Here is a 136,556-nt window from a genome sequence, read left to right as displayed (position 1 = left end):
GGGAGTGGTGTTTTATTCTTGTGATTTATTGTTGCTTAGGTCAGAGTTCTCAAGCCTTTCACAGTTGTATTCCTCTGAAGTGTTATCATTATATGAATTGTTCTCCTAGTTTTGTTCACTTACCTCTGCATCAATTCATAAAGACCATCCAAGTTTCCTCTGAAGTCAAACATTTATTTTATCATTTCTTGTGACACAATAATATTTCATAGCATTTATATACCACAATTTGCTTAATTATTCATTAATAATTTCCAATTTTGGGCTACCAGTAAAAGAACTGCTATGAATAATTTTGTACATCTAATTTTTCTGTGGTTTGTTTGGTCTATGGGCCTCACAGTAATATAACTTGGTTAAATGGAAAAGCTCCAAATTGCTTTTCAGAATGACCGGATCAATTAGAATTCCACTAAGTGCAACAGCTTACCTGTTTCCCCACAGCCTCTCCAACATTTGCCGTTTTCTTTTTTGACTTCTTTGCCAATCTGATAAATGTAAGGTAGAACTTCAACAGTGTAGTCAATGATATTTCTTTATTTTCTAGATTGTACCCAAGAAGACCTAACAATAATGTTTTAGTGATTGAGAGCATTTTCCATGAGATATGGATAGTTTGAATATTTTCTTCTGAAAAATGTTTGCTCATATCTTTTGATCATTTATCTATTGGGGAATAGCTTTTTTAGTCTTATTAATATGAATCAATTCCTATCTTGGACATGAAGATTGTATCACAGACACTTGTGTACTGATAAGAGACATGGGTGTTATTCTGTGTGATTCAGAGGGAGGCATACTAGACATCTAGAACGTCTTGTACCCTCTACCCTTCTCCAAGGGAGACTTTCATTCCTATGAGGATGTTAAGTAGGAGGTTGGAGCCAGATGCCATTCTGCTATCTTCAAAGAAACAGGGTGCCAGGACAAATGTGTATCTATGTACTCCCTTTATATATTGTTCATATAGTGAATATATTTGGATTCTAACTTTTGATCCCTTTGTAATTTGGAGGGGAAGGAGGACCCCAACCTCTGTACCCAAGGCTTACCCTCCTTTCCATTAAATTCTGGGTCTACAATGAATGCACATAGTACAGAGCAAAGAAAACTAATTTATACAAATCATAACTAAACAGAAATCAGAGAAGGTATACATAGGTATAGGTATATAGGTATACAGAAGGTATATAAATATAAATATATATATATATATATATATATATAATATATATATATATATATATATATATAATATATATATATATATATCAGACATATATCAGACATACAGACTGGAGGAGCTCTCTCATTTAGAGTGAAATAACTCAGCCCAACAAGAGAGAGGATCCTGGATCTCACCCAAGGAGAAACTCCTTGTAGCAAACTGGGAACAAGGAAATGATGGATTGTGCCCTCCAAGTCTTCCTCTCAAGTCTTTCTGGGTCATTTCCTTCAGCAAATTGAAGAGGGGTTAGCATCATCCATCTCTTTCCAAGATGTAAGCCAAGAAGCACCCAAAGTGACTCGATGCTTGAAGAATCCTGAAAAAGGCTGGTGTTTCAAGATTTCCTAAAGGGGACTAGCCCTAAAGAAACCCAAAGAAGTACTCAAGTTGATTCTCAATTGGAAAATGCTGGAAGGGACTGACAAAGATTAGAACTCTCTTGCCTCTTACCAACTCTCACACAGAGCAGGGCATTCATCTACATCAAAAAGAAAAGAAATGGACAGGGATTACACTTGGAAGGACTTTTGAATTCAAAATTTTGAATTTAAATCCATTTTGAATGGAATTTCTCTTTCTAGCTCTTTTGTCTGGTTATACATACAAATGTGAATGACGTGCATTTTTAAAATCCCAAACTTTCTGAAGTTATAAATTATTTCAATTAATTTTAGTTGATTTTCTAGGATTCTCTTTTTAAAAATAGCTTTTTATTTTTCAAAATAAAAAGAGAGTTTTCAAAATTCACCTCTGCAAAACCTTGTGTTTTTCTCCTTATCTTCCCCACACCCTCTCCCCTTAGACAGCAAGCAATTCAATATAGGTTAAAAATATGCAATTATTCCAAAACATTTCCACATTTGTCATGCTGCATAAGAAAAATCAGATCAAAAAGGGAAAAAAACATGAAAAGAAATAAAACAAGCAAACAATAGCAACAACAAAGGTGAAAATACTATGCTTTGATCCATATTCAGTCTCCATAGTTCTTTCTCTGAATGCTAATGACATTTCCCATCACAAGTCTTTTGGAATTGTCTTGGATGACTGTATTGCTGAGAAGAAGCAAGTCCATCAGTTAATCATCACATAATCTTGTTGCTGTGTACAATGTTCTCACTTAGGATTAGTTAATCTAAGTCTTTCCAAGATTTTCTGAGATCAGCCTGATTGTCATTTCTTATGGCACAATAATATTCCATTATATTCATCTGCCATAACTTATTCACCCATTCCCAACTGATGGGCATCCACTCAATATGCCATCATATCATCTGCAAAAAAAATGATAATTTTGTTTTCTTTTTTTTTTTTTGCATGAGCTTTTTACCTCATTTTTTTTTTGTCTTACTGTTTTAGCTAGCATTTCCAGCATTATGTTAAATAGTAGCAGTAATAATGGGCATCCTTGCATCACTTCTGATCTCAGCCAAAAGGCCTCTTACTTTTCTCCATTACATATAACATTTGCTTTATGATTCAGGTAAGAACCATTTCCTATATGAAGGAAAAGACCATTTAGTCCTAAGATTCATAAGTTTTTAATGGGAATAAGCATTGGATTCTTTTCCAAAACATTTTTGCATCACTTGATATAACCAAGTAGTTTTTGTTATTTATGTTATTAATATGTTTTATTATATTTAGTTGTCCTTATATTAAATCTTCCTGATATAAAACTAATCTTATAGTGTATAATCTTTCTAATGTGTTGTTGTAGCATATTTACTAATATTTTATTAAAAATCTTTGGTGTTCAAAGAGCTATAAAATTGTGCATACCTTTTGAGTAAGCAATATCACTATGAGACCTGCATCTCAAAGAGATTTTTTAAAGGGACCTATATATCTATTTAAAAATATTTATAATAGCTCTTTTGTAGTGAAAAAGAATTAGAAACTGAGGGGATGCCTATCAATTAGGGGATGGCTGAACAAATTATGGTTTATGATTGTGATATAGTATTTAATATGTATGACAGTACTCTAAAAAATTATGAGCAAGATGTTTTCTGAAATCCTGGGAAAAAATTACATGAACTGTTGCAAAATGAAGTGGGAAGAACAAGACATTGTACTTAGTAACAGAATTATTGAATGATCCTCAACTGTGAATGACCTAGCTATTCTCAGCAATGCAATAACCCAAGACAATTCTAAAGAACTCATCATGAAAAATACCATCCACCTCCAAAGAAAGAATTGATAGAGTCTGAATGCAGATTGATCTATACATTTTTAAACTTTCTTTTTCTTGGTCTCTTTTCTTTCATAATATGATAAATATGAAAATATATTTTGCATGACTGTACATATATCATATTTCTTGCCTCCTCAGTGAGGGGGGATGGGGAGAGAAGGAGAAGAAGAATTTGGAAGTCATTTTTTTAAACGAATGTTAATGTAATAGATTGTTTGCTGTCTAGGGGAGGATGTGGGGGGTAAGGAAGGGAAAAAAATTTGGAACACAAGGTTTTGCAAAGGGAATGTTGAAAACTATATTTTTATGTGTTTTGAAAATAAAAATTGATTATTAAAATTGTAATTAGAAAAATATATTATTTTTTAAATTTAACAACAATGTTCATTAAGAATACTGGTCTACACAACTGTATAAATATGCATACATATGTTGTATTTAATATATACTTTAACATATTTAAAACGTATGGGACTACTTGCCATCTAGGGGAGGGGATGGAGGGAAGGAGAGGAAAAGTTGGAACAGAAGTTTTTGCAAGGCTCATTGTTGAAAAATTACCCATGCATATGTTTTGTCAATAAAAATCTATAATTAAAAAAAGAATATTGGTCTACACAAATATGTTTAAAATGATTGTACATGTATAACCTAAATCAGATTCAAAATCTTACAAAAATGAATGTTGAAAACTATACATGTAATTGGAAAAACAAAAAAAAATTGATCTTTGTCTTTTTTTTATTTTTCTCTCTATGGTTTGGATATCAGGACCATATTTATTTAATAGAAAAAAAATTGGAAGAACATCTTTTATTATTGCTAACAATTTATTAGAATTCTTTGGCTTTTTAATGTTTGATAGAATTCACTTATGAATCCATCTGATCCTGGAGTTTCTTTTTATGCTTTGGAAGATCATCTATGGCTTATTTGATTTCTTTTCCTAATATTTAATTATTTAAATAATCTATTTCTACTTTTGTTAATCTGTTCATACTTCATTTTGTAAGTATTCACCTATTTCCTTTAATTTATCAGCTTTATTATCATATATTTGAATAAAATAATTTTCTCTACAGTTTTTGCAAGTTCTCTTTTTCAAGTGTTGATACAATTTAATTTTTTTTAAAACATGTTGTTTGTTGATTTTATTCTTTTTAGAAAAGCAACTTCTAGTTTTGTTTACTACTTCAATGAATTAACTCAGTTTAGTTGCTTTTAATTTTATTAACCTTCTTTAATATCTAGAATTTTAATTTGTTATTTAATTGGGGATTTCTTATTTTTGTGGTTCAGATTTTTCAATAGCATATCCAAGTTATTGATTTGTTCTTTTTTCTCTTTTGTTCATGAACAGAATCAGACATAATTTTTTTCTCAGAAATGCTTTATCTGCAGCCCATAAATTTTGATATGTCATCCCATTATTGTCATTTTCTTTGATGAAATAAACCTGTTCTATAATTTATTCTTTGATCCACAAGTTCGTTAGAATTATGTTATTTAGTCTCTTATTTTAAATTTTTTTCTTTAAAGACTCTTTCATAAAGTCTTTATTCCCTAATACATGGTCAGTTTTTTCTAATGGTTCCATGTATAGCTAAGAAGTATGCAAATTCCTCATTCAGTAATTTCTAGAGATCTTGCACATCTGATTTTTCTAAAGCTATACTTAGGTATTTATCTTCTTTCTCGTTTATATTTTGGCTTGATTTGTCTAGGACTGACGGGGATATATTGATATACCCCAATACTATAACTTTAATTTTTCTCCTTTCAGATCAATTAACTCTTCTTTTAAGTATTTAGTAACTTGCTTATGTGAAGAGGGTGTATGGGATGGTCAAGGAGGACTAGGTCCTCTGTGAAGTCTTGCCAAACTCTTTTCACCTACAGATGGTATCTACCTGACCCCCAACTCTCTATGGCTCTAAGAAGCTGTAGCATACCCAGTGGCAACACCGTAAGAAACCATCTCAGTAGATGAGGTTGAGGGTAAGAAATAGACCTCAAACAGTGAATTGGGCCTGGGGTGTCTACCTCACGCATGTGAAATCTTCCCGATTCCCAGGGTAATGGACAGATGAGAACAATTTGTTCCAATGGCCATGAAGAAGCTGAAACAGCTGTTATGGAGTGCTTAGAGATTGACCAGTCATTGAAAACTCCAAGGTCACCTACTACATCCAAAGCCATCTTCAGTTGTCCTGACTTTTGTCTTGCCACTGAATTTTGATGACTCTAAAAGAGTGCAACTTTACATTATTTAAATCTAATTCACACATGAGTCAAGACATCACTCCATGATATCATTGATACTCTTCAAAAAAAAGGACACACAATAAAAAATGGTATTAGGTGGCTTAGTGGATAAAGCCCGGAATCAGGAAAACCTGAGTTCAAATCTACCTCAGACACTAAGTAGCTGTATGACACTGGGCAAACCACTCCAGTATCTCTACCAAGAAAATCCTATATGGGGTCACAAAAAGTCGAACATGATTGAAACAACTGAACAACAACAAATACTATGTTATTAGGCATGTATTAAGTGCCATTAAGCATAATGTAATTTTCCTGCTTGTTTATTTTTTATTGTTTTTTTTTACATTTTAATATTTTATTATTGTTTTATTTGTTTACATTTAATATTTACTGTTGCCTTATCTGAAATCATGATAGCTAATCCTACTATTCTGAGTTCAGCTGTGTGTAATAGATTTTGCTCCAGCTTCTCATTTCAGTACTATTCAAATAATTGTGTTTCAGTTGTAGTCTGTTTCCTAATCCATTCTACTATTTTCTTCCATTTTATAAAAGAATAGATTTCATTGACATTCATATATATGATTGTTAATCATTTTGTCCTCTTGTGCTTTTTTCTCCCTTTATTTCTCCTTCCATCTTGGGAATTTGCCTGACACTTGAGACTTATAAAGTGAAATAGCCTGTTTTCTCTTTGTTGCAGCATTTCTCAATAGAATGAGTCTATCCCTGATCCCAGGTTTTTATTTTTTTCTTTTCTTTTAGCTCCTCCATCCTTACATTCTTCTTTCTAGCATTTCAGATTATTTTGCATAGGCCAATTCAATTTTTATTTTGCTTTCTCTCTTAGCCTCCTTTCTACCCCTCTTTTGTCCCTGTCTTCATCATCTATTCCCTTTTCAGTTTAATTTATATGTAATTGTACTCAGTCTTCCTTTACCTTTTACTAAATTACTATTTCCCTCACTCCTTCTTCTATACTTATATAGTCTTCATTTTACCTCTATGGTTGTTCAAGTTGAGACCTGTTCTTTATGACCCCATTAGGATTTTCTTGGCAAAGATACTGGAGTGGTTTGTCATTTTCTTCTCCAGCTCAGTTTACAGATGAGAAACTGAGGCAAACTGGGTCATACATACAGTTAGTCAGTATCTGAGGTCAGATTTGAACTCAGATCTTTCTGACTCCAGACTCTATTCACTGAGTTACCTAGCTGCCCTGTGCCCTGTGTATACTGAAGTGGATACTGGCTTTTGAGTCAGAACACTGTACTGTACATGGGGTTTTCTTGACAAAAAACTTAGCAAGGGTACTTCTCCAGTGGATTCAGGCAAAGAGAGGTTAAGTGCCCAAAGTCACAGAGCTAATAAGTGTCAGCGGCTGAATATAAACTCAGTTCTTCCCGAGTCCAGGTCCAGAACTCTATCTATGGCATCACCTAGCTGACTTTATTATATAGTAGTAATTTCCTTCTGCTTATTCCTTCTTTCCTCCCCAGTAATTGTAACCTGGATCTCCTTTTATTTGTCTTCTAAGACTGTTAAAACAGAAAAAAATCCATATACGCTTTCTATTTAACATGTCTGACTCTTAAAAATAATAAAGGTTCTGAGGATACACTTTTCTTATTTTTTATTAAGATGTAAAGAATGTATCCCTACATATTCCCGTTCAGTTATATAAATACACACCTACACATACTTCTTTATGTTTCTCTTGGCACCATTATTTCCATTTCTAAATGTCTACTTAATTCTAAGTTTTTCACCAGAAATTTTTGAAAATCTTCCATTCTACTAAAAATTCATTTTCCTATGTAGGATTTGATTTAGTTTTTCTGGATAAGTTATCCTTGGATGTAGACCTTTATTTCTTGCCTTTTGGAGTATATTCCAAGCTCTCCTCTCCTTTAAGTGAAGTTCCACAGTTTTGCATCTTCTTTGATGTGGCTCCTTGGAATTTGGACTCTTTTTTGGATGCCTCGAGTATTTTTTCTTTCATCTGAGAGCTCTGGATTTCAGCTAGATGTTTCTGGAGTTCTCATTTTGGAATTTCTTTTTGGTCGTAACCAATGGATGCCTTCTGTTTTCATTTTGCCCCCTGTATCTAAAACTTCTAGGCAATTTTCATTTATAATTTCCTGAACTATGCTACACAAACTATTTTTCTGATTATAATTTTTGTGACTAATAATTGTTAGATTTTCTCTCTTTAATTTTTTTTTAGGTCAGTGGCTTTTGATTTATTTCTTAGATTTTCTACGGTTTTTATCTTTTGGTTTTTTTTCCTGTTCTTTTTTTTGCCTTTCTTTCCTCCTTGATCAGAGTTTTCCTTGGTTTGCCCATTAATGGTCATGAGACAAGGGAAAGTTTGTGCTTAGATTAAGTTCTACAACAAAATGGTTTGGGCAGGACAAGGCGTACTTGGTCCTAAATATAGTAAATCAAACTTATCCTTTCATTTAAGTAACTTTTTAAAAAGTAGTATTTTATTTTTCCAAATACATGTCAAGATACTTTTCAAAATTCATTTTTACAAAATTTTGTGTCCCAATTTTTTCTTCATCCCTTCCTTACCTGCCCCCTCCTCAAGAAAGCAAGCAATCTGATATAGATTAAATATGTGCAATTCTTTTAAACATATTGTACAAGAAAAATCAGATCAAAAGGGGAAAAGCTATGAGAAAGAAAAAAAAGTCCAAGCATGCAAACAACAATAACAGCAACAAAGGTGAAATTACTATGCTTTGATCGAAATTCAGTCTCCATAATTTTCTCTCTATAAGTGATTGGCATTTTCCATCTCAAGTCTTTTGGACTCATTTCTGTAACTTTGGGACTCTGCCTGGATGCTCCATCTACAGACAGAATTCTCCCTACTGATGGTTGTTGTGGTGGGGAAATAAGCAAGGCTCATCGGCCTTCTCCTTTCTACCCATTACCTTTAGTGAAGGAGGAGGGAAAGAAGCACTTATTGTGTACCTATTATAAACCTAGCACCAGACTAAGAAGTAAGTATTATTGTTATTCTCATTTTACAGCTGAGGAAGCTGAGTCAAATAGAAGTAAAGTATCTTGCCCAGGGTTATAAACAGCTAGTGAATTTTGAAGAATGGATTTGAACTGTCTTCTTGACTGAAGGCCCAATGCTTTCTTTGTTACATCATTTAGTCACCTTAGGGGTAGAGTTTGAGCTTGTTAATCTCCAAATGAAGGTAGCAGTAAACTCAAGGGCTTGCCCAAATATTTTAAATCTGAAGTTGGCCCATCAAGGAGGAAATCCCCAGCCAACCCTCTGCCAATATTCAGCAAATGAAATGACTAAACAATGAATAAAGGAATGAAAGGGTTACAAAAATCTCTGTTTACATCATGCCTTGTTAAAAAAAACCATTTAAACAGAGTATGAGACTTTAACAAGAACATAACCACATTTTAACACATTTAAAATTTAAAAGAATTCAAAGTAAAATATTAAAGCTAGGTGGCATAGTGAATAGAGTGCTGGGCCTGGAGTCAGGCCCAGACATTTACTAGCTATATGATCTTGAGGAAGTCACTTAACCGCTGTCTGCCTCAATTTTCTCATCTGAACAATAGGACTAATAATAATACCTCCCTTCCAGGGTTGTTGTGAAGTTCAAATGAGATAATAATTGTAAACCACTAAGCACGGTGCCTGCCACATAACACATAGATAAACAGATAAATAGATAACATAGATAAATGCTAGTTTTTTTGTCATTATTAAAACTTAATTTTCAGTAGAGGCAATGCAGCGTCTACATGAAGTATCAGGAATCCTAATTTCTATTTGCAAGCAGAAAGACCTACTTCGATTCAGGGGTTATCCAGTTAGATTGCTCCTCAAAAAAGCACGACTAAGTATCTTCTTCAAAGAATAGAAGAACTTACTATACAAAGGAGAGTGGTATACCCTTACAAGGATATTCTATAGACTTCTGACAGTTTCTGCTCAGAATTACTGAGTAACCTTGAAGAATTTACTTTACCTAGTTTTTCCCAATCCAGTTTTGATTCTAGGGAAATTTTCCCCTATATTACTATATACAAGCAATATATATATATATATATATATATATATATAATATAATACAGTATATATGTTATATACTGTATTACTATATACAAGCAATATGCCTTTAGGCTATTCAAGACATATAATAGTTAGGCTTTTAGTCAACCAAATGAGATGGATCATGTCTATCCAATTCATTCTAATGTAATTGTCAGATTAATCTTCCAATGCAGAAAATTGATCGTTTGGGCCTTACAAATTTCTTTAGCTCATGGTTGCCCACCAAATAAATCTCACATTCTTTAACTTGGTGTGTAAAGCCCTCTACAACGTGGACTTTAGCGTGCTTTTTCCGACTTATACCACACTATTCCCCTTCTAACACCTTGAACAATAGCAAAATTAGGCTAATTAGTATTTCTTGAGCACATCCCATATGAAATCATAAAATTTTATAGTTGAAAGTAGGAGTATGCTGGAACTAGCTCTAACCAGCTTGTAAGAATCTATTGTTAAGTTTTCAGTGAGACCATTTGCACCTTGGAAATTGACAAATGCTACAAATTAGGGCTTGACTTATTGGCAAGAGGTTGGCAAACTATGGCCTCCAGTGCATGAGTTTATTCTTAACTTGAGGATCATATAAAAACAAGCAGAGAGCCAGATTTGGCTGCTAAGATATAGTTTGCTGATATTAGCTCACAGGAAGTACAAAATCAAACAGATGGTTGGGACCAAGAACCAGAGTTTGCTGACTCCTGGTCTAGACTTAAGAAAACATTAATAATGTAAATTAAACTTAAAGTATATGCTGCATACATTTTGGGGGATGAGTTGCTAAATATTTACCAGTACATTCCTGGTTGGAAAAGGGAACATAGGATGTCTTATCCAGGGTTGAAATGGAAGAATTATTTTTAGATGGAGAAATCTTCTAGAATGTTCCTGTTTGTGGATAACATCACACTAACAGCATCAACCTCCAGAACATCACAGAATTCTTGAAATGAGATCCATGATTTTTCCAGAGATGAGCTTAAAATTCCATTCAGAAAACAAATAAATGGATAGAAAATACCTACTGTCAATATTATGATATATGGTTAACTAACTCACTGAGTTAATACTGTATGTGCAAGATGATCAAATCATTGGACCTCAAAGTAAGAGGAGCAGCATAGGTTGCAGTGCTTTCATTTATCCCAAGTTGTTCCCTATCACAAAGATTCATCTTTTGAAATGTTCTCCTGGTAATGCAGTATGACTGTCAGTCTTGGAACACCACAGCATCTAAGGATCCATAATTACAGATGACCCTGAGAAAAATGGAGAAATACATTGAGGAAACAAATAGGTTTCCTCAGTGAAGGCATACTCAAAAAGTGGCATAAGGAACATTCAGAGACAACCAGGTGGTACAGTGGATACAGTGTTGGGCTTAGAGTCAGACAAATGACTTTCTACCATGTAGATCAAAGGTTATCCAAACTTTGTCATCCTGTGGTACAACTTCTTGCACAGAACCTCCCCATAGAGATATCCATCACTGTTGCTCACCTCCTTTCTCTTTTTATCATTTTATTTATTTATTTAATACTTTTCCCCACTTACATTTAAAACAATTTTTTACATTTGTTTTTAAAATTTTTGAGTTCTAGGTTCTCTCCCTTATCCCTATCCTCAATTAAGAAACCGCATTTGAAGTTATGCAAAACATTTCCCTAAGAGTGATATTGTGAAAGAAAACTTAGATGTCCCACCCTAATGAAAAAAAAAAAACCCTCAAGAAAAATAGTTTAAAACACAATCAGTTTCTTCTCTGGTAGAATTTTTCATTATAAGTTTTTCGGAGTAGTCATGGATCATTGTACTGCTGAGAATAGCAAAGTCATTTACAGCTGGTTATCCAAGAACATTAGAGAGGCTTGGAGAGACTTACGTGAACTGATGCTAAGTGAAATGAGCAGAACCAGGAGATCATTATACACTTCAACAATAAGACTATATGACAATCAATTCTGATGGACGTGGCTCTCTTCAACATTGAGATGATTCAAACAAGTTCCACTTGTTTAGTGACAAAGAGAGCCATCTACACCCAGAGGGAGAACTGTGGGAACAGAGGGTGGATCACAACATAGTATTCTCACTCTCTCTGTTGTTATTTGCTTGCATTTTGTTTTCTTTCTCAGTTTTTCTTTTCCTTCCTTCTTGATCTGATTTTTCTTGTGCAGCAAGATAACTGTATAAATGTGTATACATATATTGGATTTAATATATATTTCAATATATTTAACATGTATTGGACACATATATTGGATTTAACATATATTTCAACATATTTAACATGTATTGGACTACATGCCAGCTAGGGGAGAGGGTGGGGGGAAGAAGGAGAAAATATGGAACAAAGGTTTTGCAAGGGTCAATGTTGGAAAAATTACCCATGCATATGCTTTGTAAATTAATTAATTAATTGAAAAAATAAAATGGTTCTATCAGTTCACAATTCCAAAAAAAATTCTTCTGGTATCCATGCCAGTAGTGGTAAAATTAAGTCAAAGGATATACATAATATATAGCCCTTTGAGCATAGATCCATTGGGGCATGGCTCTTATTTTTTATAAATTTGACTCATTTCCCTCTATGTTTGAGAAATGAGTCCTTATTAGAGAAAATTGCTTCAAAATCTTTTTACAATTACTATTGCTAACTGTATTTCTCTCCATTTATTCTCTTTCCTTTTACCCTGTCCCTCCTCAGAAGTAGCTTACTACTGACCACTCTGTCCCTTAATATGCCCTCTCTTTCTTAACCTTCTCCCTTTCTATATCACATTCCCTATCTATTTTCCTGCAGAGTAAGATATATTTCTATTCCCATGTTGAATGTATGTTATTTCCTCTTTGAACCAATTCTAATGACAGTAAGGTTCACTTACTCACCCTCTCTCCTCTCCCTCTTCCCCTCCACTGTAAAACATTTTTCTTGCTTCTATTTTTATGGCAGATAATTTACATCATTCCATTTTCCCCTTTCTCTTTCTCCCAGTACTTTCCTCTCTCACCTCTTAATTTTGTCATTTTTAAAGATATCATCCCTTCATATTCAACTTACATCTGTGCCCTCTGTCTATATAGATTCCTTCTAACTGCTTTAATAATGAGAAAGTTCTAATGAGTTACATATATCATCCTTCTATGTGAGAATGTAAACAGATAAATTTTATTAAGTCCCTATGGTATCACTTTCCTGGTTACCTCCAGAGTCCTGTATTTGACAATCAGGTTTTCCATTCAGCTCTGGTCTTTTCCTCATAGATGCTTGAAAGACCTCAATTTCATTGAATGACTAACTTTTCCTCTGAAGAATTATATTCAGTTTTGCTGAGTAGATGATTTTGGGTTGTTATCCTAGCTTCATTGATCTCCAGAATATCAATCCTTTAATGTAGAAGCTGCTAAATCTTGTGTTATCCTGACTATGGCTCCACTCTATTTGAATTATTTCTTTTTGGATGCTTGCAATATTTTTTCCTTTATGTGAAAATCTCAGAATTTGGCTATGATATTCCTGGAAATTTTCATTTTAGAATCTCTTTCAGGAGGTAATCAGTGGATTCTTTCAATTTTTATTTCACCCTCTGCTTCTAGAATATAGGACACTTTTCCTTGATAATTTCTTCTATTATTATTATAAAAGCCTTTTATTTTCAAAACATATGAATAGATAATTTTCAACATTCACCCTTGCAAAATCTTGTGTTCCAAATTTTTTTCCTTCCCTCCCTTACCCTCTGCCCTAAATAGTAAGTAATCCAATATATGCTAAACATGTGCAATTCTTCCATACATAGTTCCACAATTTTTTCCACAATATTTCTGCACAAGAAAAGTCATATCAAAAAGGAAAAAAAAATTAGAAAAGATGGAAGCCAACAACAAAAAGAGTGAAAATGCTATGTTGTGCTGTGCATACCCTTTGATCCAGCAGTATTACTACTGGGTTTATATCCCAAAGAGATTTTAAAGACAGTAAAGGGACCTGTATGTGCAAGAATGTTTGTGACAGCCCTTTTTGTAGTGGCTAGAAAGTGGAAATTGAATGGATACCTATCAATTGGAGAATGACTGAATACATTGTGGTACGTGAATATTATGGAATATTATTGTTCGGTAAGAAATGACCAGCGGGATGATTTCAGAAAGGCCTGGAGAAACTTACATGAACTGATGCTGAATGAAATGAGCAGGACCAGGAGATCATTATATACTTCAACAACAATACTATATGATGATCAATTCTGATGGAGTGGCCCTCTTTAGCAATGAGATGAACCAAATCAGTTCCAATAAAGCAGTAATGAACTGAACCAGCTACACCCAGAGAAAGAACTCTGGGAGATGCCTATGAACCACTACGTAGAATTCCCAATTTCTCTATTTTTGTCCACCTGCATTTTTTATTTCCTCCACAGGTTAATTGTACATTATTTCAAAGTCCGATTCTTTTTATACAGCAAAATAACTGTTTGAACATGTATACATATATTGTATTTAACTTATATTTCAACATATTTAACATGTATTGGTCAACCTGCCATCTGGGGGAAGGGGTGGGGGGAAAGAGGGGAAAGTTTTGCAAGAGTCAATGCTGAAAAATTACCCATGCATATATCTTGTAAATAAAAAGCTATACTAAAAAAATGCTATGTTGTGATCCATACTCAGTTCCCATAGTCTTCTCTCTAGGTGCAGATGGCTCTCTTTTTCCCAGGACAATTGGAACTGGCCTCAATCATCTTATTGTTGAAGAGAGCCACATCCATCAGAACTGATGATTGTACAATCTTGTTGTTGCAGTGTACAGTGATCTCCTGGTTTGGCTCATTTCACTCAGCATTAGTTCATGTAAGTCTCCCCAGGCCTCTCTGAAATCATTCTGTTGATCATTTCTTAAAGAACTATAATATTCCATAACATTTGTATACCATAATTTATTCACCCATTCTACAATTGATGGGTTTCCACTCAGTTTCCAGTTTCTTGCCACTAAAAAAAGGGCTGCCACAAACATTTTTGCACATGAGGATCTCTTTCCCTCCTTTATGATCTCTTTGGGATACAGGCCCAGTAGAGACACTGCTGGATCAAAGGGTATTATCAAAGTATCAAATACATTGATAGCCCTTTGGGCATAGTTCCAAATTGCTCTCCAGAATGGTTGGCTCAATTCACAACTCCACCAATAATGTATTAGTGTCCCAATTTTCCCACATTCTCTCCTACATTTATCTATCTTTTCCTGTCATCTTAGCTAACCTGAGATATGTGTAGTGGTACTTCAAAGTTGTCTTAATTTGCATTTCTCTGATCAATAGTGATTTAGAGCACTATTTCATATTACTAGAAATGGTTTTAATTTCTTCATCTGAAAATTGTTCATATCCTTTGACCATTTTCCTTGATAATTTCCTGAAAAACGATGTTCAGGCTCTTTTTTGGTTATGACTTTTAGGTGGACCAATAATTTTTAAATTATGTCCCCTGTCTTCTGGATTTATTTTCCAGGTCAATTGTTTTTCCAATGAGATGTTTGACATTATTTCTATTTTTTTCATTTTTTGTTTTGATTTATTATATCTTGATTTCTCATAAAGTCATTAGCTTCCATTTGCTCAATTCAAATTTTTAAAATAAATATTTCCTCAGTGAGTTTTAGTATCACCTTTCCCAATTGCCCAATTTTACTTTTTTAAGGCATTCTGCTCCTTATTAGCTTTTTTGTATTTCCTTTTGCACCTCTCTCAATTAATTCTCTTCCCAATTTTTCCTCTACCTCTCTTACTTGATTTTCAAAATCCCTTCTAAGTTCTTCCATGGCCTGAGACCAATTTTAATTTTTCTTGGAAGCTTTGGATATAGGAGTTTTGACTCTGTTATCACCTTCCGAGTGTGTTTTGATCTTTTTTTGTCAACATAATAACTTTCATTGCAACTTTTTCTGTTGTCTGCTCATTTTCCTAGCCTATCACTGAGATTTTAACTCTTTGTTTCTGTTTCCAGGGTGAAGGGTGCACTGTCCCAAGCTTCAGGGTTTTCTGTAGCTGTTTTCAGAGATCTTTCAAGGAACCTGACCACAAGCCCCCTTTTTTTGCCCTGGAGTTGTGAGGAGTGTCTCTGCCCCACCGTAAGCTGTAAGAGTTAGTGTGCTAAAGCAACAGTTGTGCTTAGTTGGCATTGGGGCCAAGTCCCAGGCTGGGGGTGCTTGACATGGCCTGTGCTGGAATTGCCCACTGGACTCCCACCCTCTTGTCACCTTTTCTGCTGATCTTCCAAGTCCTCTTTGGTGCCTCTGAGCGGAGGGGTCTAGAAACTGCCAGTACTGAAGTTGATTCAAAGTAAACCCATTCCTACTTTTCTGGCCTGGGGTGGGGACTGGGGCCAGGCCACTGCTGCACTGATTATTTCCTGCAGTGGGACTGTGCATTGGGCTTCCACCCTAGTTCCACAGATCTTTTCTGCTTATCTTCTAAGGTACTCCAACTTTTGGGATGTGTTTAGATTTGTTTAGAATCACTATTTAAAGGGATTTGGAGTGATTTGGACAGCAGGTTGGGTGAGTTCCTGCCTTTACTCTGCCATCTTGGCTCAGCCTTCCTCCTTTATTGATCATACATTTTTCATTGATATTCCTTTGTTCCTCAGACATCTCCTGCCCCTGGGCCTTTGTTCTGAGAGTCCTCGAATACACACTGTTACTTCTGTTTCAGTGAAAGCCTTTCTTCAAGCACTACAGAAAGTCCTTCTAGAAGCACTTTTCCTCTCAAACTAACTTATAATTACTTTGTATTTCTGCTCCCCATATTTATTTTCTACACACTTAAATCTGTACATTTTTTCTTTCCCTCTTTAGAATGGGAGTTCTGTTTTGCCTCAGTTTCTTCAACTATAAAATGGGGATAATAACTTGCAGGGTTATTGTGAGGATCAAATGATGTAATATTTATAAAAGCTTGGAATGTAATAGGCATTTCTTGGGTGCCAGTAAATACATGGTAGGGGGAGGACCCTACCATGTATTTACTGGCACCCAAGGAATGTAAGAAGGACTAGAGCCTCTCGTACATTAGGTGAACACTTTGTGGAGATTCTAAGGAAAAACTTGGACCATAGGATGCAAAAGTCTGGATAGCTTGTGATCTGCACTGGTGGAGGGAATTCCCTTATCAATGAGATCATGAATCTGTTGAAGTCTAAAAAGGACTTTCCAAATCACCCAGTCTAATTCTTGTGTACAGAACTAGCCTCTTCTAGAATACCTGTAGCAATGGGTAATTTCTTGAGGCAGCCTATCTCATCGTGAGATATTCCTAATTGTTTGAAAATTCTAGTATCTCTATCACCATCTTTCTGGATCTTGGCTTGGTCAGGAGAGCTCTCCTTCCCAACTGCTTCCTGGTATCTGTGAATTTGAGATTTACCATCTATGTCTTCAGTCTCTTCACTGAAAGAAAATTAAAAAGGATAGAGTCAATCATATTTGCCCGATTACATTTCACTGAAGACCTTCTAGTCAACATCAGGCTTATAATTATAATAATAAAGGAGCCTGGAGTGAGGATAGATTTCAGGCAGAGACATCAAGTCCTTTGCAGTAAAAGTAGGCAAAGGATGATGAAAACCTGAACTAAGGTGGTGGCTATTCTAATAGAGAGAAGGGATCAGTTGTGAAAGATATTATAGAGGTAGATGTGGCGACTGATTGGATGTGGGGTAAGAGAGAGTCGATCAATGAACAAACATTAGTCGGACAGTGTGCATTCTTATTAAGGGAGACAACATGAAAATAGCTGTGTATATTCAGGATATATCCAATGTAAATGGGAGGGCCCTGGGGTGAGGGAAGTTCTGCTGCACAGGGTGGGATCTAAGATGAGTCTTGAAGGGAGATGGGAAAACTGACTGGTAGAGGTGAGGAATTGAAGGAGAGCATTCCAGCCATGGAGAACAGCCAGTGCAAAGGTCATGGGTGAGGAATGGAGGATAATGCTGAAATGAGAAATCAGAGAGAATGAAAGGATTGTGACTTCATCACAGAAATGAGGACATCTGGAAGAGGAGAAGCTTTGGAGAAAAAGAGAGGAGTTCTATTTGGGACAGGTTGGGTTTGCAATATCTCTGGGATGTGTAATTTGAAATGTTCAATAGGAAATGGAATGTGTAGCACTGGACCTTGAGAAAGAGCCTTAGACTACTTATATCCAGTCCGTGGTAGCAGATAGCCCGAGGACTGAGAAAAGGCCATCAGATTGGGAAATCGAGATTTTGATGGCAGCATTAGAGGGAGGAATCTCTTGATAATTGGAGTGGTGAGTGGAAGCCAGATTAGGAAAGTTTAAGGAGCAAGTAAGAAAGCAAGTGGAAGCAATGAGTATAGATTGCTTTTACTAGGTGTTTGCCTGAGAAAGGAGAGGGAAAGAGGGAGGGAAGGGAAAGAGGGGGGAGGCAGGGAGGAGGAGGAGGGAAGGGAAAAGGGGAGAGAGAGAGAAATAGAGACAGAGAGACAGACAGAAAAACAAACAGAGACAATTACAGAGAGAAAGAGTCAGAAAAACAGAGATAGAGACACATATAGAGAGACAAAAAGAGACAGAAAAATAGAAACAGAGAGACAGAGGCAGAGGGCCAGAGGTCAGAAGGAGGAAAGGAGAAGAAGCTTGAGGTTGTAATTTGCTGGAGGAGATGAGAGAGAATGAACCCAAGGGTGTGCTGATAAATGTTTGGCAACATTTTCTCCAGAAAAAAATTTATGTACACACACTTTTAAGCTGTGACTTTCATATGAGATTCTCAGAGTTGTATTTCTACTTTTAGCTAGATAAAAAGAATACAAATTTGTTTTCTCATCTATTGTTCAGTCGATATAATTGCCAGTTTTTTCTACTTAGTTTCTCTATACAAAAGTCATGGTCAATCACTAGTGTGGTCATTGATGGCACAGATCTTTGGAATAACGCGAAAGTATAAAAATCTTGTCGGCAATCTTGCTCCAACATGCAAAACAAAATTTCAAAAAAGGTCATGAACTGTACAGGAAAGACAACACCTCGAGTTCAGAATGAATATAGACTGTCCATTATAAACAATCGTGATGTTGCCATTCCTCCACACAGCGTTCAACACAGATTATAGTATTTTCCAAAATACTAGTTATTCATTATTTAGTGTAAGCATCATCAACTTTGCAGAACAGTTTGGAATTTAAATGGAATAATAATACTCCTTTTAGTATTTTAAAAAAATACAAAAGTTTCCCTTCTGTATGAAGGAAAGCAACTCCTGTCCCAAGCTTTTTAGTAACCGGACTTGATACCCAGAAATTTAGAAAAAATATAACTGCTATTCTTCAACAAGGAAGAGAAATTTTTTAGGTTAAAAATGTGCAATTCTTCTAAACATGAGAAATACTTATTAATCACAGTTATTAAAAAGGGAACAACATGAAACTTGAAACAAGTTTTATCTTGTGATAAGGAGTTTTCAAATATGTGTATACATATTAACTTTGGCAAAGGTAACAATGAAACTGCGAGATAACGTGTATTAAATTTTTTTCTTCACTTGTTCAAGTTTCAAAGAAATTATTTTATAACAGGCCACACTGAAATGTTTGTGACCTAACTTCCTTAAAGGCAGTCAAGCTATTCATAACAATGTTAACTTACTGTGAAATGATTAACCAATGTGGACAACAATTTGAAATTATGCCCCGAGGGCTATAACACTGTGTATACCCTTTGATCCAGCAGTGTCCCTAATGGGTCTGTATCCCAAAGAGATCATAAAAAGGGGAAAGAACCCATATGTGCAAAACTGTGGCACCTCTTTTTTGTAGTGTCAAGGAAATGGAAAGTGAGTGGATGCCCATTAGTTAGAGAATGGTTGAATAAGTTATGGTATATAAATGTGATGGAATATTATCGTTCTATAAGAAATGATGTGTGGGCTGATTTCGGAAAAGCCTGCAGAGACTTAAATGAATTGATGTGGGGTAAAGTGAGCAGAACCAAGAGAACATTGTTCACAGCAACAACAAGATTATGTGATGGTCAACTCTGATGGCTGTGGCTCTTTTCAACAATGTGATGATTGAAGGGAATTCCAATAGACTAGTGATAGAAAATGCCTTCTGCATCCAGAGAGAACAATGGAGACTGATTGCAGATCAAAGCATAGTATTTTTACCTTTTTTTTGTTTTTCCCCCTTTCCTGATTTTTCTCACACAATAGGATAAATATGGAAATATGTTTCAAAGGATTGCACATATTTAACCTATCTCAGATTATTTGGTGTCTTGGGGAGGTTGAGAGATAAGGGAGGAAGGAGAAAAAGTTGAAACACAAAGTCTTACAAAAATGAATGTTGAAAGCTATCTTTACATGTATTTGGAAAAATAAAATGTTATCAAAAAAAAAAACTAATCTAAAGTCAAAAACCTCCAACAATATTGATTCACCCATATGGCACAGTATTCTTGATTAAGATACATGATTAAGAGCAATCACTCACATAAGAATAAGATAGTGTGGAATTATCTTGGAGAACTTTCTCTGAATTTAAACATAAGCAATATTGGATTTATTCTGTGGAATAAAGACTATACACAGATACACACACGCATGTCTGTGTGTGTAAGTATAAGTAATGTCTAGAAGGATCTAGTGTGTAATGAAAGTTACATTTTCCATCACCGGAAAGCTGCCGAGGGCTTCATCTGGATGGGTACCCCTCTGTTCCAAGTTGTAAGTCATGGCTCATATCCGAATGAGTTCCTAAATGAAGGGCAGATTTTAAAATCAGTTTTCTGATATGAAAAGGTCAAGCAGGGCAAAAGTAAACTTTATCTTGGGGTTGTAAACAGGATCGTAGTTTACAATCCACCATCCTGACAGATGACCACAGCATAGGAATCTCAGTCTACCAGCTGTGGACCTGCAATGAGTATAGTATTTCATCAAGGAGTTGGAGGACCTCAATACAGCAAGGCATTTCTGTCCCAGATCATCAGGTCCCCAGCTTTTATAAAACTCATCCTGAGCATGCAGAATTGTCATAGGCCATCCACACCAGTCCCAGAAACAGCTACAGACTGATAGCGGGGGCCATTCCCCATACTAAACCTAGTCCAAGTAGATTTCCTACTCTTGTTCTGGCCTGAGCAGCTGCTGCAGCTTGCACTATGGCAGCCGGGTACTGGGTCTGACAATGGCATTGCTGTAAATCAAACGCCTTAATACATCCACTGGGATAAATCTTATGAACAGCTTCTCCTGATGTTTGGCCAGTTTCTCTGTCTCAGTAGTACCCCTGCACAAACACCACATGATCACTGAGGCACCCTGCCCAAACATCACTTATACAGTCTAACAGCACACCCTTGCCTATGTGCAGCCTCGTTCTTTCGACAGCTTCAATCCTGTGAACAATGGAGAGTTGACCCAAGCAAAAGTGGTCTCCTCCAGACACCTGCTCCACATCGCCACCGACAGTAACGACTGGGCAGCTGGAAGGAACTTTAAATATCTCTCCTCCCTGAATGTCCATTTCAAAGTAGGCGATTGAACACCAACATTCAGGAACAGGTTGATTGAAAATGAGTCTGGAATACAATCTAATTGGGAACTGATCAGTAACATCCTGGACAGGGTGACTGACAGATGGTGCTAAAGGTGACTATTTTGGTGGAAAGGTACATTAGGCATGTATATTACAGCTCCAGTGCAGGTGGTATTATTGTTATGATGCTAAGTAGCCATCTTAATAGTAAATTCACTCTGCTGCTGTCCTGGGTCACTAAAGCTATCTGCAAAAGTCCTTCGCTGTGGCTGCCTGTCAACATGCTGGTAGACTGATCTGTGGAAGCCACAGGAATGTTGGGAAAGTCAGTGGTGCTGGTAGGGTTAAAATCAGATGAAGCTAATATGGCTGAGTTTTTAATATGTCTCTAAAGGTGCATGATTATTCAACGGACACTGTGTGGGCTAAATTGAATATCCTTCAGTGGACAAGGATGGACAGCCCTCCACATCATAAATATACTAAATGGAGCAGAACTTTGCCTTATCAGTCATGTGGAGTCAATGCCAGGTGATACAACTTATTCATAGTGATGTGGGTTCACACAGGCACGATCATATTTTAGGTCAAAAGGACATTGATTGTATTTCAATGTTTAAGTTCATTTTTGTGAAGTTCAGGCCACCTTCAAAGATGAGCATATTTGACATGCTGAAAAATTCCCAACCACCCACCAGACCCCACCAAGTCTGCCATCGAATGTCCTCTCTGTTGAGACACATTTATTAAGCCTGGTCCATTTGCAGTCATAGCTGTTAGTAAAGAATACAATTCGTTTTTCTTTTTCAGCTTCTTTGTGAAACTTTTGGTAGCTTTTATTTTTTTTACAAATGTTTCACTTTTTGTCCTTTGTCCAAAGTACATCAAAATATAAACATTGCTCATATTTACATCATTATTTGTGGGACTGTTAGTAATAGACATATTATCCCTTGGTTACTATTTTCATCTTTTGATTCAAATTATTCTAAAATTTTAAGAGCAATTGTGATAGTGCCCAGGAAGCAAGGAAAATTTCCAACATTGCCCACAGGCAAAACAGTTACAGACAAGAGATTCTGGATAAGCTTTGTTCTGGCCTTTGTATAACCCCTAACCCCCACTTACTCCACAGAGCTGCTTCCTCCTTCTCTTCCCAGGCTCCTGGAGCTGGAAGGGGACAGGGCACCACTGAGAGGATGCATGGATGTCACCAACTGGAATGCTCCATTAAAATGACCATACTTTTAAGTTTAAACCCACTTTCTTAAGTCTATTCAACTGACCGATCAATGGAATCCTTGTTGCTAGTAATTGCTGATTTCTGAGGTACAGATGCTCTCACTGACAATTTAGTAATGTGCTTTCTCAAGTCTATTAGAACTCATTGCAGCACATCCTTGGATCAACCACCCCAGTAGAGGGTCCGGCCTTGGAAAGGAGAAGGGCTTTATTATTGACGAAGATTAAAAGGAAGGAGATGAGAGAGGGGAGCACGTCAAGGAGTTTTGAGATGAAAAGGAGCTCCCATTGACCACCTTCAGCTTTCTCAGAAAGGCAAAAAGTCTTTGTGATGGAGTTGGAAGAAGTGGGAGAGGTTGATGTAGTGAAGAACTAAGGAAGGAAGAAGAAGTTAGGAATAGCTTTGGTGGTGATTGAGACTGGTTGTTTGTAGTCCTTTGTTCTTGAAAACATCCAAAGCAATATACTAGGGGCATGGTATAGTGTATCTGACTCTAGCTGATTAGACCAATACAAGTTCAGAAATCTCTTATCACAGATAGGGCATAAATAATCCATATGATATGGAATAGGATAAGGAATAAAAGCACTACCTTGCTGCAGCAAAGAGCCAGTTGATTTGTATTGTATAATTTAGAATGTACCCATTCCCCCTACTCATTCAGTAGTTTTAATACAAAGCTGAAAGACAGGAGGAGGGAGTGAGGAATTTGAGAACAGAAGCTGGAATAGAGTTTAAATTGCTAACTATAGTGTGGATATTAGAAATGGAGTAAAATGAAGGCCTAATGGAGTTAAAAAAAAAAAGGCCTAATAAATGGCCCGAGAAAGTACTTAGGTGCAGAGGAATTGGTGGTCTCAAGGAGAGTAAACAATGTTTAAGAAGGGTGAGACATCAGGAGGGAGGGATTGGTAAAACAGTCAGATAGAATAATGTCAATTTCTAATTTATAAAGTGAGACATTCATGGGTAATAGTGAGCTCCATTATGTGACAACTCCATTGTGTGCCTTAATAATGCAATGAGAGGCAATGTAAGGTTTGTTTCTGAAGAACGTTTGTGATGGTACATTATGGTTTGTAAAGATGACATAATGAATGTGTCCAATGATCAGGTTCTTCAAACAGCCTGACATTTGTGCTGCAAGAGGTAGCTCCTTGCACAGAGCTTTGGGTCTGGAGTCAACAAGACTTGAGTTAAAATCCCACCTCAAACACTTATCAGCTCTGCGATCTTGGGCAAGTCACTTCCCAGGTCTGCCTCATTTTCCTTCTTTGTAAAATGCAGATCATAATAGCAACCTCCTTCCCAGAGTTGTTGTGATAATCAAATGAGATCTTATTTATAGTGTTTGGCACATAGTGGGTACTCTGGAAATGTGCTCTGGCTATTATCATAAGGTTACAAACATTCACGATTTGTAACATCTTGGTCATGTGATTATAAAGCTGATGAGGTATGATTACAGGGTTACAGAGGGGAACACGGGAGCTACTCCGATACAGAACACAAATGGAACTATGTGCCTACAAATCAATTTGCACTTGAATGTTGAATCCTTGTGGAAATTTGGAAGCAATTTGATGACAGCCTGTGACAAGAACATGTTGTGTTTAGTCAAAAGTGGTTGGTTTCTATATTTTCCATATGAACACCAAAATTATTGTGCAAATGGTCAACTACAGTTTCAAATCACTGCAGAAACAAGTCCATGATGCTTCAAAGATGTACATGTTTGATGTTACAGAAGAAAAAGATATTTTTAAATAATATCATGAATAATTATTTATTGTTGACCATACCAGTAGAGGACTTTTATTGATTTTTTATCTTTTTATTGATTATTTATCTTTTATTGATTGTTTATCTTTGAGCCACTGTTGTGAACCTCCAAGAGGTTTGCAAAGAGAACTATAAAGACTGAATGTGGATCAAAGCCTAATATTTTCACCTTTTTTTGGTTGTTGTTTGTTGTTTGTTCTTTCACATTTTGATCTGATTTTTCTTATGCGGTATGATGAATGTGGAAATATATTTAGAAGAATTGCCCATGTTTAACTTATATTGGATTGCTTGCTGTCTATAGGAAGAGGTGGGGGGAAGGATGGAGAAAAATTTGGAACACAAGATTTTACAAAGGTGAATATTGACAATTTGGAAAAATAAAAAGCTATGAAAAGAACCATTAGTTGGGGCAGGTAGGTGGCGCAGTGGATAGAGCACAAGCTCTGAAATCAGGAGGACCTGAGTTCAAATGTGATCTCAGACACTTAACACTTCCTAGCTGTGTGACTCTGCCAAATCACTTAACCCCAATTGCCTCAGCAAAAAACAAAAACAAAAACAAAAACAAAAAACAAAAAACACTAGTCAAGGCCAATTATGTCCTTTATAACCACTTCCATTTCTCATTACTATGATGATGGCCATAACTCAAGTTCTTACAGTGTGTCCAACTGCAAATGATCAGACCAATATGAGTTTGGAATATGAGATAGCACAGCTTGGGCACAAATAATCCCATGTGAACATTTTACATGGAGATGTCTCTAAATCTGTGCAGTTCACGTTTCTCTTGAGCCACAATTTTGCTTTGCTCAAAGAGCACAGTGAAGGCCTTCTTTGATTTAAGTAGGTCATGTTGAGCAGTCCTTGCCAGTGTCTTTCATGTCACCAATTAATTCCAAAGTTCTTCAGAGAGACCTTGAGAATGTCTTCATATCACTTTTTCTGGCAACTATGTGAGCGTCTTCCTTATATGAATTCTCTGTAAAATAGTCTTTTAGGCAAATATATGTTTAGCATTCAAGCCCATCAGAGTTATACTCTCTACAATAGAGTTTGAATGTTTGGCAATTTAGCTCAAGGACCTCAGTGTCTGGTACCTCAACCTGCCAAGTGATCTTCAGAATCTTCCTAAGACAATTCAGATGGAAGCGATGGATTCAATTTCCTGGCATGGCACTGGTATACTGTCCAGGTTTCACAGGCATACAATGAGGTCAGCACAATGATTCTGTAGACCTTCAGTTTACTTACTAGGCAACCTAATATCTCTCCTCTCTCACACTTTCTTCAGAGCCTCCCAAACACTGACCTAACTCTGGCAATGTGTGCACCACTCTTATCATCTATGTGAACAACCCGAGTAAGTGAACTTATCCACAGTGTTCGAAATTTCTCCATTTGCTATAACCATGTATGGATGACATCCACCATTCACTGGTGGAGAATCTATGTTTTCTTAATATCGTTAGGCCAAAATTAGCAAAAGTAGCAGAAAATCAATCTATGCTTTGTTGCATCTCAGTTTTGGAGATTGTATTTAGTGCACAACCATTCATGAACAAAAAATCATGTAACAGTTCTCCTTCCACTCTGGCTTGTAGCCTTTTCAAGTTAAATACTTTGCCATCAATAGTGATTTTGTTGCCATGTTTGTCCTCATTGAAAACATCTGACAACATTGCTGAAAATATCTTGCTAAAAAGCATGGGAGCAAGAACACAGTCTTGCTTCATTTCACTGATGACTGAGAAAGCGTGAGAGCATCATCCATTATCCAAAACCTGGGCAAACATAACATTATGAAATTGACATACAATATTGATGAACTTCTCTGGGCAACAAATTTTGCCATAATTTTCCACAAGGGTCTGGCTGGAGACTCAGCATGAACCACACTTTCACCTCCCAGACAATATGGGGGTCTGGGGGGCTGAGTCTGGGAAACCTGAGGGAACCTCTACTGATTTGGCATGCCAGGACCAGCAGGCAAAAAGGAACCAGCACATCAGGAGTGCAGAGGCAGGGCTGCTGTGGGCTGCTGGCATTGCAGGAGGGAGGGGTGCTTGGTTTAGGGTTCCAGATCAGAGAAGAGAGGCATCATTCGTGCCCCCCCCCAATTAGAGGTGCTTACACTAATACTTTTCATTTTAAAAATGAACTGGCAAAGAAGAAAGAACCCAACCACAGAAACTTATTAAGGGAAAATGGAAGACTGGGGTTCACCTCCAGAGGATAGTGAAGTAAAAAAAAAAAAGCTTTTTCCACACCCAAAGAGTAATGTTAAATGGCTCTCTGCCCAAAGAGAATTTATAGAACTCAAAAAAGATTTCAAAAATCAAATGAGAGACATTGAGGAAAAACTATAAAATAAAATAGAAACCAAAACCATCCAAGAAAAATAAGATTATGAAAAAAAGTTATCCAACTAGAAAAGTAGATATGGAATCTTAAAGACAAAAATAGATTAAAATTTTGAAAATTAGAATTGGGTAAGGGGAAGGCAATGAAGCTATAAGAGACCAAGAAATAACAAAACAGATTCTAAAAAATGAAAAACAGAACAGAATATGAAACATAAGAAAAACAACAGATCTGGAGAACAGATCAAGAAGAGAAAATATAAAAATAATCTGAAAGCTGTGACCAAAAAAAGAACTTCAATATAATAACGCAAAAAATAATCCAAGAAAATTGTACTAGAACATAAGGGGAAAGTAGAAATTTTAAAATCCCATTAATTACCACCTCAAAGAGACCCTTTTTGAAAAACACATAGAAATATAATTGCCAAATTTTAAAAACCGCAGATCAAAGGGAAAATTTTGCAAGAAACAAGAAAAAAACATTTAAAACAATTAGAATTGTGCAGGATTTATCAGCAGCCACAATAAAAGACTTTGTGGTCTTTGTGGCCCAAAATATCATATCTAGCAAAATTATCCATGACATTGAATGAAAAAAAATAGGCATTCAATAATCTTACAGATTTTCAGGACTTGAAAGCAAATTCAAACTCAATGGAAAATTTAACATGTAAGGGCCAATCTCAAAGATTATTTTCAAGGAAATGTCCATGTTAACATGGACAAACTGCTTTTTACATGGAAATGTATGCCATATGTTTAAGATTGAAATCGGCAGTTAGGTAGCTCAAAAGAAAGATTGGGGTAGAGTTGAGTATGATCTGACTCTTAAAAGCAAAATCATCTAGGAAAAGGTAAAAATAGTAATTATGTTATACAAATGAGATGCAGAGGAAGAATAGACACAGAGACATTAGAGGGGGGAAGAGGGCTCATAGTTCTGAAAACCTACTCCATTGGGATTGGGTTCAATTGGCACCCCTACATATATACCATGACGGGTATAGCACCCTCCAAAATCTGTAAAGAAATAAGGGGAAAGGGAAAGGGGAGGGGAAATAAAGGGTGAAAGAAGAAAACAAGGGAGGGATCTTTATAGCCCCCTCCTCCTTTCTTATACCTTTCCCCTACTATTTCTCTTTTCCCTTCTATTAGCCTCCCCCTTTCCTTTTCCTTTCCCCCTCTAACTTCTCTATAAGGTGAGAGAAGTTTCTCTGTGAAACCAAATATCTATATAGATATAGATATAGATATAGATATAGATATATAATATTCTCTCTTTGAGCCAAATCTGATGAGAGTAAGATTCACACAATGTTCATCCCCTTTACTTCTTTCCCTAAATTATAATAGGTTATAATAGGTGAGGGAAGGTTAAGTAATAGCAAGGCAAGTTAAGAAGCAGAATTAAAGAAGAGTTAGCAGGGATAGGAAAAAAAGTGATATACACAAACACTACAACAAGGATCAGAAGTAGAATTTATTAGAAAACAAAGTACAGCTAGTAATCATTGATCTTAGACAATTTCAAACTTAAAGATTCAATCAAGAGAAAAATCTACATTATATGTCAGCCACACTAATCCGGTTTTAGATACATGTTTACATATGGGTAACTGTTGATTTTATGTATATTTCTGAGTATATGTAGATATGTATGCATATAGTTCTATGTAGGTATGTATATAGATATATGTATATGTGTGGGGGTCTGTGGGTAAGTGTGAATGTATGTATGTATATATATGCATATACATATATATATACACACACACATATATATCTGTGTGTGTGTGTGTATTGCATGGAGTGTGTGTGTACATGTAGGTATATATATATCTATACCTATCCATCTATCTATCTATAAATATATCTATGTTAAACTATAACCTGCTTGGGGAAGGTGGGGAGGATGAAAGAGGGAAAAAAGAATAAAGTAAAAAAATGCTCAGTAGAGAACAAAATAGCAACCTACAAGGAAATAAAGAAAAGATACTCATGCATATAATTTCTTGTACCATTATATATACTTTCTTGAAATGGCAGTTTATTTTTATATATTTTGACTCTCCCTGATGTTCTGCTGGGCACATGACAATGTTTTGTTTCTTTTTTTTCCTTTTCTGCCTTTCTTTTTTCTTATTTAATCCAATAAATAGAATTTTTTTTAAAAAAGCTTTCATAGCTCCTATGGCTAAAAAAAAAGAATGATTTTTCCTGTGATAAAACATATCTGGTCAAAAGTCATTTTAAAAATTAACTAAACATGAGTATTATTAAAAAATAAAACTTCAAAAAAAATTTTAAATGATGAGCTGGCTGGTTTCAGAAAAGCCTGGAAAGACTTGTATGAATTGATACTGAGTGAAATGAGTAGAACCTGAAGGACACTGTACATAGTAACAACAAGATTATGTAATGATCAACTGTACTTGGCTCTTCTTAGCAATGATTCAAGGCAGTTCCAATAGTTTGGGGATGGAAAATGCCATCCACAACCAGAAAGAAAACTATGTAAACTGAATATCGGTCAAAGCATGGTATTTTCAATTTTTTTTTGATTTGGTTTTCTTTCTCACGGGTTTTTTTCCCTTTTGGTTTGATTTTTCTTGCACAACATGACAAATATAGAAATGTTTAAAAGAATTGCATGTATTTAACCTGTATCAGGTTACCTGGTGTTTTGGTGAGGGGGAGAGATAAGGGAGGGAGGGAGAAAAATTTGGAACAGAAAGTCTTATAAAAATGAATGTTGACAATTACCTTGACATGTATTTGGAAGAATAAAATATTATTAAAAATTTTTTTAAGTCAGAGTTCAAATCCAGCCTCAGATACTTAATAGCTGTGTGACCTTTGGAAGTCACTTAACCCTGTTTGGGAGAATGAGATGATTGCCTCTTTACAGAAGTTTGAACCAAGAAAAAAGAACATATAGTAAAGGACAGGGGAAAAACAAAAACAAAAACAAAAACAAGAAATGTTTGTTTCAGAACACAAGCTAAATTCGTCATGAAATCCCAACCTTTTCTAACTACTCCTGAGAATAGGTAAGAACAGCTGGAGGTAGACTCCTTCGAATGTGCATCAAACAACCGTTATGGTTCAATAGATGACTCCACATTAAAGGGTTTTTATTAGGCAAAAGTCTAAGGAAGTTATATGAAAACATCTTAATGCAAAATCCTTTTCATTTGATACCTGTCACAACCATTCCACTGATACTAGGGCAGGGGGAGTGTGCCAAATTATTCCGCACCCCTGACATTGAAAACATCAAGACTTGCAATGTCACCAATGGTTGCCCCTTTGTACCAAAGGTAAAATTGGATTTCTGGATTAAGAGAATGTTGCCTTTGTTGAGGATGGGCTGGATGGCCTCTGGATTGAGACTCCTAGTTCTAGGAGTAGGCAGTATGGTACAAAGGCTGTGTGTTCAGAAGACCAGGGATCAAATCCTGCCTCTGTGACTTGGGGTACTTTTTTGGACTCAGTTTCCTCATCTATCAAATTAGAAGGGTTGAAGTAGATGGCTTTTGAGGGACTTTCTAGCTCTAGATCTACAATCCTATGAACAAATAGAAAATGCATTTTCTGCTACATATAGCATTTCTTTCCTAAGAGGGAAAATCAGAAAATTTTGGGGGAAATACAGGAAAATGCAACTGGATTTATAATTACTCTCGTATGCCACCATGATCTTGACATGTCAGAAAAGCCGCCCTCCATTCTCCTATTCAGAGGAAAGCTGGAGAGTGAAGAGTGTTTTATATTGTTCTCATACTGAAAGAAAAGGGTTGGAACCATTGGAAGAGGCCAAAGACCTGGAAATGCTCTGGATGACCAGTTTCCTCATCCTTTAAAAATGTTCTGCTTGAGGGTTTTGTTGTTGGGTTTTTGGGGAGGAGATTTTTTGTATGGATCTGTTCTTTCCTCAGAATCTCCTTGGGTGAAGAGACTCCCTCCATCAATGGAGATCAATAACTCTTCTGCACCTTCTCTGTCAGAGGATTGTCCAGATTGCCATGAAGCTAAGGGACTTGCCCAGCTCACACAAACAGCAGGTGTCCAAGGTGGAATTGGAACTCAGGTTTTCTATCCGCTAGACCATGATGCCTCTCTGCCCTTCTATATGTTCATGTGTAAAAACAGTGCTGTTGCCTCTTCCAAAGACCATATGGGCTCAAGGAGCTCAAATGAGATAATGTATGTGGAATGTTTTAGAAATATTCTAGTGCTACATAAATCCATAAGGGATTATGATTATCAGAAATTCTGAACTATACCCCTAGGCGGCCAGGGGGGCACCACAGAGCAGAGTTCATATCCAGCTTCAGACACTTCCTAGCCATGCTACTCTGGACCAGCCACTTCATCTCTGTTTACCCCAGTTTCCTCCTCTGTAAAATGGAGACCATAATAGCATCCACCTCCCAGAGTTATTGTGAGGAGCCAATGAGCTGACTGGAAAGTGCTTACTTGGTTCATGGCAAATTCTCTAGAAATGCTTATTCTCTTCCCTTTCCTTCACCCTGAATCCATATGAACTTCTTCACCTTTCAAAAATTCAGTTTTCCCACCTCCCTCTTTACACACACACACACACACACACACACACACACACACACACACCTGTCTTATCCACTGTGCAGTTTCTCATCTGTAACATGGCTGGGTTGTCCTGGAGGTGGTCTTAGGGCCCTTTAGAATTTCTGTAACATCTACCTCCTAGGGTAGGCAGAAAGGAGCCAGATGAAAGTGCTTTGTAAATGTGAAAGTCCATCAGAAATGGTCATCCTGCCACTCACAGGTATTGTGTCCCTGTGCAACTACACAAGCAGAACAATGCAGGTACTTTGTAAATAAACCATCCTTCCTTACTGCTTGCTGACAGGTGAGCCTGGTGAGCCCTTTCTCCTTATCTGCATCAGGTCCTTCCATGTAAAATTTGGGCAGTTGGCCTGGTTTATTTCTAAAATCCCTTCAAAATGTGACATCAAATATTCACTAATCTGGGCTCAAATGTGAATTCTGCCACCTGTGTGAACCGGGGCAAAGGCATTTGAGCTCTCTGTGCCTCTCTCCAATGATGGTCTCTGAAGGCTTTGGCTCTAAATCCATGATCTTATAAGTCTTTTTCTTTTTTCTTCTTTGGGTCACAGTGTCCTCATCTACAAAATCAGGGGTTTTTATCAGATGGTCTCTGAGGTCCTTTCTATTACTGCCATCCTGTGACCCCCCCCCCCCAAGCTCCAAGGGAGATTTATGAGGCTAAGAACTACAACCATAGCACTATGTTCTAGGAAACCCCTATAGCTATGAATGAAAATGTCAAAAGCAAAGAATGAGAATTCTAAGATGGAAGGCATTCAATACTTTCTAGTACCAAAGTTATAAAATAATGGAAACTGAGGAAAATAACCATGTACTGCTAAACTATGACTTAAAGGTGTCTCACTCTAAGTACAACCAAGGTCTTTGATCTTCAAGGTCTTTGCATTCCCAACTATTTTTTTCTGCATGTGTAATTTTGAACCTGTCTGTTCCTCATCTACCAAATGATGGGCTTACACTGGATGATCTTTAATAACCCTTCCTGATCTGAATCCAAGAGTCTGATGTCAATAAAGGAGAGTGAACTGGATTTGGAATCATAAGACTAAGGGTCACATAGCTGTATGATCTTTGGACTTCAAATCCAAGCCCAGGCACTTCTACTTATATGAGCTTGGATAAGTCACTTCCCGTATATAAAAGGTGGGAATTGGATTATCTCTGAGGTCTCGTCTAAAGTTAAACTTCAGATCCCTTGATTCTACCTGTGCTCACGGACCTTGCTAAGAAGCAAAGGATGAATGATATAGACCTGAGAATCTCCCAGGATATCCTCGACCTTTCCATTGAGGGGAGTAAGGAGACTTGGGTTGGGTCTCGACTCTGATGAAAACTACCTCTCAGACTTTGGAATTAGTCGTTTGATTTCCCAGGGCCTCTGTTTTCCTAATTTCCAAAGTGAGGGGGTTGACCTAAATGCTGAAGTCTCTCCCAACTCTAAGCAATATTGCCCCTAGTCTAAGAATGTCTTAAGGGATTCAGATACAAAGGGATTTATTGTGGGGATAGCATGGGAGTGAACTGATCTGGATTATACCAAAAGGCTGGGAACTAAAAAAAAAAAAAAGCCTGCTCTATAAAAGAGAATGTAAAGTGTTTTGCCATTGGATGGGAGACTTTGAAGCCTAATAGGACCTTTCTTTTGTATGTTCCCATGTCAGTAACAAGAGAAAACTGAAATAATGTGGGGTGCTCTAGGTGGCCAGTCTAAATATTGATACGAGTTCCTGCTCTTTAGGTCGTGAGCAATTGTTCCTGCTCTTTAGGTCCTGTGCAATTCTTTCTGGTAGCCAGTGTGCTCAGTGGCCATCAGGCTTCGTTTCCATGGCTGAAGTTTTAAGCTTGAAGTCCAAGGAAGCGGGCTGTATTTAACACATCATCTCTGGTCAGGTAACAGCCACATAGCTGGCGATAGCCCGTGAATGATTCCCGGCCATGTAGAACACGCCAGTTGTCTATAAATAGGGCCTGTGAATGAATAAAAGGAAAGAGAAGATGCAGTCAGAAGAGATGACTATGGGATCCTGAAAACAAGGAGGTTAGTTTATTTATTTTTTTTGTAAACAGCATTTTATTTTTTATAATTCTATCTAAAAAGTTTTTGAGTTCAAATTTTTTCTCTCTCCCTTCCTCCTCTCCCCCCTCCCCAAGATGGCAAGCAATATGATATAGGCTATACATGTACAATCATGGAAACAAATCTCCACATTGGTCACGCTGTAAAAGAAGAAACAGAACAAAGGGAAAAAAAAACCCCAAAACCACAAAATGAATATACTATGTTTTGATCTGCATCCAGACTTTATACTTTTTTCTCTGGAGGTAGAGAACATCATTTCATCATGAATCTTTTGATCGTCACGTAATCTTCTTGTCGCTAGGTTCTGCTCACTTCACTCAGCATCAGTTCACATAAGTCTTTCCAGGTTTTTCTGAAATCCCCTTCTCATCATGTCTTCTATCAAAAAACCAGTCCCCACATTTGAATATTCAATGTCTGAGGTAAGCGCTGTTAGAAATTACAAAGGAAAATGGTAGCACCATATGGTACCTATACTTGAGGACATGGTACTGGCTGAAATAATGACCTCTCAATGGAGAGAGCCCCCCCCCCAAAAAAAAAAAACCAGGCAACAGAATGGGAAGAGTCTCAACTAAACTCTCTAACAGTCTGTGTCCTCAAAGAGCTGCAACAAACAGGTTAGGAGGTCTTGGGAAACTTAGTGAGTCTCAGTCACAGCACACTCTCTACTGGAAAGAAATGCTGTAAGGTTCAAATCGAGCATTTGTAAATGAGTGTTTTGTTCTTGGGATCTCCAAGCGCTACCTTCTCTATAAGGCCTTTCTGGATCCCTTTCTTCTAGGGCCCCCTCTTCATCTTACCTCGGACCTTTTTATTTATTTTGTACCTGCTTCAAACGCATGCTCTGTGAAGCAGGGCTTTTCCATTTCTGTCTTTATACACTTAGTGAGCTCAATGACTCCTTGGTGATTGGCTGATTAATAACAATTATTCCTCTTTTTCTGTTATTGTTCCACTTTCTCAAAAGATAGCAGACCTCTCACGAGGCATAAGCAATAGAATCTCTTTGAAGACCAAGTTCAGTCTTTTATTCTGGAAGGAGTAAGGAGCCACCGATGGTTCCAGCATAGAGGAGTGATGTCGTTAAGAATTGGGCTTTGAGGAGATCATTTGGACAGCTGGGTTTCTGATGGACCCTTTCAGAAAAAAATGCAAGCGAAAGGACCCCTCTATCTTTTCCCTTACACAAAATACCATTACTGGGCTATTTCCCAGTCTGAAGGCCCCCAAATTTGAATGCTCTGTCCTGGGCCCTCTTCTCTCCTTCCTCTATCCTACTTCACTTGGGGATCTCATCAGCTCCCGCGCATTTAATGACCATCTCAAGTTGACACTGAAAGCAAAAGCAAAGAGACCATCTAGAAAGCCCAATACCTAACTTCTTGGCTGCAAGGCAAACTACTTTCATTCCCTCCCCCAAGTGAGGCACTCACCTTGCCTGGTTTCAGTTTGATCCATAACTCATTCTCTGGCCTCCTCAGCTCTGTTGTAAGAGTCCGGTGCGCCGCATACCAACGGTGGACGACATCATAAGGCACAGTGTTGATGACTGCACGGTCATAATTGTTATACCTGTGATACAAGTACAAACAAGGCTTTAAGCCAAGTGCAAGCAACGACGTGGTCATCCAGAGAGCACGAGAGGGAGATGTAAGGGAAGAGGCGTCAGGGGGATAATGCAGATCAGCCACTTTGGCAATTTCCGATCTTGGAGAGTTGTCTGTGGCATTGAGAGGTCACCCAGCCAGGCTGAGCCAGAGGTAGAACCTCGGGCCAGGCCTTCTGGACTCTGAGGTCTGCTTTCTAGCTATCCTGTTATGCTGCCTCTTACCATAGGTAAAACATGATCTAGCCTGTCCAGATTGCAGAGGAGACAATTGATGCCTTCATGACTAAAAGTGACTTGTACACATTCGAGGTGACCAGCACTTTTCTACTTACTAATTTGTTAAGGGTCAATGAGTCTGGCAGGCCTCATTTGGATTTGACTTTTGGGTTTCTCCCTCTTGAATCCAAGCCTCTATCATAAAAATGTTTTCACTTTTTATTTTAATTTTAATTTCTCCCTCCTCCCGCCCCCCGACCCTCTTCTGAGATCCCCTCTGGAGCAAAGGCCTTTAGTGATAAAACCTGTGGCAGCAGCACTCCATTTCAACGGATTTCTAGGAAGCTCCTCAAAGGCAATGACTCTGCTACTGCAAGATGGCAATATTATGGACTTGGATGGTTTTGATCAGGAGAGTGGGCTACAGGATCAAGAGTCACTTTAGGGGAACATGAGATCTTGTAGGATGCTGGGTTTGCTTATCACATACTCTGCCCAAGCACGCTCACCTGATTAAGTAGAGTTCTTTGTTCCAAGGGTGGATATTCAAGACTGGCCCAACTCCAATCATGTGATTGTGACATTCTCCCACATTTTCAATATACTCATGTTTCAGTGGCACCTTGCTGAGGAGATCAAAGTCTGCAGGGGCCCTCTGCAGGACTCTTTCTGCTGCATAGAATCCATCGACAAGCAGAGTTCTCCCACCGGTCCCTTCATGTTTGAGACAATGAAATACCTGAATGCTAAAGGGAAAAAAGGGAAGTCAAGAGATCCTTCTGTTCATTGGTAAACAGAGGGTCTTACTGGAATGGAAAAGTATTTTGGGAACAAAATAGAAAGTTCCTCTCATTAGTACCAATCCCATTACAAAAATATCCATTAAAAAGAGACCTGCCCAAATGGTCTCCCCGCAGCCCAATTTTGAGCACATTATTCCTCTGCTTAACTGAAGGTGGCTTCCTAGCACTTCAAGGAGAAGAGAGAAAGGCCATGTTTTTAAGGCCTACTTTCTAGGCTAGTGAAACATTTCTTCCCCTTTCTAACTCTCTGTTCCAGCTAAACTCTTATCTTCTACACCTAGGTCTTAGTCTAGGCCAGCCATCCCAGAACTGCAATGTCCTTCCTCCTCAGAAAATGTGCAGTTCCTTTTGAGAGGGTTTCAGAAAACTCTTATTTAAAAAAAAAAACACAACAAAACATTTCTTTATTATATTACTTATTAGACCATATAAACTTTCATGAATAAACATTTTGTGTGATCTAATAAGTAATATAAAGGACTGTTTCATGAATTCATTAATGAAGTTGGTTACTAGCATTGAAAAGTAAAAGTCTGAGGGATGTTTCTCTCCTGCAAATGAGCATAAGTAATGGTGACTCTGAACTCTGGTATCTTGAATTAGTCTGGTGTATACAGAGCACCAATATCTGATTTCGAATCTCTATTTGGGGAGGACCAATGACTCACTCTATGTTCCACTACAGAGCTTTGGTGTGAGTAAGAGCTCCAAGGGGGGAAAAGTGCGACTAATAAAGACCAGCAGCTCAGAGATGGGCTTTATTGGTGCTTCATTCCCTAATTCGGAATTGAGAAATAAACCGTGATAGGCTCAGAGGCAGGGGCAATGGCAATAGCAACATTAGCAGCCCAGTGTTCTCCTCACAGAGGGGACAGGGGAAGGAAGACCAGCTCCACAAGATTCGGAGGGAGGGGGGTACCTTTCCCTGATGAGCTCTCCTTTCCCTGACCTCTTTTTCAGTGAGAGATAATTACTTCCCCCTTTTGATGTTACCTCTTCTGTGTCCTTTCTGGGCGTATCCTATCGTGGAGGAAAGTATAGGATAGGGAGTGTAGCTTACATTTCAGAAGAAGGGGGAAAGTGCAATGGGGATTGTGCGTGTCAGGGAACGGGAAGCAACAGATAGTTTGTTGCTGGTTTTCTGTGGAGAAAGGGATTTTTCTATACAAAAAGGAAATTCTAGATTCCATACAATCATCATTCCATGGAACAAATTACTGGAAGATTTCAATTGCTTTGGGGAAAAAAATCAACTTGATAAAATGTAAATTCTTAGCTCTATAATTAAATCATTTCTTTGCCCAGTTAAAATATTAGGGTTCACTAAGTGAAATGAGTACTATTAAATCCCAGAATAACTGCATTTCTAGGAGGACAAGACCAAGAAAAATCAAAGTGGATCCCTGGCCTCTAAGCAAGATTTGGGTGTGTCACGGAAAGGGTCAGCAGCCTACAGAGGACACACAGTTGCTTCCCGCCTGCGAGGCCAGCTCTGATCCTGGTTAGTTGGTTCACATACCCACAAGGCTCTTGGAAATAAGTGGTGTCTGTATGGCGATCCAGAGCTAGTTTGGTGTACGCTGTGTCTCCCCTAGAGAAATCAGAAGTAAAATACCACATCCTACCATAGATGGTTTCTCTGTAAGATAAAGAAAGAAGATGAGTTGCTTGACATTTTTTCATTTAATTTTTATCCCTTCAATCTTCTCCCTAACTATCTCTTCTGAAAACTTTATTTTTTTTCGTGGAAATCAATAAAACCACTATGCTACTATCTGGGAAAAGATCACAAATTTCATCAAAGTTGAATACGGCAATATCCTCACCAAAGGTCGGTTCACTGATCTCCCTTTCAAGAAGCCGGCGTTAGAATATTAAATATGACATCATCAGGGGCTCTGAAATCTCGAGCAATCTCTTAGAACCACAAACTAGAAAATCAGGTGGAAGGTGGAATAATCTGGAGGTTATTCAATATGACCATTACCCAATGACCCAATATACCCCATAGCATCCTAAAAAGTAGGCATTCGGCCTTGCCTTAAATACTTCCAACTATGGGAAGCTCATTTCTAAGGGGGTTGATTTCTCCGGCCAGCTCCATAGTTAGAAAGTTGTTTCATATAATCAGCTAAGATGGAGGTGTCTGTGAATTTTAACTCCATGCCGACTGGCTTACTCATGACAGCTCCAGAAATATCTGCGGATCAGCATGAGACCCCTACTTCCCTATGGATTCTCTTTCTCAGGCAAACCACCCCTATTTCCTTCCCATTTCTTTCTGTCCATAGTCTTTATGCCCATAATCAGCCAGGTAACAGACACTTTTCATCTGGGCCCTAAGGGTGTGCTCCTAAGAACCAATCCCGTCCAGTATGTGTGTCCAAATAGGAGCCGACCAACATAGATACCTTGAAACTATCACTTTTACAAAAAGCACCAAGTCAGGAGACTGATCCTCGTTCATTTGCTGAGAAAGTGCCTCACACTCGGAATCTTAGCTGCTTTAATGCAGTGACAATACACACCAGCGGCTTGATCTCTTCACTCAGCTGTTGTAAGGACTGAGAGAAACTTAGGTAAAGTGTTGTAGGAATTGAAAGTATTAGAGTAGGAAGAGACTTCATCAATCATTTCACAGTTCGTGGAACAGATGGGTAATTGAGAACTTGAAGTCTTTTGTCTACAAATCCCTCTTACGCCAGATGGCCCTCTTTTCTCTCATTCTGTTCCCTGCCAAGTTGATTTTTCTTAATTCACACACAAAACTTTACCTTGGTCCCTTTTAATTTCTCTGAAGTTAGAGCTCATTTTTTAGGTTGTGATCTTATGAATGTGATTCTGTCATTTGACAGTAGGCATCTCATCCATCCATTCATCCATTCCACAAATTATAGGACCTCAAAGATGAGAAATACTTTAAGCACCATCTAGTCTAACCTAGACCTGAATAAGAATTTCTTCTATAGCATAACCAATTATTGGCCAGTCAGCTTTTGCCTGAAAACTTCAAGTGAAAGGGACACCTCCCTTCCCAGGGTGAACCCCTCCCACTTTGGGACATCCTGATGGCATCGATCTGCATCTCTTTTTTCAGCTTCTACATATGGCTCCTGGTTTTGTTAACTACGAAGGAGCTAGTCTAATCCCTGGGATAGCCCTTTTAAATGCTTAAGTGTCTCTCCCCCATTTTCTCTTTTCCAGGTTAGACATACTCAATTCCCTTAACTAAGCCTCATGGGCTTTTCCCTACTGACTGCCCTACTCTCTGGACATCATTCAGTTTAAAAAATATCCTTTTAATTAGAGGAGTGGTCCTCCCTCTCCCCCCCCACTATACCACTTGTGGTCTGAGCAGGGCAGTGACAGCAGGCTATCACCTCTCTCGGACTGCATGATGAATGTCTCTGATGTAGCCTAGGATTTGATCAGTGTTAGTGCTGAGCTCTATGTAGGAAAATCCTGAAGGTCTGTTCACATAGTGTTTAAATTGTTTAGCTGTTTAGTTTAAACTGTTGTTTAGCTGTGCCTCCCCTGGCCTGTGTGTATGAAACTCAACTGTAGAACTTTGTTTCTCTCTATTCTACATTTCTTCTTGCTGGATCCATTCAGCCCATCATTACAGACTTGAGATCAGAGATTACCTTCTCCTCACTAACCCTGAACTGAAGAGCATCTTCTTGGTGGAGTTTTATAGAGTATAGGCCAGGGAAGCCAAAGACCTGGTGATAGCCTGTAATGTTCTCTCTAATATGTAATCTTCTCTTGTTGGGGTTTTCTTGGGGTCTCTGGGAGCAGCCTTCCTTTCAGTTCAGTAATCACCACAAGTGCAGCCAGGAATTAAAGTCCAGATCTTTTATTGTCTCTTTCCAAGTCTTGTCTCCTTTCCTGTGGCCCGGTTAGCTTTCTTAGAGGCCTTCTTTAGAGCTTCTCCTTATATACCTCACACTGAGTATGCACCAATCATTTTATCACCAGGAAACCACTATTTGTTGTAGGATTAAATCAATGCTAAAGTAGATTTAACCACTGTCTCCTCAATTCCACTTAGTACCTTGTTTCAAGTTCTGGCCCATAACATCTCCTCGTAGGATCAGATCAGTCATACTGAACCAGGCTAAATTAGACAACTATTGTCTCTATCAATTCCACTGACTTAGCACCTTGTAAGAATCCTTTGTTTCAAGTTCAGAGTTCTGGCCCATAAAAATAACCCTGGCTCTGCTACTGTACCTTCTGGGACATGCTTAGGTCATGCATGTAGAACACATGTACTTGCTACTGGTCATATGTATACAAGTACACGCACTGCGATACTCCTGGGCTTCCATAATTGCAACAACAGAGATCCTCAGTCCTCTCTCCCTCTTGCTGCTAACTCTGGTGCCCACTGGCCACAGAAATCTGGTTTTCCACATATGTTGGCCACCCAGGCTAGAATGGGGAAGTAGCTAACCACATCCACATTTGGAAATTCCACCTATGCTGTTCATCCCCATAATCTCCAGTTGAGCCCAGCTCTCTAGTGCTCCAGCAGAGGACTCATGAGAGAGGATGCTGTCAAGGAAATCCTGGCTCCAGGGGCCATCAGAGAAATCGAATGGACTATAGGATCCTGAAACTCTAGAGGTCACTAAGTCTAGCTCTATGCTCTTTTGACAGAGGAGAAACTCTTAAGGATTAAGCTCTACTCTGAGGGAAAAAGCATGGGATACAGAGGACCCTTGGTCACATACAGAAGGTGGAACCAAAGGGCCAGGCCCCTTGAAATGGCCGCTCTGGGGACAGTTAAGACAAGGTCGATGTCATTGCGGTTCAGCTCCCAGCTCTGTCACCTATTCTCCCATTTGATCCTGATGGAACAGACCAGACAGCCGTTTGTTCTTTGCGTCATTTTACGGTTGGTAGTCAAATAGGTGGTATGGGATGAAGGCAAGAATAATTCCTGGGCTCCCACCGGCACGCCACAGCAAATCCCCCAGCAGCACTCACATTCATTTAACAGAGCTTTTTAAACAGCAATCTTGTGGCCTCTTAGAAATAATGAAGATCATCTCTAGAACACAAGAGAGGAAATGGGTTCCCTGACTTCTTTTTGGACTCCAAGCCCAATGCCTTCCCCTCCCTCCCCCAGTCTCCCCACCAACCTTCTGCTGCTGTAACAAAAGCCACTGAGCACGGGTGGCTGAACTCTACCTTGGGCCTCTCCCCACTCCTCTAATCTCAACCTCAGGCCACCCACATCTACCACATCAGGCTTCACTTCTTGTCTGGGACATGAACCCTGAGAGCTTGCCCTAGCCTAGCCATTGTCTATTAGCAGCTTCTTAACTGGACTCCCTTTCTCCATTATCTTCCAACCTCTATTCCACACATCTAACAGACTGATATTTCTAGAGGATGGGAATTAACCACTATGCCATTCTCCGGTCCAAGAAGTTTCAGCAGCTCCTATTACCACTTCAACAAAACTGCAGTTCCTCTTGTTATCTCCATTCACAAATTGGCTCTAACCTAGTTCCCTAGACTCTGTTTCTTCATTCTCTATCGTAGCCCCACAGTCCTACCTGCTGCTGCTACACGGTATTTCCCCTTCCGACCCCAGGTCTGGCTGCCTGGCCTGGAAGGCCCTCCTTCCTCCTCACCTTCCACCTCTCTCTTGGAGAATCAAGGATCAGCTCAACTGCTACCTCATTTCTAGATTTTTCAGGTGTTAAGTTGCTTTCCACCATCCCCTATTATTACCATCTGTCAAATTACTCCGCATTGCCTTTGTTTATGTTTTGTATAAAACAAGAGTTCTCAAACTTTCCCCATCCACAACCTGTTTTTACCCAAGAAATTTTTACAAGACCCTGAGTATATGGGTATATAAAATAGGCAGAAGAACCAAACACTGACTGATAATAAATCATAATTCCACAACCTCCACATTCACTCGTGTGACCTCATGTGGGGTTGCAACCCACAGTTTAAGAAGCTTTGTTGTAAAAACACATTGGATCCAAACAATCGAATGTCAGCGAGTCCCTGAGGTCCCTGTATTTGTGCCCCTAGCACCAAGTGTAATCCTGGGCTCCACAGCTAGCACTGAATTGCAATGAAACGAGCTGGGAAGGCACTTGATCATCCCTTTTTGTGTAACCAAGATTGTCCAAGGCCGTATTTGCTGCTTATTTAAATCCTCCTCTCGCTGCACCTGTTCCTATTCTTCCCTGGAAAGTAGAGACGGTTCATGACTTCCTCCTGAACTCAAGTGAATTCTTTATGATCATTTTTGCATTTTTATGTGCAACCTACTCTAGAATTTCATTAGGGAATAACATGAAACATACCCAGAATTCACCTTTCCTTCCCTTTGTTTTAGTTTCTAGGATGGGCCTTTTCGAATCACAATACAGTACTGCCCAGTTCAACAGAGAATCAATGGTCTGGAAAATCTCTTAGACTGCTCTATATGCCTCCATATTTGAACCCGAAATTCTGATTTGTAGAGATTAGAAATTGCAGCATAAAATCGAGGATCAGAGACCTTATTTTGAATCTATGCATGAGAATGAGTGATCGAGACATGTTTGACTCAGGCTCTGCAAATTCATCATGGTGGACTTGAGAAATTGGATGTTGCCTAGGTCCCGCTAGGGTTTACCTGATCAAACTGATTCTGCCTGCTAATTTTTCTGTATCCTCTTGAGTTGGAGGGACATTCTCTACAAATGCAATCCCGTAGAGCAGGAAATTTTGCAGAAACTCCTTCAGGCCGTCCTTGGTCTCCAAAAAACTCTGGAAGTCAACAGGCAGCACCTGAGCCTGCCGGTAGATCTCTGCATTCCACAGAATTTTAGGTTGGACAGCCTGCTTCTGCCCTTCGTAGCTATTCTTCAGCAGCCACTCCAAACTGTACCTGGTCACATGACCATCTGGCCCTTTGGAAGGAAAAAAAAGGAAGCATCACAAAGCGGGCTGAGTGGGATCGCAAGAAACATGGCTGAAACCGGCCCTCTCGGTAACCGGTAACCAGAGCCACATTAAACCACGCAAGGTTTATGACAGTACCTGCCCCCTCAACAGCCCCTGCTACCAGAGAACTGGAAAAGAATGTTCTCCTAGCCAAAGAAAGCCCTCAGAACTGTAAAGTGGCTTGAGATTAGAAAGGAATCTCATTTGATCAATGGAAATCATTTATAAAAACACCCATTACCATCTGTTTTGTCACGAAGGGAAATGTAAAATCAAATAGAGGAAATAAAAATCCAGCTTGTGGGTAAAACCTGTGATTTGTGTTGTCTCCTCCGTAGAATGTAGATTCCTTGAGAGCAGTATTACACTTTTCTTTATTTTCTCAATGATTAGCACAGGGCTTTGGACATAGAAAACAGTGAACAAAGCCTTTTTATTGTCCAAAATGGAACCCCAAACCCTCCCCTCATCCAAGTCAATAACTTCAACAAGCATTTATGAAGTGCCCACTAGGTGCAAGTCACCGCAGGTTCAAAGAAAGTCAGAAAACAGCTCCTGCTCTTAAGGAACTCCTACTCTAATAGAGGAAAGAACATGGAGACAGCTAGGTATAAATAAGATCTAGGCTAGATAAATTGGAGATGGTATCAGAGGAAAATCAATAAGATCAAAACCTAGGAAAACACCGAGACTTGAAGAAAGCCGGAAAACCCAGGGCCCCGAGATGAGGAAGGAGAGACTTCTGGGATTGGGGGATAGCCAGTGAAAATGCCCCAAACTGGAAGATGGAGTAAGGTAGAGCCCAAGGGAAGGCCAGTCCCAGTGGACTAGATGCATACTGGAGATGGAGGAGAGGGAGTAAAATGAAAGAAGCCTGAGAAAGAAAGCTGAGAAGGGGCCAAGTTATGAAGACGTTAAAAGCTACACACGTGGTTTGATATTTTAATCTGGGGGCCACCATAAGAGTGACACGACCAGACTTGTTTGAAAGAAGAATGGATTGTATTAATAGCTAAAATAGCCAACATTTACATGGCACTTACTAGGTGCCAGGCATTGTGCTAAGAGCTTTCCAATTATTACCTCATTTGATCTCCACAAACAAGCCTGGAAGGAAGCAGATAGAGGCTAAGGACACAGTCACACTGCTAGTAAGTATCTGAAACCAGATTCGAATTCAGATTTTCCTGACTCCAAGTCTGGCACTTTATCCACTGTGACATCGAGCTTCTTTCAGCTCTAGTGGGGAGACACTCAAAGAAGGGAGACCAACCAATAGGCTACTATAAAGGTCCAGACATGAAGTAATGAGAGTCTACACCAGAGTGGTAGGCAGTGTCAGAGTACCAAAGGGAGCATTTAGAAGACTTCAGTCACGTCAATCATGTCTGACCTTTTGTGGCCCCATTTGACAATTTCTTGGCAAAGAGATTGGCATGGTTTACCATTTCCTTCTCATGTTACAGATGAGAAAACCAAAGCAAACAGAGTGGTTGATGTGTTTGGGGTCACACAGTAAGTCTCTGAGGCCAGCTATGACTCCAAGTCAGACATGTTATCCACTGTGCCCCATTTAGAAGACTGGACTTGGATCTGAAGGGTGAGAAATAGTGAGGACTCAAAGTTTGTGAGCCTGGGAGGAAGGACCCTTGACATTAATAGACAGTTAAGAGGGAGGAAGGTTTAGGGAGAAAGATAGAGAATTTAGCTACGGACAACACGGAGTTTCAGATATCCAAAAGATACTTGGAGATCCAAGACCAAAGGTCAGCAGAGAGACCGCAAAAGAGCTGGAGAGAGGTTACTAGGGCTGGACAAACAGGCCAGCGAAGAGATTCCAAGCTTTTCTATCACTGTTGGCTACGCTAGCATTCTCCCAGTCACCTTAGTGCAGGCCTTCATCCTCTCACACCTGCCCCAGCCTTCTAGTCATCTCCCCACCTCAGAACTTCCTCAATGAAGTCAAAATGATTTTTCTAAAGCTCCCTCTCATTCAATATATTTCAGTGACTTCCTATGGCCTCTAGAATCAAAACCAAAACCCTCTGCTTGTGGTTCAAAGTTCTGCATAACTTGGCCCTCCTCCCTTTCCACTCTTCCTTCCTGCTTTCCACACACTGTGTTCCAGTGACAATTGCTGTTTTCATATGTGAATCTCCATGTCCCAACCGTGTGCCTTTTCACTAGCAGATCCTCATAGCTGAAATGGTCTCCCTTCTCACCTCTGCCTCCTGGTTGAAAGAAGAGGCCTTTCCTCTGAGATTACCTTCTGCCAATTCTGTATGTAGACCAAGAAAAAACAGTTAGAACTGAACATGGACCAGCTGATTAGTTTAAGACTGGAAAAAGAGTAAGACAAGGCTGTATATTGTCTCCTTATTTATTTAACTTTGATACAGAGTACATCATGTGAAACGCTAGGCCAGAAGAAACAAAAGCTGAAATTAAGACTGGGAGAAATATCAACAATCTCAGATACACAGATGATCCCACTCCGATGGCAGAAAATGAAGAGGAACTAAGCCTCCTGATGAAGATGAAAGAGGAGCGTGTAAAAGCTGGCTTGAAGCTTAACATAAAAAAAAAACCCAAAAAAAAAACAAGATCTTGGCAACTGCCCCATCAATTCCTGGCAAATAAGGGAGAAAAAATGAAAACAGCAGCAGATTTTGTATTCTTGTGCTCAAAGATCCCTGCAGATGGTGATTGCGGCCACAAAATTAAAAGATACTTGCTCCTTGGAAGGAAAGCTCTAGACAATGCAACCTTGTAGATAACATAACTGCAAGCTGTCTGCCCCATCAGAATATGGGAGCTCCTCAAGAGTAGGGCCTGTCTTTGTGCCTTTTCTCTGTATCCTTAATACTTCCTGTCTCATTAGTGCTTAATCAGTGCTCATTGAGTGGCAGAGTTTTTTATTCATTCATTAAAAAATCATTTTTATAGATGAGGACTCTAAGAGGATTAAAAATGATTTCCCTAAGGACTTGAAGAAAGGCAGTGGAAGAGCTGAGTCACACTTTCAGTTCTTTTGATTCCCTTTTGAGGAACTTTAGACCCTGAAAACCAAGTGTTAAAAACTGAGGTTCTCATTAATTTTCAGAATGAAAGTGTTCATTCAAGGGATTGATATCCGGTTATCTGGGGTTTTTTTCTCCCCTCCCCACCCCAGCTAAGACCTCTAAAATACAAATATATATTTTCCTGTAAAACTAATTATAGCAACTACTGCATTTGAATCAATCCATTTCTATCAGATGTTTCTCCCCAAATGACCCTGGGAAAACCCATTTTTAGTATATGTACACCCATATAATATTTGCAGGTCTTTCTATATATAAGTGCAGAATAAAGAAAAATGAATGACATTAGTAAGAACAAGAAAAACGTTGTCATCAATCCTTTCATGCTGCTGCCACTATCTTTACTCCAAGAATCAAAGGCAGAAATACAGGGGATAAGAATCCTATTACTGAGGTTAGAAAACACATTTCAAATTTGATGTTGAGAAATATATTAAGTATATAAGTACAGAAAATCAACCGGTATGTGTGCCAAGTATATCCAACGCTACAAGGTGATTTTGTAACATCGTCTGGGATCCTCCAGGTTTCTTTCCTATCTCATCTCATTACCTTCTGCAGCCCAAGAAAGGAAATTGGCTACAGCAAGCAAGTAGTTCTGAGAAAAAACACATCAGGTATCACAGCAAGGTAATGAAGGATGTGGCCAACTGATAAATAGTTCCAGGAAGATAAAGCTTTCCATTTAAAGTTGAGGGGACAAAAATACTAACTGTGATGAAGTGAACATTTTAACATCAGAATATCAGAGAGAAATAAGCTCTTTTTGTTACATGCTACATTTGAAGCTAGAATAGCAGAGGAACCATATTCTTGAATGAATGGCTTTGTAGAGAGGAAAGGATGGAGGACCCAGGGAAATGTAGGGAGAATGCTTTGACCCAACACCTGATGACACAGGTTGAATTGTCCCCAAGAGAACTCCTAAGAAGTGAAATCTCATTGCTTCTGACTAGGAGACAAAGGAAGTAACAGGTGAGAATCCCCCTCTTGGGGAAGGAAGGCTTACAGGTCCAAAGAGACCTTGGAGGAAGGAATGAGTTAAACAATCAAAGGATGAAACATCAAAACAAAGCTAAGTTCGGATTTCCATTATGAGGCTGCACATGAACAGAACTTTAATGGAAACTAAGAATCCCAGGGGTGAGAAGGGAGTGCATTCGAGGCATCATTTTTTTTTAAAAAGAAGAAAACCAAATTACCAGTATCAAAAATGGGAAAAAAAATGAATGCACAACTAATAAAGATAAAACTAAAACGAATTTGAAGATCTATTTTGCCCAATTATATGCCCAAAAAACTGAAAAATTCTAAATGAAATGACTATTTACAAAAATAGAAACTGCCCAGATAAACACAAGAATAAACAGAATATTTACAAAATCCTCTTTTAGAAAAAGAAATTAAGCTATAAGTGACCTCCTTAAGAAAAATCCCCAAGAACAGATGGATTTACAAGTGAATTCTATCAAACATTTAAAGAAAATTAATTCCAAGATTATAGATATAAACTGGTTGAAAAAAATTGGTAAAGGAGTTCTACTAAATTCAACACAAATATGGTTTCAATATCTAAACCCAGGAGAGCAAAAGCAGAGAAAGAAAACTATAGGCCAATTATCCTAATGAATATCGATGCAAAAATTCTAAATAAAATATTTACAAAGAGGTTACAGCAATATATCACAAAGATCATGTACTGTGATTTATACCAAGAATGCAGGATTTAATATCAGGAGAACTTTAAGGAAAATTGACTATATCATTGACCAAAAATCATATGATAATATCAATAGATTCAGAAATCATGTTTTAAAAAATGCAACACATTCCTATTTAAAACACTAGAAAGCATAGGAATAAATGGAATTTTTCTTAAAATGATAAATGTCTAATTTATTAATTATTAATTAATTAATTAATTAACTATTAATGTCTAAAACCAGGAGCAAATAATAAAAACTGCTGGGAAAACTGAAAAACAGTATGGCAGAAACTAGGCATAGACTAACATATCCCAAGACAGGGTCAAAATGGGTACATGATTTAGACATAACGAGTACTATAATAAGCAAAATAGGAGACTGGGGAAATTTTACCTGTTAGAACTTTAGATAAGGGAAGAATTTATGACCAGATAAGAGAGAGGATTATAGGAAATAAAATGGATAATTTATTTTACATTAAATTAAAAGGGATTTGCACAAAACTGCAATATAACCAAAAGGAAAGGAAATCAGAAAAATGGGGGGGGGGGGTGAAGTCAGTAAGTGGGTTTCTCTGACGAAAGCCTCATATCTCAAATACATAGAAAACTTAGCAAAATTTATAATAACACAAGTCATTGTGTTATTGATAAATGGCCAAAGGATATGAACAGACAGTTTTCAGAAGAGGAAATAAAAGCTAAAAATAATCACATAAAAATGCTCTAAATCACTGATAATTAGGGAAATGCAAATTAAAAGAGCTCTCAAGTACCACTTCACACTCATCAGATTGAGTAACATGACAGAAAAGGAAAATGACAAATACTGGAGGGGATGTGGAAAAACGGGGACATTAGTGCATACTAGTGCAACCATTTGGCAGAACAATTTGGAATTGTTTCCAAAGGGCTATCAAACTATATACATACACACACACACACACACACACACACACACACACACACACACACACACACATATATATATATATATAATATTCCTTCATCCAACAATATTGCTATGAGGTCTGTTTCCTAAGGAGCTCAAAGAAAAAGGAAAAGGACTCAAATGTGAAAAATATTTCTAGTAGCTTTTTTGTAGTTACAAAGAGTTGAAAATGGAAGGGATGCCCATGAATCGGGAAATGGCTAAACAAGTAATGGTTTATAATTGTGATGGAATACTGTTGTGCTCTAAGAAATGACAATAGGATGGTTTAAAAAAAAAACTTGTGTGAATTGAAACAAACTGAAGCAAGCAGATCCAGGAGAACATTGTGCACAGTGTTAGCAATATTTAGATATCAGCTCTGAAAGATTTAGCAACTTTGATCAATACAATGATCCATGACGATTGCAAAGGACTCATGATGAAAAATATTAACCAACTCTAAGAAGAGAATAGATGAACTCTGAATACAGATTGAATCAGATCCCCCCCTTTATTTCTTGATTTTTCTTGCTTCTTCCTCCCCCCCCCGAATCTGACAAATGTGGAAGAAAGTTTTGCATGGCTTCATATGTATAATGGGTATCATGTTCTTTGCCTTCTCAATGAGTGAAAAATAGGCTGGAAGGAAAGAGAAAATTTGGAACTAAATTTTTTTAAAATTAAAATAAAGGTTTAAAAGTTTTTATACAAACAAAACTAATGCAGACAAGATTAGAAGGGAAGGAATATACTGGGGAAACATTTTTACATTCAAAGGTCCTGATAAAGGCCTCATTTCTAAAATATAGAGAGAATTGATTCAAATCTATAAGAATTCAAATCATTCTCTAATTTATAAATGATCAAGGGATATGAACAATTTTTAGATGAAGAAATTAAAACCATTTCTAGTTATATAAAAAGATGCCCCAAATCACTATTGATCAGAGAAATGCAAATTAAGACAACTCTAGGGTACCACCACACACCTCTCAGATTGGCTAAGATGACAGGAAAAGATAATGATGAATGCTGTAGGAAATGTAGGAAAACTGGGACACTAATATATTGTTGGTGGAGTTGTGAACTGATCCAACCCTTCTGGAGAGTCATTTTGGAACTATGTTCAAAAGGTTATCAAAATGTGCATACCCTTTGATCCAGCAGTGTCTCTACTGGGCCTATATGTGAAAGAGATGTTAAAGGAGGGAAAGGGAACCACATGTGCAAAAACATTTGTGGCAGTGCTTTTTGTAATAGCAAGAAACTGGAAACTGAGTGGATGCCCATCAGTTGGAGAATGTCTGAGTAAGTTATGGTATATGAATGTGATGGAATATTATTTTTCTATAAGAAATGACCAACAGGATAATCTCAAAGAGGCCTGGAAAGACTTACATGAACTGATGCTGAGTGAAATGAGTAGGACCAGGAGATCATTGTACACGGCAACAACAGGATCATCAACAATGAAATGATTCAGGCCCATTTTAATGATTTTGTGATGAAGAGAGCCATCTACACCCAGAAAGAGGACCGTGGAAACCAAGTATGAATCACAACATAGCATTTTCACTCTTTTTATTGCATTTTATTTTCTTTCTCATTTTTTTCCTTTTTGATTTGATTTTTCTTGTGCAGCAAGATAATTGTATAACTATGTATGGGTTTATTGGGTTTAACATATATTTTACCATGTTTAACATATATTGAATTACTTGCCATCTAGGGAGAAGTGGGGGATGGGAAGAATTGGAACACAAGATTTCGCAAGGGTCAATGTTGAATAATTATCCATGCATATGTTTTAAAAATAAAAAGCCTTAATAAAAAAAAAATTTTAAGCCCAATCTTGAAATGGAATCTGGACCATTGATGCTAGTAGGATTGTGAGGGGCTGAGGGGGAAATGGATATTGAAAAAGGTAAATATGAGCAAAGCAGAATTGAAGTAGCTCAGAAGAAACACAAGATATACAATATTAAAGAAGCTACCCTAAATGCTCATAGGGACTATTTGTGGCTGACCTGTGGCAGAACATTCTGAGCTTGTATTAGTCTGATCAGCCATAGTTGGACATATTGTAACTTAACTCTAACATAGTGATCTCATTTTGGTCCTCTTTGAGAATGATAATAATAATCAACCAACACTAAGAATAAGGTAATGGATTGACGGACATTAGACTTGAGCCGAGTTTGCTGGATACTCCCCCAAAAAGATAGTTATGTAGCTCAAAGGGAACTAATGTTAGATGGAGCTGAAACTCAACAAGGGTAGTTGATTCATGAGGATGGGGTATATCTCGGGAATAAAAAAACCTAAGCTTCCAGGAAGCAGCTTGAGTTCTAGGCATTAATTGTATGGATCAAGTGCACTGGGGATAGATGCAATGATTAGACAATAACACAAACGCTGCCCTCTCAAGAAGCTTTTGTTTTACTGTTGAAGACATACAAAATATACATGAATAAGAAGACTAAGTTAGGATATTATGAAGGCAACAAAGAGAGTCAGAGAAATAGCAAAGAGATTTGAGGAGGGAGAGGAAGAATACTTTCAGCTGGGGAGGTTTATTTTATTTTATTTTTTGCTGAGGCAATTGGGATTAAGCGACTCGCCCAGGGTCACACAGCCAGGAAGTGTTAAGTGTCTTGAGGTCAGATTTGAACTCTGGTCTTCCTGACTTTAGGGCTGGTGCTCTATCCACTACACCAACTAGCTGCCCCTGAGGAGCTTTATAATATCTTTATGGAGAATATGGCAGCTGAGAAGAATCTTGAAGAAGATGTCTTCTGAAAAGGAGAAATAAGGAGAGCATCCATTCCAAGCAGGGAGGAGAGCTGGTACAAAGGCAGGGGAAGGATGTGGTAGAGAAGAGAGAGACTGAAGAAGAGATTAGCCAGAGTAATGATAGAGTTCGGGTGAAAAAAGATTAAAGGATTGGCTTGAAGTCATACATCCAATAAAATCCAAAGATTGGGGTAGATGATCCCCAAGATCCCTTCAGACTCCAAATTTTATGAGCCTATGAGGATGATAAGGGTTTGAAATGAGGGAGGGGGAGAAGGGAGAGGGAAATGGTCATGTGAGTGGAGATAGGCAAATACATAAAATGCTATGTATATGAATTCTACAGTACTTGCAAACTGCTTGGATTTGAATGGGGAAAAGACAAGAGGAAAAAAATCAAAGATAATTCCAAGGTTTTGAGAAGAAGTGATCAACAAGATGGTGGTGCTATCCACAAAAAAAAAAAAAAAAAAAAAAAGAATCTGAGAGGAGGAGGAAGGAATTGGATTCGATTTTGGAAATATTGAAACTGAAGTTTTAGTGGGATATCCAGGTGAATACATTAACCAAGAAATTAGAGGTTTGACACTAGAGTCCAGAAAGACACATTAACTTACAAGTCGTCTCTGGAGAGGAGATAATTGAATCATGGTAATGACAGAGCCCTGAGAGAAACCCAAATGATAGGAGGAAGATATTCTGTGACTGAGACTTAAGAAGATGTCATCAAAGAGGTGTCAGTGTGGTACAGTGGAAAGAACACTGGATTTGGACCCAAGGGGCCCAAATTCAAATCTTAGCTCTGTCCCTTAAGACAGATTCTTCTGGATTCTGCATTCGATTCTGGACAAGTCACTTGACCTTCAGTTTCTTCATCTGTAAAATGAAGAGGATTGACCTCTAAGGTCCCTTGCAGTTTTCAGTCTATGAGCCCGTGAGGTAGGAGGAGAACCAGATGAGTGCGATGTCTTAGAAAGCAAAGGGACAAGAGGAGCCAAGTCAAGATGGGCAGAGAGATCAAGGAGAAGGAAAAGCGGGAAAAGGCCATTGGAGTTAGCAGTGAAGAGAGCAATGGTAATCTTGGAGAGAACAGTTTAGTGCTTATGAAGTTGTGAGAGTGGCTAGGGATTTGACAGTAAATAGAGCAAAGAATGAGGCCTTGAGAGAATGGGAATTGAAAAGCCATTATGGAAGGGCTCATTTGAGCATATCTGTAGGTGTAACTGAGGACTGAGCCATGTACAGAGCGCAGCAGCATGCTTGCGATGACATTTCAGTCTTGTCTTCATGATGCCACTTTAGGGTTTCCTTAACAAATACACTGAAGAGGCTTGCTCCAGTTCATTTTACGGATGAGGAAACTGAGGCTAAAAGGATGAAGTGACTTGCCAAGGCCATACAACTGGTAAATGTCTGAGGCCAGATTTGAACTCGGGAAGAGGTGACTTCCTGACTCCCGCCTGACACTCTACCCACCGCAGCACCACCTAGCAAAGCATGCTCAGCTGACGTGAATTCTCTGCATGGGAGAGGATGGAGAACCTGTTTCTAGAATAATCATGATGGCATATAGTGGAAGCACTTTGGGGAAATAGTGAAGTCTACCCAGACATTCTAGAACTGCTCCTAGACTGCTACGTACAAAGTCAGGAGAAGCTTCTTTGACCAGCTGCACTTGTGGGACTGAAACTAAAGGCATTTTCAAAAAGGCCTTGGACGTTCTCTTCTTGAGTTGTTCTCTCTCTTGGTTTGACTCCTTCGTTAATGGTTTCTGGCAAAAGATAATGCCGAAAGAGGGGAAGCCTTCTCGCTTTTGAGATCTATACGTGGTCCCGTGGAATTGGCCCTCTGGCTTTTTATTTTTTGTGTGTTTTTCTTTTTTTCATTTTAGGGGAAGGGATTGGAAATCCTAAATTTAGGAGTTTGGAAGGGTCCAGGTTGCCTGGTGTCCTCGTGCTGAGGTTCTGTAGCCAGCTCAGCATCGATGTCCATAGATGCAAGGAATCCCTCTCAGGAGCGACTTTTGCTAGACTGGCAGTGAGATTCATTTAGATGTGATAACAAAAGCATGAATTCAGTAGGACCGGCATCATGTAGAAATTGCGCTGAGGGAGCCCACTCTTTCCAAAGACTGAGGTGGGAATAAGGAAGAGCTCCCCCAAGTTGGAGAAAAGATGTCCTTTTGTTCTGGTTATGTCTTCCAAGGAAATATGCCTTTTGTAAAAGCTAATTGATGTGAAGGGATTCATTGGAATTGCCGTGCCGATCACTCGTTGGCATCTAAATAGTGAGGGCAATACAAGCAGTGGGAGCCTGAGTCAATGCCACTAGAACGGAGATCCTCCCGAACTCTTTGGGCTACCCCTCAAATCCCAAGGAGCAGACGGAGCCAGTCTGGAGCAGGAAGACTCAGGGGAATTTGAGCCACAGACAGGAGGGAGTCGGTAAATAGGGAGCCACCGGAGATGAGAGTGGGAACGGTCGGACAAAATCCCAACTTTCCAGCAACTGTGGCTTCCTGAACGGAATGCCAAGCTTGGAAGTCAAGAAGTCACATCTTCATGAGTTCAGATGCAGCTTCAGACACTTACTAGCTGTGCGACCCAAGTCATTTCACTCTGCCTCAGTTTCCTCATCTACAAAGTGAGCTGGAGAAGGCAATGGCCAGTCATTCTAGTATCTCTACCAAAAACACGCCAAAAGGGTCACAAAGAGCGAGATTGTGACAGACCAACAACATTTAACCCATGTGTCTTTAAACTATCAACCCGCCCAAATAATTTCTGAGCCTTTGGTTCATGCGCTTCACAATTACCCTGATGTAACGGGAGGCCCAAAGCTCCTGGGAATGGGACTCTCCCTCGTCAGCGCCCCACACCTGCATGGAAGGATGGTGGGGTTGGCAAAAGTGGGGAAGAGGAGAGCTTCCGTCTGTCCAAATTCTTGAGCGTTTATGCTGCGCAGTGGATTTGGGCACTTGTAGATTCTAGCTTTGAGAGAGAAGATGAAGGGTGCCAACCCTACTTCAGATTACTGAAGAGAAAGGAAGATTCTGGGAAGAGGCGGGATTCTCCATCACGTCCCATCTCCAGTGGGTGACCTCTAGGGCTTTCTCTCTGAGCTGGGCTGAATTGCCTCACTCCCAATGGGAGGGCTCATTTACCCTACATTTTCTGACATATATATTCTTCTCTATGTATACTTTGTTTTGCTATCAACTCAGATAAATGGCTTTCTTTCTTGTCTACTTACTATGTGAGTTTATTATATGAGTTCAAGTCAAGCTTTGGATAGAAAACTCGGGGTCTTCCTTTCCCCATTAATGATTAACAATCAGAAGCTTAATTTGTGATGCTGAGTGAAGTGAACAGGACCAGAACACTGGATACAGTGACAAGATTAGGTGATGATGGATAAAAAAAAAAAAAAAAAAGCTTCTAGGTGGCATAGTGGATAGAGCAGCAGCCCTGAAGTCAGGAGGACCCGAGTTCAAATCTGATCTCAGACACATAACACTTCCTAGCTGTGTGACCCTGGGCAAGTCACTTAACCCCCACTGCCTCAGCAAAAAAAAAAGGGAGGGGAATGGGGACAGGGATTTGACTCTTTTCAACAACGATTCAAGGTAATTCTAATAGACTTAGGACAGAAACGTTGTTTGTTTGCTTTTTTTATCTCTCATAGTTTTCCCCCCTGTGATCTGATTTTTCTTGCAGAGCAGAACATTGGACACAGTAACAAGAAGATTATGTGATGATCAGTTGGATGGACTTGGCTCTTTTCAACAATGTGGTGATTCAATGTAATCCCAGAGACTTGGAATAGAAATCTTTTTGTTGTTTGTTTGCTTTTTATATTTCTTGTAGTTCCTCCCCTTTTGATCTGAATTTTTCTTGCACCACATGACGAATATGGGAATCTGTTTAGATTTAACCTGATATCCGTTTGCTTGCCATCTTGGGGGGGGGGGAATTTGGAACACAAAGATGAATGTTGAAAAGTATCTTTGCATGTATTTGGAAAAATAAAATATTGGGGGAAGAAGTTTATTTTGAACCTGAAGATCACATAGTTTAACCCTTAACAATTAAGAGAGCAAATGGATGTAGGGGATAATATTTAAGGGAGCAGAGAGATGAGGGTGATTTTTAAGGGAGCAGACAGGTGAAAGGGGTGATTTTTAAGGGAGCAGATAGATGAGGGTGATTTTTAAGGGAGCAGATAGATGAGGGTGATTTTTAAGGGAGCAGATAGATGAGGGTGATTTTTAAGGGAGCAAATAGATGAAGGGTGATTTTTAAGGGAGCAGATAGATGAGGGTGATTTTTAAGGGAGCAGATAGATGAGGGTGATTTTTAAGGAGCAGACAGGTGAAAGGGGTGATTTTTAAGGGAGCAGATAGATGAGGGTGATTTTTAAGGGAGCAGACAGGTGAAAGGGGTGATTTTTAAGGGAGCAGATAGATGAGGGTGATTTTTAAGGGAGCAGATAGATGAGGGTGATTTTTAAGGGAGCAGACAGGTGAAAGGGGTGATTTTTAAGGGAGCAGATAGATGAAGGGTGATTTTTAAGGGAGCAGATAGATTAGGGTGATTTTTAAGGGAGCAGATAGATGAGGGTGATTTTTAAGGGAGCAGACAGGTGAAAGGGGTGATTTTTAAGGGAGCAGATAGATGAGGGGTGATTTTTAAGGGAGCAGATAGATGAGGGTGATTTTTAAGGGAGCAGATGGATGAAGGTGATTTTTAAGGGAGCAGATGGATGAGGGTGATTTTTAAGGGAGCAGATAGATGAGGGGTGATTTTTAAGGGAGCAGATAGATGAGGGTGATTTTTAAGGGAGCAGATGGATGAAGGTGATTTTTAAGGGAGCAGATGGATGAGGGTGATTTTTAAGGGAGCAGATAGATGAGGGTGATTTTTAAGGGAGCAGATAGATGAGGGTGATTTTTAAGGGAGCAGATAGATGAGGGTGATTTTTAAGGGAGCAGACAGGTGAAAGGGGTGATTTTTAAGGGAGCAGATAGATGAAGGGTGATTTTTAAGGGAGCAGAGAGATGTGGAGGATGATATTTAAGGAAGCAGATAGCAAGAAGGCAATATTCCCTCTCTCTGAGGGGAGAGCAGAGGGTGGCCTCCAGCCCCTACCGCCTACTTCCCCTCCCGGCAGGAATGAAAGTCTCCCTGGGAAAAAAGGGAATTGGGTGGGGGAGAATAGGGGAAAGATGTCTCTTCTGTCTCCTCTGGGGCCATACAAAGATCCCCTTCTGCTCCATGTGGGGGACGGCCCCCCCTGGAGATGGACTGTCCTAGATTTGGCCTCCAACACTTCCTCACGGCCCAGGCCGACCCCGGTCCAAGCCTCCTCTTTGCCCTTGCCCTGATTTCACGAATGACCAATATTGGGGGGTTCCTGCCTCAGACAGCACATGACATCACCGTCTCGGCTCAGTTCGGAGCAGACAGGTTGCCATGCGGTCATTGCTCAGCAGGGGGAGCCAGAGACTGCGGGATCCCTCAATCATGGCAGAAAAGCTGCATCTTTGTTAAAGCCGCCTTCCTATGTACCAGGCTGGGGGTACAAAGAAGGTGTCTCTGCGTCTTATGGGGGGGGGGACACACAAGAAAATCTGGGGGGAAATGCAACAGTTCGGAGACGGGGAGTAGGTGGGGGGAGAGGGGGAGGGAGAGCAGGTAAAACCCTCATAAACAGGTGGCCGTGAGCTGAGCTTTGAAACAATCTAGGGATTACAAGAGGAAGGGCAGGCCTGCCTGGAGGGGGGCACAACCCACGCAAAGGCTTATGGAGGAGACGTGAAGTAAAGCAGGTGCAAGGAATGGAAGCGCAATAGGCTCGGGACAGGAGCCAGGCTGCGAAGGGCTTCAAATGGCCGCTTTTCCCGGAGGGGTGGGGCTGGGACACGCTTCCCTTCTGGCAGGCTGCGGAAGCCAAAGGCGCCCCTGTCAGAATGGGGGTTCGCGGCCTCCATCCCCGCCTGCAGGAAAGACGGGATCTCAGTTAGAGCCCGATGCTATCCCTGGCGTGGGCGGGTGTGCTTCCCAGCAGTCCCTGGGCCTCCCGGGTTCAAGGACCAGCTCTGAAGCAAAAGGGAGGCATCGAGGCTTCTAGAGCACAGGAGGGCCAGCGTCACAGCTGAACATCAAAAAGACTCTTTAGGCAGCCGGGGGGGAGGGAAGGAGGGTGGTGTTAGGATTAGGAGGGAAGGTGCACAAAGAAGGGAGGAGGAAGGGGGGAAGGAACAGAGGGGGCATCCATCGGGGTAGACGGGGCCCAGTCTGAGGGGGGAAGGGAGGAAGGACCAGACGCGGCACCTGATTGGATGGGGAGGAGCGGGGAAGGGGCAGCAAGAGGCGGGGGAGGCTGCAGCGGCTCTGGCCGGGAACCGTCAGCCTAGCTCCAGGGCCGGGGCTTAGGGAGCGCATGCGCAAACACACATCCAAACACGGGCACACAGATGCAGACAAACACATCATGCACACTCACATACATACGCAGATACACAATGTCCACAAACTTGCACACACAAATATACACGCACTCATGTATGTGCCCCCATATCCACATGTATACATATATACACATGCACACGCAGATACACACAAATACACAGAACACTGAGACACAGACACACACTCACACAAACACACACACACTCTTGAACAATCCAGGCCCAGAGTGCAACGGGTCTCCCTCCTTCCGAGGGATCCTGACCCCCTCACGTGTGTAAGCTCTGGTTATCAGGGATGGCCGCCCTTACAGCTCGGCCATCCTAGCCCCAGCTCCCACCTCCCCTTCCTAGTCCTGCCTTTTAGGCACACCTGGCTTCCCCGGGACAGTCCTCCAAATATTTGGAAATCATCTTCCCGTCCCCTTTCCCATTCCCAGTCTTCTCCAAGCTAAACACATTAACCATCCCCCTACCTGAAAACTTGTGTTGGACAAATCTGATAAACATCCTCTCTCCACCTTCGTCCAAATCCTTGGGAAAATGCTAAAAGGCCGTCCACTCCACTTGAGATCTCTCTCCTCGTGACACTGATCCACTAATTACTACTAGGTACATTATATTGTTTGATCCAATCAATTCTCAATGGATCTAAGTATGCTGCCATCTCTCCCACAGCCTCCATCCCGTCCACCAAGATGGCCCAGGAAACTTTGTGCCACGTCCCACTGACATCTAGTTAGACAATCCACGTAAGCTTTGCCCCTTATGTATCTCTCTACCAGTCGGGGGAGCCAAGGAAAGCAGACCACTAAGCGCAACCAGAAACGCTCAGCTAGAATTTTGTCAGGTACTAAAGCCAAGTTCACAAGCCTGTCGTCTCATATGCTCTCTTCCTTTTTGGAAACTTGAGCCAGTTACCCTGCCTAAAGAGTCTTTTTGATGTTCAGCTGTGACGCTGGCCCTCCTGTGCTCTAGAACTGCGATGCTCTGTTTTTCCACCTCCATTTCAAAGAACACTGCAGATGATTTGGTCATCCCACCAAGTGGCTCTTACCGGGCCTACACCTACTGAGGAACTCCCTGAAGGCAGCTAGAAGCTAGACGTGATTCTTGAGGAACGAGCATCCCTCCGCCTCTGCTTGGAAAGGATGGAATGACACGGCCGGCCAGACCCACGGAAATGTGGGAGAGGCTTCCAGAACCTTCCGGGAAATGGAAAAGGTAGCGGAGGTGAGACCAGAGCGCAAGTCAGTCTTACCCTCGCATGGCAGACTCAACTGGCCCATTCTCCCAGACTCAAAAGAGAAAATGGTGGCCGCCGGTAGCATCCACACTGTCAACACCAGGTGGGCTTCCGGAAGCAGCCTATTGCTGACAGCTGGAGTAGTCGAGGAGAAAGAAGTGGCCAGAGTTGGTTAAGCCACCTGACACTTTCTTCCCTTTTGTCGCCAGAAAGGGAACTTCCTACTGTTTAAAACATTGTCATGGGACTACTCTGCTTATTGGCACACTTGCCCAGTGGGAATCTTGTCTATGAAAACTTCTTAAGTCTTATTGGAAGAGCACTGATTTCTGATGCTTTCTGGGAAAAGAATAAGGCTTCCTAGCCGAAGGGTGCCACAGTACTCAGAACTCTGGCGCCGAGGGCAGGAAGACCTGAGTTCAAATTCTACCTCAGGCACATACTAGTTATATGACCTTCGGCAAATCATTTCACCTGTCTCGGTCTCCACAGCTGTAAACTGAGGATAACAATAGTACCTCCCTCCCAAGATTGTTGTGAAGACCAAATGAGATCAGATTTGTAAAATGCTTAGCAGAGTCCCTGGCATGAAGGAGGTGCTGAATAAAGGCTTGTCTCCTTCCTTCTAGATCGATACTTGGAAAGATTTGGGACCTAGGTCACAGAGACGACAAAATCCACTTGTCCACACCATGTGGTCTCTGACAATGAATGAATCAGATGTTTCACTGAGCAGTTAGATGTTTGGCTTTTAACTGCCCCAATTTCCTAATTCAAATGAGTAGAGCAGCAACAGCCATACTCCCACAGACCATCGGATCTGAATTCCAGGCCAAACATGATGTCATTTGGGATAGTTTAGGTCTTGTAAATAGCAATAAGAACCAGGGCGCCTAAATTCAAAATTAACAGTGTCTCTGCTCGGAAGAGGAGGGAGACTTAAACAAGCTAGAATATGATGGTCAGAATGGCCATCAAAGAACCTCGGTCAACCTTGGGGCCACCTTAGAAGATAAAAACACGGTCTGTTATTACTTACAAAGACACAAAAGACAGTTTGATTTTCTTGAAGACTACGATGGATGGATGGATGGATGGATGGATGGTATTATGGCAGGTTTAGGGCTGCAAAATAACCATTAAGACAGGATTACTGTCTGCCTTATTAGAACGTGCTCTGGCACTGAGATAAGATATAGACAGATATCATAAATACATGTTTTATATCATACACACACATATACATGTGTGTAAGTGGAATAGAAGGGTTCGTGGGAAGCTTTCAAAGAAGGAGTCGCCCCTGCCTTTCCACTTAATCAGAAATGAATAAAAGACAAACACTGCTATGACTCAAAAGCTGGATTGTGTTTAATATAACAATGGAATTCAGTTCTTTGAAAACGTGGAGCATCTTTGGATTTTCTTTATATTCCCATTGCCTAGCACAGTGCCTGGCATATAGCAGACATGGAATAAATATCTGGTGAATGAATGCAAAAACGAACAGGTGAATTTTTATTTCTAAGATCTGAGAGAAGGAGTTTCCAGAGGACCACGGTAGGATCGGGCACAGGTTTTCTGCTATCGAGTCATGAGGTACCTTTAGCGGCCTGCCTTTAAGAGGTCTATGTTCTACTCGGGGGGAACAACGTGTGAGTAAACAGAAAACCAAGCAATGTGAATCCATCCCGTAGCAGGTGACCCTTGTAAGCGAAGCGTTGAGGAAAGCTAGAGATTCAAGGAAGGGAAGATGAGGAGGATGTGCAACCTTGGTAAGGGTTGGGGAAGCCATGTGTCTAAAAGCATGGAGATGGGACAGGGCACGGTAAGTATGGAAAACATACCATAAGCCACTTTGGCAGGTGCAGAATGTTTCTGAAGTTTAGAAAGCAGAGCAGAGTCATCTTTTTTGTGAAGGGCTTTCTCAAAGACAAGAGGTAGAGTAGTATCCCAGCTAAAGGACTGACCAGGACATGAGCAAGAGGCAGACTTGGAGTCCTACTTCTAGCACGGAGCTCTCTGTGCTGCAGGTAACTCGAAGGCAGGCCTTTGGGGCAGTTACTGAGCCACACAGGTAGAGGACATCTCCTTATCAGAAGGTGGATACGGTCGACAATGATGGGTACAGTCAAAAAATTAAATGAGAACAAAGCAAGAGCCAATTTCTCGTGAAGTCAAAGGAGATGAATCAATAGATTTTAACCAGGAAATGGAAACTATTAGCAATCAAATCACTAGTGATGAAAAACACAAACAAGAAAATTCTTTGTTAAAATTTGACTTTCAGGGGCAGCTAGGTGGCGCAGTAGATATAGCATCAGCCCTGACCTCAGGCACTTAACACTGCCTAGCTGTGTGACCCTGAGCAAGTCACTTAATCCCAATCGCCTCAGCAAAAAAACAAAACCCAAAAACTTGACTTTCAGCAGATTGGCAAATATGACAAAAAGAGAGGAGTCGATTTCAAGAGAACTGGGGGAATGTGGGTACATAAGTAAGTTATTGGTGGAGTTGTTAACTGCTATTGTAAAGAATAAATTAGAATTATGCTAAAAACAGTGACCAGAAAATCCAATCTCAACATCCACACCATTTAACCTAGAAATACCACCAAGGAGATCGAGGACAGAAAGAAGTTTCCCCATAGAACAAAAAAAAAATTTCCATAGCAGTCTTTGTAGTAGTAAAGAACTAGAAACAAAGTGGGTGCTCCTTGACTGGAGAAGTGGTACCACCATGGTGGTAGATGAATACAGTGCGATGTTACTGTGCCTTAAAAAATAAAAATGAATTAACTGATGCAGATTAAAGTGAGTAGAACCAAGAAGACAGTACATGTGATGACCACAACAATGCAAAAACTGGAAGTGAAGTTTGGTAATTATAATTCCCAGAAGAGATCAAAGAAAAGATGGGGGCCTATGGGTGTGTGAAATTGTGCCTTTCTTTACTTCAGGTGTCATCGCCGTATTTGTTGGCTTAGCTGAATTGCTTTTCTCCTCTTTTTAAAATTCTATTTTATAAGGAAATGACAATGAGGGAGGCATATATTTGGCAATGACGCAAAAGAAATCAATAAAAATTAAATTAAAAAAAAGAAATTGCTCACCCGATCAGCCTAATTTCCTCTCCTCCCCACCCCTACCCACACAGGGCTCCGCTCTAATAGGCTCAGGAAAGTAGTCATTTAATTTTCAGTGTGAGCATTTACATCTTAAAAACTGACAAATGTAATAAATCAAGATATGATGATTGTTCTGTAGATGTCTAAACTTAGGAAAGTGATGGATAAAATGGTAATAACGCAGATGAAACTTTAAAAGTTGCTCATGAGGGGCAGCTTGATGGCACAGTGAATAGAATACCAGCCCTGGAGTCAGGAGGACCTGAGTTCAAGGAGGTCTCAGACACTTAATTCTTACTAGCTGTGTGACCCTGGTCAAGTCGCTTACCCCCAAATGCCTAGTCAAAATAATAAATAAATAAACAAACAAATAAATAAATGAGCAAATAAACAAATAAGTAAATGAATGAATGAATGAATGAATGAATAAATAAATAAATGAAAGATTCCTCGTGAGCATGTTTGCTTCTGAAAAGCTGGTAGTTAAACACTTATCAGCATACTTCTGCCCTCTCTCATTATTCCCAGCTGGTATATGGGGGGAAAAAAACAGAGGAAGAGATTGCTATATGGAATATATTGAAATAAACTATGGAACAATGAAAAGAAGCCTTAGGGGTTGAGAGGAGTGGACCATCCCATCCCGGTTGGACTTTCATGGCAGCTTCCCATCTGGTTGGATCCCACTTTATCCTGGCTCCAGCTGTCGTCCTGTCTGCAGTTCCAGATGTCTCAGCCTTGTCTCTGCTGCAGGTCTTCGCTTCCAATGGGCCCCAACTCTGCTTTTGTGAATGCAGTTCCTCCCCACCCCCGGGCCTCTCTGCTCCCAGGCTGGGAAAAGAATGGGAAGCCAGAAGTCTTTTAAAGAGCAACAGAAGAGGGAGCTAGGATATTGGGAAGCGGCTGCCTCATTCATTTCCTACTGGTGTGGCTGAGCAATTTCCTTCAGTCACATTCCGGGAGGCATTATGAAAACTTGCTCTATTCCTCTCCCACTCTTTCCTGCCACTCACAGAAACATGGCTGCCTCCAGAAAACACTGCACCCCCAGCTTCCCTCGACAATCTTGTATATAGCTTCTCTCCTGTTTCTGCTCAGCCTCTGACACACACGCTGGGCCCAGGGGAGTAGGTATGCTGCTGGGTCTCCATAGCTACTTCCTGAGCCACCTACTGCCATCAGCTATTTTCCTCAGAGGTTTAGATTCTCTCATTTTATTGCCCTTTATTATGCAGGTCCTCATAGTCATGTATCATCTGCCAGTGAATATCGGGAGGAACTTGAAGGGAGAGACCATGCCTTATTTATCTGTTTCCTCATGGCCCAAAACAGGGCACACAGTAAGCACTCAATAAATGTTTAAATAAATGGATGATTCAGTTTTAAAAAAAATACTCTCTTCTTTTTCAAGAAATTCAGGTCCTGGCTTACAATCTTACTCTCTGTCTCATGCATTATCTTTATTTATGTCCCCTCAGGAAATCTGCCTTCCCAGTGCAGCCTCTTAAATTTCCGTGATGAACATCTTCACTCCATCTCAGTGACACAGGGATGGTAGGACCTCCAGTTTTGTTCTTACTGGTATCTCCAGCTCGGCACGTTGAATGCGATCTGAAGAAGGGGCCCCTTGTATATATGACAAGGACCTGGCCTTTATAAACAATGTGACAGAACTTCTCCATAGAAATTCAACTAGGAAGTTCATATACTGTCATATGCCGAAGAATAGTCTTCCCAAGGCAAGGCCATTTGGAAACTGGATAGAGCTGCATGGTTCCCCATAACCAGGAGAGGGCCAACCCCCAAAGGCGCCCCCACCCAAGATGTACCAAACAAGGGCCTCAATGACTCTGTGTCGGGGAGAGGCAATGGCTTCTGATACGCAAAGTGAATGAAAGACTCTGATTTGTACACAGCTCAGGCATGAAACACTGAAACTCCTGTGGAATAGTTAGCTAATTAACTCCTTTTTCTACTTTGGGGATTCCATTTAGGAACCAGGATATACAGTTTAGGAGAATGAACTGGGAGCTTCTGGGAAAAGCATACCATGTACTCTAGGTCATTTTAATGTTTAGCCTAGGGACATGTGTGCCCCCACATCTTTTGTTTATAGTTGGTCGGTCAATATGTTAGAAAGAAATCTAACATATTATGATCTTGAGTTTACTGTTTTACTAGAAGAAATATCAGAATGCTATGGTTGAGTTAGTTTTCCCCAACCTCCCTCCCACTCCCCCACCCATTCCGATGGCTGATAATCTGAGAACAAGTACTTTCTTTGTTTGCTTAATTTAGTGGATGACACTATGTCCAGGAAATGTGATCATTTACTTTTTTGTACAATAACATCGTTAGTGTCTAATATCCTCTGGGTTTTGCCTGTGATAATAGATTTGAGCTAGAAAGGCCCTCAGGGGCCAGAGAGTTCAAATTCCCTCCTCTGTTAGGGGGATGGGGAAATTGAGACCCAGAGAAATGAAGCCCAAGGTCACATGATGAAGGGATGGACACCGAAAAAGAAATTCTCTTTAATCTGTAAAGGATTAAACAAAAGTGCTTAAGAGAAACCTGAAAGCCCAGGTAGGGAAGGGGGTGGCGAGACATGCTCCAGCAGCCCTCGACAAGTTCAAGTCATCAGGCCTGGCTGATCTAAGTCCTAAGAATGAGGGGGTATGAGTGCTGAGTCACTGACGCTGATGGCTAAAAGACCATGGTTAATAGGAGTCAGAGCACTAGAGACAAGCAAATATCACCTGATTTTCCAGAAAAAGATCAGAAGGGAAATTCTTCAAACTATGGACCACTGAGCTTGATTTCGATTCCTGGCAAAACTGTATAACATATATAAAGGAAGATTTATGCAGATTTAAAAAGAGAAAAGGTGAACGGATTCTGAGAAGATGGCGGAGTAGGTCAGAAAAGTTCCCAGCTCTCCGGATTTTCCCCAGGAACAAGATGAAATAGCACAGCATTCCCATCAAAAGATACTGTATATGTGGGAGGCAACAGGACACAACGGAGCCCTTGCCATACCCTGTGCTGCTCTTTCTGCACAACAAGCTGACCATCAGGGCGCTGCCCTTCCCATTCGCCATTCTGGGACCCCTGCCTGAGGCTTTTGAAGCAAAGACCTCGGCAAAACCTTTAGCTGGTCGTGCTGTTCTGGGGATCCTTTCATATCATGCCTTGGACCTTTCCTTCTGCTCTCTCCAATCTGTCCATTGTTTCTCCTTTAAGGTCAAATAATGGTCCTTAATCACGAGAACACACGGTGACATCATCCTCCTAGAAGCTGAGGGCCCACAAGCACCAAAGGACAAAACTAGAAGCAACAGATAGATGGAAGTCATAGAGGCATATTTTGACTCAATCTAAAGAAAATCTTAATAAAGCAAGGTTTTTTAGATTTGAAAAGATCTGCCTTCAGTAGTAAATAGCTTAGTATCACTGGAACACTTCAAGCAGAGAACTTGGGGGGGACAGAAGGGAGGGTTAGGTTTAGAAGATTCTGCTTCTATAATTCGATGAAATTCAAATAACATTTTAATCACTTCCCGGATAAACCAGATTTTAAAATTTACCACACTAAATATAATCATTTTATGAGCAAACCAAACTACACATTTTTCTGTTCCTGAATGAATAAGGAGACTAGATTTGCAGTGTCTTAGGCCCAGAGAGGAACACAACCTGGGCTTTGGAAGGGTAGATGGTAATGCTCGCCCCAGGGTGAGCTAGTCCATCTGTGCCCTCGTGCTCATTATTTTTATTCTGATTTCATGAACTCTGAAATTCTTCTATTTGATTGTAACCTTCTATCGTTTCATCTTTCCATTCCTCTTGTAACCTCTTCATTCTCATCATGATCTCTGATCTTCCTACCCTTCAATTATTTCAGAGGTCATCATACCTGCACTGGCTCTCTTCCCCTCCCCTCCCTATGCCAACCAACTGGTGTACCAGTTCAAATCTGGTTTTGAATCTCTTATACAGATGTTTTAACACAACCATATATTGCCCAAACCCAAACCTGGATTACTCCCACCAGCCAAATACTTCCCTGTGACTGCATACTGCTGAATAGTACCGGTGGAAATCCTAAAACGATGGTGTCAATCAAAAAAGCATTTATTAAGCACCTACTGTATACCAGACATTGTACTAAGTGCTGGAGATACAAAGAAAGGCAAAAGACATTGTCTGCCCTCAAAGGGGGTCATAGTATAATAAGACAGGGTGCAGAGAGACAAGAGAGACAGTACACTAAATGCAGCTGAAAAGTGGAAGGAAAGGAAGAGTAGTCCAGTGCAGGGACATGACAGAGTGCTCACTGAGCACAAACTGGGGGACATGAAGAGATGCCTGATCTAGGAGCCCTCTTTCAAGGCAGGCCTTGGGAGGAGTTCTTTGCTCTGGGGCAGAGGATACCAAAGGAATTGACGGGCTATGAGTAGCAATGCCGATGCAACCTCAAAAGATAATGAGTTTCCTGGGAACTTGATGAAGACCAGTCCAAAGGAGGGAAACAGGGTGGGGGAAAAAGTGATTTAAACATCTTGGAGACCAACAACTAGCCGACTGTTACTTAGGCCCAAGTGAGTACCAAGACACAGAGATGGATCTTAATCTGAGTTTCCTGCTCTTTGCAAAACAGAATACAAAGGCAGCCAGATGTTCCACAGATGCAAGAGTATAAGTGAAATCCAAAGAAGGGAGTTGTCAGGGTAGAGGATACCAAGAATGGCTTTCTGGAACTCAGGCCTAATTCTGATTCAGCTAAGGGGCCCAAAGAGATTGAAGTCAGTCGTTCAATAAACACTTATTATAGGCCTATTATGTGGGAAAGACTATGCTGGATGGTGAGGATACAAAGTTAAAGCTGAATTCACACCAATCTTCAGGGAACCTAGAAATAGATACTGATGTACAGTACAGAATGGGTCTGCTACAAATGTCTATTGTTTCTCTTAACGGCAGCAAGGGGATCCTTGTATTTCTCCCTAATTGTCCTGCTGTCTTACTCTCCAGAGGCTATTCTATACTTTGTCAGTCTTCTCAAACCCATTACAGTTCTCTTCTATGACCTACTCGGATGAGTTCACAAATAAAACCCAAAAAAGAAAAAAAAAAGGAGTCTATTCACTGAGAGCTCCCTCTTCTCTTCACATATCCCCCAGACAAATTTCCCTACCATATTCTCTAATGGAGAAATGGCCCTCCTACTTGCCAAAGCAATCCTCTCCACATATACTTTTTTTCTTAGAAACTTAAAAATATTTATTGAGTTAATATCAGCTAGGCAAATCTTTCCCCCACTCACAGTGTTCCCTCGAAATCATTTTAAAAATTCAATTTTTATTTATTTTCTGCTCTGAATTCTTTCCCTCTCACCTCTTCCTGACCCTCACTAAAAAAGCAAGAAAAATAAAATCTGTTACAAATATGAATTGCCAAGCAGAACAAATTCCTGCATTATCCATATCTCTCAGCTTCACAAATATGCCTCGGTCTTCCCTCTGAGTCCATTACTTGTCTATGTGCAGGGGGGTAGCGTGTTTCATGAGTTCTCTGGAATTGTGCCTGTTCCTTGTATTGATCAGAGTTCTAAATCTGTCAAAGTCATCTGTCTCCACAATATTGCTCTTATAATATCAAGTGTTCTATTGGTTCTGCTCATTTCACTTGGCAAAAATTTGTATGAGTCTTCTCTGGTGTGTCTGAAACCTTATAGCATAGTAATATAGCATAGTACTCTTCCTATCTAAAAGAGGGAGAGTTAAAACAGAGAAAGAAATTAAAGCCAATATCTCTAATGAATATTAATACACATCTTAAAAATAAATCATTTTCTAGAATAACTAGAGCAGATCACAGCTCCAATGATAGACCATTAATGTACCTGTTTTCCCACAGCCCCTTCAGCATTTGGCATTTTCCTTTTTTGTCAACTTTGCCAATTTGAGAGGTGTGAAGTGGTACATCAGTTGTTTTAATTTGCCTTTCTCTAATTATTAATGATTTAGAGCATTTTCAATATGATTATTTCTAGTCTAGATTTCTTCCTCTCAAAATTGCCTATTCATATGCCTATCCATAACATTTACCAATTGAGGAATGACTCTTATTCTTATAAATATAAATTAGTTCACCATATATCTTAGAGTTTTTGTTTGTTTTTTTTTAATCAGAGAAACTTGCTACAAGGCTTCCCCAGCTTCCTAGTTTTCTTCTAATTTGGCCAAAAAACATTAAGTGGTTTGTAATGAAAATTGTCCATTTTATCACCCATGATATCTCTTCCTTCTATCTCTTGTTTGATCAAGATCTCTTCCTCAGTTCACAGATCTTTGCTCCTCCTTGTTTATGGTGTCACCTTTTATATCTAAGTCGTGTCCTCATTTAAAGCTTGTCTTGGCTTAAAGTGTCACATTATGTTGATATACACCTAGTCTGCCAGACCTGAGTTCCAGTTTTCCCAACAGTTTTTAGAAAAATACTGAGTTCTTGATCCAATAATTAGGATCTCTGGGTTCATCAAGCACTAGGTTACTGTGCTCACTTGCTTCTGTATATTGTGTACCTAATCTGTTTCACTTGTCAATATTTTTATTTCTTATCCAGGATTAATTAATTTGTTTTGACGATCGAGGGTTTGTAGTCCAACTTGGACCTGGTATTGCTAGGCCACCCTCCTTATCACTTTCTTAAATTCATTTGATATACTTGATATTTTATTCTTCTTACCAAATTTTATTATCACTTTTCTTAGTTCTACAAACTAGATCGGTAGTTTGATTGGGATGGCACTGAATAAATGAATTGACTTAGGGAGTATTGTCATTTTGATTACAATGGTTTGGCCTACCTATGAGCAATGCCTATTTCTGCAGTTGTTCAGATCTGCCTTTATTTTTGTAAAGGATGTTTTATAATTGTGTTCATGTCGTTCCTGTGTGTTTCAGAAGGTTACTGGGCATCCTTACTTTACTTCTGTATTTATTGGGAAAGTTTTTAATTCAATTCAATTCAGTAAGCACTTATTAAGTGCCTATCATATGCCAGGCACTGTGCTGAGCAATTACCTTATACATTCTCTAATTATTTTCAATGTAATTCCTCTTTCTATATCTTCCTGCTGGATTTTGTGAGTAATATACAAACATGCCGATGATTTGTATGTTTCTTTTATATCCTGCAATTTCGCTGAGGAAATTAATTATTTCAGCTCGCTGTTTCACTTGACTCTCTAGGGTTCTCTGAGTAACATCATTAACATCTGCAATAACGATAATTTTGTTTCCTCTTTGCCTATATTCCTCCAATTTTTTCTTCTTGTCTTATTGCTCTAACTAGCATTTCTAGTGCAATAATGAAAAGCAATGACGACATTGGATGTACTTCCTTAACCCATGCATAATCTTACTGGAAAGACAACTCTCTTATCTCAGTGACAAAAGATGCTGACTCTTCATGTTAGATAATACTTATCATTTTAAGGAAAGCTCTGCTTATTTCTGTTTTCTAGTGTTGTTAACAGGAATGAGTGTCCTGTCTTGTCCAAAGCTTTTTTTGCATTTAGTGATTTCATTATATTATTTTTGTTGTTTTGATAATTAATATGTTTATAGTTTTCCTAATATTGAACTAGCCCTGCCTTTTAAAAAAAATTCATCCTAGTCATAGTGTGTAATCTGTGATATATTGCTGTAGTACCCTTCATGATGTTTTATTTTTAAGATGTGTATTAATATTCATTAGCGATATCGGCTTTAATTTCTTTCTCTGCTTTAACTTCCCTTCTTCTAGATATGAAGACTATATTTGTGTCATAGAAGGAATTTGGCAAGGTTTCTTTTTATGTTTTTTCAAACAGTTTAGGTCGTACTGGAATTGATCGTGCTTTAAAAGTTTAGTAGAATTTGCTTATAAATCCATCTAGTCTAAGTCTTTTTTTAATTTTTCTTTGGGAGTCATGTATAGTTTGTCCAATTTCCTTTTCAACGACAGAATTATTTGAAAAGCTTTTTTCCACTTCTGTTAATCTGGGCTTTCAAATCATGTGACCAATAAGATCGTAGATTACACATTTTCTACAATTCCCACTTCTCAAACCTCTCCAAAACAAAAGTTGTACACAAATACTAAAGCAACCTTAGTTATTTCCATGATCTAGGACACCAAGAATCCAAAAGGTTGCAAAAAAGCAAAAACAAATACTAGAACTTGTAGTGTTCTCTTCTTTCTCTAAAATATGATCGTTCTCTGGGAGCAGATATCTTGGGGAGCTTCTGGAGGCAGCCTTAGTTTCAGTTCCAAGTAATAATCACCCCAAATGCAGCCAGGGATTAAAGTACAGTCTTTTATTGTCTCTTCCAAAAGAGCCCGGTAAGCTTTCCTTGGTTCCGACAGCTCTTGTTGCTAGTCTGCCAGCTTCTGCCTCCAGCTCCCTCTGAATCTTGATTCTACTCCTCCGAATCCTTTGCTTCTGCCCCACTGCAGTCTCTAGCTTGTCAATCTCCCGAACTGACTGACTTCTGGCTTTCAATCTTTTTCAACTGACCTCTCCTGACTGAGCTCAGCTGTTTTTATGCTCTTTTAGAGGTGTAAACTCAAAGGTTGATTCCTCCTCCAAGAGTGGGATTATGGGTGGTATAAACTCGTGAATCTCATACTGAATACTGAAATCTCCCAACTTGTAAACTCTAATGTGTGAGCTAATATGTGAACTCTCAAAGGTGTAAACACAAGCATTGTTTCATTCAATTCCATTGAGTTATCACCTTGTTTCGAGTTCTGGCTCATAACAAGAATTGACACTCACTAACCCTAAATTCACTTAGCACCCTTTCTCCCCCCGCCAAACTAGTAGCAACATGGTCACACTAGGAAACCCAAGGACACTTCACAGGCATACATCAAAACCCACTTTCCATCTGTAGCTCTGCTTGGCTTCAATTCCAGAGAACAAGATTCCCTCCCCACCATGATGGATAGCTCTACATTTCCCCCTCCTTCTAGTTTCCTTTTATGTGTTGTTTTCTCTCCCCTTAGATTATAAGGTTCTTTAAGGGTAGGGACTATCCTTTTTCTTATTTATATCCCTAAAATTTGGCACAGTGCCTGGCACATGGTGGGCACTTAATAAATGCTTACTGAAAAGAAATTAATTAAAACCTTTTCCAGTAAAGACAGGAGTGAAGTAAGGATGCCCAATAAGACAAGAGAAAGGACTTAAAGGAATAAAAATAGATAATCGGAGATAAAACTATCCCTGTTTGCCGATAATATGATGGTTTACTTGGAAAACTCCAGGTCCAGAGGACTTGTGATGAAGCACACTAGCTCCTCCTGACAGAGAGGTGGTGGACTAAGACATATTTTTGGTGACATGGTTACATGGTAATTGGTTCTACTTGACCCTGTATATTCATAACTTTTTTTCTTTCTCATTGGGGAAGGGGGATAAGAGGGATAGATGAGGAAGGTGAATTTTTGTTGACTGAAAAAAATTAATTTAAAAAAGTCTCTCTTAAGAGCAGTAACTGGTTTTGGTTTTGTATTTGTTTCCCTAGTGCTTAGAATAGTGGCTGACACATAGTAAATAAACACTCAGCAACTGCTTTTTAAAAATTAATTAATTAATAGCCTAAAAAGACTGGAAGGTCCTTAGATTAAAAATTGCATAAGAAAGCAATGAAACTGTCCTTGAGACTTAATAAGCTAAGGCAATTAAGGCTCAAGTGTTGATGCAGCTTCCAGACACATCCAACTTGATAGGTCTCCATTGCTGTACAAGTCCACGTACCCTTCTGTATAAGAGTTTGCCACGGTGGCAAATGAGGAGGGAGATGTACTACCTGAAATGATTCTGAATCATTGTAGAATATCATTTCTGTGTAACTGTGGCATAAACTGCCTTTCACTGAGGGTTTTATGGCCTACGAGTGGGATTCTGTTCCCATTTGGAACTTGAGTCAGTGGCCCAGAAGGCAGCCACAGGGCCTGGGATTTTGGAGGTGTGGGAACAGTGATCTATGCAGGGCCCCTCATCATGAAGCCTTTTCTCTCTTCACCCTCCCTTTCTCTTTTTCTGTCCATCCATCTTGCATCATTTGGTTTCTAGTCCCTTGGCCAGGAGGTTTTGCTTCAGATAATTCACAGTATAAACATGGGCTTCTTTGCAAGGTGCCAGATCTTCCTGGCTGGTTTCAACTCCTGATAAAACTCTCTTGGTGATCCCACCAAATTTTATGGGCTCTTTTGTAGCCGGGGATAGGATATTCTCAATGGACATATGTGGATATGACTGTTAAGTGAGGCAGAGGGTGGCTTAATGAGGCTTGATTCCCCGTAGGAAAAAAAGCTGTGCTAAGTAGTTGGCTGCCTTCTTATTATTCCAGCATGTGACCTGTCTAGGCAACTGGGTGATCAACCATTCATTTTTATCCACCCTGGAATGGCTTGTGGAGAACTCCTATGGATGAGTGGCTATGAACAGCTTGAACTAAATTGGCCAAATTTTATAGAGTATTTCTGGTGCCAGTTTCCAATCCCTGTCCCCATTTGCCCTGCAGGGGTTTCTAGCTGACTCTCCAACCACATTATAGCTCATATAGTTCATTCCTCCACAGCAAGAATTCATATGGAATCAAGTCAACTCTCTGGGTAGGATCACCTTCTGGGTTTATAGCTTAGGCAGGTGTAACAAGGAGAATCCCTATGGAGTGAGAGCCAGAGGCAGGGCTAGGAGCTATCCATGGTGCCAACAGAACTCCAGTAAGGAGAGCCCATCCAGACAGTAATTAATCAGTTCTAAGAATCACGGTTTTAGAGCTCAAAGAGACATTAGAGGTCATCTATTTCAAGCCCCTCATTTTACAGAGGAGTAAACAGAGGCACAGAGAGGCTAAATGACATGATCAAGATCACCAGATATTAAATGACAAAGCTGAGATTTGAACTAAGAACCTCTAACTCCAAATGCTTTCCACTGTGAGAGGATGACCCAAAGGAAAAAAAATAAAGGCAGTAGTGCTAAGGCTTAAAAGGAACTGAGTCCAGCAAGGGAAACTAAGGACAACAAAAAATATGGATTTTTCAGGCTATGAGTACAGAATAAAAAAAGAAGGCTCAAGCTAGGCCAGAAAATTGGAGAACTATCACCAAAGAGAAGATAAAGCTGTCAAATTCTGCTTGCTCTGGAGAGGAGAATAATAGGACAAAGACAGCTGAAAGAGAGCAAGAGAAATAAGGAGATGCTAAGAAAGCACCTAGTACTCCAGTGATTTACCCAATCACTTGGCCCAGATGAACTCCATTGGTCTGATACTGGAAGAGCTGGCTTTATAATTGCAAAGGCATGGTACCACAAGATTAGAGAAAGCCAAATGTTCCAATTTTCAAAAGACGGAAGAGAACTATAGTCTACTGAGCTCGACTTTGATTTCAGTGAAAATTCTGTAATGATCAGTCAAGAGATGGTTGGCCAATGCCTAGAAAAGAAAGTCGGGAGGAGAACAGACTAATGTCATTTCCTTTTCTGAACAGGTCACTCAGCTAGAAGAGAAAGAGCATATTGTGAAGATCATTTATCTGCTCTTCCCGAAACTTTTGATTAATCACTTATTCTTGTGAAAACAATGGAGCTCGTCTCCTGATCTTCAATCTTGCCTCTTTCAATCACATCAAACTGGTTGTCCGGGAGACATCTGAAACTCTTTACTTTGTCCAAAACAACTCATTATCTTTCCCCTTAAGCCCTACCTTTTCTGTTACTGCAGAGGGCAGCATCCTCCTCCTAGTCTCTTAAACTGGCTACTGAGGTCTCGTCCCGGACCCTGAACTCTCTCACTCCCCAGATCCAGGCTGTTGCCATGGCCTGTCAGTTCCACCTTTACAGCATCCCTCGAATATGCCTCCTCTTCTCAAGAACTGCCCCCACCTCATGGCTGAACTATTGCAGTAGCCTTGGGCAAATCTGCCTGTCTCAAATCTCTCCCCACTGCAGACATGGGCAACCAAGATAGTGAATGGACTTGATTCCATGCCATAGGAAGATCTACTGAAGAACTTAGGCAAGTTGAGCTTGAAGAAGGGAGTGCTCAGTGGGATTACGTGGAGCAGGGATTAGACCTGTTTTGTCTAATGAGAAGGGCATAACCAGGAGTAATAAATAGGAGTTGCAAAGAAACCAATTTAGGATAGATACCAGGATAAGCTTTTTAACAAAAGTGGCAAGGTGGCTTTGAGAGGTAGTGGGATCCCCATTCCTGGGAGCTCTTCAAGTGGCCTTTGAAGGACCACTTGTTGGGTCTGTTATATGGGAACTGGATTTGATAGCCACTGAGATCTTTCCCAGTTCTCTAATTCTTGTTGTTGTTGTTGTTGTTCAATGCTTCTTGGCTACATTTGTTAATCCCGAGTTTACTTACATGTGAGAAAGAGCATGGTCTCATTCAAACGTATAGTCTGAGGCTTGATGCCCAAGTCCACACTAGCAGTGTCCAAGCTGCGTTGATTGGTCTTGGAGTTATAGCAAGATGCTGAGCGGCAGTGGTCTCTGAGCCAAACGTAATCAAATCTCATCACCGTGCCAGCATAGCGTAGTTCTGGGGAAAAGACAGAGAACATTGACAATAGAGACATTTGTTTGGCAAAATTGAAAATTCAGAGATTCAGAAAGTAATCTACAAGCCCAACTAGAGAACATCAAGGTGAAGATCTTGGAGCACATTTATGGATGCTCTAAGAGTCCTATCTTTTCAAGCTGGCTTGCAGGCAGGAGAAAAATTGAGGTGAGCATTACTTCCCAAAAGTCTGGGGCCCTGTCAGATGCGGCTTTAGCACCCATAGCTTTTCTTCAGCAGGGCTGGTGTTCTATCCACTGTACTATCTGGCTACTCCTTCAGGTTCTTTCTTGTCCTCTCCACTCTTATACTTAAAAAAAATACTTGATCATTTACCATGTCTCTGAAGTACCAGAATATATAACCCTCAATTCAAGTCAATTGGCCTTTATCAAGTGACTGTGTGATAGGCAATGTCTTTACTGCTGGGCAGACACAGTCAAAAATGGCAAAAATATCTGTATATATGTGAATATATGTATACATATATATTTATATATAAGCTTTATATTTATATATATACATATACATACATATATTTAAGTATATGTATAAATACTAAGTAATTTCCAGGAGAATGGGAAGGGTAGAGGGTACCCTGAAGGGAGTTAGTGATTCCATGAGGCAAAGATGACGAGATCCTGAACCAAGGTGTCCAGGTGGACAGACCCATAGGCTCCTGTACTTAGAAAGCACTTCATAATACCATTTGGCACATCACCTGATAATGTCTTGCTTCGCTTTACAAATGCTGGGCCCTAGTTGTTATTTTGGAAACTTCTGTAACACAGCAATAATGAAAACAAGGCCCTCACAAGCCCTAAATCATCCCAGAGCAGAGGTGAAGATCACTGCCCACTGATGATTGTAAAAGGGAATAAGAGAGAATCTGAATGGAAAGTCAAGTTGTTGTATATTTATTAAGTACAGATCTGTGTACTAGAAGAGGAACAAATATAAGCCAAGCCTTCTGAGAATTCATAGACTATCTTACGGGGAAAAAATCTTCCTGTAAAATTCATTTAGAACATGGATTAACAAATGTCTCTCTGCTCCAAAGCTTACGATGGATTCCTATTGTACATGTAATACCCAGGTCTTAGTGCTCATCTTTAAAAAAAAAAAACAAAAACAAAAAAAAAAAACAGGTGACAATAACCCTTCTACCAATGAGTCCACAGAGATCCCCTGTGGAAGAGATTGAGATTGGTGAACTGTAAACTGCCAAATTGGATTTATAATGAACAGGGATACAAGGATGGTTCAACATTAGGGAAACAAGCAAAACATATCATCTTAAAAATCAAAGAATACAAAAGCACATATTATCTCAAGGGATACAGAAAAAGTCAATGAAAAAACTATAACACTCTTTTATACTAAAAATCCAACAAAGTACAGGCTTAGAAGGATTTTTTTCAATATCATAAGTATCTATCTAATTGCATTCAACACGAATGCACTAGAAACTTTTCCAATAAAAATGAGAATAAAACAAAGATGTTTATTCTCCCAATTAAATGCTTGTGGTGAGTGGTGAGACAAAACAAAGAAATAAAATGTACTAAGATGGGAAAAGAAGAGATAAAAGTATCCCTATTTACTGATTTCCTGAGGGAATACTAGGAAAATCCTAACAAATCAGTAGATACTAATTGAGACAATTAATATGTTAAGCAAAATTGCAGGCTATATTGATGGAAGTGGATTTCTTTGATAAAGAGACCTGAGTTTCAATTGATAAATGACGGACCAAAGCAGCTACACCCAAAGAAAGAACACTGGGAAATGAATGTGAACTATCTGCATTTTTGTTTTTCTTCCCGGGTTATTTATACCTTCTGAATCCAATTCTCCCTATGCAACAAGAGAACTGTTCGGTTCTGCAAACATATATTGTATCTAGGATATACTGCAACATATCCAACATATAAAGGACTGCTTGCCATCTAGGGGAGGGGGTGGAGGGAGGGAGGGGGGAAAAAAATCGGAACAGAAACGAGTGTCAATATAAAGTAATTATTAAATAAATAAAAAAATTCAATTGTAAAAAAAAATAAAAATAAAAATAAAAAAATAAAAAAAAATTAACTAAGTCATTTATCTTTAAAAATAAAACCAGCTTCTAGTTTTATCAAAAAAAAATCCTCAAAAATTAACTGTATTTATCTATAATACTAACCAAATCCAAGAGGCAATATAAGAAAGGGAAATCCTATTCCAAATAATTACAAAATTCATAGACTAAGAAATACTTGTATATCAAAAGTTCAAATGCACAGTCCACAAAACTTCCAAGTAAAGCTCAAGCCAGATCAGAATATAATTGGAAATTTTTAACAACATAAATAATGTTAATGCGTTGTTTTCTAGGTTAATATGCAGTCTATTTTCTATTTGGTTTTGATTTCACTGTTGTACACATTCAGTTACCAAGTTCTCCTTAAAAGAAATAATGAGTAACTTAAATATCTAGAGGATTATTCAGTAATTATGTCCGGGTCTGGCCAATATCATAAGAATGACATGTTAATTTACACTTTTAATGTTATACCAATGAAAGTATCAAAGGAATGGAACTTGATAAAATAAAAACAAAATTCATTTGGAAGAACAAAAGATTTAGAAGATCCAGAAAAATGATGAAAAAGAGAAATAGCACTTCCACATTTCCAAGTATATAATAACTCAGTCATAAAAACCATAGGTTTAAAAAAACAAAAACTAAAGATAGAGAAAATAGACTATATAGAGAGAATCAAAAACAGTGGATTTCAAAAACCCAGTGTTTGATAAAAGCTGAATTTAACTAAGCAAAAAAACTCCCTATTTGACAGAAACTTCTGAGAAAACTAAAAAGCAATGTGGCACAAATTAGGCTTAAAACATCATCCTGCACCACATGCCATATATATTTCATTTTTAAAGTTTTGTTTATATTTTCTGTTTCTTATATTACCATAATTAATAATTAATCTATACCTTACTTTCTCACTTCCAGAGCCACACCATATAACAAATAGTAACTGCTTGATAACATTAAAAAAGTCTAAAAAGGTGGATATCCCCCACCACCACCACCAAGAGGTAGACAAAGGTGTTTCCTCATTTTTCTCCATTCAAGTTCCACTTAATGTTTATAATTTTGCTATATTTCCTTTTGATTTTTTGGTGTGTCCTTGTTCTTTTCATCTACATCACTGTATCATGTATACTGATTTCTTGGGTCTGATGACTTCACTGGGCATCAATTTATACAGAATGCTCAATACTTCCCTAGATCCGTCACATCCAGTATTTTTTATAGTGCAATAATATTCCATTACATTCATGCACTTTGTACATACAAATAATTTGTTTAGCCACTCCCCAATCAATTGCCAACTACTTTGTTTCCAATTCTTAGCTATCACAAAAAGTATTGCTATAAATATTTTGGACTCTATGGGGACTTTTTACTAATTGATGGCTTACTTGGGGAATAAGCCCAGTAATGGAATCTCTGATACAGTTTAGTGTCTTTATTTGCATAATTCTAAATTGCTTTTCAAAATAGCCACAAATACTATTTGTGTGCCCATTTTCCCATAACCCCTCCAACATCAACTGTTGCCATTTTTTGTCATTTTCCCCAATTTTCAGAATGTGGGATAAAGTATCAGGATGATTTTGAATTGTATTTCTCTTATTATTAGTGATTTGGAGCTTTTTTTCATCTGATTGTGAATACTTTGCAATTTTTTTTTTGAAATTGTTCATGTCCTTTTGATGAGGTCCTGGTAACTAGGTAGGGTTGGTTTTGCAACTGTCAATGCTGAAAAATTACCCATGCATATATCTTGTAAACAAAAAGCTATAATAATAATAATAATAAAAACTAGGTAGGGTTGACAGAGAAAGCCTGACATATTGATAAGATTGCTACCTGAGGAATTTGTGACCAAAGAAGAACTAGAGATCATTACTGATCACAAAATAGAAAATTTTGATTATATTAAATGAAAAGCTTTTGTACAAACAGAACTAATGCAGACAAGATTAGAAGGGAAGCAACAAACAGGGAAAACATTTTTACAAGCAAAGGTTCTGATAAAGGCCTCATTTCCAAAATCTATAGAGAATTGTCTCTAATTTATAAGAAATCAAGCCATTCTCCAATTGATAAATGGTCAAAGGAGATGAACAATTTTCAGACAAAGAAATTGATACTATTTCTAGCCATATGAAAAGATGCTCCAAATCATTATTAATCAGAGAAATGCAAATTAAGACAACTCTGAGATACTACTACACACCTGTCAGATTGGCTAGGATAACAGGAAAAGATAATGCTGAATGTTGGAGGGGATATGGGAAAACTGGGGCACCGATACATTGTTGATGGAGTTGTGAACGAATCCAACCATTCTGGAGAGCAATTTGGAACTATGCTCAAAAAGTTATCAAACTGTGCATACCCTTTCATCCAGCAGTGTTACTACTGGGCTTATATCCCAAAGAGATAATAAAGAAGGGAAAGGGACCTGTATGTGCCAAAATATTTGTGGCAGTTCTCTTTGTAATGGCTAGAAAATGGAAACTAAGTGGATGCCCATCAGTTGGAGAATGGCTGATTAAATTATGATATATGAATGTTATGGAATATTATTGTTTGGTAAGAAAAGACCAGCAGCAGGATTTCAGAAAGGTCTGGAGAGACTTACATGAACTGATGCTGAGTGAAATGAGCAAAGCCAAAGAGATCATTATATACTTCAACAACAATACTATATGATGATCAATTCTGATGGACCTGGCCCTCTTCAGCAATGAGATGAACCAAATCAGTTCCATTTGTTCAATGATGAATAGAACCAGCTACACCCAGAGTAAGAACTCTGGGAAATGAGTGTGAACCACTACATAGAATTCCCAATCCCTCTATTTTTGTCCACCTGCATTTTTGATTTCCTTTACAGGTTAACTGCATATTATTTCAAAGTTCGATTCTTCTTGTACAGCAAAATGACTATATGAATATGTATACATATATTGTATTTAACTTATACTTTAACATATTTAACATATATTGGTTCTGTCATCTGGGAGAAAGGATGGGGGGAAGGAGGGGAAAAATTGGAACAAAAAGTTTTGCAATTGTCAATGCTGAAAAATTACCCATGCATATATCTTGTAAATAAAAAGCTATAATAAAAAAAAAGATTGCTATCTGAGGCAAGCAGGGAAGGACACTGATGGGGATAAAGCTCAACCTTACAGTCCCACTCCTGTGGGGTAACCCCATCTTAATGTATCCAAACAGAAAGCTAAGTTATGATGTCAAATCCCCGAGGTTAAATTTCTCCTATTAATGTGCCCATGGTCTATGCCATGTTTGCTGAACTCCTTTTGGGTTAGCCCACTTTGTGCTGTCTTTCTTCTCATCCCCTCTCCTGCATGCTTCATAATGTCTTTCTCCTTATAACTAACTCTTTTAGGGTGCTACACTCCTCTATGGATTTAACCTACCAGTCAATGGCATACTCGTACCTCATGATGTATTCCCTTTCTCCTGGTTAATTGTGAGTTCCACTAGGGAATTTGTCATTTCCATTGTTCATTGTTAAAATCCCTATGTGCTCTTCCATCTATCTACTTCATATTTACCACTCCTGGTACCTATTTTACCTCTTCTCATAAATAAATCTACTTTTTAGCTAAGAGAAATCCCTTGTGAACTGCTACTGAACCTCATCATTTGGTGCCAATTGCACCCCTTAATTTCATCATTTGATACCTATATCAATCTCATCACTTTGACCATTAATCTATTGAACAGTGGCTATTATCTAACTCTTGTATCTAACTCTAAACCTAACCATAAATTTATCAATATTGATGCAAAGAGATTATAACAGTATATCACACGAGACTTACATGAACTGATGCTAAGTGAAATGAGCAGAACCAGGAGATCACTATACACTTCGACAACGATATGGTATGAGGTTGTATTCTGATGGAAGTGGATTTCTTTGACAAAGAGACCTAACTGAGTTTCAATGGATAAATGATGGACAGAAGCAGCTACACCCAAAGAAAGAACACTGGGAAACAAATGTGAACTATCTGCATCTTTGTTTTTCTTCCCTGGTTCTTTTTACCTTCTGAATCCAATTCTCCCTGTGCAACAAGAGAACTGTTCGGTTCTGCAAACATATATTGTCTCTAGGATATACTGCAACATATCTAACATATATAGAGGACTGCTTGCCATCTAGGGGAGGGGGTGGAGGGAGGGAGGGGAAAAATTGGAACAGAAACTAGTGCAAGGGATAATGTTGTGAAAAAAAATTACCTTGGCATGGATTCTGTCAATATAAAGTTATTACTAAATAAAATATAATAAAATATTTTTTAAAACAGTATATCACAAAGATTATAATCATGCTGGATTTCTACTAGAAATGCAAGACTGGTTCAATATTAGGAAAACTATGAATGTAATTGACCAAATCAAAAATTAAAAAAAATAATAATATGATTATTTCAATAGATGCAGAAAAAGCTTTCCTGTTCTTGGAGAAGGAAGAACAAAGAGTGAATAAAAGAAGAGTCAGTAAATTAGAAGGATAGTTTTGAAAATTAATTTTGAAGTATGTTTCAGCTATGAAGGATCAGGAAAATGTAGTGTTAGATTAGTGTGGAGAAAGATGCAGATTTTTATTCCTGTAAATCTGTGAATACTATTTCAAGATAGGCTTGTTATATTCAATTAGGAGATGCTATTTCATTACCAGTTAACCAAGATTACTCTGGCAAATCCTTTGATTCAGAAAGCACTTCAAAATTTGATTTTATAGCACATTTTTCAGGCAAAGCTTAAATGTTCAATGTCATCTGTTCTCCTTTCTTTACCTTGCCTGATAAGGTTCATTTTCTTGGATCTAGAGTACAAGGCTATGCTAATTAAGCACCACTCCTTTGTAATCTGCAGATTTACTTGTCTGCATCCCATGCTGACTTCCAGCCAGGGACTCTGAAACAATATTGTAATGCAGTCTTATTTAAAGTAAGATGTATTTTGTCCTTCCCCACCCCATCACCCTCACCCGGCTGCAAAAGATTATAATATTTGACCCTAAGTTAAACTGGTTTTTATAGAAAATACTTTTGGGATTTGGCATTAAAGTAAAATATAAGGGTAAATTGTAAGAATAAGAGTCATTTTTGTATCCCTGAGTGCAATTGGTTTTTTAATTGCTTTATATTGATTTCTGGATATACCTGATACAGAATGCCTAACTTCACAGACTAATGATTTCTTTTTTTCTGCAAGAAAATTTAAGAATGCATTTAACTGAATTGATGTCATTTGCCGGGCAATAAGTTTTGTTTTAGATCTATGATTTAAATTCTGCATGTTATAGTATTACATATAGTTTCTTCTGTTGTGCTTTTGGGAAACCATAATATAAGAAATTCTATTCAATTGTACCTAAAATGTAATACTTTTTAACTATTTTGTTTAGATGGCACTTTGCCCCTCTGACTACAGATTGCCTGTAATAGCTAAATGAGGCTCCTTTGGGGTTTACTTGGAAATCCCTATGTCTTGAAGGAGATAATGAGCCCTTTCCCCAGGATTCTCACAAGGGAATGACTTGTTTGTTCTTTGTATAATGAATGGTCTGATTGATGTATGAATGTGATGTCTATTCATTTCATGTATAAATTTCCAGAATGTGAATATTTTCCCAATTTCTTCGTAATTGATTTTTGTACCAGAATGTGTTTAACCTGACAAAGTAAAATGATGAATGAATGCTTTCATTAAGATGTTTTCTATATACTCGGTAAATGTTGTTACTAATTGTTTACTAACGGTTTATACAACATGCAAACTGTTTTGCTTAATTATAAACAGTAGAAAGTCTGCTATGTGGGATGGAAATGTGAATTTGAATTGCTCTAAGTTTTGAATTTAGGTATAATTGTGTTTTTTAATTCCTAAATCCATCATTCAAGGGAAATGCTAAATATTGCTTAGATTAAGTCCCTTTTGGGAATGCTCTTGATAAATGTTAAAGATTGGGAAAGTTGAAAAGATGGAATTAAGAAGGTGATGACAGGATTTTCTTGACTCAGATTCTCTACTGAGAGAAACATTTTCTACCTGCTTAATTCTGGGTCTGGCTATGATGAAATCCTGCGAATAGGGTAAAACTGTTGCCCGATCGGCTGTTCCAAAAGGTATCTATTGCTTTTACCTAAAGTCAAACTGAACTAAAGGGATTTTCCTTGCTATATCTACGATAGGTGAATTGATAATTTTGGACCTGAGGAACAAATGCTAATTTGACTCAACAGAGTCTTTCCTCCTTTCATAGTAGGTTGATCATTTTTCATTTTTTAATCAATTTTTATTATGCCATTTCTTCTGGAACATTTTGATTCACTAAAGCCTGTTTTCTGTTCATATTAACTTCACCTGGCTAAACCTGGCTCATGGGAATGACGATATTAAGAGAAGACTTTGACAATCTTAATTTTAACCAAATAGCCAGGCCAAAAAGGATTTTGAGCTTCCCAAGGTGATTTAACTAACTATTTGTGAAGAGATTCTATTAACTCCTACTCTGTATTTATCTCTAGGGCATGTTAATCTCTCTAAATGTAGTTCTCAATCTGTAACATAACTTACAAATAGAGTATGTTTAATTAGATTTGTTTCCTTAGGAAATGTATGAAATTATGATTCTGTTTAATTAAGTTTGTTGAATTTTTATGACCTAAGAACTATCCATCTATTTATCTATCTATCCATCCATCCATCTATCTGTCTGTCTGTCTGTCTAATACAAGGGTCAAATAAAGACAGGAAAAGCAAGTGGTATGTAAAGATTGAAATTCTCTGAATGGTCGAATATACTTTAGGCATTATAATTTAATGTTCTTCTTCTAGCTCTGCTGTTGATAAGGTTAGTTTCATAAGCCATAAGGCATGACCTGTTTTTATCACATGAATTAATTATTGGAAAGGCAATGTGATTAGATTTTGTCAGGTTATTACATTAAATTATGCTGTCTTATTGCTAGAAGGTTTAAACAACATTAACCTAGGGAACCTTTACAAGGGACTTGGAACCTTAAATGCATCTACTAGAAGGAATACCTCTCCAAAACTCCACTAAGGAACAAGGCCCGGTCCAGGCATTATTACCAACTAATTAATTATTACCAATTAATTAATCCTAATTAAGGATACCAGAATATTTGAACTAAACTGGACACTTCATAAACACTGCTCTAGGGCAGACTCTTTTAGTACATTATTTGCAAAGGAAAATGTTTCTTAGAAGCAGATGATTTCATGGGACAGCTAAACTCAAGAATACGTTGTCTGACTCTGAGGTACTATTACACACCTTTCAGATTGGCTAAGATGACAGGAATGTTGCAGGGGATGGGGGAGAACTGGGACACTAATACATTTTTGGTGGAATTGTAAATGGATCCAGCCATTCGGGAGAGCAATCTGGAACTATGCCCAAGGGGCTATCAAACTATGTATACCTTTGACCCAGCAGTGCCACTACTGTGCCTGGATCCCAAAGAGATCTTAAAGGAGGAAGAGGGACCCACATGTATAAAAATTTTTATAGCAGCCCTTTATGTGGTGGCATGGAAACCAATAAAGAGAAAGGAGAAGGGACTTACTCAAGATCATGCAGGTGGGATGTTATGGAGCTGGGATTCAAACTCAAGAGTTCTTACTTCAAATCCAGGGCCTCTCTGTTGCATCAAAATATCCCTTAAATGCACTAATATTCATGTTGTTCTCCCCCATCCCACAAGTCAAATGTAAGCTCCTTGAGGACAGACTTTTGTTTTTTCCCTTTAGCCCAAGAAGCTAGGGGGTGCTGCAGTGGATGGAGCACTGGTCTAGAGTTCTGAAAACTCTTCTTCCCGAGTTCAAATCTGGCCTCAAACTAGCTGAGTGACACTGGCAAATCACTTAGCCCTGTTTACCTCAGTTCCTCATCTGTAAAATGAGCTGGAGAAGAAAATAAATGGCAAACCACTGGCCAAGAAAATCCTAAATGGAATAACAAAGAGTTGGATATAACATAAAACCCCTAAGGCCCAGTATAGTGCCTGATATATAGTAGATGACTCATAAATGCTTGCTGAATGGATGAATGGTCTACCTGCTGTCACTGTCTCCCCTCTCCAACCATCCTCAAAAAAACTGTTAAAATCATCTTTGTAAAGAAGTCCGACCACATCACCCCCAGGTTCTCACCCCTACATCTTGGTTCCTATGTTCCTTTCAAGACTCAGGCCTTATTACGCTTACCACAAGTTTTATGTTCTAGTAGTGAAAACGGACTATTTGTTAAGTGTTGCCCAAACTCATTGCCCATAGATACACCCATGCCAACCACCTCTCAAAATTTTTCTCTTTTGGGGAAGCTAGATGGCACAGTGGCTAGAGCACTGGCTCTGGATTCAGGAGGATCCGAGTTCAATCCAGCCTCAGAGACTTAACACTTATTAGCTGTGTGACTCTGAGCAAGTCACCAAACTTCAATTACCTCACAAAAAAAGCTAGGAAGGAAGGGAGGGAGGGAGGATAGAAGGAAGCAAGAAAGGAGTAACAAACAATAAAATTCTCTTTCTTTAAGGTCCCCCCTTTTCCCTCCAATCCTCTCCCCCCACATCTCGTCAGAGCTTTCCCTGTCCTCAGTGTTGGCCAGGAACACTCTGCTCGGCTTTCTCCTTCACTGTCTCCCCTCTCTCTGTCAGAAACTGACAACTAGTTTCTAGTATGATTTTTTGAGTCTTCTCCATAAGTCAGGCCCCTTCTAGTATGCTATCTTTACTGTCATCATCTCTAATAGGGTAGAGTGGGAGTAGGATTCAAGTACTAGAGATTCTCTAGACATCTCGAAAGTATCTCAAGATAGCATCAAAATCTTTCTCCTCAGTATATATCTCTGAATTCCAGTCCTGCTATCAGCCAGCTCCTACCCAAATGATCCTCATGCTGCTGCCAGGCACAGTCCCGAGGCCCCAGGGCTGTGTGCTGCCATCGATGAGCTGCTGGAAGTCTGTTCTGGAAGCAAGGATGCTTTAGGTCCTGGTGCCTCACTCCTCCCTTCAACTGGTGCTGAATGCTGCAGAATATCTGGGGTAGCCTCTGGTACCACATCCTGGGGAGAAGAGCAAAGGAAACGTGAGCCAAGAGGTGCCATTTAACCTAGTTAGAGGTGACAGGGACTTAATGATGTCAAGGTCAGAGGGTCAACTTCAATTTGGGAAAACTAAGCACAAAGAGCCCCAAGTCATTGTTTTCAATTGCCTTACCCACTATTCACCTGGTCTCCAATAATCTGGCTTTTGCCTCTATTACCACAATAAATTTTAATCACAAAATCTTTCAGTTGAAAGAGAACTCAGAGGCCATCTAGTTCAATCTGTAACTGATGGAAGAAGGATGCTGCAATAAGAGGGGCATAGCTTCCAAAAATAGGGAAATGAAATCCTCTTTGCCCTCTTCCATGGCCAGGTTTCATCCTTAGTACTGGGTTCTCTTCTGGGAACCATTTTTTAAGGACTAGGTTGAGATGGAGATTCCTAGAGAAGAGCAACCAGTATGGAGAAAAGTCTTAAATCCATTGTCATATGAAGAACCGGCCATGTTTGGCCTAGAGAGGAAATGGCTCCATTATTTGAAAGGCTGTCACGTGTAAGAGAGATTCAACTAGAAGCAATGGGGAAGGGGGTACAAAAATGAAAATTTAAGCTTACACTTAACACTTCCTAGCTATGTGACCCTGGGCAAGACACTTAACCTCAATTGCCTCAGCACAAAAAAAGAATTTTTTTAAGCTTGCTGTTAGGAAAAAAACAAACCAAAAAGAAAAAAACAAAAATAAACGTCTTAACAATTAGACCAAAAGGGAAATGGACTACTTTGGGAAGGAGGGGGTTTGCCTTAGGAAGTCTTCAAGCAAAGGGTGCTTGATCACTTCTTAGAGTTAGAAGAGCAGGATTTTTCTTCAGTGATGAGTTGGCCTAGATGATGTCCCTTTCACCTCTGAAATGGCATGATTCCATGAAGAGCCTCTATGGCGGCCTAAATGTAATTCACTAATGGTGCCTAAAACAATGGCCTCTTTCCAATTCTCATCTTCCATGATTTTTTGGTAGCATTTGATTCCCAATGATAAATATCTCCTTCTTTAAACTCTCATACTCCCTACTTCAAATGATCTCTCTTGCTTGGCTTCTATAACATCCTGTTCTTATTTTCCTTCTTTTCCAAGCACTTCTCCATTTCTTTTAATTGGCTCTCCTCATTCTTCCTACCTCCCATGTCCTTACCTTCTCTTCTTTTAATTCTTCACTCAGTTCTTTGCAGACCTTACCCACTCTCAAATCACTAGGCTGATTCCTTCAAGATCTCTATTTACACAGGTGCAGAGTCAAAATGGTGGAGTAAAGGGAATACTGTTGTTGAGACCTCCCCAACATTTTCTTCTAAACAACTGTTTAAAAAGCATGTCAAATAAAATTCTAAATGGTGCAACCAACAAACAGGCAGAGGGGGACCTTTTTTAAGCCCAAGATGGCTTAGAAGGACAGAAAAAGAGCAGCACTGGTGTGCGGGCTGGCCAGGGAAATTTTGCAGCAGAATGACATCAGCTTGGGCCTTGAAGGTTGCAGGATGGCAGAAACAGAAGCATTCAGCAGCCAGAGATAGTAAAAAGATCAAACACCTAGTCAGAAAGAAATTACAAGGGACCTCTGGGGGACACCAGACATAAAACTAGGTACCATTTGGCAACTCCTCTGCCCCTTAACTAGTTCAGGGTTGCAGTTTCAGGAAGGAAAGAAGTACATATAGGAACAGAGGGCCAAAGGCCCTACTTGGGTAAGGTCCAAAACAGACCAGGAGAGCAGTGGCTATAATCTTTTCTCTGATCACTCTAGCTTGGAAGCACTGAAAACTTACAGGTCTCTAAAACTAGCTGTGAAAAAGGAGAAGAACATAAAAGACAGAAGTCAGATCAGTCATTCTTCTCCCCACTCCCACTCCCAGAGCTAAGAAGAGTCCAACTCTAACATAAAATCCAAAATCAAAAAAAAAAAAAAAAAAAACAAGCTGGAAAAATGAGCAAAAAAAAACAAAAAATGAACCTAAGAAAAGTTGCTGTGGTGATAGGGAAGCTGAAGACACAAACTCGGAAGAAGACATGGAAACAAAACCTCAAAGAAAAATGGAAAAAAAAAATACAGCAATCTTCTCTGACAAATGTCTCATTTCTCAAATACATAGGGAACTGAGACAAATTTATTTTAAAAAATAACAGTCATTCTCCAATTGATAGATAACACAAAAGATATGAACAGGAAGTTTAAAAAAAATCAAAATTATCAGGTCAAAAATAAATACTCTAAATCACTAATAATTAGAGAAATGCTAATTAAAACAACTCATACTTATTAGATTGGCTGAGACAACAGGAAAGGAAAATGACAAATGCTGAAGAAGATGTGGAAAAATAGACACAAATGTACTGTTGTTGAAGCTGTGAAGTGGAACAACCATTATGGAGCTCTGTCCAAAAGACCATATAATACTGTACATACCCTTTGGCCCAGCAATGCCAGGACTGGGTCTGCATTCTAAAGAAATTTTTAAAAAAGGAAAGGGACCAATATGTTCAAAAATATTATAGCAGCTCTTTTAAGAGACGCAAAGAATTAGAAACTGAGGAGATGCCCATCAATCAAGGAATGACTGAACAAGCTGTAGTATATGAATATGATGGAACACTATTGTGCTATAAAAAATGACAAAGGGGATGGTTTCAGAAAATCCTGGAAAGGCTTACATGAACTGACGCAAAGTGAAGTAAGCAGAATGTGGAGAACATCGTACACAGTAACAGCAATATTGTAAGGATTTTCAACTGTAAAAGATTTAGCAACTCTGATTGATACAATAATCCTCGATCATTCCAAAGGACTCATATGGAAAATACTATCCACCTCCAAAGAGAGAACTGATTAACTCTCAGTGTAAGTTGAAGCAGATATTTTTCACTTTATTTTTCTTGCTTTCTCCCCCCTCCCTTTTACAACATGACTAATGGGGAAATGTGTTTTGCATGACTTCACATATATAATGGTGCATGTATTCCCATCTGGCACAGCCTATGTAGAACCCCTGGCTCTGACAACTAGCCTCGCTTGCCTTCCCAATGGGTTGGAAGTCTGGAGGGAGGGAAGGAAAAAATTTGGAAATTAAAATTTTCTTGACAAGACAATCAGGGTTACATAGCTTGTAAGTGTCAAGAATCTCAGGTCAAATATGAACTCAGGTCAGCCAGACTCCAGATATTCTATCCACTGTGCCAAAAAATATATTTTTTAAAAAGGGAAAAGAAAGATCTCTAGTTTCAGTCCTGATTTGTTAACGCAGATGACTACAGGGCATCCACACTTGGATGAACTCAATATGTCTCAAATAATCCTTCCCACAACTAACCCCATCTCAAAATCAGATACTTTATGCAAATTTTCAATTTCTTTCAATGTCACCATCTTCCTAATTCCCCAGTCTTTCAACCTCAGTAAGAGTTGTCTATCTTCTTGTATTTGTGTCCAATCACTTATCATGTCACATTGGTTCTTCCTTTATACCTCCTGAATTCATCTTTTTTCTTTCTATTTCCCTTGTCAGGCCCTCATCAATTTCTGCCTGTATTACTGCAATAATTTCCTAACAGGTTTTCCTGCTGCCAATCCATCCTGTACATTATTGCCAAAGTAATCTTCTTAAAAACCCTGTCATTCCCTTATTTGAAAACTCATGATCACTCCCAACTGTCCATCAAATCAAGCTTCTCTAACTGGAAATATAATATTCCAGGTGTGAATACTGCCAATGTTCTCTTTTCTCTCGTCTAGTGATGAGCATAGGGCAATCAATAAAAGAATTATTCTTGTGAAATTATTAATACAAATCCTAACTTTATGTCAGATGTTGACAAACCAAGTGGCCTCTTTCTGGACACTTGAAAAGAAAATGTTCTTTTTCCATTTTTTCTAACAAAAATGGCTTCAGAAAATTTGTCCTTTTAAAATCTGCACAATTAAAGTAAGGTATTTTTGTATTCCATACTTCCCTGGAGATAGAATTCAAAAGCAAAGAAAGTTTCCAGTCACAATGACCCTCCATCTTCCAAAGTGACAGAAAGAAAACAAAAGAGGAGATTAATAGTCAATAAACATTTATTAATAACCTACTATGTGCCAGCACTCTGCTAAGTGCTGGGGATACAAATATGAAAAAGAAAGGTAGTCTCTGCCCTCAAAGAGCTTAAAATTGAATGAGAGTAGACAAGATACGAAAGAAACTAAAAAATGAAGGATGGAGGTCTGACATGGGGCCATGGTGGAGAAGGCCCAAAGTAGAGTCAAGTAGGTAAATAAAGAGCTGCTCTGAGCTAAACTCCCCCTTTAGATGACAGTATGGCGTTCACAGCCTTACCCTCCAATCAGAGAGGCAGAGGGTGTTAAGGAGGGAGAGGACAAAGGCTTTTAAGATCTTAAAGGATGATGAGGTTATTCTAATAATGAGCTTCCTGGGGCCTGAAGGAGAAGCCAGTCAGAGAGGTACCAAAATAATATTAAAGAGGCTCAGGGGCAGCTAGCATTTCAGCAGAAGTCAAGGAGCAAAAGTGCCACCATCCAAAGTAAAACATCAATATTGTCCTACTTACCAGCCCCCCCCCCCCCCCCGCCACTTCGATCTGATTTTGTTTTGTTTTGTTTTAATACTACTTCCTCCTTACCCTAATCTCTCATATATATTCCTGCAGAGCCTTGCCCCTCTGGAGAGATGGCTCCCAAACAAGTAGGCAAAAATATATAGTGGGAGAACACGTCTTGATCCCTATCTATTTTAGAAAGATGCTAGTTGTCAGAGTCAGAGGTTCTATGTAGGATGTGCCAGATTGGAATACATGCAATTAAGGAGTCAGACATCAATGTAAATTTGTCTGAAATGCAATCCTATTTCCTTTCTATTAAGCCGTGGAGGCAGTTCTCTTTAGAAGTGCAAACATTTATATGTGGACTACCTGAAGATTCTGTGTTTCACGCTGCTTTTGTCTAGCCCCTGGCAAGCTCCTAGACTGCCACCTAAACAATACGTGTTCAGGAAATGTTTCCAGAATCCTAAAAAAATTTTTTTTCTTGACCTCCTACCCTCTCAAGCTTCTTCTTTTCTCTTTCTCTTTTCCTTTACTCATAAATTTGCTGGGGGTGGGGAGGGAATTGGGAAAAATAGAACCCTGAAGCCTCTACTCCCTAGCCTCTCTTCATCTTTTCTTCATTACCCTCCCTGTTCTCTCTTCTTCATACCACCCTTCTTTTCCTTCAACTCCTTTGGCCATCAGGCTTCTGTCTTCTCTGAGGTACTAATACTTCTCTCCCCCAAATCACCAAATACTTGCTAATAACACAGCCCAATCTATCAGTCTTGCATCAGTTTTCATCCTTTTAGATCTCTCTGAATCACCTAACGCTACTTTCTCTTACTATCCTGTAGACAATCTCTTCCCTTGGCTTCAGATACCACAATCCCCAGATTCTCTTCTTACACTCTTCTTCATTGGCTCTCAAATCTTTCATAGGAGTGTTGGCCAGAGCTGTGTTTGAGGCTCTTTTCTCTTCCCTGTATACCTTTTCCTCTTTCATTTACTCCAAACTTTCTACCATTTTTCATTCTAACCAAATGGAACTGGTGGCCACCTACCAAACATGTCTTCTGCTCTTCTACTGCCATACCCATCTTCATGCTTTACTCTGTGTAAAACGTCTTTCCTCCCCCTTTTTTCCCATCGAATTCACTCATTATGTAAAATCCATCTCCAATACCACCACATCCTGGAAGCTTTTCTTTATCAACTCGAAAGCTTACCTAGAATTTTGGATTTCAATTCCCCAATACACTGAACATATACTAGTGTGTATTAGTTATTTGTGTTTACTTCTTATTCCTCTACTATAGTATAGTTAACGCCACAGACCATTAAACTTTATATTGTCTTTAGAATCTCCCACAGCATCCAGTATATGGCAAACACTTGATAAATGAATGCATTTGAGTCTGATGAAAATACAATTCAGCTCACTTTAGAATTCAAGTCAAACATTTACTAAACAGCTACTATATGCAAGACACTGAGCTTGGTATTAAATACATTCTAAAATTAAATTATCGTTCAGTCACACACAGTTTGGGATTATCTCTCTTTGCCATCGTTCAAATCTGTTACTATGGATAACTAAAGAATAGCATTCACTCTCCTCAAAATGAACTAAGTCAATGAATATAAGGAGAACAACAGAAAAGGTTTTTAAAAATATGTTGGAAAGGCGGGGCAGCTAGCCTTAACATTTCCTAGCTGTGTGAACCTAGGCAAGTCACTTAACCTCAATTGTTTCAGCAAAAAAATTATGTTGGAAGGGACAAGAAGATGATTAAAAAAGAGATGGGGGATTTGCTTCTTGAGCCCATGAAAGTATGATAGAGGAATATGGAGAGAATATAGATGTGCTCAACTCTTATGCTACTTCTGCTTTTTCTACCAAGAACAATGATTTCTGGACTGAGAAAACTAGAGCAGAAAAAGTTAAAGCATATCTGAGACCCAAAATGATAATGATTCAAGGGATGTATTGAACTTCAAGAGATTGTAAGAGAGGACCCAACTACCCTCCATTAGTTCAAGTCACTAGGGGTCTAGATGCCCTGCATCCCAGGGTGCCAAAAGAATTAACAAAAGTGACTGCTGAGCTACTGTTATTGTCCCCCAAGTCAGGGTGATTCAAATATACCTTCCTAGTGGAGAAGTGATGAGGCAGGACTCTTGAGGATGATGGAAAAATGGAGTCCGTTCATTTCAAGGGCTTTCCCCTTTTTATAATGTAACAAAAACAACACTGCTCACGTGGGACCACGTGAACAACCTGCTATTGTACGTAGTTTGCCACCTGGTATCCCTCTGCTTCAATGACACACAGGTTGTCACCGCCCCCTGATTTCTCAGGAAGGCTGAGAGCACTCAGGGGAGAGGGGGAGCCGAACCAGACATTGTCAGCGGCTTCCCTCTAGGATGAAGGGTCTTATATCTCACCCAGAGTTTCCCCACTGACTGTGACCCTCTACATACTGTAAGAGATTTCAGGAAAAAAAAATGTTGCCATTGGGAAATATAACACAGGACAAGAGATCTGGACTTTTGAAAAAAAAAGTAAAGCCCCCCAAACTATAAATCTGGAGTTTTTTTTTAAAAGGGATAAAAGGTTTTTTTTAAAAGGGATACCTTTGTGAAAGGGAAATGATGAACATTAAAAGCCAGCATAAATATCACTAAAAATCACTAAAATTAGTGAAAAAGAATTAACTCCTTTTGTCATTTAGTAGGATTACTATAACTGATAGATGAAAAAACATTTTATTGTCAGAATACACAGATTTCAGTGCGGAGAGATGGAGCAATGGGAGCTAGATGATAGTATAAAGATTTAAAACTGGCTGAATGAGTAAATCCAAAGAGTACTCATTAATAAATTGATGCCAGCTTGGAGGAACATCCCTAGCTGCCCTATGACCTTCAACATTTTTAAATTTTTATTTTTATATTCAATATAACAACCCCCCCAGGGCATTTCCACATACATAGGAGAACAGAGAAATGTGAATGCTATTGTAAGTCTTCATTATGTCTAGCTTGCTTTTCTTTTTAAGGAGATAAGTTCCAACTGTAGAATTCAAAGACCTTTCAATGTTTTTAAGACTAACATAGGACAGAGATGACATATTTCTCAAATCTACAGATAATATGAAGTGGGGAAAGTTCAAACACTGGTTAGAAGACATCTCAGCAAGCTAAAACAATGAGAAGTTAGTGAGATGAAATATAAAAAGATCAGTATAAAATATTACACTGGAGTTCAAAGAAAAGCAAAATCCAAAATGGAAAATAAATAGATAGACAACAATGCCTGTGATATAGCTCTACAGAATTTTAGAAGAACACAAAGGCAACGTGAATCAACAGCTTGAGATAGGACCAAAGAGTTCCACAGGCTTCAGTAAGAGAAATATATAAAAGAAATGATGAGCAAGATGCTCTCAGAAAAACCTGCAAAGTCCTCTACGAGCTCAAAGTGAAATGTACTGTGTACAATGTAATAGCAATGGTGTAGGATGATCAGCTGTGAATGACTTTGCTTTTCTCAGCGACGCAATGATCGAAGACTACTCTGAAAGACTTATGATGAAAAGTGCTACTCATATCCAGAGAAAGAACTGATTGTGGCTAAATACAGATTAAAGTATATTATTTTTTTCTATAGGGTGTTTTTTTTGGGGGGGAGATCTATGTTTTCTTTTACAGCATAACTTTTATGGAAATGTTTTATACAACATCACATGGGGCTTCTTAGTGGGGAGAAGGGGGAGAATCTGGAACTCAAAGTTTTAAAAACAAATATAAAACATGTTTTAATGTTAACTAGGGTGAAGAAAATATTAAAACATGAAAAAAGAGACACATGTCATCCAGAATGGATAATGTGACAGCTGTACTACATTGTGGTATGAGCAAACCACACGTGGAGCATCACATTCTGTGTGGGGCACATTTTAGGAACGATGCTGAAAAACTAGAGCATGAACAGAGGAAGGGGAGAATGACAAGAAGACCGGAGACTAAGACATACAAAACTGGATTCAAAGAATGTGGAAAAGCAAAGACTCTGAAAGGCTGGGGGAATTAGAGGTGACTTCCAGTATTTCAGGGAATAAGACTTTTCCATCTTCTAGCCCAGAGAGCAGATATTGCTGGGAGGCAGATGTTGACTCAATTTGAAGGAAAAACTTAATAATGATTAGAGCTGCCTCAGGAGGTAGGACGACGATCAGAGGTCCTTAAGTAAGATTGAAATAATTATTTGTCCAGGAAATTAGAGACTTGGGCTTGAGTACAGGTTGACCAGATGACCTCATGGATCCCCTCTGATCCTGAGACTTATAAGAAACATTATAGCACCTTGTTCTCATCTGTAATTCCTTGACCTCTAATAGTTTTATGTCTCAAGTTTTATCTCCCTAGTTAGACTACAAACTCCTTGAGGACAGTCAGGGTCATGACCTCCTTTCACACATCCAAAATGTTAAGCTTCCAGTAGGTTCTCACTCTCCTTTTGTCCAATCAAACGTCAGACACGGTAGCCAAAGCTCCTGGAGAATTGTTGAAGTTTTCAATTCTAGTCATAGCCAGCAATTATATAATGGGGCCACCTGCATTTCTTCATCATTATTACAAAGGAAGAAAGATCGCTTCCTGGAAGGCTTTAAGCCAACAGCACATTTTGCTTCTGTTGATTTTTCCTTCAAAATGTGTCTCCAATTGAGCCCTCTCTCTCCATCCCTATTGCCACAACTCTAGGACATGCCCTGATTACTTCACACCTGGACAAATGCCATAGCCTAGCTGGTCTCCACTCCTGCAGTCACTTTCCCCCTTCCAATTCATCCTGCACACCCCTGCCAGACTAATTTGTTTAAAATACCACTTTCATCATTTCACTCCCTTGGTGAAAGAAGGACAATGGCTCCCCATTATCTCCAGGATACAGTTCTAGTTCTTCAATAAGGCATCCAAGGTCCTCTATGATCGAACCTCATCTAATTCATCCAATATTAGAGCCTATCATACCCACCCTTCCCATAGTTCTCTCTGCTTACTATTTCCTCCTTGATCTCCTCTGCCCATTCAAAACCCACCCATACTTCAAAGCCTATCACAATTTCATTCAATCCAACAAATACTTTCGATATACCTACTATGTACAAGTGTGAGGTTCTACCTCACAAACACAACCAATCACTACTTTAAGGAACTTTGGTTCCATTAGGGGATACAACATATAAGCAGAAGGAAATGCAGGATCATTTGAAGAGAGAGAAAGTAGGAACAACTGAGAGGAATCAAAGAAGGCTTCAAGAAAGAGGTGGTAACCAACTAAGAAAGAAGAGAAGGATTCTGAGAGGCAGAGGTGAGAGGTGAGGGGGGATGTTATTCCAAGCTCTTGCAAATATATGGATCCAAGAGATAGAACAGGAAGCTGGGGTTGGGGGGGGGGGGTTGCAACTTGATGCTGTGTGTGCAAAGAGAATGAATGTGAAATAAGTCTGAAAATCCAGACAGTAGTAGGCCTTAAAATCCTGCCTAAGAAATTGATCTTCTGTCCCACAGTCAATAGGGAGCCGTGGAAGGCTTTTGAACAGGGAAGTTCCACAGAATCTCAATTCAACAGGCATCTACTAAGCTTCTCTTTTGTGTCTGGCACCGTGTTAGCCATTAGGGAAGCAAAGACAAAAACAAAATCCCAAAACAAAATCCCAAACAGTCCTTGTCCTCAAAGAGCTTACATTCTTCTGGGGAAACACAACATATACACAGAAAAGCATATACAAAATAATTTCAGGAAAGAGCAAGCAACTGGGGATCTCAGGAAAGGCCTCATATGAGCAATGTGACCTGAGGCTTGAATGAGGCCTGAGATCTGAAGAGAAAAAGGTAAGGGACAGTACATTCCAGGCATGGGCAAAAGTCTGGAGAAGGGAGATGACATGTCAATTTCTGGTAATGTCTACTAGACCACTTTGTCGTAAACAGAGTAAGAAGAAAAATACTATTGAATAAGTCTTCAAAGATAGATGAGAGCCAGGTTGGAAAGGATTTTAAATGTCAAGATAAGTTTGGATTTTATCCTAGAGGCAACAGGGAATCATTGTAGCAGAGGTATATGGACAGACATGTGATTTAGGAATATCAATTTGGGGGCTGGGTGGAAAATGGATGAAAGAAGGGGCAGGGGGAGTCTAGAAGCAAAGGAGACCAAGTAGGAGGCGATTTCAATAGACTATTGAAACATAGACGAGGTGATAAGATCCTGAATTAAAGGTAAACTGTAAAATCTAGTCCCATCTTCTGTGGAAGAAAATAAATAGAAAAAAAGATTTGAGTTGAATAAGGAAGGCAAGTGATTTGGAGAAGTTTGGACTAGAAGTCAGTCACTGAATACAGCAAAAAGAAACTTGGAAGAATTTGAAGGAGAAGAATATCAGGTCCAGTTTCTACTGCTGGACAAATATGAGAAAATTGAAGAAGAAGAGCATGATTAATGATCTTAAGGAGAAAAGACCTAAAGAGAAAGAAAAGAAAAAGGTATCTAGTAAGGCAAATTGTCAAGTGAAACAAATGGATCTACCAATTGGTAAATGAAACAGATTGAATGAAACAAGAGAAGAGGTTGGCTGTGAGTGGTTGATGAGGGTAACAAAAGATTGTAAGGGTCTTCCAAAAATGCTTAGGAAGTTGTAAACACCCATGAGTGGTTCAAAAAACAAGGCTGAGAATATCAATCAGTATGAACAGGGGGGAAATTTTGCAGTGATTTATATGGAGTATCCAATATTTGTATTTTTGTCCCAGTCAAGTAACTTGTTATTTATAGGCCAAGTGTCTGCCTTCCCTCCTGGAAAATTAGGTGAAGGAACTCAAGGACTATCTTTCCATATTCCAGATTATCAAAGACAATAAACTAAGGAAGTAGAGATCATTAGAGGTGAGAAGTCAGAAAGAACCTGAACTAGCATAAGGAAGTTGGGAGAGAAGAAGGGTATAGAAAAAGAGATCACACAGAAAGATCCAGAATTCCCACATCAACAATCTACTACAAGCATGTAGAATGAAATAGTTTAAGTACTTGGGAATGATGGCCGGGATTGTACAAAACCTGACAGCTTCTATCTAAAAAAAGAGGAGATTTTGGAATATGATACTTCAATAGGCTTTAAAATCAAGAATTTTTTTAAAAGCAAAGTTTATTATTATCCTGCAGGATGGGGATGGGAGGGACAGTGAATGAGCCTTTAGTGGAATATTAAATTCATCATTTATGATGAAAAGACCAGAGTTGAATAGAAACTCTGAAATACAAACTTAATAGTCAAGAAAAACAAAGAAAGGTAAATTTGTTTGAATGATTAGAAGGTGCTGCATGTTAACACTTTAAAAGGAAAAGAAGAAACAAGTATTCCTTTAGAATCTGGGTATCTTCAAAGGATATTGATGGAGTTAAAGTCGGGGAGGAGGGAGAAAGTTCTGGGAATGGATTGATTCTATGAGGGGATGGAGAAGAGAGGGATTAGAGCATGCAAAAAATACAAACACGACAGAAGGGACAGGGATGAACTTTACTCTTCCTTGAGATAGACAAAGATGGGTTCAACACACTCAAAGAAATACATAAAATGTATTAGGAAAATAAGTCAGGATTAAGAGGGGGAAGTGTTAAGAGAAAGGATAACACAAGGGAGGGAATAATTGCAAGCAAAACAAACTTCTTGATCCCAAAAAGGTGGATTAAAAATAGAAAAAAAAATATCTTGAATATAAGGTGGTACCCATAAACTGGAAATTAACTAAACAAAATGTGGTATATAAATGTAATAGAATATTATTGCACTTTTAGTAATGATGAAAGAGACCATAGGTATAATACTTAGTAGTATGAATTGTTACCAAGTGAAGTGATCAGAATCAAAACAACGCTTTGTGAAATGACATCAAAATGAAACAATTTCAACTTAGGAACTCCAATCAATATAATAATTGTATTGATGTAATGTCTCTAGAGGACATATAATAGAGTATATTATTCACCTTCTAAAATAAAGGTAATAGACTCAAGGTGCAGAAAGACATATTTCTGGACATTACCATTATTTAAATTTGTTTTGTTTGACTGTTTATTTGTTAAAATGTTTTTCTTTTTTTCTAATGCAATAGTAATCGGTAGTAATACTGATAACTTCCCTCCCCAAAAAGAGGGCCACTGAAAAATTTTTGTAAATGCTCAGAGTAGAACCAGAGAAAGTACAGATAAACAGGATAGAAGTGAAAATAATATCAAGCCAACAAACATTCATCAACAAACTATTATGGGCCATATTATATACTTTTAAAAAGTGAGTGGTATAAAATGAAGATTCATGGCTTCTCATACAGTCTTTTTGGGTTCAGAAATGGAATTTTCTATGTTTTGAGTTCAAAAGAAAATAAAATGAAAAAGAACTGACATGGCTTTATCAAGAACAAGTCATGACAGACGAACTTAATTTCCTTTTTTTTGACAAAGATCCTAAACTGAAAGATGAAAATAAACTGTGCTACAGGTTATTTAGATTTTAGCAAGCATTTGATAAATCATTTCATCCTTTTTTGTAGAAAAGATGTATACTAGACAAAAATACAACAATAATAACAAAAAACAGCTAGCACATATGGTGTCTACAATGTGCCAGGCACTTTACAAACATTATCTCATGTGATCCTCACAACAACCCTAAGAAGTGGATGCTATTATGTTCCCTATTTTACAGAGGAGGAAACTGATGGAGGCCAAGGTGATGTGATTTGCCCAGGGTCCCATAGCTGATGAGTGTCTGAGGCCATTTTTGAACTAGAATCTTCTTGACCCCCAAGCCCTAAACTCTGTGTACTAAGGCTGCTTCCTAATACAATTAGATGGATTGAGAACTGGTAGAATGGTCAGTCTCAAGAAAGTTGATAGTCATTCAGTGTGAACTTGACAGGATCTATGCTTGATCCTGGATAAAGGCAAAAATAACTTGCTCATCAAATTTGCAGATGTCAATAAACTGGGAGGGTTAATACAATGGATGACAAAGCCAGATCCAAAATGTCTCATCAGGTATCTAATAAGGTGAAATTCGGTGAGGATAAATTTCAGATCTTACACTTAGGTTCAAATGAATCAATTTCACAATCAGAAGACAGGAAAAGCTAGTTAAACAGCAGCTTGTTTCAAACTTTGTATGAGTCGGCCGTGCAATATGGTGGCTACATAACCTAAAGCTGTCTTGAACTCTAAGAGAGGTCTAGAAGCTGAGAATAAGGAGGTGCTAGATCCGCTGTCCTCTTTCTAGATGGAAGGAAGGAAAGAAGGAGAGAGAGAAAGACAAAGGAAAGAAATAAAAAGAGAGAGGAAGGAAGGAAGAAAAGAAAGAGAAAGAAAAATAGTTACAGATGGGAGAGGGAGAGAGAGAAAAGAGATGATAAATAAGCTAGGGATCATTCAAAGGAGAATAACCAGGATAGTGAAAGGTCTATATCACATAAGGATTATCTGAAGGAATAGAGGATTTATAGCCTAGAAAAGACTCGGGGAAATAAGATATCTGCTTTCAAGAACTCAAATGACCTCCTTCACAAGGAAGAGAGGTTAGACTTGTTTCATTTAATCCTAGGAACAGAACCAGTAGCAATTTGTTAGGAAAAGCCTAACAATCAGAACTGTCCAAAAGGGGAATGGCCCCCAGGTGGCGCCACAGTTAGAGTGTTGATTTACAGTCAGAAAAACATCTCCCCAAGTTCAAATATGGCCTCAGACACTTAACTGTGTGACCCTGGGCAAGTCACTTCATCCTATTTGCCTCGGTTTCCACATCTGTAAAATGAGCTAGAAAAGGAAATGGCAAACTACTCCAATATATCAACCAAGAAAACCCCGAATGGGGTCACAAAGAATCGGATACAATTGAAACAAATGAATAACAAAAAGGAGAACAGGCTGCCCTTAGGATTCTCCATTCTTGAAGCTTTTTTTTGTTTTGAGTTCAAAATAACAAAATAAAATGAAAAAAAAAAAACAATCATGGCTTTATCAAGAACAAGTCATATCATATTTAACATGTATAGGATGGCTTGCCATCCGGGGAAGGGGGTGGAGGGAAGGAGGGGAAAAGTCGGAACAGAAGCGAGTGCAAGGAATAATGTTGTAAAAAAAATTACCCAGGCATGGGCTCTATCAATAAAAAGTTATAGTAAAAAAAATCGTGGATATAAGAGTGAAAGATTTAAAAAAAAAAAAAAAAAAGAACAAGTCATATCAGACAAACTTAATTTCTTTTTTTTTTTTTGACAGAATTCTAAACTGAAAGATTAGCCTCTCACATATGTTACCACGGGGATTCCTTCTTCTGAAGATGAGTACGCTAGATGGTCGCTGAGGTCCCTTCCAACTTACAAATTTTAGGATCCTGTGATTTTAAGTTTAACGTAATAAACATTTGTCAAGCACCGACTACATGGCAGATACTCTGCTAAGTGCTGGGGATACAGAAGAGAAAAAGAAAGAGAGTTCCAATCTAATAAAACAAGACTCCAGGAGAGCAGGAACTTGTCTTTCTTTTGCATCAATTGTATCCTGATAAGCCCCCAACACCTCCTTTCTCATAAGCAATGACTTATCAGTCTTGTCAATTCTGTTCTACAACATCACTAGCAACTCTCATCTCTCTCCACTCACACAATCATAGGTGTAGTAATAGTAAGAGGAGCCACAGAACTTGACCCATGGCTTATAATAGTCCTTTAAGAAGTAGTATCATGAGGCAGCTAGGTGGCACAGTAGATAGCATACCAGCCCGTTAGTCAGGATGACCTGAATTCAAATCTGACCTCAGGTACTTAACACTTTCTAGCTGTGTGACCCTGGGTAAGTCAACCCCAATTGTCTCAGCAAAAAATTAAAAAAATTAAATTAAAAAACTTTTAAAAGTGGGGAAACTGAGACTCAAAGATAAAATAGAACCTAGTTCATTCGCCTTTGTACTATGGCCCAATGCAGTAATGTCTTAATAGATGTTTTTGTTTCTGGTCGGCTTGTTTCTCAATGCATCTTCTACACAGCTGCCAAAACTACCCACTCTGCTGGAACAACCTTGAATGGTGGCATAAATAAATAAAATAAAATAAAAACTCCTCAACTAGGCATTTCAAACCTTCACAATTCAATTCATGCCTTCCGACAGATTTCCCGACGACCGGACACATTTGCCAAGTTGGTTTTAGTGCCATTACCCCAAAGGCAATAGTCTATCTCCATGACCTTTTAAAATCCTTAGCTTCCTGAAAGACTCCACAGAGACGCCACCTCTTCCAAGAAAACTCTACTAAGCCTCCTCCTCGTTAGCACTTTCTCCCATCTCAAATTCTCCATACATCCGGCACTAAGAGAATGTAAGCTCATTGAGGGGACAGTCTGTTTTTCCTGGTCTTTATATCCCCATTGTCTCTTCATTTATACCGGATCAGACGAGGAATCAAAGAGCCATGAATGTGTATTGCCCTGCTGATGGCAGAGCTAGGGCTAGACCCCGGGTTTCTAGTCTTTTAGGGAGCTGCTCCTAGAAGGAGCTGCCATGCTGCCTGCTGGCCTAGACTTGGGTTCCCTTCCTCTTTCTACCTTCCATTTTTCATGGACTAGATCCTTAACTGGGCTCAAATGGGTTCACTTATTTAAGTCATCTCTCCAATTCAATCATGAACCCGGAGAAGGCAAGGAATCTGTCAGGAGCTCTGTTGTTTTCCCACAGTGCCAGGAACACAGTAGGTGCTTCAGACTCTTGTGTTCCCTTGAATTGCATTAATATTCCCCCAGCAGCCATCAGAGTAGCCAAAGCTGCTGGAGTTGTGCCATTGCTCTAAGTTCTAGTCATAGCAGGCAATTATATAATGGGTCTACCTGCATCTCTTCCTGGTTATTACTAAGAAATAAGTAAAAAGAGTCACCTCCTACAAAGCTCCGAGCCAACAGACCATTTTGTTTGGAGACAGTGACAGTTGTTCCTGAGGAGAATCAAAATGTCCTCATTGAACTGTATTAAGGGATTACAAAAAGACAAATGGCTCTGGCTCTGCTGTCTATTCATTCTCATTCTCTCTCTCTCTCTCCCCTCCCCCTCTCTCCCCCTCCGTCCTTCTATCCTGCTTCTCTCCACACCTCCTGTCTCTCTTCCCCTCCCCCCTCTCCTCCTCCCCTTTCCTTCTCCCCCCCCCTTCCCTTTCTCTCCTTTCTTTCCCCCTATGGAAGCATTGATTTTCACATGCTCATCCTCCCTCCAATTAGAAGACAATGACCAAGCAATCCACAAGTATTTATTAAGCACCTGCTGTGTGACAGGCACTGTATTGGGTCTATGCCCAAACAAGTCAGTGAGAGAAAACCCCCTCCCCAAAAGCAATAAGTATGGGGTAAGACCAGGCCTGACAAAAGACTATGAGGAATAAAGAGAGGTGGATGTGGAAAGCCCAGGAATTAGAGAATTTCCACAGCTGAGAAGGCCCAGAAGTGACTGAATCCCCTCCCCTCTGATTTGGTTCTCTCCTTCCCTCCTTCCCCAGACTATGGCAATTGATAATCAGCGATAGACTGACAATCTGGCTCAGCTGCTAAAAATTTTTTTAAAGGTGGTATCACTAGGAGTAGAAGGATTCTGCCCCTAGTTCTGTTGTATGACTCTGACCAAGTCACTTCCCCTAAGTTTTCCTTTTTGTAAAATGAAGCAGTTGACTCTTGTGTCTCAAAACTGTCCCACTGGGGGACGTGACACGGCAACAGCTCTTAGGTTTCAGACGTGAGGAAGGGCTCACCTGGGGACCAGGGCCTTGGTCAAAGTCCTCAAGACAGAAAGGGGCAGAAGCAGAACTCCCACTCAAGTGGTCTTCTCCTCAAGGCCAGTCTAGCAAGCCAGAAGGCACCCGGTCAAATGTTGAACCCAGGTCTTATGGCGCCAAATTTTGATGCTGGGCTGCTTCCCTGCTCTCCAAAAGAGCTCACAATGGAGCTGAGAAAAACATGCCTCCACACCTGAAATGACTAACAAACACAACCAGTTCCTGCCAGCACATGATTAACTGTGGCTAAGCTCTAAGTCGTGCCCAAGGGCCCGGGAGTCCTCACATGAGGAGTTCCTAACGGGCCCCAATCACACTTGAGGTCCGAATATTTCCCCGGCTGCCTGGAACAACAGGAAAGATGTGACAGGCGTGGGAAAGGAGTAGCTCACTAGAGCTGCTCCGAGGACATGTTAATTATGGCTTTATTTATCTTAGCCACCCTAATGTGTCTTCAGGGGCAAGGGCCAAGCTCTTCATTAACATACCTCAAGCACCTAGTACAAGGCTGCCTCTTTGTTCTGTGGGACCAGATTGACCCTGCTCAGGCTTTCACGCCGAGGCCGCCCGGCTGTCGGATCACTCACGGCCCACCCCCAACGCAAGTGTTCCCCAAGTCTCTCTCGTAGGCCTCTCTCTCAGGCCTCTCTCTCCATCCTCTTCAATGACCTCATTAGCTCTCCTGGCTCTGCTATCACTTCTTTGCCAGTAACTGCCAGATCTATAAAGTGAGAGACTGAACTGAGCTCTCAGCTCCTACATCTCCAATTCTCACTAGATCTTTCAATTTAGATGTCCTCAGAACACCCAAAACGGAATCTGGGACGGTTCCAGTACCCGACCCAGCCCTTTCCAAAACTCCCCTGCTTCTGTCTGAGCACTGCCATCCTCCCGGGGGCCCAGGGTAGAACCTTAGCATTTCCCTCCACTGCTCCCACTGCCTCACACACAACCTGCTGGGGCTTACCCCTGGTACTCTCATAATGGACTTCTACATGTGATTTTTCCAATTCTGTATAAAAACAATTGGGGACATTTGTTATTTTTCAAATTTTGAGCTCCAAATTCTCTCCTTCCCCCTCCTTGAGAAAGACGAGCTATCTGCTAGAGTCTCTAAGTTTCACAATGGATCTCCAGATTTGATTTCATTCTTACAATTAAAAGTAAAAACAACTGTGGACATTTAGCTTTTTTCAAATTCTCTCCTTCTTTTCTTCTCCTCCCCCCTCTTTGAGAAAGACGAGCTATCTGCTAGAGTCTCTAAGTTTCACAATGGATTTCCAGATTTGATTTCATTTTTTCCAATTAAAGGTAAAAAAAATGTGGACATTTAGCTTTTTTCAAATTCTCTCTTTCCTTTCCTCTCCTCCCCCCTCCTTGAGAAAGACGAGCTATCTGCTAGAGTCTCTAAGTTTCACAATGGATTTCCAGATTTGATTTCATTTTTCCAATTAAAGGTAATAAAAACAATTGGGGACATTTGTTATTTTTCAAATTTTGATTTCCAAATCCTCTCCTTCCTGTCCTCTCCTTCCCCCTCCTTGAGAAAGATGAGCTATCTGCTAGAGTCTCTAAGTTTCACAATGGATTTCCAGATTTGATTTCATTCTTACAATTAAAAGTAAAAACAATGTTGGACATTTAGCTTTTTTCAAATTCTCTCTTTCCTTTCCTCTCCTCCCCACTCCTTGAGAAAGATGAGCTATCTGCTAGAGTCTCTAAGTTTCATATGGATTTCCAGCTTTGATTTCATTTTTCCAATTAAAGGTAAAAAATTGTAGACATTTAGCTTTTTAAAAAATTGTCTCCTTCCTTTCCTCTCCTTTCCCCTCCTTGAGAAAGACGAGCTATCTGCTAGAGTCTCTAAATTTCACATGGATTTCTAGATTTGATTTCATTTTTCCAATTAAAGGTAAAAACAATTTGGGACATTTGTTATTTTTCAAATTTTGATTTCCAAATTCTCTCCTTCCTGTCCTCTCCTTCCCCCTCCTTGAGAAAGATGAGCTATCTGCTAGAGTCTCTAAGTTTCACAATGGATTTCCAGATTTGATTTCATTCTTACAATTAAAAGTAAAAACAATTTTGGACATTTAGCTTTTTTCAAATTCTCTCTTTCCTTTCCTCTCCTCCCCACTCCTTGAGAAAGACGAGCTATCTGCTAGAGTCTCTAAGTTTCACATGGATTTCCAGCTTTGATTTCATTTTTCCAATTAAAGGTAAAAACAATTTGGGACATTTGTTATTTTTCAAATTTTGAGCTCCAAACTGTCTCCTTCCCCCTCCTTGAGAAAGATGAGCTATCTGCTAGAGTCTCTAAGTTTCACAATGGATTTCCAGATTTGATTTCATTTTTCCAATTAAAGGTAAAAAATTGTGGACATTTAGCTTTTTTTTTAAATTGTCTCCTTCCTTTCCTCAACTTCCCCCTCCTTGAGAAAGACGAGCTATCTGCTAGAGTCTCTAAATTTCACATGGATTTCCAGATTTGATTTCATTTTTCCAATTAAAGGTAAAAACAATTTGGGACCTTTGTTATTTTTCAAATTTTGATTTCCAAATTCTCTCCTTCCCGTCCTCTCCTTCCCCCTCCTTGAGAAAGACAAACTATCTGCTAGAGTCTCTAAGTTTCACATGGATTTCCAGCTTTGATTTCATTTTTCCAATTAAAGGTAAAAACAATTTTGGACATTTGCCTTGTTTCAAATTCTCGTCTTCTTCTCCTCCCCCTCCTTGAGAAAGGCAAGCTATTTGCTATAGGGTCTATATGCTTCACAATAGATTCCATGTCCCATTCCTCTTCTCTATTCATACAGACACCCTTCCTTCAAGCCCTCATCATTTAGGCTTTGGAAAAGCCTCCTAATTGGTCTTTCTGTCTCAAGTCTCTCCCCACTCCATTCTATCCAGTTTCCAAAGTAATTTTCCTTAATTGCAGATCTGACTGTCATTCCCATACACAGTTAAATGCAGGGATTCCCTATTGCTTCTAGGAGTAAAAAGCAACTCCTCTCTTTAGCTTTGAAAATCCTTCACAACCTGGCTCCACTTATCTCATCCTTATTCCACAATCATCTGAATGAGGCACTCAAATAGGGGGCCAAACTGTGTGTGTGTGTGTCTGTCTGTCTCTGTGCCTCTGTCTCTCTCTCTGTCTCTATTTCTCTCTCTCTCTGTTTCTCTCTCTTCCCCTCTCTGTCTCTGTCCCTCTCTCACTCTCTGTCTCTCTTTCTCTCTCTGTCTCTTTCTCTCTCTCTGTCTCTGTCTCTCTGTCTCTGTCTCTCTCTCTCTCTCTCTTCCCCTCTCTGTCTCTGTCCCTCTCTCACTCTGTCTCTCCATCTCTGTCTCTCTCACTCTCTGTCTCTGTCCCTCTCTGTCCCTCTTTCTCTGTCCTTTTTTCTCTCTCTCTTTCTCTCTCTCTCTCTGTTTCTCTGTCTCTGTCTCTCTGTCTCCGTCACACACACACACACACACACACACACACACAAAATATTCTATCTCTCATCTGTTTTAACACTGACAATTTTCCATTGGGGGCACTGCAGTGGAGAGAGGACCAAGCCTCAGTCAGTCAAGATCACCTTCCTGAGTTCAAATCCAACCTCAGACACTTCCTAGCCGGATGACCCCAGGCAAGTCACTCCATCCTGTTTGCCTCAGTTTCCTCAACTATAAAATGAGCTAGAGAAGGAAATGTCAGATCACTCCAGTATCTCTGCCAAGAAAAACCCAAGGGAGTCACCGAGAGTCAGATATAACTGAAATGAGTGAACAATAATAACAGAAAGTCCCCCATGCCTAAAACTCACTCTTTCCTCACTTCTGCCGCCTGGACAAGAGTGTCCAAGCCCAAGGTCGTTGATATGAAGCGGAAGAGTCAAGAGGCAGAGTCCTGCTCGGAGGACCTGAGGATTTTAATTCAATTCTATGAACATTGCTGGAGTTTCTATTACGCATGAGGCACGGGACGAGGCGGGAGGGACCCAGAGACAAAGAACGGGCCACGTCCTCAAGCAGTAGCACGTGCTGTCCTGGACTCGCCACTTGTACACTCCGGCGGAGCTGCAGTCTTCTCGATTTGGAAATCTCCTCCAAAGATATAGAATCTTACGTAATCCACGGCCATCTAGCTCTTCCCCATGTCCTCCTATGGGTTTACCACAGAGTGTCTATTCAGAGTGCTGGAACCTGTGCTTTCTTGGAGCGCCTGGACTGTCTATCCGTTCCTCCTGACCCTATCCCAGTCCACTGTTTCTCTAATGATATCCTCCATTTCTGTTCTGCTCTGAAGTTCCCCATTGAATGTGGACTTGGAATCAGGAAGACCTGAGTTCCAATTTGACCACCGTGTGACACTGGAAAGGTCATTTTACATCTGTCTGCCTCAATTTCTTCATCTGTAAAATGGGGATAAGAAGAGCCTCTCCCTCCTAGGGTTGTTGTGAGGAGCAAATGAGATAATTCATTGTAAAGCATAGTGGTAAGCACTCTATAAATGTAAGCTATTAGCACATAGTAAGCACTCTATAAATGTTAGCTATTGGCACATAGTAAGCACTCTATAAATGTTAGCTATTAGCTGTTATTATATGTTACAGCAGCCTATTTATAGCTGCCATGGGCCTTTCCAACACAACTGTCGAATACTGCTATTAGAAAGATGAGCCTCGGTTTCTAGAAGCTTCAGGTCATCGAGAGCATTTTGCAATCTGGCCCGCTCTCCTCCCGCCGTTTCGCCGTCCATTTAGATGGCCCGTCCCAGACATCCGTACTGAGGTGGAGCATCCAACTGGACGTTGCGGCCTAGGCGATGGACATGACTCATCCAGTGGGTCTTTTCCTGCGGAGATAGGTAGGCCGTGATTCCCATCCATTAGAGAGCTCCTTCTGGAGAGGCTTGGCCACATTTTAGACCATAAAGGAGCATCTCTAGGAATCCTCCTCCTTGATGTCCTCCATCAAGCCGAGTCAAGGAGCACTCGCTATGTACTAGGCACTTTGTGAAACACTCCCATATAGATCTAAACAAAAAGAAAGGCTGTCCCTGGTCTCCAGGAGCCTCCAATGGCGCACAAAAGGGAGCTGCGGGGGGAGCTTCCTGATGAGGGAAGAGAGCCATAAGCCTGGAAGGCTGGGTGCCCAGGCGAGAAGGCGGCGGGGACACGCCAGGCCAGTTGGGTTACGGCAGAAGCCGAGGCGGACGACAATGTTAGCACGGCATCACGGGTTTGTGGGGACCGGCCGCCTCTCATTTTCTGCCACAGGACTGGTTAGCTCTGATAGTCCTTTCAGGCTTCTGGCTCAAGATCTGAAAGGGACTGGAGAGGTCCCCTGATCCCACCCTCTCCCTTTGGAAATGAGAGGCGGAGGCCCGGGGAGGTGAAGTCCCTAGCTCCCAATCGGGCCCGCTTTTCTTTCCACGGGGCCGGCCCGCTCCGGACGGAAGGCGTCCGCCCGGACGTCCCGGTCCCCAGAGAAACGAATGGAAATGGGTCCCGGAGCCTCGCACGGGAGGTGGTCCTCGCGAGCCTCCCTCCGGGGGAGTCGGTGACTCTAGGTGAAGAGGGAGTACATTCCAGACATGAGGAACAGCCAGCCAGCCTGTGGAATAGAACACTGTGTACAGGAAACAGCTAGCAGGCCCATTTGGCTGGAAAAGAGAGCGGTTTGAAAGGGAGTAATGTGACATAAGTATAGAAAGTTGGGTGGAAGCCAGATGGAGGAAGGCGTTAGATGCCAGGCCCAGGACTTGGATTGGATTCCAGAGGCCAGAGAGCCCCAGAAGATTTCGGGGGAGGGGGGGATGCGGTGGTCAGATCTCTGTTCTGGGAATATCAATTTGGCAGCTGCGTGTGAGGGGCCGCCCGGCCCGTTTACAAAAGCTGACACAACGATCCCCAGAGGCAGCTGGGCCTTAGCTCGGTCCCGGGTGGGCTCCGAAAGTCCAGGGGGGCTTCGCCGGCCCCTAACGTGCACGTCACCTCGTCAGAGGCCCGGCGCGAGCGCCCCAGCCCCCTTCCTTGCGGCTGTTCTCCTGCAAGGGCCACGTAGGGGCCGGCTCCCGCTTCCCAGGCACCCGGACACACGGAGGGGAATGAATACTCTTTCATTGATTGATTCTAACACCACGCTTCAACTGCGCCGGGAGGGGAACATGGGTCCCGCGGGGCTCGGAGCCGCACAAAAGCGGACTTAAGAGATATTTGCTGAAGTTTGGAACTGGGAACACATTTGTCCTTAGAAATATTAGAAATTGTGGTTAGCTTCCCAGGCCAGGCCGCAAAACCCAACGGAGTCTTCAGGGTAGGAGCCGCGCTGCACATTTACAAAGGAAAATAGAAGCCAAGAAGGCTGCAGAGGCAGGCCGTTCCGCTTATCTGGAGGCCGGCCGGAGCCGCCTCGGCCATCCAGAACCGGCTCAAAAAGCAGAAGGTGTACAAAGGAGCCCCTCCCCCAGCGCGGCTACCGGGAGTCGGGGAGGCCCTCGGGCCGTCATTTGGACTCAATTTACACACGATTCCAACAAAGAGCTGGGTTCTCTAATTTCTCAGACTCCTACAGAGAAGCAGCCAATTAGAAAGGGGCGGGGGGCGGGGAGGGAGAGGGTCTGGGGCTCTCGGATGTGCGGGCAACTCCGAAGGGAGGCCGGGATCTGACGGCAAGAAAGGAGACGGAGCCCGCGCGCGCGCGCACACGCACAAAAACCCGCGCGCGCGCGCGCACCCCCTCTCTCACAGATGCCTCAATAAACCAGCCAGAGCACACACTCGCTCTTGTTCCCAGAGGCAGAAAGCCCCGCGGCAGGCCACCGAGGCATTCTAGGTGGTCCGAAGGGGCCCCCCTTGGCAGCAAAGAGTTGGAATTTCAGCTGCGCCCCCCTCCCGCCCCACGCCCCCACAAAAATACAAACTCCTCCAACTACCGAGTGATGCCTTCAATTGCTCCAGCGGCAACAGTCTTTCTGGGCACAATTAAGAGATAAAAGGCTGAAAATCCCCCGGCTCAGAGAGCTTATTCACACTAAAGTCCACCCAGTCAAAATGCAGAGCAAAGACAGGGATCAAAGGGTTTTCCTGTTTTCTTTGGGATGAAGTGAGAGAACAGAGGCCGTGGCCCCCAGAACAGAGGCAGGGGGTGTAACGAGCGCGGGGGCAAAGCCCAACTCCCATTCCCGCTACCACATTTCTTCTACTTTGAATGGGGCGCTGGGCTTTGCTGGGGAGCGGCCGGGTCAGCCTCTTCTCCTGTGGGCTTCGCTAAGGTTCTCCTTCCCTCCACACTAATCTCGGCCTCAGCTCCGGTCGGGAAGAAAATCCTTTCCCCCATCTCACAACTCAGAGGGTTCCTTTCCCAGAGAACAGAGCAAACTGCTTTTCCTACAGTTAGGAAAGGGTGGTGGAGCCCAGTGGCATGAGTAGGGCTTGAGACGACTGCACGGCATCCTGGGTACCCGGCGCTTAGCACTCCCTTTCTCCCAGGCTCTCCAGAGCTGCCCCCTTGGCACAGCCGTCACCTCCACCTTTCCCGGGGCTCCCAGGACTGCTTGTGACTCTTGATCGACATCTCCAAGGCCCTCCTGGTAGAGGAGGCTGCCTCCCACCACCGGACTCAGGGGATGGTTTGCCAATCCCGTGCCAGCCTTTTGTTGTCCCATCCTTTGTTCCTCAGGCCCCCCAGGGCCCCAGCCATCTGCTTAACTCTTCTGGCTACCACCGGCTCCCTCCTTGCCCTTCAGCTAGGGTGGCCTGTCCCACAGACCAACTGGAGAGCGAAGGCACAGTGTTTCCCTTTCTCACTGAAGCACGCAGCTGCCTAGTCCCCTAACATCTGCTCTCCTGTTCTCCTCGGAAGGCACTTCCTTAAGGCTCCAGCCCTCCCGCCCCTACCACTGCTCTCTCCGACTTTCGGAACGCTCACTCCTCGGTCCCCGTGTCACATCTCCAAGCAGTCCTCTGAGAAGGGGCCGATTTGCTTTCTGCCTCGGTGCCCCGTATCTCGCACATCTCACACTCACTAATGCTTGCTGCATCGGAAGACTCTCACGGTGTGGCTGTGTTCGATTCACTTCAGTGGTCTGTGACTCAGTTTCCCCTCCATAAAAGAAATGATGTGGACCCCGGGTCAGTTTATTCTCAGGAATTGCTCAAATGAGCTTATCCCATTCCTATTATGAATCCCAATCGGGTCAGTTTTCCCGCACATTTGAGAGAACCTTGCTGGAAACTCAGTTTTCCCAAACTGTCTTTCTGACAGTCTCGATGTCTTGATCCATATCCTTGTCGGTCTCTAGATCTCACCCTGATTTCCCCTTCCTCCCTCTGATGTATAAAAAGTTGTGTCCCCCCAAAAGCAAATTGCTCAGTCAGCATGATTTCTGCATCCTGAGTGTTTCATGTCATGAATCGAACCATTATACTGTTTCCATAATATTCTTTTACAATCATGCTCTCACAAATCTTACTTGGTATTTTTATTTCATATTATCACTTCATAAGGAAGCTGGACTTGATGGTCTCTAAAGTTTCTACCAGCTCTCGGTCTCAGACCCTTCTATGTTTGCCACACAGTAAGCCTTTATAAATGTTTATTGATTGACTGACTGGATGGTAGAGAATGAAAGGAAGCCTCATTCCCAGCTGCCAAGGTCTTTCAGAAACCCTCAACTTTGGCCTCTTGACTCATCTCCCCTTCAGCCTTTTCTTCCTCTTCTATAGCTTCCCTCCAGAAATGCTTCGGGGACCCAAGGATTTCTTCCCCTTAGAGCCTAGCAGGAGCTGTATTTGGTCTTATTGTCTATCGCATGGATATTGTATATAGACAAGGGGGGAGGCAAAAGTACTAAGACACAGGTAGCGCTATGATTTGGAGGTACAAAGGACTCTAACGAGATCGATTTGTGGGGAAGTCCTACTAGGGACCAGAAGAAGAACTCCTGGGTGGGCCAGCACCGAGTCCCGGAACCTGACCTCTGACACGGGTGGCCCGTCTAAGGGTGGCTCTCCAACCCCCGGGCACAAGCTAGCTTTCAAATATTCTTCACGGCCGTTCTTCCCTTTTGTTCCGAGTCTTCTCTCACAACATAACTCACGCGAGACTGTGTTTTCACGTAACCGAACATGTGTAACCCACATCAGATTGTTTACTATGGCGGGGAGGGAGGAGGGGGACAGGAGAAAGATTTGGAGCTGAAAATCTGACAGAAATCAATGTTGAAAAGTGTCTTTGCCTGTAATTGGAAAAATAGAAAATACTATTAAGGGCAAAAAATGCCCCCCAAAATCCATTCACGATCTCTCTTCAGAAGAACTGGCACTGGCACTTCTGAGCTTTACAAATTGGCACAAATCGCTAGACCCTGCTGAGTCTCAAATCCCTTCTGTCAAAAGAAGGGGAGGCTGAATATATCCATGACCTCCCCCGCAAAGATTACTACTAAGAAATGGCTGTAACCCCGAGAGGGCTCGGGCAATGTCAGAGACCCCGCTCCTCGGGGGTCCCTCCCTGTCAAATGAAGGCCCGTCGTGATGGCGGCACCCAGCTCCCCTTCCCCCAGTGGGAATCAGCAGCAAGCCCCAGGTGGCCCCAGCCCCTAATGCCTGCTCTCACTTGCCCCAGATTAGAAGAGTTAACCGTGTATATGGCTGAAAACAGGACTGACTCCATTTTGACCTATATTTGCTGTTTGTTACTATATTTCTTTGTGTCTCTGGGAGATGCCTCTTTGACAAGGACTGAATGTGTCCTTGTGTACCTCCCTTCCCCCAATCACTTTATGGTTACAAAAGAAAACTCGTAGTGTATGAATAGTTCCAGGAACTCACTCCCTTCTCTTTATCCTATGGAAGAAGGCCCAGTGGGAGCTTAACAGATGCTAATTAACTAACTTGACGGATAAAGAAGATACTGTTTTCTTCTTTGGACTGTGAGGACTATGTTAAAGGACACATTCTTTCCTTAGCAGAACAATTAAAGCATCCAAAGAAGTATCTTTTCCTGCCCTCCATGATCTAACCCCAGACTTCTGGGGCCTTTTGTTCGGCTCGGAGGGCAGGTAGCTAGAGAGGAGGGCAGCCTGCGTGCTGACGGACGGACGGATGGATGGACAGAGTGGGGCTGTGTGGGCATGTGCAGGTGCCAACCGTGGGACAGTGAAGCCCACCATCTTAGGATGGGGCGCTCGCCCCCCTCGAGCACATAGATGATCTACCTGCCCGAAGGTTACGGACCCATCTGCCTGGATCCTGCGCCGTCTTCACTGCGGCTGCTAGCCAAAGACTCGTCCTGGACAATTCTTACAATTGTGCCCAATTCCACTGGGATTCCGGTGAACCTGTTTCCACACTCCCTTCTTTTTATATTCTTATTTAATATTTGTCTTTTTCCTCAGTTATATTGAAAACAATTTTACGTTTGTTTTCCAAACTGAGTTCCAGATCTTCTCCTTTATCCCCACCCCCACACCCCATTAAGAAAGCAAAACTTTTTCATAAAAGTCATGTTTCCATCCTCCCATATTATGTTGTATTTCTCCTCAATAAAGTTGGCTACTCTCTTTTCTGGCTGCTGACCGCCTAGGTTTCCAAGCTTCCTTGTATTGAGGGCACTTTAGAATCCCCCAAACAACACTCCAAACTAAGGCACTCTTTCGCCGGACCGAAGGGAAAATTTAGGGCCAGAGAGATTTGTCTGAGGTGCCAAAGAACCAGAATTAGAACTCGTGGCTTGTGACTGCTTCTCAAACCAGAGCTCCCTCCCTCCCCTCCAAAATGTGAGGGTTCATTAGAATGCAGAGGTGTTTTGTCTCCCGTCACATGGTTACCTGGGAACGCTGATGTCAGGCCATGTGACTCATTTCAACTCTGCTGCTAATGATTTAAGAAGCGCCCTTTTTCTATTTTGATTAAGCAGGAATCTCATTCCCAGAGACTTCATTAATGGCATGATCAGTTTGGATATTACAGCATAGAATTTGGGGGCTTAAGGATAACCCTGATTCATCCAGAGTGTGAGGTCTTCAGGATGGGGAAGAAGGAAACCCAGAAAGAATACATGACAAAACCTTCCAAGAAAATCATTACAAAAAGAGCTTGGGTACACGTGGCGACAGGCTTCAGTACTTTGGAAAAATTCATTTGTGCGAAACAACTCATTCGTAGGAAACAACTCATTCGTGGACAATGGAAGGTAAATAAGATCCTATGATGCCTGAAGACAAAATGGACTAAGATTGCTCAGAGATGTCGTTATTTAGGGAAAAGTAGGTTCCGTGGTAGGAGTGTGATGACTCAAGGAACACCTGAGCCGGAAAGAGTTTTGGAAACTGCTTAGATCACCTATGTCTCTGCCCCATTCGTGACCTAGTGGATAGAATGCTGGCCTCAAAGATTGGTTAACACCTCCTCCACGGCTGATCAATCTTGTCTCCCCGAGTCTCTGAGTGTTTAGGGCCTGAGCACTGGCTAATATGCCTTGGGAGGCGTTTTCCTCCCTCCCTCCAAGTCCTTAAAGTGATGAAAATCACAGGTCCTGCCCAAAATAACAACCTCCAAATGACCTCTCTTCCAGGCTTGTTGTAAATCAAATCTGAGTGGGGCTTCCGCAAACCTTCAATGCTTTCTAAATATCAGCTCGGAATGTCCTCCAAGAAGCTCTCGGTCTCTACCGGAAACCCTCTCGGGAGTGACAGGACACTCACTACCTCCAGAGGTGGCCTCTTCCACTCTTGAATTGCTTCTAATTAGTTGTAGATTTTTCATTCCATCAAGCCTACATCTGAAGAGTTTCCAAAACTTTGCCCACTTGTTTCTCTTTCTTCCCCTTGGGGCCAACAGAGCAAGACTACTCCTTCCAAATCTGAAGACAGTGTGTGTTCCATCCTTCCCTTATTTCCCCCCTTCTTAGCCTCCTTTCCCTCCCAAGGGAATTCTTCCCAAGAATTGTTTCAACTGATCCTCAAGGGGCTTGGGCCGCATTGCCTTCCCCATCCTGTCCGCACTCGTCCCAATGCACTCCACCTTAACAGAAATTCAAGAGGAGGAAGGAGTCTCAAAGGCCACCTAGTTGAAGCTACAGTTGGACAGAAATCTCCTTTATAACACCAAGGCCCTTCTTTAAAACATGGTACTGAGAATTAAGGACAATCCTCAAAACACTCTCTGACTGAGGCAGGGGACAGAACACTTGTCACCTGTAGTCCTGGGAGTTCTGACTCTCAATAAAGTCTAAAAATGTATTAGCTATTGATCACACAACATCCCACAGCAGACCCATAAAGAGCAAATTATCTGCTAAGACCCCAAGATTTTCTGCCACAGGAACAGTCCTTTAACCAGACCCGGCTGATCTTCTACCCGATTTTGCTAACCCAAATGTAGGACCTTATGTTTATTTCCATTATATTCCATCAGATTTGTTTGGGCCCATCATTCCAACAGTCGGAATTATTGTGACTCCCAACTCAATTATCCAACACAGTTGAAAACTGGCTGAGCATCTCATCTGTGCCTTCATCCAGGTCAGAGACAAAAAAAGGCTAAGGACAAATCCCTGGAGCTCACCTTTTTGGAACGCCCTTCCTACCTGTCTTTTCCTACTTATGGAGACCACTTTGACTTTGAATTAGGTCTTCCTGGAAAGCGGATGCGATTCTTTGGGCAGCTGCCTCTCAGCTTCGACAACTTGCCTCTTGAGGTTGACGGTCACAGACAGGTGATGAAGAAAGAAATTGGGTAGAACAGAATAAAGAATTCTGGGAAATAATTTTCTAGGCTCTCTCCTTCCCCAGCACTCGACCCTTTAGATTACAAAGCTTGGGGGAGGAAGCCACCGCCGAGCCAATGACTCCGACCTCTTCCTACTGTATCTTGCTCCCTCCTGAATCACTTCAGCTCTCAGACCTATTTCCTTCTCTGTAAAAATGTGGGTACTAATGATACTGAGACTACGTAGAGTGGGCCACTGTGATAAAAGCTCCTTGGAACTCTTAAATTCCTTTATCAATGGACTTTTGCTTATTTTGACTGAATATGAGAAGTGCCAGCTGCTGGGCTGAGGAGGCTCCATTGGCATAACCACCATCAACTTAGGCCCAAGTTCGCCACTTCCCTCTGGTGTCTGAGAAACCTCCTTATTCTTGGTGGTTAGGGCCCATCGCCCATGCTGGGCTTCAGAGAGAGAGAGACCATTGCACAAGGTTTTCCTGTTTCTTGAGGGGAAGGAAAGGGCAGCTGGGAATGCTGTACTGGATGGAATGCTGCCCCTTCATCAGGAAGGCTCATCTTCCTGAATTCAAATCTGGCCTCAGATGCTCACTAGCTATGTGACCCCGGGCAAGTCACTTCACCCTGTTTGCCTCAGTTTCCTCATCTGTAAAATGAACTGGAGAAGGAAATGGCCAACCACGCCAAGATCTCTGCCAAGAAAACCCCAAACGGGGTCATGAAGAATTGGACACACTCAACAACAAGGGGAAAGGAACCAGCATTTCCTAACCACTCACTATATGCCAGGCACCACACTAAAAACTTTACAAATATTATCTTATTTGGTCCTCACAAGAGCCCTGTGAGGGAAGTGCTATTATTATTCCCATTTTACAGATAGGAAATCTGATGCTAAGAAAAATGAAGCTACTTGCTCAGGTTCACACATTTAGTCAAATATGGCTGAAGCCATATTTGAATTTAGGCCTTCCTGACTCCCGGCCCTGTCCCTGTATCTTTAAGGGTGGGAAATAGGTTCCAGACAGCCAAGAAGTTCCTGGTAAGCCTCCTCAACTGAGGATTTCATGACTAAGTTGCAAACATAAGATAGGTACAGAGTAAATTGAGACTCTTAAGTCTCTAAGCTGAATGTCATCTGCTTAAGTCAGTAAGCAGAGGAGGCCTAGTACTTAGTCATTGTGTCCAAAGCCAGGAAATCATAGAAATGGTTTGAGGCAGACCAATTAAGAAGTCAGCCAATGGAATAGGCACGTGAGCTATAATCTCAGGATGTAGCAGCAGAGAATGAGGGCAAAATGGATGAGGCAGACTGACCAAAGGGGGCTTAAGACTAAAAAAAGAATTTCCAAAAGAATTAGAAAATGAGTAGATGCCCATCAAATGGGGAATGGCTGAATAAGTTAGGTTAAAGTAATGGAATATTATTGTTCTATAAAAAATGATGAACAAGCTGATTTTAGAAAGGTTTGGAAAGATTTACAAGAACTGATCCTGAGCAAAACAAGTAGACCCAGGAAAACATTGTAACTACAAGATCGTTCGATGATCAACTACGCCATACTTAATTCTTCTCAGCAGTTCACTGATCCAAGGCAATCCCAATAAACACCATCTGCATCCAGAGAGAGAACTATGGAGACTAAATGTAAATCAACACATGCTATATTCGCTTTTTTTCTTTTTCTTCTTTTTTTTCTCTCTCATGGTTTTCCTCTTTTGTTCTAATTTTTCTCTCCCAACATGATTCATAAGGGAATGTGTTTTAAAAAATTAAATTTGCATGATTCTATTCTACTCTATTGAATTTTGCTACAATAAACTTTTGTATATTAAAACAAAAAGACTGAAGCCCACAAGAGGCCTGAGCCAAAGTCGGGATCTGAGCAGGATGGGCTTGGGGCTTCCAGCCCTTCAGTCATGGTGAGGCCCCTCAGCAGAAGGTATGGTTTGTTTCACCCTTACGGTGCTGACCCTTGAATCAGAGGATCTGATGTGGATCCTCCACATTTGTGGGACCTTGGGCAAAGCCCTGCTTACTCAGCTGAAGAGCAAGAAGCTCAGTTAGACAATCTCTAAGGTTTCTTCTGGCTCAGGATACAGTCCTGCACACCTGCATCTACGTGCCCAGCTGTTAGGCCCTTCTGTCCAGATGGCTGATGGCCAATCTCTTCTTCTGGACCTAGGAAGGGGCTCAGCTGAAGCCTAAGCGGAGGCTGATTACTCTCAATGCTTCTGGACTCTCTATCATCAAGCCCTCCTCACCCCCATCACACCCTTGCAGATTCCCCCACCCCCAAGGTCAAGGGCAAGGTAGGGAAACTACAACCCTTAAAGCAGAGATTCTTCCCCTGTTCTTGGTGACTTCTCAGAATCATGTTTTTAAATATCCAAGGGGAATGCTAAATTTGAGTGAAAATCAAGATAACAATTTTTTTCCTCATGTAAACTCACAGACCTTAGGTTAAGTAACCTTCCCCTAAACAAACCCTGGCAGTTAGTTGGTACATTGGATAGAGCGCTGGGCCTGGAGTCAGGAAGACTGAGTTCAAATCTGACCTTAGACACTTACTAGCTGTGTTAGACACTTACCCTGCTGGGCAAGTCACCTGACCTTTTGTGCCTCAGTTTTCTCATCTATAAAATCATCTGGAGAAGGAAATGGCAAACCGGTCCATATCTTTGCCAAGAAAAATCTAAAAGGGATCATGGAAGGTCAGACATGACCAAAATGAGTGAACAACAAGATGGTTTGATCCTCTGATAAGAAGAGCGCACCAGGCCGCATCTTCTGCTACGAAAAGCCCAGTGCCTTTCTCCTTAGGTATCATCTGGTGTCCCTAACAACAACAAAAAACGAACTCAATCAGAGAACTTTCAAGCCCTCGTTATCAAGGCAGGCGATCAGCTCACCAAATCTGGGAAAGGTCCTAGCGGAAAGAACCATGTCAGTGGCATGGGGTGGCGTGCTGCTGACACAGGTCTTTGGGGGTTAGGGGTTACCCTCACAGGCTCTGAATCTTTGGGAGTATCGCTAGCTATTATGGAAACTTGTTCAACAACAACAAATGTGTCTTAGGTCCTTACTATGTGCTAGACACTTGGGAGAGAAAAGTAAAAATGAGCTAGTCCTTGTTTTCAAGGGAAGACCATTTTGCCAGGGGAAAACATTGGCACAGATAAATCGATATCTAATATATTCGATATGAATCGCAAAGTATTGTGGGAAGGGGATGTCAGGTTCAACCACTGGGAGGGGCAGGAGAGCATTCTCCTAGAAAGTGGCCCTTCTGGGAATTCTTGAAGGGAACCAGGGGCCCCACACAGTCAGGCACCAAACTTCAGAGTCACCCGGACCAAGCATAGTGATTTCATCATGGAGTCAATGCAAGGAACCAAGCACATTCAAATTACAGAGAGCCTTGACATTGGGGGAGGGCACAGCCTGGGGTGGAACAGAGCAAATGCAGGGCACAGTCAATTCCAAAGAATCAGATTAGATCCACGGGGGAGGGGGGAGAGGGGGGTAATAGAACACTGATAAAATATGGTGCAAAAATTCATGAAATACAATCAGAATCATTTGGGCGAGGACCACTGGAAGGGAAAAAAAGAAGAGAGATTGTAGGTGGAACATGTCACAAATCATCCAGACAGGAAGAAGAGAAGGACGAAATGGTCCCAAACGGCCAAAGACAGTGGGATCCTGTCGTGCTAAGAGGCCAGAATTATTCCATATTTGTTAATAGAATTGATTTCTCTACTAAAAGCAGAACAGAGAATGTCTTGACTTGCAAAGCATCCTATTTTTTCGAAAACAAAATGCAACAAGGGTGTCGACTCTTGTGGATATGAATGACTCTGACTGATGTGGCTGGCGAGGGAGAGGTGATAGAAGAAAATGACCTTAACATCACATCTTAGAATTCCTGTCAGATAAGGACCGAAAATTTCAGGGAAAGGGTTAGAGAAAGCGGCCAAATGAAAAGGCATTTGTCTAGCAAAGTGCTTTATTCAAAAAAAAAATAAATAAAAGCTAGGCAGGGTCCCAAGGCTTAAGACATCACAGGGAAAGTCAGAAAGAGAACAGAATTCCAATAGTCCCCAAACCAGCTCATGAATAAAGAAGAAAAGAAGGGACTGCCTAAATAGACCAACATGGCTACTCAGGGAACTCGGAAACTGAGGTAAAATTTTGAAAATGCATATCTAGAGATGGGTAGAAAGGAAGAATGAAAGCGTGGCTCCAGCTTGTAAGAATGCCAGGAGTTTGAAAACACAAAAGAAGCCAAGTCTGATGAAGAATGAATGCTAGGGATGATCCAAAGCACTCCTTAAGCTCTGGTGGGGACAAAAGGAACATAAATGAGGGAGAGAACTGCTACTTGGGGGATTCAGTAAATTCTCCAGGGATGACAGAGAGAGAGGGGGAACAACTACTCAGCTCCTACTTTGCTTTTGTTTCTTCAATCAAGGGGTATGTTCAAACTGAAAAGGCTAGAATTTGGGGGGTGATCCCAGGATCAAGGAAGTAAGAAAGAGTACACCCAAGCATGAAGGAAATTCAAGTCCCCAGGTGTCCGTGAGCCCTAAAGACTGAGTTGTTGTCTGTGATCGTGGCAGGGTCCCCCAGAATGGAGAGGTGCCATGAGGCAGGATAGAAAGAAATGGGGCTGGTTTTCAAAGGTGAGGGAAAGAGAAGAATTTTGCAAGCCAGGGGCCTGCATGCTTAACTTGGATTCCTGGAGATCTGGGAGAATATATTCTTCAAGAACTCTGAGAAGGCCCACACTGGGGAAAGACCTGGTAAGAACAGGCGACAGGAACAGACAGGCTTTCATAGCCGATTTGCTGCAGTGGACCACATTTTCACAGTAACACAGTTGACTGAGTGGTAAAGAAACTATAAGACCCTTCAGTGTTTACTGACTGCACTGGACCTCGTAGAGCAAAATTTCGTCTTTAGGACTCTCCTTAGGAAAGGTGGGACTCTGCTCAGGTCAGAACTGAACAAGCTGATACTTTTCAACACTAAAATTCGATTATTCTCATTGTAGTCCTTCCCAAAGGGAGCTTTTCTAGAGGATTCAACACCTGTAAACACCCTGACTGAAAACATTCATGGTGCCAGCTGGGATATTGAACAAGCAGACCTCCATTTCAGGGGGGAGAGAGAGAGAGAGAGAGAGTGAGTGACAGAGACACACAGACTGAGACAGAAAAAGAAAACAGACACAGACACACAGAGAGAAACAAAGTCAGAGAAAACCAAATATCCATTTTTTAAGAGAGAGAAATAGAAGTTACAATGAATGGAAACAAAATTGTTTGCAAGAATATTAAAAATGCTAAAAGCAATGTCACACACAGTCCAGCAAACTTGGGAGTAGATCAAAATAGATAACTACAAAAATATTAACAACTAAAACTGATGAGCAGGAAAGAGGTAACGAAGGAATCTATTTCCAAAAGTGAATTTGGAACAACTTATCCAGAAGCTGCTACTTTAAAATCAAATCCCAAACCCCAAAATCATATGGGAATGTGAGTAAATATTTCAAGAACTCAATAATTCTTTTGTTGCAAAAACTTGTTTTGAAAAAAGAAGGGGGGGGATAGTTTGTTCTACTCAAACTCTAACAGTTTCAGAAGGATATAGATAAACTGGAGAAAGGCTACAGAAGAGCAGGCTGGATGGCCTTGGGTTCCTGCCACAGGAAGATCAGTTGAAAAACCAGGAGCTGTTTAGCTTGGAGAAGTGGGGATTGGAGGTGGGGAATAACTGCTTTTAAGGGCTATAAGGTAGAGGGAAGAATCAGAAGCAAAGGACAGAAGTGGAAAAGAGACCAGGTGAGGCTAAATTGGGTTATAATAAAATTAAAAAAAAAACAAGTATGATTCAGACAAGTGATTTATTCAGCAAGGCGTGCAACTGCCCAAACAAAACAGAGCCAGAGCTCTCAATAGCCCAAGAGACCCCGAATCCTGGTTTCTCTATGGTTAACGTACAATTTGGAGGGAGCAATAAACAGGATGTAAGGATTGAGCTACCTGATTTCTTTTTGGTAGAGGTGACTGGGAGACACTCAGGTAAGGGGGAGAGAGATGAGGACGGGGAGTAGTCTTGCAAAATCAGGTGATTCGCATAGAGTTGGAACTTCATTTCACAAAATGGTGGATAAAGGCCAAAAGGATAAGGCAAGAAAATGATTCCTAGCGCTATTGATTTAACAAATCAGTATTTTGTCAGATGCTAAATGCTGTCCACAGTCTACAGAAGGTAAACCCAAAATAAATAAAATGGAACTTGTAGGGGAGCCCCAAATAGCTGGAGAGGAAACAGGAAAGACCTCATGGAGTAGCAATATCTGAGTTGAGCTTTGAAAGGAAACTAAGGATAATGAAGGTAGAGATGAAGAGGGAGAGCACTGCAGCCACATGTGACAGGCAAAGGCATGGAGACAGGAAATGAAATGGTTTAAGAAATAGCAAAATGGCCAGTTTGGCAGGGCCTTGGTCACGTGGAAGTCTAGAAAGCAGTGGGAGCAATGGGAAGAACACTGGACTTGCGTCAGTCCCACGTTTGCGATCAAATCCTGTCACCGGCACTTACGACTTCTATGACCCTGCACATCTATTTCCTGTATCAAAATGAAGGAGCTAGGGTATCTTTCGGGGCATCTTCCATCCCTCCATCTAGAGATAGCCCGTGAAAGAGAGGCTGGGCCCGGGCTGGGAAGGGCCTTCAAAGACAAACGGGAATTTGCATTCTGTTTTTGTGACAATCAGGAGTTTATTTAGCAGGACCATGACGTGATCTGGACTCTGCTTCAGAAGTATATAGCACTCTGGTAACTGTATGGAAAGGGAAGAGACTTGAGTTAAAGAGACGATACACCAGCAAGTTGTTTCAAGGCCCCCAGGAGAGCATCAGCCATGCATGTAGGCCCAAGCAAAAGGATGTGAGAGATACAGTAAAGGTAGAACGGACAAAATGACAGATGGTCATTCGCGTAACGTGAGGGAGAGCCAAGAATTCAGGCCAACTCCAGGGTTATGAACTTGAGTGACTGGAAGGAAGGTTGTGACAGATATATAGGGAAGGTCAGTAAGAAAGATGGATTTGGGGAAGGAGAGAGAAAAGAAATTCTTTTTAGGATGTATAGAATTTGAGATGCCCGTGGAACCTCCAGTTAGAAGAGCCCAAATGGCAGTTGGTGATTCAGGACTAGAGCTCAGGAGAGAGGCCAGGGACTTAGATCTGGGACTCAGCCGTATACAGATAATATTTGAATCCATTGGTGAGACTGGAACGAGAGAAGAGAGAGGGCCTTGAGTGAAGCCTTCATTTAGGATGTCTTGGATGATGAGCTAGCAAAGAAAACTGAGAAGGAATGACTACACAGGAGAACAAAGAGAGAACAACTCATGGAGAGAGGATATCCAGGAAGAAGGGATGCTCGGTGCTAAATGCTACAGATGAGGCAAGAGGAACAAGAACAAGAAGAGGCCATAAAATCAGCAAGGGAGGAATCACTGATAACTTTGGGGAGAACAATTAGAGTTGAGTGATGGGGCTGGAAACCATAATGGAGAGGATTTGAGAGGTGAGAGAGAGAAGTGGAGGCAACGAGTATGGACAGCTTCTGCATTTGCCCCATTCCTTCTCAATCCTAAAAATAAAAAACAACCCGTCCAAAGCTTCTAGACCCTCAAACTCTCATCTTCTCTTTCTCTCCTTCGTCATCTTGTCATCCTCATTGCCTCTGCTTCCTCCCTCTTTCCTCCTGATATTCTCTCCACTGGAGGTTTTCACAACACTGCTCCAAACTGGCTCCCATCCAAGTTGTCTGCCTCATCCTTCTCAGCTGCCTTTACTGCTCCATCCACCATATCACTCACTCTAACTGGGTATTATGAAAGGTCCTGTCCCACATCCTCTTTCTTCTCCTTCTATACTTTGTCTGGCTGCCTGTCTCTGTCTTTCTCTACTACCCCCTTCCGGAAACTCATCAGCTTCTCTATGGAAAGGACTCACTGTTTTGTAGCCACCCCTAGTCTCCTGAGCGCCAATTCCCCACCAAAAGCCTTCAGACTGTGGATCCAGTCTCCTTCTCATACTCAACAAAACTCATCCTTCTTCCTCAAACCCTACCTCTTCCAACCTTCCCTGTTTCTGCTGATGGTGGAGCCATGCTCCCATTCCCTCACTCACAACCTCTGTGTCATACCCTACTTTTGAACACTCAGGACACCTCAGATCCGATTACTAGCCAGATTTCCAAGTTCTATGTGGGACAAGGTGCTAGACCCCCCACCCCTTACCCAAACTGACTACTCGGAGGCATCTCCAGATACTAACAGAAAGCATTTATTCGGTCCTTGCAAGGAGAGATTCAAGCACATCAACTGGACAAAGTTCCAGCATGGTGTGTGGTCCATGGAAACAGAGAATGGATTATATAGCCAAAAAAAAAAAAAAAAAAGGGCACAACCCCCCTTCCTTGATTTTTAAATTCATTGAATGGACTAAAAAGAAAGTAACCATTGACCAATGTCTACTTCCCGGGGGTCACATGACTTCCTGAAGCCTAGACTTAGGATTTGACCTTTTCTGCCCCACAGCCCTGAGAACAGGGATCGTGTGACTTCCTGAAACTTAGGCTTAAGGTCCTACAACTTGAGAAATCCTCACCTGGTCCCATTCAGTTCCTACCTTTAACATCTCTCCCATATATCTTTTTCCCTCTTCCACGCCCACTGAGACTCATCTGAACTCTCTGGAATGCTTTTTTAATGGTCTTCCTGACTCAGGTCTTCCCATTTAAAGCCATTCTCCACAGTTACCAAAGGTCTAACTGTGTTTCTCCTGGTCAATAAACTTCATCACCCTATCAGCAGGAGACTAGGGATGGGATAAATAGCAAATACAGACGACTTGCTTTGGCATTTAAAACCTTTCCCAGCCTGGCTTTATCTTTCTTCTTCTTCTTCTTTTTTAATTATAGCTTTTTATTGACAAAACATATGCATGGGTCATTTTTCAACACTGACCCTTGCAATCACTTCTGTTCCAACTTTTCCCCCTCCTTCCCCCCACCCCCTCCCCTAGATGGCAGGTAGTCCCTTACATGGGAAATATGTTAAAGTATATGTTAAATGCAACCTATGTATACATTTTTATACAGTTATCTTGTTACACAAGAAAAATCAAATTTAGAAAGAACGTTAAAAATAACCTGGAAAGAAAAACAAAAACGCAACCAACAATAACAGAAAGAGTAGAAATGTTATGTTGTGATCCACACTCATTTCCCAGTGTTCTTTCTCTGGGTATGGCTGGTTCTGTTCATTACAGATCAATTGGAACCGATTTGGATCCTCTCATTGTCTCTCCTCACTTCCTAGAGGCATAAACTCCACAACGGCCATTTAGGGAAGAAGCCCAAGTCAGAACACATCCTCAGTTTCTCACTTTGGAATTTCCAGCCTCAGAATCTTCCCCAGGGCCTCCCCGCCCAACCCCCCACTTGGTAGCGCCCTTTCGTGTTGTATCTCCTCCATTAACCCTAGCTCTTCATGGGAAGGAATTGCCTTTTGCCTCTTTTTGTAGCTCCAGTATTTAGCATAGTGCCTGGAACATACTGGAAGTTTAATAAATACTTATTGACTGACTGACTAGTGGTGTAATTCTGGACAGGTCACTTTCCTTCTGTAAGCCTGAGTTTCCTCATCAGTAAAATGGCGACCGTAAGGATAGCCTCTATCTGGTAGGGTATTGTGAGAGTCAAATAAGATCATTTCTGGAAGACATTTGGCAGCCAACCTTCAAGTGCTCTATAAACATTAGCTCTGATCATGACTGTCCATACAGGCTAACCAGGGGTCTTCAAACTACATCCCGTGGGTCAGATGCAGCAGCGGAGGATGTTTAACCCCCTTACCCAGGGCTAGGAAGTTTCTTTATTTAAAGGCCCACAAAACAAAGTTTTTGTTTCTACTATAGTCCGGTCCTCCAACAGTCTGAGGGACAGTGAACTGGCCCCCTATTTAAAAAGTTGGAGGACTCCTGGCTAAGCAATCCATCTTTTAAGCTCTCCATGGCCTACACAACTCTCTGAGAGTTAGTTGAAGAAGTTTACGTATTGGAGTTTCCTATTGCACCGAAATCTACAGTCTGCCCTCCCCCTAAAAGTGCTGATTTTCCCTTTCTTAGAGTGTTTCAAGCTGACAAAGGCCTTTCTTCACAAAATCCCGAAGATCGGGTATATGTCAATATTATTATCCTCATTTTGCAGAGGAAGAAACTGTGGGTCTGAGAGGTCAAGCAAGTGCCCCACAGTCACACAGCATGCAGCAGAACTCATGTCATCTCTTCCAAAATCAGTCCCAAGTATTCATTAAGTATTGAATATGTGCTAGACCTTGTACTAATGCTAGGGATACAAAGAACAAAAAGACTCCTGCCTCCTAATAATGAGGGAGATAACAAGTAAATAAGGCTACATAAAAACAGACACAGGATAGATGAAAGGGAGGCTGGAGGAGCTGGCCAATAATGCCTCGTGTAGAACACAGCCCTTGACCTGAATGTTGAGGAAAGCCGAGGAAGGGAGGTTAAGGTGAAAAGGGAAGAGCCGATGTAGGTGTTTGTGTTTGATCCCAGAGTAATAAGGAACCAGTGAAGTTCATTGAACAGAAGAATAACACAGTCAGACGTACATTTTAGAAAAATCGCTTGGGCAGCTGAGCGAAGGATGTTCTGGAACAGAGAGATTTGGGGCAGGGATGATAGCTAGAAGGCTACTGGAGTAGTCCAGGGGAGAGGTGATCAGGACCTGAACTGGATCAGTAGCTGTATAAGTGGACAGAATGGGATCTCTATGAGATGCTGTGAAGTAGAAATGACATTGAGTGGGATCTGTAAGATGAATGAGAGGGAGAAGTCAAGAAGAACCCCAAGGCCACAAACCAGCATGACTGGGAGGATGGGGACGTTCTCTACAGGAAGAGGGAGGGATTTGGGGGAAAAGGCAATGAATGGGCCATATTGGACTATATGGAGAGAGATGTCCATTGATTGAAATGTCCAAGAAGCAGCTAGAGGTATTTGGACATAGTGCAGTGAAGAGACTGATTGGCCGTACAGATCTGGGAGGCATCTACATGGAAATGAGCATGAAAGCAGGGGAGCTAATGAGATCACCAAGTAATCCATCCAGTAAAGGATAAAAAGAAGGCTAAGAATTGAGTCCGAGGGCATCCATGCAATGAATGGCAATGGGCCGAAGCAAGAGTCAGCAAAGTTCGAGAATCACTGTCTACTGTAGACCCTACGCCCAGACTAAGCCCTGGGTCTCCGCATCCTACCCATGTGGTTCCAAGGCAGAAAAAAAGTTTCCAAACTGCTCTCCTTGACTAGCAGTTTTGCCACTTGAGGGAGAACTCACAGCCGGGAGGGAAGGAGTCAGGACCATAGCTAGTGACAGCAGCTGAGGGAATGAACCCGGGAGGACACATGCTCTCAGCCTGGCCAGAGCATTAGATCTCAGGACCCAAGGCGGATCAGAATCTTCAGTTAGACCCAAATCTCTTCCGGGAAATGGATCCTCCTTAACACTTAATCCTAAGCATAGAGCCTGATCCTTCATGTCTACCATTTTTCTTTTTAAAAGCTAAAAAAGGAAAGCATGAGGCTATTAGCATGAGGACGGCAACTCACTTATGTTTGTACAGGAAGAAAAGATGTCTATTGTAACAGAACTTAGGAAAATTCTATTTTTGCCTTCAGTCAACAAGCACTTATTAAGTGTCTACTATGTGTGAGGCACTGGGGAGAAGATACAAAGATAACTAAGATATGCCCCAGCCTTTAAGAAAGTTAAAATATCACAGAGGAAACAAGATACAATTAACAAAAAACACAAAATAGGGCAGACCATGATACTTAGATGACGTACAGAAGGACTGGAGATTTCCTTGGGGGAAGAACTTTCTCCCCAACAATGGGGATCAAGGAAGACTCTGTGGAAGTGGTAGCTTTTGAGCTGGACCTTGAAAAATGGGTGAAATGGCAGTAGAGAATGGGGGAGGAAAGGCATTCAAGATGTAGGAAACATATGAACAGAGCAATATGCAAATATAGAAGAGAGGGTCATGTTAGGCCAACTAAGAAGGCTACAAATTGAGCCCAAGGGCACACAGGCAATTCATGGCAATGGGCCGAAGCAAGAGCCAGCAAAGTTTGAGAATCAATAAGAATATAAGCGAGAAACAAACAAGAAAATTGAGCATGTGAGACAGAGACAGGTGGGTAGTATAGAACGCCGGGATGTCAGAGGCAAAAAAGACTTCCGAGGCTTCCAGACCAGTCCACACCTAAAGAATTTCCCTGAGAGCAGAGCTGCTAGGGCTCCTCCAGCCTTTGGCACCTCCCAAGGCCAACCCCCCCAACTATAGGACAGCCTGATTGTTAGGAGGTTCTCCCTTGTGGCAATGGGCCTCAGGTGTCAGTCTAAGCTTAGTGTGCTGCTTACTAGAACATTCATGAGAAACATCCATAAGTCACAATCACATTCCCCCCTCTGCCATATTTGAGTACTGAATTCTGGGAGCGAGGAAAAGGAGGGTCTAGAGTAAGAACCCTACACTGGTGGCGGTGACAGGATTCTTTTGGAAGAACTCATTGTTTGCCTCATTTGAAAGGCCTCTTACTTCATCTGGTTGATCACAGGCTTGATGGTTACACTTCTGAAAATAGGCTTCATGCAATTAAGCAATAAAAAAAATCTGGGACCAAACTTCACCGAGGAGCACAACAGGTTTAAGAAAAACTAGCATCAGCAAAAACCTTGACATCACCGTGATTCTCAGGGCAAAAGCAGGCAGAACACAATCTCCCCAACGTCCCTAACAAAACCATAGCGCCTCCCTTCCCACAAAAAGATTTTCTGGTCCTTGAAGAAGATACAAAAATTGTCTATAATGTCCTTCTGTACGATTATCTAACTTGTGAGTACAAAGAAGAAACATTTGCAAAGTCAAACGGGAGCAGGAAAAAATGAGACAGAACCAAGAAACATTCCTGAGATACCCTAAGCATGGGAAAGAAGGGGAGTGATTCACGTTATCAATATCTTCCCCGGCTTATAAAAAGGCTCAGCCCCAACAAAGAGACAAGTCTGAGATTGGCTCCTTCTCTTGCTGTCTCTGGCCTGGAGAGCGAGGTGGAAACCTACTCTCTCCCTGGACGTCGGAGTGCAAATGGGCTCTGCCGGAGGGGGCCAGTGCTCTGGAAGCCCATCTCCAAGGAGGCCCTCATTTTTCGACTGAATCAGGAACTCCCACAGTGTCCAGCAAGAACGTCCAGCCTGGCTTCTGAGAAAGGTATCTGTTTATTCCTAACCTAGCTCTGGGGAAGGGCGAACGCTCAGGTGTGACTCTGGTCCCCAAATTCATATGTGTCTGCTTCCTTTTGGGGGCAAGTCTTTTCTGTCTGTGGTATGTCTGTTACTGTGGGAAGTTCTTCCTCATAGAAATGCCTCCTGATTTAACTAATTCCTATATTGATGAATGATGGTTTCTTTATGTTTTTGAGCTAAAATTTCTCAAGATGATGAGTATTTTAATACGATGTGCTAAATATAGCCAGGCTACTGTTTTCAAGGAAAGACGTATGAAAGTGAGAGATTGGGAGGACTTTAGGCTGAAGCAAAAAGGTCCCAAGTTCTCTGTGACATGTGTCAAAGGGACCAAGGCCAGGGTAGGCTTATTTCTCATAATTCTGATGGGAAATTAGATTTTTGAAAGAACGAAGCAGTACTAACAATGTAGAGTTTGGATCCCATAAGCATCCGGTGAAGCCCAATGAATGATGGGGGATATAACTGAAGGTGTGTGTAAGGAACGTTGAGATGTTCCTAACCAGTAGGGAGGCTGGACTAGAAGGGGGAAGAGAATGGAAGCAGGAACATCTCTTAGGAGGTTATTGCAATACGATGGATGAGAGTTAAGGAGAGTCTGAACTAGGCTGATGGCAGGACAAGAGGTGGGAAGATGAGGGTTTGGGAGCTATTAGCCAGAATCCTAACCAAGGCAGATTATATGAAAATTGGGGGCCATAATGCTGCCTAGGTCAGTGGGCTGTGGATAGACAGAGCAAGGAGGAGGGAAATGAGAAGGAGAAGGCTAGAAAAAGAATAAAAAGGGGAAATGGTTTTGTTTGGTTTTTCCTTTTGGTACTTCTGTTGTAGTCTTTTAGCATCTTCCATAATAACTCTTTCTACAGACCTGCAGAAGTCAACTGGGGAAAGGATGTTAGTATTAGGCTGGAGGCATGGACCAGACGACCCACAAGGGTACTTCCCACTCCAGTGCTAGGCTTTCCTTCATTCCCTCATAGGATCATAGATTTCTAAGCAAAAGGGCCTTCAAGGTCATATAATCCAAATTCTGAATTTCAGAGGAGCTACTGAGGCCTTCATGAAGGTGAAGGGGTTTCCCAAATTAACAAAAGTAATTAGTAGCAGAGAGAGAATTTAGACTCAGGCCTCTCAATTCCAAATCCAGAACTCCTTCAATGGTTCCAGGTAGGGAGGCCAATGCTTCTCCTGTGCTGCTAGGCTAGAAGGGACGCCTCCGTTGTTCTGCCACTCGGTAAGGTCTCTGGTTGCAGAGGGTAGCGAGGACCCTGAGCCTCTGTAGTACTTCAGTAACTTGGAGGCCCAATTAGGGAAGTAGGGAAATAAATGGAGAGAAGTAAGACCTCTCACTCTACCAAATGAGGGTGACCTCAGCAGTGTTCCATTCAAGCCACATTTTGGGTTTAGACCTCTCAATCATGCTGTCTAGCTAAACAGGAAATGCTGTCAGGCCACATCTCAGCCAGCTAGACTCCAGCCCTGAATTCCTTACTGCTACACTGGCCCGGGGCCATTGAAAAATGGGAGCTAAAGTGGAAATGGAGCTTGAGTGATGGAATGCTGATTTATGAACAACTGGGCTGGAACCCATCACAGAGAAGGCAGTGAAGTAGAATGTGGTTCAGGAGACCTTGGTTCTAGTCTCAGCTGCGTCCTTAGCAAGCTCAATGGCCTGAGGACTCTCTTCTCTGGGCTTTAATCTCTTCTTCTATAAAATGAGAATGTAGTAGTAGTTGGTCTCCAAAGTCTTTGTCGCCTTTAAAATTATATGATTCTATTCTGAAAGTATCATAGGGCCCCACTTTCCGCAGGGAAAGAGAAGGCGGAAAGGGAGGTTCTGTGCCTTGACTTTTAGTTCAGGCATCAGGCACCATGAGACCTGAGCTGATGTGCCCCCTATCGATTCATGTTCTTGACTAGTCACATCATCTTCACCACCTCTGACCTTACCCTCTCCCACAAACCCCATCCACAGAATGAATTGAGAGAAATGAGGTGTCCTTCCATTCTGAAATCTATTTCACATCCTCTAGAGGAGCTGAGTTCCCTGTTCTTTAGTCTCCCCTTTTACTTGTCCCTTTGGATGTCCACTCAATCCTGGGGTGCCTAGTTTTCTCCTCAGAGAGATCACACTGCCATTTCTTTAGCTATCCCACTTCTCTGCGGAGTCCTTCAACTGGAGAGAGTGTGGTAGAGTGGGAACACAGGTGGGCTTGGAGCCCAAGGCCCCACATTTCAATTTTGACTGCCCCTTTACTGCCCGTGTGAGTTCCTTGGCAAACTGTGGAAGCCCCTTTGGGCCTCAGTTTCCTCATCTATAAACTGAAAAGAGTCAACTAGTTGAAATTTAAGGTCCATTGCAGCTCTCTAAGTAAGATCTTATGACCTCAAACTCTGCCCTCTTCCTCAAGCTTTAGTTCTAGATTTATAGATCCATCCCTTTGTCATGCCATCTCCATAAGACTAAAACCTTCAAAGCCTTAAAAAATACTCTAAAAGAGCCCAAAAGATCTAGCCAAATTTTCTCATTTTTGTAAATAGTACCATCAATTTTTCAGTGCCCTATAAGTAAAAAGATGGAGGTGTTTTTGTCTTTTGTAGCCCATCACTCACCAGTTCCCGCTGATCAAAAATCCTCTGCAGATTCTCTCAAGTTGTTCCTTGCTCTCTATTTAGGCTACTCTAGTTCAAACCTATTCTAACTTTACTTCTAACCCCGAAATCACAATTTGTATAACTGCCTCCTCTCGCTGGCCTCCCAGACTTGGCTTCCACTCTCAATTCATCTTGTGCCACAATTTTATATGAAATGGCCTAAAGCACTGGTTTTATGATGTCACCACTCTGCTCTAAAACTGATATTGGCTCCCAATTACCCGTCCTAGGCATCAGTGACCTAGGAATGAGAACCCTTCTGTGGCCTCACATTTAGCCAAGGAAAATTTCAGAAGTAAAATCTGGTTAGCACGGACGAAGCCATAAAGGATTCCTATTAACTGGGGGATTTGTACTTTAAAAGAGCTCAGTATCTCTTCTCAACCCCTGGGATATGGCAGAACTTTTGCCTCCTCCACGCTGCCCCCCCCCCCGGGACATTTCCTGCATATGTCAGGTTCCTCTACCACCTCCATCCGGGCTTTTCTTTTTCTGCTTCTCCCTTTCTAGAATGTCTTCCCACCTCTATCTGAAACCTCACTTTGCCTCGAGATCCAGCTTGGAGTCCCGTGTCTTTTCTGAGCTGTTCTCCTTTCACCGGTGTGTGCTTAGCTCGGTGCCGGCCACATGATAAGTGCTCTGGCAGTGTTAGTTATCAGTATTATTATTATTACTGGCATGCCCCACTTGGTTTTGAAGCTACTGGAAATTGGGCTTTCTATTCTCCTACAGCTGCTGGAGAGGGTAGTTCTGGAGCTCTCAAAGAGCCTCTGTTTGGGTATCCCAATTCCTAGACAAGATCCATACCATTCCTAGCTTTCTTCCAATTCCGATTATCGCCCACCATGGCAGAATTTGGCACGATGGGCTGTTTTCCTCGGAAAGACTCGGGAAAATGACTAAAGAGGGTAGGGAGGCTGTCAGTGTGTAGATAAGGAAGAAATCAAATGGGACTGAGACAGAGAAATCCCTGCACCCTTCCACATGGAGGGAGTTAGAGGCAGGCCCTGGCAAGGGGAGAGAGGAGCTGGGAAACGAGGTTGCCCATCTTTAAAAGATACTGTGACCACGATGCTCTGGTCACAGGCCAGGGAGGTGAACAGGCCACCTCCTTTCAGTGGCGCCCATTGGTCTTGGCCGATAAGAGTTCATTAAGTATTTGGGAGTGAAGGTGAGGCCTGTTCCCCAGAAAGTGCAAGGATGGCCGAGCCTCCTTCCCACCTTTCCAAAGAGCCATTTCTGCCTTTGCCCCTGCCGGTGTTCTAGGCCGGGCCATGCATGCCCAGATCTGCCCCGGCTCCCTCATCTGGGAAATGATGACCCTAAACTAGCAGGCCTTGGAAAAGCTGACATCGTGGCTCCCAGGGACCCAGGGTCCCAGGCCATAGCCACGACCCGTGCTTGCAACAAGCAGGCAGGCTGGCCAGGCGTCCCCCCCCCCCCCCACCTCCTGGTTCTGCGCTTGCGGGCAGCCTCCCCCCTCACTCAGCCGGCGCAGAAGGAGCCCCTTCAGGGGCGGGAGGGACGGGCAGATGCCCCATTCCCAACCCCGAGTCCCCCAAGACCGCCCCCCAGCCCCGCCCCGAGCCCACCCTGTCTGCGGTCTGCACCCACCTGCGCGGGAGGCGGCGGGCCGGCGGCGGGCGGCCCCCAGGGCACCGGCGGGAGGGGGAGGGTTAGGGGAGGGGGAGGGGATGGCGGACCGAGACTTCGGCCCCGCCCCCACCCAGCTCTTTCCGGCCAAGACGGCTACGCGGCCCTACCCAGGCTCCCCGTGGCCTGAGAGGGAGAGAGGCGGGTTGAGGGCCTGGGGGGCCCGCGGGAGGGGGTCGGCCCGCCACGTGGAGCCTGCCAGGCCCGGGCAGCGCCGCGCCCCCCGCTTCCCTCCCAGCAGTGCCGCGCTGGCACTGCGTTAACACCGGGGAATGGCAGCTGTGCGCGCGCCGGCCGGCTGGAGGGGGGGCTGGGGGAGGGCGGGGAGACGGGGGAGTGGGGCCGAGATCGGGAGGACGGGGGCGGGTCCCGAGAGCCTCCGAGCTGGCGGAGCCCGCTGCCCCAGGAGCGGGGCGGGGGGAGCTTTGCCTCGCTGGCGCAGCCCCACCACAGACGGCCTCGATTTACCCTTAACGACTTTGCACTACTATTCATGCTTTTGGACTCTTCTCCACCAACGGCTTTTGTTTGCTTCTTGTAAATAATAATAACTTACGCCTAAAGCTTTGCAGAGCACTTTACACATGTGAACTCCCATTCCCATTTTACTGATGAGGAAACTGAGGCTGAGAGGTTGAGCGACAGGGTCACAAAGCTAGTAAGTAGCATTGACCCTCAGGTCTTGCCGACTCCCGAGTCTGGCACTCAAGGCCCTCGGGTAGCCGTGTTTGCACTCCCACCCCTACCAGGTAAAGTCACTATGCAAGATATTTCTAGAATTCGATTCATTTCCTATCCCATTCACAGTGCTCCCTGACAGCTGTTCTTAAACCTCTGCAGGAAAGATTTGCTTTGGGACGTGATTTCCAACAGGTGGGATTAAAGAGCAAGAGTTGGAAGGGACTTGACTTGGATCATTTACTCAGAACCCCTCGAGTTAAAGGGAGGAAGCCAGAGAAGTGTGCTGCTCTCCCAAGTTCACCCAGATAATGAGCATCCCAGATGAAATGGGAGTGCTGTCCTGCCCGACTGGGCCCCTCCTTCTACTCCCCCCCTCCCCCGCCCTTTGTGTGTATCCCTTCCCTCATATCCGAGGATCCTAAGAGCTGGCAGGGACCTAGAGGAGATGTAGTCCAACTCCTTCATCTTACAGAGGAGGAAACTGAGGCCTGGGGAGGAAAGTGACTTGTCTGGAGTTCCATGGGATTGAAGTCCTGGATTTACCAAAAGAAAGAATAGAGAGAGAGCAGGGAAGATGGCCTAGGCTAGATAGAGGCTGGAGGACACGTGCAGTTGAGGCATATGCCATGAATGAATAACTGGCAAAGGAAAGCAAGATGTGTCAGATGGGGAAGAAGACAACTAAAAGAGAGTAGGGTCAGAAAAGGCTAGAGAGAAGAGAAGAAATAGCCCAAAGAAGGAGAGGCTTAATTGTGTCATGGGAAATAAAACTTTGCATTCAACTCTTAGATAAGGGTTTGTATGTTGTATCAAAGAGATGACTAACACACACACACACACACACACACACACACACACAAATGGAAAATAAGCACACGAAGAGAGCTGCAACCCAAAAAATGAGAGAGAGAGGAGAGAAAAAAATGTGCATCATCAAACATGGAAAACCACTGGGAGGGATGGGTTACCAGTCATCGTTCTGCAGGTTTGGCTCTGAACTAATAATAGCCAAAATCCCATCTAGGTCTGATAGTTTGTCTTTTGATGGCATACAACTACCGGATCTGGAGATGTCCTTTGGGTCTCAACTGTCATCAGAAGAATGGAAAATCAGATGTAGGTTGATTGAAGGGGAAAGATACTAGAACATAGATTATCATGCATTGAGTCTTCAGACAGCACAAAAAATGACCAAATGAGAAGAGATCTCAGAGCATAAAAAGCAAGAATATCAGTGTCCACAAGGCTTCTCATCTTAGAGCAGCTACTCCAAGCTACATTTCCTATAAACCAAGGGTCCTCAAACTATGGCCTGTGGGCCAGATGCAGCAGCTGAGGATGTTTATCCCCCCTCCCCCAGAGCTATGAAGTTTCTTTATTTAAAGGCCCACAATACAAAGTTTTTGTTTTTACTAGAGTCCGGCCCTCCAACAGTCCGAGGGACAGTGAACTGTCCCCCTATTGAAAAAGTTTGACGACTTCTGCTAGTAGAAACCATGAAGGACGCTTTCCAACTCAGAGCTCAACATCCAAGGTCCCTTTCAGGTCTGATAGTCCATCTTTCTATCATATATAAATGTTGAAGCATGGTCCATCTGATCTAGAAGTGGCCTTTGGCTCTCAACTGGCATCGGTGCGACAGTCGATGGAACAGAGATTGATCGAGTGGATTGACTTGAGATCATGGAGTGTATGAATCCACGCCAGTATCTGGAGAAGGAGCTTTGCATCATCAAACAGGAATGACTTCTCTGAGGGGAGGGTTGCAAGTCATAAATGCAGGTTTAACTTTAA

General features: G+C 40.9%; 1 protein-coding gene and 1 pseudogene across 1 annotated transcript; both read right to left on the bottom strand.

Moving 5' to 3' along the window:
* Positions 1-20,716: 20,716 nt before the first annotated feature.
* On the bottom strand, positions 20,717-22,560 carry LOC127542796 (mothers against decapentaplegic homolog 4-like; annotated as a pseudogene).
* An 8,800-nt stretch (positions 22,561-31,360) lies between these two features.
* On the bottom strand, positions 31,361-134,328 carry TMLHE (trimethyllysine hydroxylase, epsilon). Its single transcript, XM_051968158.1, has 8 exons — positions 134,043-134,328; positions 86,028-86,209; positions 74,820-74,996; positions 42,724-43,000; positions 37,594-37,713; positions 35,781-36,017; positions 34,880-35,018; positions 31,361-33,331 (listed from the first exon to the last, which is right to left on the bottom strand). Exons 2-8 carry the CDS (start codon positions 86,206-86,208, stop codon positions 33,200-33,202), a joined length of 1,263 nt encoding a protein of 420 aa, XP_051824118.1. The 5' UTR covers position 86,209; positions 134,043-134,328; the 3' UTR covers positions 31,361-33,199.
* Between the last annotated feature and the right edge of the window lie 2,228 nt (positions 134,329-136,556).

The sequence above is a fragment of the Antechinus flavipes genome, chromosome X (genome assembly GCF_016432865.1).
Source record: "Antechinus flavipes isolate AdamAnt ecotype Samford, QLD, Australia chromosome X, AdamAnt_v2, whole genome shotgun sequence".
NCBI lineage: Eukaryota > Metazoa > Chordata > Mammalia > Dasyuromorphia > Dasyuridae > Antechinus > Antechinus flavipes.
This window is presented reverse-complemented; position numbering and strand designations above follow the sequence as displayed.

Bases quoted from the DNA above. Each gene is read 5' to 3' on its own strand.
- TMLHE (XM_051968158.1), bottom strand. From the start codon at position 86,208: ATGTGGTACCAGAGGCTACCCCAGATATTCTGCAGCATTCAGCACCAG. The intron at 74,997-86,027 runs GTAGGAGCTGGC...TCTTTTCCCCAG, and splicing joins GCAGCATGAGGATCATTTGG to AACTACGCTATGCTGGCACG. The intron at 43,001-74,819 runs GTAAGTAAACTC...TTCCTTCCAAAG, and splicing joins GACCATGCTCTTTCTCACAT to GGCCAGATGGTCATGTGACC.